This window comes from Scyliorhinus canicula, chromosome 24, assembly GCF_902713615.1.
Source record: "Scyliorhinus canicula chromosome 24, sScyCan1.1, whole genome shotgun sequence".
Lineage (NCBI taxonomy): Eukaryota > Metazoa > Chordata > Chondrichthyes > Carcharhiniformes > Scyliorhinidae > Scyliorhinus > Scyliorhinus canicula.
Window position 1 is genome coordinate 8,432,412 of NC_052169.1, and position 121,896 is coordinate 8,554,307.

Genomic DNA, 121,896 nt, shown 5'->3' on the forward strand with positions numbered 1-121,896 from the left:
TAGCACTGTGGCTTCACAGCACCAGGGTCCCAGGTTCGATTCCCGGCTTGGGTGACTGTCTGTGAGGTGTCTGCACGTTCTCCCCGTGTGTGCGTGGATTTCCTCCGGGTGCTCCGGTTTCCTCCTACAGTCCAAAGTTGTGCAGGCTAAGTGGATTGGCCATGCTAAATTGCCCTTAGTGTCCAAAAAGTTAAGATGGGGATAGGGCGGAGGCGTGGGCTTAAGTGGGATACGGAGGCCGATCATTTTTCGGAATGAGAGGAGGAGCTTCTTCACTCAAAGGGTTGTGAATGTTTGGAATTCTCCACCCTAGAGGATTGTGGATGCTCCATTATTGAATTTTTACGGCTGGGGTAGACAGATTGATGATTTATCTCTCAGGAAATTAAGTGGTATAGGGAGTGGGTGGGAAAATGGAACTGAACTTGAAATCTGCCATGATCGTAATGAATGGCGGAGCAGATTCGCCAGACCCTAACTCTACTCCTATTGTTTATGTTCTGATGAATTATTCTCTGGTGCGTAAATTGTAAAGCCAAAGTTTTGCAAACTGCAGCTAATTTGTGCCAAAACAATTATTGCATTTTATTCGCTGTGACTTTTTTGTTTTTTTTAGGTCACGGGAACTCTCAATCCTTCCTCCGCCTGGCTGTGAACGTTGCGAGAAGCAGTCCCCCTTTTTTTTTTTCTTTGCTCACATGATGCAACATTTTTCAGCCGTTTGCTTGATGTCTTCTAGAGTTGCCTGAGCCTTGTCCTTCAAGGTGTCGAGGTCAAGGTTCGGGATGCTGGTCAGCTGTCCCAACACAGAGTCCTTCTCCGCCTCCTCTTCGTTATCCTCCTCGATCATTTTGGCCAGCTCTTTGGGCAGCTCCACGTCGTTGCCAGCCAGTTGGATCTGGTTCTCGTCCAATTCGCTCTGGGAAGAAAGATTCATTGAAACGTTCACCACGCTTTGAAGTCTGACTCATTACAGTTCATTCTCTGACTGTCACATAAATTCGCGCTTCGACTTAATGACTTAACGCAACCAATTTCCTCTGTACAAACATACATGATTACATATGAACAGCTGTAAGGAGAGCAAGAAGCTAATTGCCTTGGTTATTAATAGGCCAAATAAGGCAACGTCTGCCTTGACAGGGATTGAATTCAGTAAATTACTATCCACATCAGTTCAACTTGACATTCAAGGTCAAATAACAAGGTTGAGATTGCTTCTGCTCCAGGTGCTGGACTACCTTTTAATTAGCTTCTCAATCGCGGGATCCTGCGCCCTCCCCCTTCACGATACATCAAACACACTCGCGGCAGTTCTCCCGCAAACTTAAACATTCAGCTCCTGAAAGATTTCTAATAGGAGAAGGTTCGTTCTCTCTTTCTCCATTTTACTGATCGGACGATGCTCATTCTTCATCCGAACTCTCAGCCCATTGTTCTCTCGAAGGAGTCGTCGGGGCGCACAGAACTGGAGGATGGCTGGAAAAAGACACCTTGTCGAAGTTTTTCGCCCTGCACTCATCAGCACAATCTCCACAATGCAAATGCCAGGGAAACGAGAACTTCGTACAGTAAGGTGGCTGATTGAAAAGCTTTGACAAAGCGTCTTTTTTCAGCGATTCTCAAGTTCTCGATAAGCCTTGCCTATTTTGGCCCGATACACGCTACCCCCCCCCCCCCCCCCCCCCCCCCCAACTGCATCTTTGCATCAGGGCAGCATGGTAGCATTGTGGGCAGCACAATTGCTTCACAGCTCCAGGGTCCCAGGTTCGATTCCCCGCTGGGTCACTGTCTGTGCGGAGTCTGCACGTCCTCCCCTTGTCTGCGTGGGTTTCCTCCGGGTGCTCCGGTTTCCTCCCACAGTCCAAAGATGTGCAGTTTAGGTGGATTGGCCATGATAAATTGCCCCTTACTGTCCAAAATTGTCCTGAGTGTTGGGTGGGGTTATGGGGATAGGGTGGAGGTGTTGACCTTGGTTAGGGTGCTCTTTCCAGGAGCCGGTGCAGACTCGAAGGGCCGAATGGCCTCCTTCTGCACTGTAAATTCTATGATAATCTATGAATTCAGGGGATGTGGCGAGGGGGGGGGTGCGGGGTTTCAGAGATGATCACAATTGGGTGGATGGTGATCTGGGGCAGATGAAGCTTGTGCATCCAAGGGGAGCATTTCTACGCCAGGAGGACATTTGTCTTTTCGCTCCTCTCCAAAGTAAAAATGCAGTCGTTCCGATTGGGGCACAGAGAGGATTGGGGAAATCTCTCTCTCCATCACCTGGCCGCCTCCAATCCATCAGGCTGGGGGTAGGGGTTCTGGATGGTAAAATTGAGGCGAATGTTCCAGCTGTGTCCCGGATGGATGAGTCCAGGATCCCGTGACCTTTCGTTTTAATTACATTGAAAAAGATTAATGATCTGAAGCAATGGACAGATGGCATTCTACGAGAGATAAAATCCCCAACCCCAGGTGAGCTTACAAAATATATGGTCAGTGGGGGAAGGTTTACAAGATGGCCGTCTAATTGTGGAGCTCAGACAGGGCCACAAACAGGGAGAGGCGAAGAGGATCTCAAGGAAGACAAGAAGCCAGTGACGCTGACATTCCATGAAAGATGTGCAGGGTAGACGGGGTTATGAGGTTAGGGTGGGAGTGGGCCTAGGTAGGGCGCTCTTTGGAGGGTCGGTGCAGACTCGATGGGCCAAATGGCCACCTCCTAAACGCAAGAATGCAATGTTATTTATTTTTAAATAACTTCAATCTAATTTAATTTAATAATCTTTATTGGCTTACATTGCAATGAAGTCACTGTGAAAAGTCCATTCCGGTGCCTGTTCGGGTACACTGAGGGAGAATTCAGAATGTCCAATTCACCTAACAGCACGTCTTTCGGGACTTGTGGGAGGAAACTGGAGCACCCGGAGGAAACCCACGCAGACACGGGGAGAACGTGCAGACTCCACACAGACAGTGACCCAAGACGGGAATCGAACCTGGGACCCTGGCGCTGTGAGGCCACAGTGCTAACCACTGTGCTACCATGCTACCGTGATTCTAATTAAGTCTATTAAAAATACTGACTAATTATAAATGAATAAACTCAACCTACGATTGCGAGATTCATGTGTCTCTTCCACAGAATCCCCACAGTGCAGGAGGCCGCCATTTAGCCCATCGAATCTGCACCTCCGAAAGAGCACCCTACCTAGGCCCACTCTCCCACCCTATCCCCATAATCCCACCTACCCTTGTCACGTGAGTGTCCCTTTAAGAAAGGTCTTGTCTTACCACATGGCTTCAGTGATGTTATCTGTGGGTGGAGCTGGGCTGTGGCTGTCAGGTGAGAGAGGGTTTAGTGTTTTGGTTTCATTTTCGGTTTGTTGGTTTGGACTGCAGGAAGTTTCCTTGTTTTCCCTGTTTTTATTTTAAAGCTGTTCCAATGAACTTGAAAGCACATTGGGTGCGGCACACTGCCTTGGTAACTTTAAAGATAGAGTTGCTTTCCGGAAGGAGTTTTGAATCTGCTGGTTGCAACTCGATCAGAATCTCCGGGAAAGGACCAGTCCCATTCAAGTGAGATTACAGTGTGCTGGGCCACGCCCTTGAAAGGGGTTTTATTGGATTTTGTATTGAATTGGAACAGTTACTAAGGGGGATTCATTAAGAGTTATATACATGGGTTACTGTAGTTGTTGTGTATTTTTCCATGTTTGTAATTGATAACAAATTCTTGATAAACATTTTATGTATGTTAACTACATTCTTATAATAAATTTTGTTTTGATAAAAGTGCCCAGGAAGTCTGATGAATCCACCTGAAGGGAAGGCTCTTGTGCTCATCCTAGCCTAATTCAACGTAAAGGTTATAGGTCAGCTTCATAATCCACTTTGGGGTGTCTGAGCCCTGGCCCATAACATCCTGCACATCTTTCATGGAATGTCAGTGTCGCTGGCATCGTCAACTTTCTTCTGATGACATATGTTTCATCAAATCACTGCAATTTGAGCTATGTCCTCCGAATTTGCTGCCTTCCATAGTTTCGGACGACCTGCAGACAATTTGGCCAATTTGAATTTTTAAATCAAAGTTTTGCATTGTTCCCCGCTTTCATAGGATGTGGGCTTCACTGACGAGACCAACGTTTATTGCGAACTCCTGATTGCCCTCAAAAAGGTGGTGGTGAGCCACCTTCTTGAACCACTGCAATCCATGTGGTGTAGGTACACCCACAGTGCTGTTAGGGAGGGAATTCCAGGATTTCGACCCAGTGACTGTGACGGAACGGTGATATAGTTACAAGTCAGGGTGGTGTGTGGCTTGGAGGGGAACGTGCAGTTGGTGGGGTTCCCATGTGACTGCCTGTCTGCTACTCTTGCCCTTCTGGGTGGTGGAGGCTGCAGGTTTGGGGGGTGCGTTGAAGGGGGCTTGGCGAGTTGCTGCAGTGCATCTTGTAGATGGCACACGGCTGCCACTGTGTGTCGGTGGAGGTGCTTTTGAATGTATAGTTTGGTGGGTGGGGTGCTGATCAGACAAGGGGTTTTGACGTGGAAGGTATTGAGCTTCTTCAGTGTTGCTGGAGCTGCACTCATCCTGGCAAGTGGGGAGTATTCCATCACACTCCTGACCTGTACCTTCTGGTTCCAATATCCTTCATGTCTCTACCCATTGCTCCATGCACTACCTTCTGCTTTTTTCATATGTTTGCATGTTTCATGCAAATGATTTGGCAACATGTTCTCATAGAACATAGAACAGTACAGCACAGAACAGGCCCTTCGGCCCTCAATGTTGTGCCGAGCCATGATCACCCTACTCAAACCCACGTATCCACCCTATACCCGTAACCCAACAACCCCCCCCCCCTTAACCTTACTTTTATTAGGACACTACGGGCAATTTAGCATGGCCAATCCACCTAACCCGCACATCTTTGGACTGTGGGAGGAAACCGGAGCACCCGGAGGAAACCCACGCACACAGGGGAGGACGTGCAGACTCCACACAGACAGTGACCCAGCCGGGAATCGAACCTGGGACCCTGGAGCTGTGAAGCATTTATGCTAACCACCATGCTACCCTGCTGCCCAAAGATAGCAGAGACAAGACTGTACAGATATTAATTTTCTATTGGTAACATCTATCTGTACAGATATTAATTTTCTATTCACTGCTAAAAGTAAATGTTTTGAAGTCTCATTTGAAGAGTTAATGCAATTACAAACATCCTAAGCTTGAAATGAGTGCCAGGCCAGATTAAAACTAGTCAGATGCTCTTTCCTAGGGTAGGAGAGTGGGGTACTAGGGGGACATAGGTTTAAAGTGCGTGGGGAAAAGTTTAGAACAGATGTGCGGGGCAAGTTTTTTTACACAGCGTATGGAACGTGTTGCCTGGGGAGGTGGTGGAAGCAGGTACGATATCAGCATTTAAGAGGAATCTGGACAAATATATGAATAGGGTGGGAATGGAAGGATAGGAAGTCTGTCAGTAAATACTATTTTAGTTTCTGTAGGTACCATGGTCGGCGCAGGCTTGGAGGGCCGAAGGGCCTGTTCCTGTGCTGTACAGGGGATAACCTTTCTTCACTCAATTTGAAAAGCCAATGGTCCCCTTATCATCACGTCCAACTCTTAAATTCCACCAGCGTTTCAATTGCACTCCTTACCCGAAGGCACTGTTGAAATGTTGACCACTCTGTGGGAAGAGAAATTGATCCGAAATTTGCTTCTCCCCAAGTGTGAATCTGTCTTCCTAGATCTACTCTCATGTTTACTTTGAAATAATCGTCTGGATGGACCTTTCGCATCCTATTTATAGTCTTACACCTTCCCCCCCCCTCCACCCCCAGTCCCCTCCATTAGGTTAATTCGAAACTTACACCAGGCATGGCCTGACAGGGTGAATTAAACCATTAAACCTCTGATCTTAACCTTTTAATTCAATTGATAGAATATCATTTTCTCCCCTTTCGCAGTGTTGACCAGCTACGACTTCATTGCACACGAGCTTTCACATCCTATCTTGCTGGATAGGAAGTCATTTTGTCCCTGATTATAACTAATAATAATTAGTATCTAATGTAGTTTGTGTATCTGCCGTGGTCATGGGGTCCTTCACCAACCTGTTAAAAACAGAGAAAGATGGAACTCTTTATAGGGCAGCATGGTAGCGTGGTGGTTAGCATAAATGCTTCACAGCTCCAGGGTCCCAGGTTCGATTCCCGGCTGGGTCACTGTCTGTGCGGAGTCTGCACGTCCTCGCCGTGTGTGCGTGGGTTTCCTCCGGGTGCTCCGGTTTCCTCCCACAGTCCAAAGATGTGCGGGTTAGGTGGATTGGCCATGCTAAATTGCCTGTAGTGTCCTAAAAAGTAAGGTTAAGGGGGGGGTTGTTGGGTTACGGGTATAGGGTGGATACGTGGGTTTGAGTAGGGTGATCATTGCTCGGCACAACATTGAGGGCCGAAGGGCCTGTTCTGTGCTGTACTGTTCTAAGTTCTAAATGATTAAACCACAATCTTAGGGCATTCCCAAGTACTTCTGAAGTGCTGGGGGAGCAGGGAGGTGAGTGGATGGTGAAGAACAAGGAGAAATTGGAAGGGGAGTTGGGCGGGGAGATCATTTGGAGAGTATGGAGTGAGGCACTGAATAGGGTAAACAGGACCTCCTCCTGTGCAAGGATGAGCCTGATGCAGTTTAAGGTGGTGCACAGGGTGCATATGACTCGGGCGAGAATGAGTGGGTTCTCTCAAGGGATAGCAGATGAGAGTGAGAGGTGTGGGCGGGGGGGGCCAGTGAAACATGCACACATGTTTTGGGGTTGCGAAAAATTGGGAAGATTCTGGGCGGGAGTGTTCGCGGTCTTAACCAGGGCAGTGGAGGAGGAGGTGGACCTGGACCCCTTGGTGGCGATATTTGGGGTTTCAGAGAAGCCAGAGCTCATGGAGAGGAGGATGGCCGATGTCATGGCCTTTGCCTCTCTGATTGCATGGTGGCAAATTCTATAGGAGCGGCGGTCGGCATCGCCACCGGGGGCAGCGGCTTGGTTGGGTGACCTATACCAAAGTGGATCGGGCAAAGATCAGATCAGCAGTGATATTATTGAATGGTTGAAATAGCTCGACTGAATGTATGGCCTACTCCACCTATTTCTTATATTTTTAGCTCAAATTTATTACTGAATTACTCATACGGGCAGCACGGTAGCACAGTGATTAGCACTGCTGCTTCACAGCGTCAGGGTCCCAGGTTTGATTCCCGGCGTGGGTCACTGTCTGTGTGGAGTCTGCATGTTCTCCCCGTGTCTGCGTGGGTTTCCTCCGGCTGCTCCGGTTTCTTCCCACGAGTCCCGAAAGACCTGCAGTTAGGTGAATTGGACATTCTGAATTCCCCCTCTGTGTACCCGAACAGGTGCCGGAATGTGGCGACTAGGGGCTTTTCATAGTAGCTTCATTGCAGCGTTAATGTAAGCCTACTTGTGACAATAAAGATTATTATTATATTTTATAAGCATATTTGATTCACAAACAAATTCTTCTTCTTACACCTGACATGGGCATAAAGAAACCAACATCATTGCCCAACTAATAATAATCATAATCATAAAATTGTCACAAGTAGGCTTCAATGAAGTTACTGTGAAAATCCCCTAGTCGCCACATTCCAGCGCCTGTTCGGGGAGACTGGAACGGGAATTGAACCCGCGCTGCTGGTCTTGTTCTACATTACAAGCCAGCTGTCTTAGCCCACAGTGCTAAACCAGCTCTCTCTGAGAGAAGAGATTCTTCACCTCAGTCCTGAATGGCTTATCCCTTATTCTCAGGCTGTGACCCCTAATTCTGGATGTCCCCAACATTAGGAACATTCTTCCTGCATCTCGCCTGTCCAGTTCCATCAGGATTTTATATGTGTCTATGAGATCCCCTCTCATTCTTCTAAACCCCAGTGAGTACAAGCCCAGTCGATCCAGTCTTTCTCCACGTGTCAGTCTGAAGAAAGGTTAGAGTAGCACAGGCATTGTGAGATGGAATAAAGATAGTTAAAGAGGAACCTTGTCCACCTGTGTGACGTGTTAAAACAATGCATGTACTTAATGTCCTCATTAAAACAATGAGTCCAGGTAAGACAGACCAGTAGGACAAGGGGACACATTATTGAATAGTTGAAAAACTTGCTGAAAATCGATTTGTTTTTAAAGTCCCCAACGTGTTCATAAACATTTAGAATGATCTACTAGGTGAGGAAATGGAATGAAAGGTGGGATTCGATATGCGGTTAAAAAGTGCAAAGAACAAAAAAAACAATACAGCACAGGAACAGGCCCTTCGGCCCTCCAAGCCTGCGCCAATCACGTGTCCTATCTAGATTAACCGCCTGTATCCTTCTATAACCCGTCTGTTCATGTACCTATCCAGATATGTCTTAAAGGTCGCTAACGTATCTGCGTCAACCACCTCACTTGGAGGCGCATTCCAGGCCACCACCACCCACTGTGTAAAAAAACTTCCCCGCACATCTCCACTGAACCTATACCCCTCAGCTTGAACTTGTGCCCCCTTTGTAATTGACATTTCCGACCTGGGGAAAAGCCTCCAACTGGTCACCCTATCTATACCCCTAATCATTTTATAAACCTCTTTCAGGTCGCCCCTCAGCCTCCGTCTCTCTAGGGAGAACAATCCCAGTTTATTGAATCGCTCCTTATAGCTAATACCCTCCATACCAGACAACATCCTGGTAAACCTTTTCTGTACTCTCTCTCCAAAGCCTCCACGTCCTTCTGGTAGTGCGGTGACCAGAATTGGACACAGTATTCCAAATGTGGCCTAACCAACATTTTATATAATTGTATCATACGTTTCGAGCTTTTATACTCGATGGCCCGTCCTATGAAGGCAAGCATGCCAGATGCTTTCTTTACCACTATTTCCACCTGTGCTGCCACTTTTAAGGACCTGTGGACCTGCACACCTAGATCTCTCTGTGTCTCTTTGTTCCTGATGGTTCTGCCATTTATTTTATAGCTCCCATCTGAATTGGATCTACCAAAATGCATCACCTTGCATTTGTCCGGGTTAAATTCCATCTACCATTTCTCTGCCCAATTTCGCAGCCTATCTATATCCTGTTGTATTCTCTGACAATCTTCATCACTATCCGCAACTCCTGCAATCTTAGTATCATCCGCAAACTTGCTAATCAGACTCGCTACGTTTTCTTCCAAGTTATTTATATATATTACAAAGAGCAGAGGTTCCAGAACTGAGCCCTGCGGAACATCGCTAGTTACAGACCTCCATTCGGAAAAACACCCTTCCATTGCTACCCTCTGTCTTCTATGATCAAGCCAGTCCTGGATCCATCCAGCTAGTTGAATAGCGAGTTGAGATACTGGAGGAATGAGTGATCTTGAATGTTCCTCACCTATTGTCTCATGTTCTCACGAGGGAGTGCATTGCTCAATAAAACCTAAAACAAGAATCATTAGGTCCACCAGGAATTCTAAATAAAAGATTTGTGGGGTTATTGTTTCCAACGATTACAATTAATAGTGACATTAAAAATGCGCATAGGGAAATGTAGTAGGAGGACATTAAGTACATGCATTGCAACAGTACAGGTCAGAACATATTACCTGTGCAGTTGAACAGTGACAACATTATCCTAATAAACTCCAGAAATATTGAACCAAATGATCCAATTGATATTATTAGCACTACGAAAATAAGTACCTTACCTTTGGGAGCCTGTACTTGTCCCTTAAATGTGTTCTCAATGTTGCTCGTTCTGCCTTTTTTTGAGCAAAATTGGCATCACGCTCCATCCTGTAATTAAATATATATATAGAGCCACTTGATATCTATAGTTAGCAGATCCAGCGTTTAAAGAAAGTATTAGGAGGTACTTGCGTGTTGCTCTGATTGTAGTAAGTCAGAATGTGCCCCAGGATAGAACCCAGAATTACATCTGTCCAGTCAGTTCCAGTCTAATGCAAGAGATGAACAGTCCAGGAACCATCCACTGTACCAATATATCCATTCCGGTCTTCAAGTTCCACATAACCCTCCCCACACCCTTCTCTATTGTGCCCCATCAACATATCCCTTTGGCCCGCATGTCTTTATCTAGCTTCCCCTTGAATTAGTTACCTCAACTTCTGTGTTTTAGAGTTCCACATTCTCACCCCTCTCTGGGTAAAGATGTTCCTCCTGAATTCCCTATTGGATTGATTAGTCTTAATTTTATGGGTTTGCCGACAATTCTGGCCTCTCGTTCGAGCGGATTCATCTCCTCTACATCTCTCAACCCTTAAAGACCTCGATGAGGGTGCCCCTCTGTCTTCCCTCATCCCGAAAAAAAAAATCCCTGCTTGCTCAATCTTTCCTGACAGATATAACCTCCCAGTTTTTGTACCATTCTAATAAATCTTTCCTGCGCCGTCTCCAGTGCCCCCATCTGAACCATACTAGGAGGAGAAATGGGGCTGGGTTCTACCATCACCAATCGGGCGGATCGGTGCCCCCCGCCCCCCCCGCACTCAGGTATAATGCAGCGGGGTGACATTGGGTTGGCAATCCTGCGTCCGCCTGTCAGTCTCCTAGAATAACGAAGATGTACCAGGTGTCGAACTCAGAAGCCCACCCGCTATTTTGAAAAAGAAAACATTTAATCAAGCTATGGAGCTTGCTAAAAACCCCACTGACCCCAATTTTTCATTGCCCACTCCATTTTTCACTGGGCACATGGGGGGGGGGGGGGGGGGGGGGGGGGGGGGGGGGCGGCGGGGGGGGAATGTTCGGGGTTACTTGTACCAGGCATGTGGAGTTGACGCAAGGGCGGATGTGAAAGGCTGAGAATAGGGCCATGGCTGCATGTAGCAGCCTACATGAAGGTGACAGCTATTGGATTTTTCTAGACTTTATTTCTTCACTGTGTCCAGGTTGACGTAACAAAGATGGAAAGAGGAAGGGGCTGGAGGGGGGAGGATTTTGGGGTGGCGGTGACTGACTTCCAGTTCACAGCCTAACCCCCACCTCCCTCACTCCAGACGCCTGATTGGGCGCGGTGCCCCCCCTTTTCCCAATGCTAATTGGCCATCTTTCCTGCCGGGCAGCTGCTAATTGGTCAGCCGACTCTTGATCCACTGTGGTCAGATGGAAGGGGAGGGAGGGACCGGACTTCCCATTTCTCATCCCACCTCCCTCACCCCACAGGAAGCTGTAAGATCCAGCCCAATGGTCTTTCACAGTCGGACAAGCACGAGGGAAAGTTGGGAATGGGATGTGAAACTGAAGAAAGGCAATTCCCGAACGTGCTATTCTTCATGTTCGGTGTGTAAAGTTCCTGTGGGCACTAGTTAAACTGAGATATTAATTCAGTTATGATAAATGTGCGAATGACTATCTGGTGCAGTGCTAATGTCCCTGGATTCGGAACCCAGGCTAATGCTCTGCAGTCACAGGCTCAAATCCCACTATGCTGGAATGTAAATTCAATTAATTGCTTTTTGGCCCTATGGCTAAGATCAGGGGTAGGAACAAGCGTGCGATCAGGTGGAATGCCTGTTCCTGTCAGCTTGGATCTCGCACGCCTCTCTTGTGGAGACCATGAATTGGATTCAGTTTGAATTCGATTGGTTTTTGGAGCAAGTTTGGAGATGGATTAAGAGTTTGCCCTGTCCACTCTACGCATTGGCTTTGTAAGTAGGAGAAAGGAATCTTTTTTTGGTAAATAACCATGTCACAGATGCAAAACAGTCCCACAAAATAAAGGCAGATATTTTACCTGAAATTTACCAGCAACTACAATTACCTGAGCTCCACCTTTTAGACCATTTTCCCATTAGATTTGCCAAAAGTCCCGGATTTTTCACGCATAGGATGGGTATGGAGGGATACGGCACAAGGAAGTGTTGAGGGTTTTGACCAAGGTTGGTATCATGACGGTACAGGCTTGGAGGGCCGAAGGGCCTGTTCCTGTGCTGTATTGTTATTTGTTCTTTGATTGGCCTGGAGTATTCAGGAATTGAAGATCAAATTTGGGACACTGCTGTGTGAAACCCTGTGTGCAATCATTGGTACATTCCAAAATAGATGTTTTGTCACTTTCTCTGAACACTTCTCTTTACCAGCTAAAAACTATTGACAATGGGGGAAAGAAAGAAGGTTAGGCTGAAAGTCAAGCATCATTCAATTGGGTAATGAGTCTTTTTTCTTTCCAATTGGCGTAGAAAGGCAGGCAGCACGTCACAAGGATGGATGTGTTGGTCGACTAATAACTGGAGCTTGGGGATAGTCATGTGTTGAAACCTCCAGGAATATTTAATCACAGTTGGCAACTCTATTCCCCAAGGGAAATATTTGAAGAGCATCTTAAAGAGTCAGGCCACGTTAGCTGCTAAACACTACAACCAACGGCCTCCTTCTCCGCTGTAGCGATTCTATGATTCATGGATTCTATGACCATGCTTCAGGCAGAATTGATACAGGAAATTTGCTAATATATCAAATAACATTGTAAAAGTCAATAAAAATGCAACTGATTAAGAAGGATTGGAAAGGGAAAAACCTTTAGCATTTCCAAAGCCATGCCAGTTCTCATGAGTAATACCAGAAACATTAAACTGCTTTTTTTCATCACTCTTGTGGATGCTGATCAAACTGCTGTTAACGTGTTATCTGAAGGTCAGGTTTACTGTATTATCCAGCTTTTTAACTCAATCAAGGTGGACTATTCTGGTCTTCATCAAGAGTCTAGAACAAACTAGTGTTTCCCGAGCTTACGTTCCAAGTCATTTTTGTTGAATCAATTAAGTTTAACCAGTGACTTAGAATGAATGAAAATGATTTCCTCTGTGACTCTGGTGACAGCATTGTGGTCTGGTTTCAATGACAATTTTCTTGGCACGATGAGATCACAATGATCTGAAAGACCAATGTGGAGGTACAATGAGATATAGTCCAACTGTACCTTGCCAAATATTGTTTTTTGTTAGGTGTTTTATTCCAAACACATATAGCAACATCAAAATACAAAATACACAGTCCATAAAATCACAATCCACAGTTTGTACAATTTTTACCCTTTTATCCCCTCCCACGATGGCAACTCCTCAAATAACGTCATGAACACCCACTGCACTGGGCAGCAGGGTGGCACAGTGGTCAGCACTACTGCCTCACGGCACCGAAGTCCCAGGTTCGATCCCGGCTCTAGGTCACTGTCCGTATGGAGTTTGCACATTCTCCCCGTGTCTGTGAGGGTTTCGCCCCCCACAACCCAAAGGTGTGCAGGGTAGGTGGATTGGCCACGCTAAATTGCCCCTTAATTGGAACGAAATTGATTGTGTACTCTAAATTTATTTTAAGATGAACACCCACTGCGGCTCAAATTCCTCCTCTGGCCTCCTCAACTCAAACTTAATCTTCTCCAACCGGAGAAAGTTGTACAAATCCACAGCCAAGCCGTCACCCCCGGTGGCATGTCTGACCTCCAATATATCAGGATCTTTCCCCGGGCAATTAGCAAGGCCCTTCCCCTCCGGCATTTCCAGGATACCACAAATCGTCACCCCATCGGGTCTGGCTTCACCTACACCCCCACTATCTTAGATAGCATCCCAAACACCGCCTTCCAATAGCTCTCCACCTTCTGGCCGCCCCAAACCATAGACGCATGATTCGCCGGCCCCTGCCCACACTTCTCACCCCCTTTGGCCACCCCCGGCAAGAACCCACTCATCCTCGCCCGAGTCACGTATACCCTGTGCACCACCTTGAACTAAATCAAGCTCATCCTCATGCAGGAGGAGGTTGTGTTAGCCTGCCGCATCTCTCACACCACAGCCCCCAACCTATTTGTGTTAGCCTGCCGCATCTCTCACACCACAGCCCCTAACCTAGTTCCCTCCCCAACGTCTCCTCCCATTTGCTCTTGGTCTTCACCACTTGATGCTAACATATTGTTTGATTTTGTTCACATCTGATTATGTTACAGGATCCAAGCTAGCTCTTAAAATGCATTCATACTTTTGAAGCATTGCTTCATTTCTTACCCATTGCTAAGTTCAATTTCAGACAATCGCTGAGATCCATTAGAAGCTATTTATGCACTTGTATTAAATAACCATTTTGAAGTATCCTTTCCTAAGTTTTCCTTCACGTCCCTGCTCTACGCCGCGCCTCAGCTGGGGTGTCAGTAGGGAAACCTACACTTGCTTAACCGGTTGCCTCCTATGGAACTCTGGAATAGGTTTCCTTGTCACATCAGTGCGACCCATTGGGGAGGGTGTGTGGATGGTTATCTAAATCGCTGGCTTTAAAAGCAGACCAAGGCAGGCCAGCAGCACGGTTCAATTCCCGGACCAGCCTCCCCGAACAGGCGCCGGAATGTGGCGACTAGGGGCTTTTCACAGTAACTTCTTTTGAAGCCTACTCGTGACAATAAGCGATTTCCATTCATTCATTAATGGAGGCATCAAGGGGGTCTTGCCCGCCAGCTGTAGGACGGGCACAGCTACACAAGCTGCTATGCACTCAGAGCGGCAGGCAGCCACCAGTGGGACCCTTCCCCGTATATATTTTTAAATCAACAAAGTCTTTTCAACTTTCTTTGTGCAGTGAGTATAATTAGGCAATTGTAAGGGCCATTCCTTGCCCCTATCGCAATTATTAATCTCAGCAGAGCCAAAGACAAAGTCCAATGCATCATATTGCTCTGTATAAATCAATACCTGAAACCCGATATTGTACCTATAGCTTTTTAATTAGATACATGATGTGGTGTATCATACTTCAAAACCCACACATGTCATTTGGTCAGTGGGGAAGTATTTTGTCTCCGCGTTGCTGAGATAAATGCTGGCATCTCTCCCAACCACCATATCCCCCATAGCACCCCTTACAGACTCCTTATGACTCTGTAAGAGTTTGGCAATTAAGGGCAGGAACATTAGTGCACAGCTGGAACATTAGTTGTCCAATATATGTCCAGACTTTCGAGATAGAATCTTTAATATAGCCTTTTATAATAACTCAGGTCAGCTTGCAGCTGTTCTGCTGGACAAAACATGTTGTATAAAATTGTGCCGACCTTCCGCATGACTTCATAATCAGTCACTATGATCTTACATATTATTTCCCAGTGTCAATGGATTCCAGGGGCTAAAATGGAAGTCTAACATTCATTTCAGGTTCCACAGCAGGTATACTGCGGCTCCTCGAAATCTGAAATAAAAGCAGGAAGTGTTGGAAATACTCAGCAGGTCTGGCAGCATCGGTGGGGGAGGGGGGGGGGGGGGAGAAACAGGGCAAACAAAATGTTAAATGCTGTTTCTGTCCCCATGGGTGCCTCCTCCAGGCCTGTTTTTACGTCAAGCACTATTTTTCAGGTGTAAGTACACACTTGATAGGAAGTGATGAGGCTCAGCCTTTTGTACAGACGATGCACAGGAGAGGACACGGGGAGATTTACCAGGATGTTACCAGGCTGGGAAATAGCAGCTCCGAGGAGGGATTGGATAGAATCATAGAATTTACAGTGCAGAAGGAGGCCATTTGGCCCATCGAGTCTGCACCAGCCCTTGGAAAGAGAAACCTACTTAAGCCCACGCCTCCACCCTATCCCCGTAACCCCACCTAATATTTTTGGACACGAAGGGCAATTTATCATGGCCAATCCACCGAACCCGCACATCTTTGGACTGTGGGAGGAAACTGGAGCACCCGGAGGAAACCCACGCACACATGGGGAGAACATGCAGACTCTGCAGAGACCCCAGCCAGGAATCGAACCTGGGACCCTGGAACTGTTAAGCAACATTGCTAACCACTGTGCTACTGTGCTGCCTAGGATTGTTCTCCTGGAGACAGCAGAGGCTGAGGGGAGATTTGATTCAGATGTAGAAAACTGTGAGGGGGCTGGGATAGAGTCGAAATGGGAAGGTCCTATTTACTTCAACCGAGAGGTCAGCAACTGGCGGCAAAGATGAGAGGGGTGATGAGTGAAATATGCCTCACCCAGAGGGTAGTAGGGGTCTGGAACTCACTGTCTGAAAGGGTAGGAAGGGAAGAAACACTCAACACGTTGGACAAATTTCTGGATAAGCCCCTCCAGTGCCATGAAGGCTGTGGACCGAACAATGGAAAGTGGGGTGTGGGGGCTGGGAGTGGGGCCTGTTTCTCGCCCCGCACAGACGCGATGGGACAAGTGGTCTCTGTCTGTGCCGTAAACGTTCTATGATTCCAGGCCTCCGCAGCTTTGTCGCTGTTGAGTTGCTCCAAACTCAAACTCTGAGGAAATCCATAATTAATGATTTAAACACTTGTCAAAATATGTTGATGTGGAAGACAGAGGTTTGGACTGGAACCGCATGATTAAAATATTGTTCCCGACTTCATGCTGATATTTGGGAGTAACCTTTTCTCTCTCGAACAGGCAATAATCTCATTGTGGTTTTGTTATTAAACATACTGTTTGTGGCAGCACTTGGGCCGGTCTGATCAATAGTGATCAAATCTATTGATTCAGTGCAGCTCGATGTTACTGCAGTCTGGCTATCGAATCATGACACAACCACGTTGTAAATAAACTGCACAATGACAGATGTTAATGTTCATTTCAGCAGAAGTGTTAATTGGGCGGCAGGGTAGCACAGTGGACTGTGGCTTCACAGCGCCAGGGTCCCGGGTTCGATTCCTGGCTTGGGTCACTGTCGATGCGAAGTCTGCCAGTGTCTGCGTGGGTTTCCTCCGGGTGCTCCGGTTTCTTCCCACAAGTCCCAAAAGACGTGCTTGTTAGGTGAATCGGACATTCTGAATTCTCCCTCAGTGTACCCCAACCGGCTCCGGAGTGTGGCGACTAGGGGCTTTTCCCAGTAACGTCATTGCAGTGTTTATGTAAGCCTAGAACATAGAACAGTACAGCACAGAACAGGCCCTTCGGCCCTCAATGTTGTGCCGAGCCATGATCACCCTACTCAAACCCACATATCCACCCTATACCCGTAACCCAACAACTCCCCCCCTTAACCTTACTATTAGGACACTACGGGCAATTTAGCATGGCCAATCCACCTAACCCGCACATCTTTGGACTGTGGGAGGAAACCGGAGCACCCGGAGGAAACTCACGCACACACAGGGAGGACGTGCAGACTCCGCACAGACAGTGACCCATCCGGGAATCGAACCTGGGACCCTGGAGCTGTGAAGCATTTATGCTAACCACAATGCTACCGTGCTGCCCTACTTGTGACAATAAAAGTTATTAAAATTTAAAAATATTCCCACATTCCAAGCCGAGGTTTTGACATTGGGAAGCCGGTATACAGCAAGTTTAAACAGGAGAGGGCGCAATTCTGTGAGCCTCGAATCAGTATTCTAACTAACTTGTTTTGTATAGTTGAGACATGACGGCAACAATCCGGAAATAGCCCCTGTTTCTTCGAAACGGCCTTTTCATAGATTGGAACGGCCAACTTTCAGTGAAGAACCAAAGGCAATTTTAATTTGCCTTCTGTGATCTCGCTCTAACAGGGGAATGCGAATCTTTCGTTCAGTCTAACCCTGCAAAAAACCCCGAAACTTGCCCTTGCGTTTGAGTTAGAGAACACGCCTCCCTCTGCTGGGCACTTGAAACTTCATGAAATCGATTGGAACGATCCTTCGACATGTAAATAATGATTTAAGGATGGGGATTGGAATTAAATTGTTGTCGGTTTTCAAGCAATAGGCGTATTGGAACTATTCCTGAAAGCCACATATCGCCCCCGAACTGCCCAGGTGCTGGACAGCTAGAATCGTAGGCGAAACTGGTTAATCCCATAAATTGTGTGGATCAAGCATCTATTTCATCGTTGATATCTTTGAACGTTGGATCCAGTAACTGGTGTTTGGACAGGAGAGGGGACTGGGGTTCCCCATTCACTAGCTAACCAGCTCACTCCAGTCACACTCTTCGACCATAGCCAAGGTAACACACACACAAACACATTTTACTATCTAACATACATTGTTTGGCCACTTCATAGACCAGGGGTGGGCAAACTACGGCCCGCGGGCCGCATGCGGCCCGCCAAAGGTATTTCTGCGGCCCACCAAGTCATTAAAAAAAAAAAAAAAATTTTTTTTTTAATTTTTTTTTTTTTTTTTTAATTTTTTTTTAAGGTTAATGGGGGGGGGGGGTGTTGGGTTACTTACTGGTATCGGGTGGATACGTTGACTTGAGTAGGGTGATCATTGCTCGGCACAACGTCGAGGGCCGAAGGGCCTGTTCTGTGCTGTAGTGTTCTATGTTCTATATGAGGCGCCCAGAATCATAACCGGGTGAAGTAATTATTTTACTTAATATACTATGCGGCCCTTTGTGAATTGTGAATTTCTGAATGTGGCCCTTGCACGGAAAAGTTTGCCCACCCCTGTCATAGACACTGCAATCTGGAGTTAATCTCCCACCCCCAGACCCTAAACCCATGGTAACCACTCAACATTGAGCCTAAAAAAAATGCGTTGCCAACATGTTTGAAGCCTCCCCGAAGGGGAAGGTGATTGGCCAGTGGTATTGCCACTGGATCTGGTAATCCAGAGATCCAAGGCGATGCTGTGGGCGATCGGAGTTCGAATCCCACCATGGCAGATGGTGAAATTTGAATTCAACAAAAACCTGGAATTAAAAATCTAATGATGAAACCATTGTCCCTCTCTGGAGTTCCCTTTAGAGAAGGAAATCTACCATCTGGCCTATATGTGACTCCAGATCCACTGCAATGCGGTTGACTCTTGATTTAAGTAAGTAAAATAAAGTTCTCCCAAGATGTCTGTCCTCCGGCAGGACTCTCTTTGAACACTAACAAGGCAAGGCCACCGTCAAGACAAGGTCATCATCAAGACAAGATCATCATCAAGTCAAGGTCACCATCAAGTCAAGGTCACCATCAAACAAGGTCATCATCAAGACAAGGTCACCATCAAGTCAAGGTCATCGTCAAGACAAGGTCATCATCAAACAAGGTCACCATCAAACAAGGTCATCATCAAGACAAGGTCACCATCAAGTCAAGGTCATCGTCAAGACAAGGTCATCATCAAGACAAGGTCACCATCAAACAAGGTCATCATCAAGACAAGGTCACCATCAAGTCAAGGTCACCATCAAACAAGATCACCATCAAACAAGGTCATCATCAAGACAAGGTCACCATCAAGTCAAGGTCATCGTCAAGACAAGGTCATCATCAAACAAGGTCACCATCAAGACAAGGTCACCATCAAGACAAGCTTACCATCAAGGCAAGGTCACCATCAAGACAAGGTGTGGTTCAATGATTTCATTGCCCACCCTCACATTTTAACACACTTCAACTGGTTTAATCCGCTGCTAAGAGCACGGGGAGAGGGGATTCTAATTGTTTTATACAAATCAGATTTGGCAAATGTTGCCATTGACCTAGAACAGATTGAGTAAGACATTTTTTAAATCTTTGCTCTTCTATTGGCAATTAATGCGGCACATATGTTTCCGTGTTATCACGCGAAAGCTACAGGGTTTTTTCCACAAATCCATCTGTGTATCAGATGGAATCAAAAAGGCCTGTGGTAACTCGGTTCCATGCATCATCAACCCCATAGCTTTAAAGGCGGACTGCTGGGAATGTATCAGATAAACCTCACTGGGCGGTTGGCACTCTTTGAGAATGTGGAATAATGTAATTAAAAATGCAATCGCTGACCCTCATACCAAAACCAAATTGTGTCACATCAGGAATCTATTTCGCACAGTGTAGCCCCGATGTGCGTTCCCTGTTTTCCTCCTGGAGATATCACATGAATTATTTGAATGAAACATGTGAAAGGAAACAGCTTTGTACAAATAAACTCAGCTAAGTGCAAACCACAGTATGGAATAGCACACTTCAATAGAAAGTTAATCTATGGGATATTTGCCATCAGCTATTACATGAACACTGAGAGACTGGGCGAAAAAAAGTAACTTTGAGTGTGATGGTCTGATTGATTGAGAGATGTATAAACCCTGAGAGGAGATTGGGTGAAATTCGTACACAATTTTCAATATTTTTTAAACAGATAAAACAGCACCGTAGTTGCATTATGGGGTATAAAGGAAAGGTGCAACATCCTCTGCATACTTCCGACTTCAGGGAGGAGGTTAAGACCTTGGAGGGGATACAGAAGAGATTTGATGGAATATTGCAGCTGCACGTTGATTCATAATGTCGTGGGGCTGTGACAGAGTGCATATTGACAAATTGTTTCTTCTGGAGAATGGGTCGCGGTCAAAAGTTTGAAAGAACCGGCGAAACAAAAAACAAGAGCGGAATTGAGACCCCCCTCCCCCCCTGCGCCTCCACCTCACACAGAGGTGGTGATCAGGAACTCAAAAAAAGCTCAAATTGGAGCGGAAGCAGATTCCGTGGGAACTTTCAAAAGTCAATTGGACCTGTCCTTGCAGATGACGTGAAGGGCTATTGGAGGCGGGGGTGGAATTGAGGCGTGGGGCCAGTTTGGATAGCTCTTGCACAGAGAACGAAGGGCCGAATGGCCAAACAGTAAGAGTCTATCATTCTGATAAAGGTTCTCCAACTTATAAAAAGTTGAGGCTGACGTCAAAAGCGAGACATTTGAAGCGTTGCAAAATATTTTAAGTATTTATTGATTAAGTATAACAAATGTCACCAACTCAACCATCCTGTACCTGTCGTTTCTATGGCTCAATTTCTCGAACGCCCGATTACATTAGCAAAACAGCTTTTCTAAGATCTTCAATTGTTTGTCTAGATAGGAAAACACAGGGACAGAGAACCCCAACTGTTTAATCCTTTTAAAAAACGGTAGTCGATTCTTACACTGACTATCAATAGAATCGTATGTGTTGCTTTTTTTTTTAGGACGATGTGTGACATTTTGGGGAAAGGGGCTCCTCGGTGTTTCCTGGAACCACCGGGACGGAGGTGAAGGGAAAGTGAATCGGGGAGAAAGTGTCTTTAAATGCCTACCACTGCACAATTTAATTCCTGTCTGAGCGTACCTGCGGGTTTGGGGGCAGGTTTTGACTGGGGAAGGTGGAGGGATTTCAGAGATTTAACAAATAAAAGGTACTTACTTTTCGTCCACCAGTTGCCGTTGATATTCCTCAAATTCCTCTCTGGTCATCCCTTGGGCGGCAGCTTCGGATTTTTCCCCTTCGCTCTTCTCCTCGCCTCCGAGACCCCCCGTCAGGTTCTTCAGTTGCCCCCCGACCATTGATTTGACCATGAAAGCCATGGTGGTGCTGTTTTTTTTGGGGGGGTGTGGGGGAGTTCGCCGTCTCTTTCCTGGGAGGGGGGTAAGGGAAGGAGGGTGGTGGTGGCGGGGCTGCGCTGTCGACCGTCCGGGAACAGCACCGTGTAGCTGGGAGGAAGTTTCAGCACCAGGATTGCGTGGACAGCGCCCGGCTGCATGGACCAGATTTAGAGATTGTGTGGACAGCGCACTGACTCTCCTCCTCCCTCCTCCCTCCCCCTCCCCAGCTCTGCCCTCTCCCCCGGCAGCCAGTCACTGCTCTCAGTCCCCCAGATAGCAACAAAAAACTGAATGGAGTTTGCCTCCTGGCGCTTTCAAATGACCTGCATTCCCAGGATTGATGATGAATTGCCTGAGATTCGCTGTTGGGGGCGGTGACTCCATGTGAACCCTCCGACGTTATCTACCCCCACATGCCCTGGGTAGGAGGTGGGGGCGGGGGGGGGGGGGTGATAGAGACGGAACAAGATTGTACACCCCCCCCCCCCCACACCCACATCACCACCCCACTCCAAGATCAGGAGCAGGAGGCTGAAGTTCAACGAACAAAGAAAGTCACACGTTTTTCAGGAACCTATTTTTTACATAGAATTTACAGTGCAGAAGGAGGCCATTCGGCCCATCGAGTCTGCACCGGCTCCTGGAAAGAGCACCCTACCCAAGGTTAACACCTCCACCCTATCCCCATAACCCAGTAACCCCACCCAACACTAAGGGCAATTTTGGACACTAAGGGCAATTTATCATGGCCAATCCACCTAACCTGCACATCTTTGGACTGTGGGAGGAAACTGGAGCACCCGGAGGAAACCCACGCACACACGGGGCGGATGTGCAGACTCCGCACAGACAGTGACCCAAGCCGGAATCGAACCTGGGACCCTGGAGCTGTTAAGCGATTGTGCTATCCACAATGCTACCGTGCATTGGGGGGGGGGGGGGGTGCAGTCCAGATGGGACACCTGTATGAACTCCCAAAGCTCACAATCTAGAATATTATTGAGATTAAAAAAGGCACTGAAAACAAAATTAAACCAATTCAGGAGGGGCTGGTTTAGCACACTGGGCTAAATTGCTGGCTTTTAAAGCAGACCAAGGCAGGCCAGCAGCGCGGGTTCGATTCCCGTACCAGCCTCCCCGAACAGGCGCCGGAATGTGGCGACTAGGGGCTTTTCACAGTAACTTCATTGAAGCCTACTCGTGACAATAAGCGATTTTCATTTCATTTCATTTCAAGTTACCAAATGAAACAAGACCGCCTAAGGTGCAGGGAGACGAGAGAAGGGAAGACCAAGGGTATGGAGTCACCTGATTAAAGAGCCAAGAAGGTTTATATTTAAATTCAAACCTTCTGGAAGCCACAGGAGATCACATGTCGCTCGACCGCCAAATTAAGTACTGTTCTTTGGGTACAGTCACATTTGTGCACAGGGGGCAGCACATTGGTGCAGTGGTTAGCACTGCTGCCTCATGCCACCGAGGTCCCAAGGCTCGATCCCGGCCCCGGGTCACTGTCCGTGTGGAGTTTGCACATTCTCCCCGAGTTTGCGTGGGTTCACCCCCACATCCCAAAGATGTGCAGGGTAGATGGATTGGCCACGTTAAATTGCCCCTTAATTGGAAAAAATGAATTGGGTACTCTATTTTTTTTTTAACTTTGTGCACGGCAAGGTCCCACCAACAGCAATAAGTGATTGGACTGTTTGCTTGAGGAATAATTATGAACCAGAAAAATTCACCTGCTCTTTTTGGGAATAAACTATGGGATCCTGACCTACACCTGAGAAAGCAGATGATGCCTCAGTTTGAGTGTTTCCCAGCAAAGGTGGAACTTTCAACAGGTCAGCACTCCCTCAGTGCAGACCCATTGTGGCCTAGATTAGGACTTTTAAAAATTCATTCAAGGGATGTGAACATTGCTGATTAGGCCAGCATTCATTGTCCATTCCAAATTGCCTTTGTGGTGCTGATGAGCTGCCTTCTTGGATCGCTGGTGTCCATGCAGTGTAGGTCCACCCACAGTGCTGTTAGGGAGGTAGTTCCAGCGACAGTGAAGGAACAGCGATATATTTCCAAGTCAGGATGGTGAGTGACTTGGAGGGAACTTCCAGGTGGTGGTGTTCCCATGTGCCTTTCTAAATGGTAGTTGTCGTGGGTTTGGAAGGTGCTGCCTAAGAAGCCTTGCTGAGTTCTTGCAGTGCATCTTGTAGATGGTATACACGGCTGCCACTGTTCGTCGGTGGCTGAAATTAATGTTGAATGTTTGTGGAAGAGTTACCAATCAAGCGGGCTGCTTTGTCCTGGATGGTGTCGAGCTTCTTGTATGTTGTCGGAGCTGCGCTCATCCAGGCAAGTGGAGAGTATTCCATCACACTTCTGACTTGTGCCATGTGCCTTGTAGATTGTGGACAGACTTTGGGGCGTCTCACCACAGGATGGCTAACCTCTGACCTACTCTTGTAGCAGCAGTATTTTTATGTCTAGCCTAGTTCAGGTTCTGGTCAATTGTAACCCCACAGAATGTTGATAGTATTGGGGGATGTTCTCAAGTCTCTGGGCATGGGACTTGAAATCATGACCTTCTCAATTAAGAACAGCACTATCATTCATTAATTAACTTCAGACATACACCTGAGCTGACCTGGGAGCATTTTGCAGAAATTGCAAGCATTTCAGAATTGACTTGCATTGTTAGCTTGGAATATCTGTTTCTTGTTACATTAATGCCCCTTTCTCAAGCAATAGACCACACAGCATTGAAGCAGTAATACCAAGATGACAACACAAACAAAACCAAAGTGAGGTTGCAGGCCACTTGTCCTCAATTACCAGAGCGTAAATATTCAAAGTTTGCATCTAAGCAATCCTTTTGAGTATATGAAATGGATAGGAACATTTAGCCCCACATGCCTGGTTAACCATTCAATAAGATCATAGCTGATCTACGACCTAACTGCATAAACCTCCCATTTCCCCATTCCCTTAATTTATTTGGATAACAAAAACCTATTAATCTCAGGTTAAAATGTACAATTGGTTTAGCATAAATTGCCGTTTGCATCAGAGTTTCAAACTTTTATCATCCTTTCCATGTAGAAGCTTCTCCTGCATTTCAAAAATTGAAACAATTTGACTGGTAAATTGCGTCTTTAAAACCGTTAACTCGGTTTCGGCAGTCCTTTTGAACAAATAATGAATTTTGCCTCAACCTCATTGTAATTTGATTGTCTGACACTTAAAAGGTAACTAAAACAGTAACCAGAAAATGTATCCAAATTTCTAATATGTGGATGTGTGATAATGTTAGTTTTAGGCAGGCAAGGAAACTATTATGTCCTGTGAACAATTAATGACTCTTACAACGCCAGGTTAAAGCTCAACAGGTTTGTTTGGATTCATTACCTTTCGGAGCTTACCTGGTGTTGTAAGACTTCTTACTGTGCCTACCCCAGACCAACGGTGGCATCTCCACATAACAATTAATCACTGATAGATTTGAAGCTATTTCTCTCAAATCATAGAATTTACAGTGCAGAAGAAGGCCATTCGGCCCATCGAGTCTGCACCAGCTCCTGGAAAGTGCACCCTACCCAAGGTTAACACCTCCACCCTATCCCCATAACCCAGTAAACCCACCCAACACTAAGGGCAATTTATCATGGCCAATCCACCTAACCTGCACATCTTTGGACTGTGGGAGGAAACTGGAGCACCCGGAGGAAACCCACGCACACACGGGGAGGATGTGCAGACTCCGCACAGACAGTGACCCAAGCCGGGAATCGAACCTTGGACCCTGGAGCTGTTAAGCGATTGTGCTATCCACAATGCTACCGCACTGCCCTCACCATACACCGTACACATATGCCTTCTAAAGATGCAGAACCACTTTCAATGTAGGCTGACATTCCACTGCAGCATCAGAGGTTTCATTCTGCAGATGAGGTGGATATTAAAAGTAGGATAATAAAGAGCACAGAATTCTCCCAGCACTTTGGACACCATTCCACCCCCTCAACTAGCACCAAAAGTAGATTAGCCTGACATGCGTCTCATTGTTACTTGCAGGGTACACCTGTCTGCTTATTGTCAAAATGCTGCCTGCACAAAATAATGCTTACTATGTGAAGTGCTTTTTGGGTGTGGCACACCTTACGAATAGATTGTACAACTCCTGCTTATCTTTGAGTTGGCAAAGCCTCAGAAATGCGTAATAAACTTCAGTTTTCAAAGGTAGCAAGGTGACGCAGTGGGTTAGCCCTGTTGCCTCACGGCGCCGAGGTCCCAGGTTCGATCCCGGCTCTGGGTCACTGTCCGTGTGGAGTTTGCACATTCTCCCCGTGTTTGCGTGGGTTTCGCCCCCACAACCCAAAGATGTGCAGGGTAGGTGGATTGGCCAGGCTAAATTGCCCCTTAATTGGAAAAAATGAATTGGGTACTCTAAATTTATTTGAGAAAAAAAAATGTCAGTTTTCACCTTTCATTAGAAACAATCACAAATATTGAATAGAAGTTCAAGATATAGCTCAAAGTATGCACTTTCAGACTGAAAGTACACTTTTAATAGGGCCTATAGGGCCTATAGTGACCATTCCCGGACGGAATGGACAGGGTTGTGTGGGGGTGGAGGTCAGCTTCGCCACCCTGTGTCTCGGCATGGCTGGAGCTCTTACATCTTGAGAAGGTGAAATTCAGGGAGGCAGGTGAGGGATTCCACAAGAGATGGGGTTTGTTTATATTGCAGGGCGGCACGGTGGCACAGTGATTAGCACTGCTGCCTCACAGCTCCAAGGTCCCCGGTTCAATTCCAGCCTGTGCGGAGTCTGTACTTTCTCCCCGTGTCTGCGTGAGCTTCCTCCGGGTGCTCTGGTTTCCTCCCACAGTCCAGAGATGTGCAGGTTGGGTGGATTGGCCATGCTAAATTGCCTCTTAGTGATCCCAAAGATTGGGTGGGTTACGGGGATAGGGTGGAGGCGTAGGCTTAAGCAAAGTGCTCTTTCCAAGGACTGGTGCTGTTCGCCTCACCAGTACATCAATTGCAAATCTGGACCAATGTGTATTGTGTAACGTTCCTCCACTCAATGCATTGTTCCAGGGAAATTATCAAGTTTCAGTATGTCACCTCCATTCGTTCAAAGTTTTCTATCAGAAAAAGTTGCTACTTCCTGTTACAATTCATCCAGACTCTTAAAATAAACTTAGTTTGTTTTGGTGTTTGCTGATTGAATGTTCAAATTCCTGTCAGAACTTCTGCCCGATCACTGGATCACGCTAACCATATGCAAACAGTGCCTACTGTGCGTGTGGAGTGAAACGCATTGACACCGTTTTTGAGGTGACGGAGAATCACGATTTGGGTTCGAATGGGCGCCTGCTGCGATTTTTGGGGAGCACGGTAGCATGGTGGTTAGCATCAATGCTTCACAGCTCCAGGGTCCCAGGTTCGATGCCCGGCTGGGTCACTGTCTGTGCGGAGTCTGCACGTCCTCCCCTTGTGTGCGTGGGTTTCCTCCGGGTGCTCCGGTTTCCTCCCACAGTCCAAAGATGTGCGGGTTAGGTGGATTGGCCAGGCTAAATTGCCCTTAGTGTCCTAAAAAAGATAATGTTAATGGGGGTTGTTGGGTTACTTGTATAGGGTGGATACGTGGGCTTGAGTAGGGTGATCATTGCTCGGCACAACATTGAGGGCCGAAGGGCCTGTTCTGTGCTGTACTGTTCTAATTTTGGGCGTCGGAAGCTGTTCTCTGCCAAATCGCATTTCCCGATTTTTCTGTCGGCTAATGAAGAATCCTGCCCATAATCTCTGTGGATTAAAGTGTTGAATGAAAGCCACAATATTTCAAGCAATGCAATGGAACATTTAACACAAAAGTGTGAAGCAGGAATGCAATATCGCATAGCCAGGATCATAGATACAGGACAATCATTCTACAATATGTAATGTGTCACGATTTAAGGCATGAATATGGAATACTTGAGAGGTTGCCAGCTTCCCCCCAATGTCTGCATGCAAGGGCAGTCATTGTCGGACTGCATTACACCAGGTTTAGAGTTAGCTTTCAACATTTGTTAGAGGGCAAACATAGTTTGGAAAACCGCCAAGGCAGTCCCAGTCATAATACAAATTCCCCATCTGGGCAGTGGGGTTTTAAGAGCGGACCAGGATTTAATATTCATATGGTAGGCTAGGATTACAAACCCGCGACATAAATTGTAGAAGGGGTAGCTATTTGTCAGTCTATAACTCTGTGCTTGAATTAAAACTATTTGGAGAAGGCAGAGATTTATTTAGGGTGCAACTTTTTAACCAGCCCACAGCACTTTTGTACAACTGTCCAGACACATTCATAACATTTCCAGTAGGTGTCACAAGTCATGAGTCACCTTTTGATTTTAATTGGAAGAACCTAATTAAATAAACTCATTTAGGCTGGGTGGATGCAGACAGTGAAAATGACGTTGCTGCCAAGGTTTTTGTATTTCAGAACCTCCCATTCTATGTTCCCACATCGTTTTTTAGGAAAGTCAATGGGGTGATCTCCGGGTTTGTGTGGGGGGGGGGGGGGGGGGGGGGACCCCGCGGGTGTGGGGCCCTATTTGGAGCCGCGGGGGGGGGGGGGGGGGGGGGGGGGGGGGGGGGGGGGGGGGGATGGTGATGCGGAACATGATTTGGGGCAGCAGGGTAGCATGGTGGTTAGCATAAATGCTTCACAGCTCCAGGGTCCCCGGTTCGATTCCCGGCTGGATCACTGTCTGTGTGGAGTCTGCACGTCCTCCCCCTGTGTGCGTGGGTTTCCTCCGGGTGCTCCGGTTTCCTCCCACAGTCCAAAGATGTGCGGGTTAGGTGGATTGGCCATGCTAAATTGCCCGTAGTGTCCTAATAAAAGTAAGGTTAAGGAGGGGGTTGTTGGGTTACGTGTATAGGGTGGATACGTGGGTTTGAGTAGGGTGATCATGGCTCGGCACAACATTGAGGGCCGAAGGGCCTGTTCTGTGCTGTACTGTTCTATCTATCTATCTATCTATCATGATGAATTATTACTGGGTGATGAACATTGCTATGGTAAGGAAATGGGCCGTGGGGGAGGGATTCGTGTGTGGGGCGGGTGGAGGTGGCATCGTGTAGGGGCATGTGTTTGAGGGCTTTGTTGCTGGCGCCTTTACTATTCTCACCGGCCAGGTACTCTGCAAGCCCGGTGTCGGCCCTGAGGGGATGGGGCAGTGGAGGCAACATTTTGGCCTGGAGGGTGCCTCGGTGTGGGCGCCAATCTGTGATAGACATAGGTTTGCGATGGCAGAGCTGGGCGCGAGGTTTAGGGGGTGGCGGCAGGCATGGATTGGGCGGTTCGGTGGAATGTTTATAGGGGGCAAATTCACGGGGCTGCAGGACCTGGAGGAAGTGTATGAGTTTTCCAGGGAGAATGGCTTAAGGTAGCTGTGGGTTGAGACTTTACAAGGAGGGAGGTGCCATCCTTTCCTGGGCTGCCGCCCCTGGGGGTGAAGGACAAGTTGCTGTCAGAGGGTGAAATAGGGGCGAAGAAGGTGCCCGATGTCTATACGAAATTGCTGGAGTGGGAGGGAGCCCTGGTGGAGGAGATTAAGCGTAAATGGGAGGAGGAGCTTGGAGGGGAGATGGGGACTGAGATGCGGGCGGAGGCTTTGCGGAGGGTGAATGTGTTCTTGCCATATGCGAGGTTAAACCTCATCCAGTTTAAAGTGGTGGGTAGAGCTCATATGACGGTGGCGACGATGAGTAGGTTCTTTGACGGGGTAGAGGATAGGAGTAGGTGGTGCGTGGGGGTGGAGGCCCCAGGAACCACGGCCACACGTTCTGGGAGTGTTCAAGATTGAGAGTGTTCTATCAGGGGTTCTCGGACGTGATGTCCAAGGTGCTGGGTGTGGTTCCAAATCCAGAGGTGGCGGAATTTGGGATGTCGGAAGACCCGGGAGTCCAGAGGGTGAGCGAGACCGATGTTTTGGCCTTTGCCTCCCTGGCAGCCCAGAGACGGATTTTGCTAGGGTGGCGGAACCCGGAGCTGCCGAAAGTGGGGGTGTGGGTGGGCGACCTGGCGGACTTCCTGAAGCTGGGGAAGGTCACGGGTCCGAGGGGGTCGGCACAGGGGTTCATCCGGAAGTGGAAGCCATTTAGCGATTTCTTTAAGGAGGATTGAGGGGGTCAGTGGGGGTTAAAATTGTGAAGGTGAGATGTAGTGGGGGGCTGGCATCGGGGAGGGGGTGGGGGGGGGGGGTCAGGGTTTGGTTGTTTATTGAGTTGTTCTGTTGTTCCTCTGATTTTCTGTGTGTAAATGTGAAAATGTCTTGAATAAAATATTTTCGAGAAACAAAACCCATTTTCATCTACCCTGCAAGGTCATGGCCACCCTGACCAGATCATTTCGCATGGCACGTCACAGAAATTCAAACAGGTCCAATGCCATCACCTTCGGCCCTGAAAAGTGCCGAGTCTACCTCAGATTACCCTGGAAGGGCAACAAAGCTCAAACAGCTGGGCAACAGGTGAGGCCAGCTGTTTCAGGCTGCTACTGTGCAGTAGCAACACACGTGTCCATTACCGGGATGCTGCCATCAAGCCTGAAAGACATTCTGCCTCTCATGCAAATAAGTCATGCGGTAAATGAACTTCAGTGCCAGTGTGATGTGAGGTATGTAGAACATGGGCTGGATTCTCCGCTGGCGGGATTCTCCGTTACGCCAGTGCCACACCCACACCCAGGGATTTCCCCAAGGGGAAAGACTTCGCCCAAATACCAACACTGCTGATGCCAGGCTCGCCTTCCCGTGAACAAAAACAATTGCATTCGGCTCCTGTTGAGAGCTTTGGCCAGATTCCCAGACTCAGGGGGCAACAGAAAACACACCAATGGTTGCAGTGAAACCCAAGGAAATTGGGAGGAACGGAGGACAAAGTGACATAGAATTCCAACATGAAAATAGGCAATCCAACTCACAATCCATGTTGGTGTTTATCCTCCACCCAGCAGTGGTTCTAATCCTAGTTATCCGCCCCATTCCTATGCCACTTTAGTCCCCTCTCCTTCAAATCCCCCTTAATTGCTTCACAATAGAGTGTAAAAAAAAGGTTTCTTGCTTATTGTTTACTATCTCTTACCTTTAAACATACATCTATATCCCCTCATTCTAACCCACTGGAAACAACTTTGCTGTCTATGCTCTCCCATCACTTCATTATTTCAAACATCTCTATCAAATCATCCAGTCTGTTCTAATGAAAACAACTCCAATTTTTCACGTTCTCCTTTCCCAATTACACCCTCACTTTAGTCTGCATCCTAGTCAAATGTGTTGCACTGACGTTATTCCCCCAGCAGAAATCCCCAAACCTGTCTAACTGCGTTGTCATCCAGGGTTTCGATGGATTAACCATTATGTTCCAGGGCCAATTTTAACTTCTGGTGAGCAATGGATAGTTGACAGACAGAGACTGCTCGCTCGGAGGTCCAAGCCATTTTGAAGCCATGGCCTTACTTGACTGCAGTTGGTGAGGCAGCATCAGAGGCTGATGGCCAAGCGTTAGCGTGGCATCCTTAGTAACACGTTGGTTTCCGTCCAAAGTTTGAATCCACGTAGAACTTGAGACACAAAACCTAGATTAATTTTTTCATGGGCAATAATAAGGAAGTGCTGCACTGTTGGATGACACTTGATTGATGTCAAGGTTGTCAAGACATGACATGATGAACAACAGCAGGTTTGTTTGAGAGTCTGACTCACTCAATCAATTACGAAAAACAGACTAACTGGACATTCGTCTTAATTCTCCAGGCATAACCGACGCTGGATTCACTCTGTCACGACGCACTGGGCTAGTTCACAGCTAATTCCAGCTTCACTTGACACAATGTGGTAACACAAGTGAAATTAAGGTTTTATTTAAAATACCCGGGTCTGTGGTTGAGCCCCAATAAACTAGTCACCAGATTTGTAACTTTAAAACATAAGTAACCTATTATTATACACAGCGTTATAATGTAACAGACAGAAAATGTAACCACTACCCCTTTCCCAAGCACCTCCCCTTTCTAACTCACCCCATTCACTGCGCACACACACACACATATACAGACTAACACACAGGGAAAAGGGTGGTGGAAAGAGAAAGAAAATATTTTTAACAATAAAAGGATAAGGATCTTTGTGATGACTTCCAGTCAATGTCTTTCTGGGGTTCAGGCTTTTGCTTTGGTACTTCTTCCTTCTACCCCTGACGGATGATTTTCTCTGGCAAGGTTGTCTACTTTCTGTACAGGCTCAGCATCATTTCAGTTTTACAGCAAAGCATGGGCCAGGCATGAGATAGAGAGGGAGAGAGTTAGAGGGAGAGAGAGATAGAGAGCGAGCGAGAGAGAGACAAAGTATTTCTTTCACTTCCAAGGTGGAAACAGTTCTGCCAAGTTCTCTCAGAAAGCATTACGCAGGAACAAATCACTGGTCATTGTCAGGCAGAACACTCTCCCTGGCTTCTCCTTTCCAAAAGACAAACCTGGGAACATACTGTCCTGGAAAGCAGGCTGGTTCACTTGGAATCTTCGGCTGAAAGGCACAACTCGATTATGGGCCCAGGGACAAAAACAATAAAAATAGAATAAAATAAATGGGAACAAAGGAAATAAACGGGAAGGACTCTTACAATTTGTATAACAGATACTACTTCAAATTAATACATTGCAATTCAATTGTTTTGAATCATTGCTTCTTTTTGGTAGGTGTGAGCATCTTGGGGACATGTCAATACTTCTTGTGACATTTAAGGTAGTTTTGTTCGATGCTTGCACCCTGTCACCTGCCTTCATTTGCACTTCAGTCCTTGGCTCGCAATAGGAGGTATTTACCCTCTACACTGATGAGTGATATAGCAACTGATTTCACAATGGCATTTCATGTGAGTGAGTAAGGCTCCGTGAAGCAATAGTGGGCAACGTGTGGCCCATCAGAGTTGTGAGTGCATCCAACAAGACATTTTGTTGACCGTTGTCCACGCACAGAATGCTTGCCTTCATTGGACGGGGCATCGAGTATAAAAACTGGCAAGTCATGTTACAGTTGTATAGAATGTTGGCACGGCCATGGTTGGAATATTGCGCACAATTCTGGCCGCCACGCCACCAGAAGGATGTGGAGGCTTTGGAGAGGGTGCAGAGGAGGTTTACTAGGATCTGGTCTGGAGGGTGTCCGCTATGTGGAGAGGCTGACTAGACTCGGACTGTTTCCATTAGAACAACAGAGGTTGAGGGTTGACCTGATAGAGGTCTACAAGATTATGAGGGGCATGGATAGAGTGGATGGGCAGGCACTCTTTCCCAGGGTGGAGGGGTCAGACATCAGGGGGGATAGGTTTAAGGTCCATGGGGCAATGTTTAGAGGAAATGTGCAAGGTAGGTTTTTTACACTGAGGGTGGTGAGTGCCTGGAACGCGCTGCCAGGGGAGGTTGTGGATACAGATACATTAACGGCTTTCAAAAGGCATCTTGACAAACACATGGATAGGATGGGTATAGGATGGGTATACTGTGGATACAAGGAAGTGCTGAGGGTTTTGGCAAAGGTTGGTATCATGACCGGTACAGGCTTGGAGGGCCGAAGGGCCTGTTCCTGTGCTGTATTGTTCTTTGTTCACAGGGTTTCCAGATTAGGTGTTCGCTCCCACTGATATTAATAAAGTGATACCTGTATGAAGCAAGGGACTGAGGTGAGGTGCATGCTGATTTCACACAATGACTATGAGAGCCGTGTGCTCCCTCTGCGCCCAATCAAAGTGCACCGAGCATGACGTAAATGTTTATTTTGTTTCAACCGCTTGAAGTTGTTGACATTTCTATTAATACATGATTGATTAAGCATTTTCCGTAACGTATGAAACATTTGGCGTGTATTTAATGTATTTAACATTGCTCACGGGGTCATAGCTGATTACAATCTTGTGGCCCACTGAGATAAAGGAGGGCCACTCATGCGGAACACTCATTAGCCCAGGTTGCCCATCTGTGCCTTGAGGTAGGAACAAGTGTAAATAAATCGGCTTTAGGATTAGAAAACCTTGATCTCACATTCTCCCCATGTCTGCATGGGTCTCACCCCCACAACCTAAAGATGTGCCGGGTAGGTGGATTGGCCGCGCTAAATTGCCCCTTAATTGGAAAAATTAAAAAAGAATACCTTGATCTTTCACAACTGGATATAAAGATAACTGCAGTAGGGAATGTTTACAAAATTATTTCATTGTGCAAGGTCTTACAATGAACTATTTGTAAGACCGATTGAAATAAATTAGGACATATGTTTAGATTATTTTTTTCAATTAATAAAAGAAAGGAAAAGTCCAACAAACATGGTTTTATTGTATAAACAGGGAGTATATTTCATATATAAATCCGAACCACTTTTACATGAGAATTATTAGAGACTGCAAAACTTCCTCCTGATTAACTTAGTAGAAATGTGAGCCTTTGAATTAATTGCATTACTTTTTTTATTAAATCTCCACTTTGAAAGGAAGCCACTTTACGCCATGATGGTAGTTAAGGTTTATTTGGTGTGCTAGACTTAGAGTGTCAGGTAAAGAAGGAGTATAAAGTCGTCTTGAGGCACACAATTACTTTGGAAACATGTTCGCAAATCTACCCAAAAATATATATATCCGCATTTTTCATGATTCTGCATGTTTTGTTGCCCTCAGAAGAATTTCTTGTAACTTGCTTCTCTTTTGCTCCTGTTGAAACATAAATATAGTGAACATTTTCAATACTGAAGTACAAAGTTTTGATGGTCGGAGCTTGAGAGTTCATTGTATAATAGTTGGCAAGACTTCCCCAGGAGCGACGCAAACCTGGAGTAGGAGGGGGCTATTCAGGCCCTCAAGTCTGTTTCCGTCATTCAATAACCCCCTGGACTATCTGTAAGCTGAAGCTTCAGTTATTCACCTAGGTTCCGTAACCCTTAAGGACAAAAACAGAAACCTCTCAATCCCGGCCAGTCTCTCAATGGCTCTTCAGGTCAATGCAAGCTCCTGAAAAATACCCTTGGAAAATTTTGCACGAGCGCCCAGTGAAACCTGCTACAGGAACTCAAACTGGCTTATCAGGCAGAGGAAATTGAGGCAAGCGCTTTAGGAATCTGCAGATTGCTGCTCGTCTTTTTCCAACACCCAACACAGTTCTAAAATATTTTTCTTCTTCATTCGCAGGATGTGGTCGTTGAATGCTATTGAGTGGATTTCTGAGCCGTTTCAGAGGGTGTCTTGGAGACACCCATGTTGCAACGTGTCTGAAATCACAAGAGCTGGAATTAATTCACCAAACCATTTACCTTCCCTGAGGAGCATCAGTTGGGTTTTTTTTGTGGAAATTGGAATTCCTGGATTTTTCCCGGAATTCCAGAGTCACGGATTTTGTCCCAGCGACAGCGAAGGAACGGCGATATATTTCCAAGTCAGGGTGGTGAGTGACTTGGAGGGGAACCTTCAGGTGGTGGGGTTCCCGGGTATCTGCTGCTTTTGTCCTTCTAGATGGTAGCAGTCGTGGGTTTGGAAGATGCTGTCGAAGGAACCTTGGTGAGTTACTGCGGTGCATCTTGTAGATGGTGTACACACAGCTGCCAGTGTTCATCGGTGGTGGAGTGTCTGAATGTTCGTGGAATTGGGGTGCCAATCAAGCGGGGCTGCTTTGTCCTGGATGGTGTTGAGCTTCTTGAGTGTTGTTGGAGCTGCACTCATCCAGGCAAGTGGAGAGTATTCCAACACACTCCTGACTTGTGCCTTGTAGATGGTGGACAGGCTTTGGGGGGGGGGGGGGGGGGGGGGGGGGTCAGGAGGTGAGTTACTCGTCGTACGATTCCTAGCCTTTGACCTGCCCTGGTATCCACAGTATTAATGTGGCTAGTCCAGTTCCGTTTCTGATCAATGGTAACGCCCAGGGAGTTGATTGTGGGGTGATTCAGCGATGGTAATGTCATTGAATGTCGTTCAAGCGGATTCGTTTTTTCTGTTTGAGCATTAATTACACTCAAGTTGGGAGCTGAGGGCACATCTTAGTCAGAAGAGTCATATCCTAAAACCATGTTTCCTTAACTGTCGAGCAGCCGGTCGACAAGCGAGGCGATTACCTCATTTCAGTCACCAGGGTTTGAACTCTTAACATTTCACAGAAGTGACACTTCAGCTTATTGTACCACCCAATCTCAGGCAAACAGGGAGCGCTCAATAATGCACAGGTTTTGAGGCAGTAATAACACGCCGAGACAACAAGGGTATATTATTATCAGGTGGATAATTAAAAAGAGAACAAATATACACGTTATCCTTTTTGTTTATGACGTGCTGATTGTGGAGACAATAACAGTGAAATCGGGTGAAATGCTTCCCTTGCCCAAAATGGCAGTTCAATAAATCACAAGATTGGATGAGTCACAGTTTCTTAGTCCTTGAAGGGCACGAGATAGCGGGCAGGAAGATCACACTGAAACCTGAGCATTGCTTCTGTATTGATGTCTTAAGAGCTAATTGGTAACAGCAGTGAGCAAATAACGCAGGGAAGCATCAGATTTAAGAATAAATTCTCCCCTTTACCTATTGTTCTGCAGGCAGCTAGTCAGACCCTGGTGCGGGTCGGCATTCGTCGAGGGAACCTGGATAAAGTTTGTGGGCAGGATTTTGGGATCCCGCATGCCCCATCACGTCGACAGTTTTCTGTTGAGGTCTTGAACGTTAACCTGGAAATTCGCACGCTCGCCCAGGTACAGCCGTGGAACCTTTTAATGCTCTCTGGCTGAAATCTGGGGCCCCACCTATCCAGAAACAGGCCCAATAAAGTTTGGGGCGGTACTCTGGCACAGTCGTTGGCACTGCTGCCTCACAGCGCCCGAGACCGGGGTTCGATTCCGACTGCTTCGGGTGACTGGGTGAAGTTTGCACCTTCTCCCCGTGTCTGTGTGGGTTTCCTCTGGGTGCTCCGGTTTAACCCACAGGCCAAAGATGTGCAAGTTAGTTGGATTGTCCACGCTAAGCTGCCCCGAGGAGGGGTTACGGGGATAGGGTGGGGGATTGGGCCTAAGTTAGGGTGCTCTTTCAGAGGATCAGTACAGACTCGATGGGCCGAATAGCCTCCTTCTGCACTGTAGGGATTCTGCCATTACATGTCTGTCATGTGAAAATCAAAATGAATGAACTGAAATGAAAAAATGAAATGAAATGAAATGAAAATCGTTTATTGTCACAAGTAGGCTTCAAATGAAGTTACTGTGAAACGCCCCTAGTTGCCACATTCCGGTGCCTGTTCAGGGAGGCTGGTACGGGAGAGTACTTTTAAGAAATGGATGTTTATAAATGGGTGTGCATATAAATATCTGTAGTGAGAGTACCTTTAAGAAATGTGTGTTTACTACTGCAGTGATGTCAGAGTGTGGGTGGAGCTGGGCTGTCTGTCAGCTTTTTACTTTCGTTTTAGGCTGTTTGCTGCAGGGTGTGTTTTAGTTTAGTTTTCCGTGTTGGAGCTGAAGCCAGACAGAGCAGGTGTACTGTTGATCTCTCTGCCATGAAAAGACTATCTCTTGATCATTTGGTGAATTCAGAATTATAAATGTTCGCAGTAGTGAATGTAAACCTAATGTGCTTCTGTTAAAAGCTGTTTCTTCTGTCCTCTGGATGTTGTTTGGGACGTTATTAAGGATTACTTAGTGTTGTATTCTTTGGGGGTTGTATTTGAATTGATGGTTGCTAAGACGTTCACTGTATGTTTCAAAAATGTTAACTTGTGTTCATAGAATAAACATTGTTTTGCTTTAAAACTTACTTTTCCATTTCTGCTGTACCACACCTGTAGAGTGAGCCGTGTGCTCCCCGTACCACAATCTATTAAAAGCTGTGGGTCAGGTGAACTCCATGATACACTTTGGGGTTCTCTAAACCCTGGCCCATAACATGTCCTACATGTGACATAAGCACGCCTGACGAATAGATGGCTATGTATTAGTGCTGAGGACAGCAGGAACATTTACACCAATACCTTCAAACATTACTAACAAACATGCCAGATACAGGCGCTGCATTGTTGGCTTTTGCAGTGTCACTAATCCTTTAACCTGCTCAACACCACTGTTAATAATGTATATTGTCGGTACATTGTCCCCTCATGCACACAAAAGGATTACCTGTGTATTAGGTAAGAGAGAAAGAATACAGACTGCAGGACAAGGAACGCCAAGAAGTGCCAAACTGAAGTACAGGATGGAATAGGCGGGATCTTTGGACAGGTGACCTGTTGAACCTGTAAAAAAACAAATGATTGACGCACTTTACTGTATGCAATCGGTAGACAGAGAAACAAAAGGAGGACGAGTTTCATAGATTTCATAGAATTTACAGTGCAGAAGGAAGCCATTCGGCCCATCGAGTCTGCACCGGCTCTTGGAAAGAGCACCCTATCCAAGCGCATACCTCCACCCTATCCCCATAACCCAGTAACCCCACCCAACACTAAGGGCAATTTGGACCCTAAGGGCAATTTAGCCTGGCCAATCCACCTAACCTGCACATCTTTGGACTGTGGGCGGAAACCGGAGCACCCGGAGGAAACCCACGGTGACACGGGGAGAACGGGCAGACTCCACACAGACAGTGACCCAAGCCGGGAATCGAACCTGGGACCCTGGAGCTGTGAAGCATTTGCGTGAACCACTGTGCTACCGTGCTGCCCCAGCTGGGTGCCAGCTGAGAAACATCAGCAGGTCAACAACTTAGACTCTACCATTTAAAAGTTTGTGAGTGGCAAGTCGCCTCGATACTTGATGTCAGAAGAGAGGAATGTAGCTGTGTACAAACAACATGTTCATGAGAGAAAGTGACGGAAATAAGCTTTGAACAAGAGCACTAATAACTTACTGAATATATCCAGCCTGTTTAAATGCCGCAACAAAGTTAATTTGGGCAGCATGGTAGCACAGTAGCTAGCACTGTGGCTTCACAGCACCAGGGTCCCAGGTTCGATTCCCCGCTGGGTCATAAGAACATAAGAACATAAGAACATAAGAACTAGGAGCAGGAGTAGGCCATCTGGCCCCTCGAGCCTGCTCCGCCATTCAATGAGATCATGGCTGATCTTTTGTGGACTCAGCTCCACTTTCCGGCCCGAACACCATAACCCTTAATCCCTTTATTCTTCAAAAAACTATCTATCTTTACCTTAAAAACATGTAATGAAGGAGCCTCAACTGCTTCACTGGGCAAGGAATTCCATAGATTCACAACCCTTTGGGTGAAGAAGTTCCTCCTAAACTCAGTTCTAAATCTACTTCCCCTTATTTTGAGGCTATGCCCCCTAGTTCTGCTGTCACCCGCCAGTGGAAACAACCTGCCCGCATCTATCCTATCTATTCCCTTCATAATTTTAAATGTTTCTATAAGATCCCCCTCACTATGCGGAGTCTGCACGTTCTCCCCGTGTCTGCATGGGTTTCCTCCGGGTGCTCCGGTTTCCTCCCGCAGTCCAAGACGTGCAGGTTAGGTGGATTGCCAGGATAAATTGCCCGTAGTGCCCAAAAAGGTTAGGAGGTGTTATTGGGTTATGGGGATAGGGTGGAAGTGAGGGCTTAAGGGGTCGGTGCAGACTCGATGGGCCAAATGGCCTCCTTCTGCACTGCATGTTTGTTCTTTATTTAAAAAATATTTTTTTATTCTTCTCTTTTTTCACATTTTCCCCCAAATTTACACCAAACAATAAACAATAATCAGTAACGACTGTAATGTCAATCCCCATATAAATAACAACGATCCCATCCTCCCACCAAACATTGGCCCGCATGTTAACATAAACAAATAACAAAAAGGAATCAGGAATCACCCATAGTCACCATTAACACATACAGTCCCCCTCCCCCCAACCCTCCCAGCCCCCAACCCCCCTAATGTTCGATGTGGTTCAATTCTCAAAAGTGCAAAATGAATAACGCCCATGAATGGTAGAACTCCTCTATCCTTCCACTCAGTTCAAATTTGACCTTTTCAACCGTCAAGAATACTGTATGTTTGTTCTGAATTGAATATTAAGGTACAACTCAGAAACATGGTAGCGTCAATCACCAACGGTTACTTTAATCACGTACTTACATAACCCAGAACTAAAATATGCCGAGAAGCATTCGGTAAGCACTCTATTTGACTTAAAAGCGGGTGAAACGCTGGGGGGGTCACAGCTTTAGAAGGAGGCGGCAAAACATCTATCCAATTTCCCTTTAATGGACATGTAATATTCTTCCCTCGGGCCTTTGGAGGTTCACTGCTGTGAAGACCCATGTCGAGGTAAAGTCTACATTTTCTTTTGTGCAATGTCCCCTTATGACCAGAATGTTGCTGGAGAATATTTTGAAAGTGGGTTGACCGGTTTCCTGATTATGACACCATTGCGCAAGAAATACTCAATTGACCTGGGGTTGCCGCGCTGGTGCACAGCTACGAAGCAAAGAGTAAATAGAAAGCTAATTGCCGTGGGGCTGGGCCCCAGTTTGGTTTTTTTCTGTTTGACAGAGGAGACTGAGAATTCAGGCAAAGAGAAAAATACGAGTCAGGGAGCCTCACGAAATGAACAGTTTTCCGTTTGACAGTTTTGAGCAGATCCTGGTGTATAAGCAGGGCTCTGAGAATGGAATACCGCATGTGTTATGCAGTCAAAAGGGACAGAACACAGAAGATGGGGAGAGTAAAGGACTGCGGACTGGACAATACCACCTCTGCTGTTGAGGCAATGTCAGAGCCCACCAGGTTGTTTAAAGGGATCAGAGTAGGGAGCCCCCGGGGATTCTGTGCCATAAGCGTCGTCATGATCTGTGTTGGTGGTAACCGTGTCCAATGAGAAAGCTGGTGAATGCGAATCAAAGGCTTAAATGATTGGATAGAAAGTGAGGGATAGTACAAAACCAAAGCCAAGCTGGAAAGCCCATGGTTCCACATTTGTGGGAAATAATGCCAGTGCTTGTAACTACGCAAATGTATCTTTGTTGTAATTAAAGTGAAATTTTAATTGAAATATCCTTTCACCTGTTAATTAATGTTTGAATCTAGGGCAGCACGGTGGCCTAGTGGTTAGCACAACCGCCTCACGGCGCTGAGGTCCCAGGTTCGATCCCGGCTCTGGGTCACTGTCCGTGTGGAGTTTGCACATTCTCCCCGTGTCTGCGTGGGTTTCGCCCCCACAACCTAAAGATGTGCAGGGTAGGTGGATTGGCCATGCTAAATTGCCCCTTAATTGGAAAAAATAATTGGGTACTCTAAATTAAAAAAAAAAAAAAATTAATGTTTGAATCTTGTGGATTTTAATTGGTTGCGTACAGCAGAAGTTTAAAAAACGAAATGTTGTCCATGGGTTTCCTTCAGCTTGGTGTTGCCATTCTCTACAGGGATCGTATCACTGCTTACTCACCAAAGCAAAACTCACGCATAATCGCAAAACAGCAAGGCAATATTTGCATCTTCCTTGCACTGTACTTCAGCCTTCCTAATGAGATCTTTAAAGCACGACAAATATCGGGGCTGGAGTCTCCGAGCCTCCGCGTCAAAATCGTGTTCGGTGCGGGGGGAGGAGAATGGGAGTCAACCTGGAAATTCGTCCCCGGAGAATCGCTCGAGAATCGCACGCGCGCGGACTACGTGGCGCGGATAGGGGGCCGTTGACAGTGCCCCCCCCCCCCCACGATTCTCCGTGCGCAACTGGCCGAGTTCCTAACGACGTGGTTCTAACCACCTATCGGCCGTCGGGAACGCCAGGTGGCGGGGGGGGGGGGTAAAGTCTAGTGGGGGGCGAGGGGATCGTTCACCGGAGGGGGCCTCATGGACAGACAGGCAAGCGATCGGGCGGCAGCAATCCGCGGGCGTGTACGATCTTGGAGGGACCTACTTCTTCAATCACGGTCTGCGGTGCGAGTCCGTCATGTCGCACAGGGCGGCCGACGTGCGCATGCGTGGACTCCCGACCGGAAGTCCGGGGGGGCCCCATATCCACAGGCAGAGCTGCGAGAACCAATCCGGGGCCCTGCCAGCCTCCTGCAGACGGGAGAATCACTCAGGACTTTCTTAAGGAAAGTCCAGAGTGAAACGTCAACGTTTTTCCACTGGCATGGGGACATAGCCCCATCATTGGAGAATCCAGCCCCTGATACATATGGGGGTAATTTTAAGTTTCCTTTGGGCGCAGTGGTTTGGAGTGGAAAGGGTCTCAACTACAATTCATTCTTTTTATTCCAGATCTCCAGGCCCACATAGGGACAAGTTACTAGGAGTTTTGTTTGGGAAGGAGAAATGCATCGTGCCGTATGTTTAAAATGTTGTCCGCTGTAAATGCCAGAATGTCTGAGTGAAGCTACTGATCAAAGGGCAATCTTTCAAACCCACTGACATAGAGAGGACATGGCTCTGGGGAAAGCTCTCCACATCCTAGGCGACCCTGTGGAATAGCTGACACTGTCGCCGATGACAACTGGGATGCCCGGCGGCAATACTGAAAAGCAGGGCAAGGTCGCACCTCCTCCTCTCAGGATAGGAAGGCTTCTAGCAGAAGCCCTTGGGCGATTGCCTGGCAAAGTGAATCTCTATCAAAAATTGGCCTGGGCTTTGCTCTCCCCGGGGGAAATGCCACGCGCTCTACTGGATGCAGGATGAATAATCTGGGCAACATCTGACAAATATTAATTCCGCCTTCAGAGCAGTTGTTTTTTGCTATGGACAAGGAGCACATGTTGGTGTGTGTGTGTGTGTGTGTGTGTGCGTGTGCGTGTGTGGGGGCGGGGAGATGGTTGGAGAACCATTACTGTACACCATGAAGTAAGATGTGTTAAAAAGGGAAACACCTTTAAAGCACATCCACTTTATTTGGAACAGCCAGTAAACTAGGTCCAATTTAAGAGCTCTAAGAAACCTCTCCGATATTCCTCCAGGTGTAACGATACGAAAACGACTCTTTGCAAACTCCACAATGCTTGGTACGGTGAGTTACCATGGCTATCTAGAACGAGGAACCGCTTATTCAGATAACGTGGGGCCTTGTACACTCTCAAATCGTAAGGCCAGTTTGAAGAGATGGGCTCGGCGATTTGCTTTAACCCGCTCCCAATTCATGGAAAACAGCAGGCAGTTGAATTCAATTCGCTTTTAAATCTCCAGACACTGGAAACAATAATCTCTTTCATTTCTCGCTGGCCGCTCCCCAATTCTGTTCCTGATCCTCACTTTCAAGAAGCACCAATATTCTGCAGCATCATCCTCATCGACTGCAGTCTCAGGCTGATCTCTTTCCCCTCCCAGGCCCCCAATGGTGCTTCAGACTAACAAGTGACATCGGCTCCCATTGATCTATTCTCTCCCCACCACCTTGAGTAAAATGCCACCATCAATGCACATCGAAGATTACCCTAGTTGGGTATTTTCTTGAGGAACCAAGCCATTCCAATAGTTTACAAATTCTGGAAACACAAGGGGTGGCCATGGAAATACTTACTAGGCACAAAACTGCGGCCTGCACTCTTCCAACACTTCACCAAAGGATTTATACGCCATTCAAAGCAATGCTGAACCTCCCCCTTTCACTGAAATAAACTATTTGGTTCAAACGTTTACCACTGTCTGCTAACAAAAAGGACTTGATTTTAACCCGATGTAATTGTCTTCTGGACGCTGGCTGTCCTTTTCCAAAGCCACTTGAAGAGGTGAATCGCAGCTCGCGTTTCAGGTCTAAACATTCTCCGCAGGGAAAAAAAATATCAAACGCCCAATGAAGCAGAACCCAGAAATGCTGAAGTTTTACCTTGATGTTGCTCAAGCTGTCGACTTCCTTTCTGACGGTGTGAACGTGCCCCGCGATCTCACTGATATGGCTTTTCTCCGCAGCGACAGTATTTAAGGAATGTTGACTTTGCTTCACCTTGGAGAGGATGTCTGCTATGCTTGTCCTGGAAAGCAAAACGCAAAAGGGTCAAAACAGAATTGTGACGACTGGAAGACTTTAGGAATATTCCATTCTAAGTATTAAGCAATTTAAGGGTTAAAAGCCTGGGGTTAGAGTGTGTTCGACTGCAGTGGTCATGTTTGTTTAATGATAATTTTGTTTTGCAGGGCCTGGGTACTTTTAGCAGCCAGAAGGTGAAATTGACAAAAGAATGTGTTTTTCAGTCTGGACTAATGGACTGGGGTTTGACTGGAAACCCCTCACTGCCCCATCCCCCTCCAAACAAATTTGACCTTCTCCAAATACAAAACCTCCATCAGATCCCAAGCCATACAGTGGCGCAGGATTGAGAAGCTGACCTCTACTCCAACAGGACCCGCCTGCGAGCGGTCAGCTGAGGGGAAGGCTAAAACATCTGCCCCTGCTCCCGGCCGCAACTCCAGCCAGTCCGACACCCCAAATATGGCCCCAAAGGGACTGGGTTCCAAATCCACATGCAAGGTCGCCCACACGGTGTGTGAAGAAGACCGTCAAAATTTCTCCAACTTCGGGCAGGACCAGATCACATGTACATGATTGGTCCCCTTAAACAATCGGCTCATCCTCGACTTCGTCAGGTGCCCTCTATGTACCACCTTTAGCTGTATTGTCCTCGCGCACGAGGTGGAGGCATTCACCCAAGCAGTACCTCACACCACAACACCCCCTCCAGCGCCACCCCCAACTCCTCCTCCCACTTGGCCTTAACCCACTCCAATGATGCCATATCCTCCTGTGGGCCACCGAGATGACCTCCATCCACGTCACAGACAGCACCCCCTCCAACAATAAGGTGGGCGATGCCACTGGAAAAGTTGGGGAAACCTTCTGTGAGAAATCCCACACCTGCATGTATCTGAACACCACCCCCCTCCTCCCCCACCACCCCCCGGAATCCCAAACCTCTCCCCCAACTCTTCCAAACTCTCGAACCGCCCTTCTGGAAACAAGTCCATCATTTTAATCAGTCCCCCTCTCCTCCCATCCCTGAAACCTAGCATCCAACCTCGCCGGCTCAAACCCGTGGTTCCCTCAGATTGGCATCGACACCGCTCATAACCTAAAATGCCGCCAAAAATGCCTCCATATCTTCTACATGGCCACCAGAACCAAATTCCACAAATATTTCCCGAAGGCGAACGGAGGCAGCGCCATTACCAGCGCCCACAAGCCCAACCCCTTAAAGGAGCATACCCCCATCTTCACCCACAAAGCCTCTGGCTCCCTACTTCAGCTCCGCACCTTCTCAGCTTTTGTCGCCCAATAATAATACAGGTTTGGCAGGGCCAGACCCCCTGACCACCGCCCTCTCTGAAGCACCATCTTCCGAATCCTTGCTACCTTACCTGCCCACACAGACGACAAATTCAACCGTTCCACTCCCATGAAAACGGTTTGGGCAAAAAGGACCGGTAGACACAGAAATAAAAACAAAAACCATGGCAAGATATTCATCTTAATCGCCTTCACCCAGCCTGCCAATGAGAGTGAAAGGCTGTCCCATCTTCGCAAATCCACCTTGACCCAACCCACCAGGTTTGTGAAATTCAACTTACGGAGCTGGGCGCAATCTCGAGCCACCTGTACTCCAAATATCTAAAGTGGGGAGTCGCCACTCAAAACAGCAAACCGCCCCCCAAACCAGCACCCGCCCCCGGAGTAGACACCAAAATCATTCACTCTTTTCCAGATTCAGCTTATAACCTGAAAAGGCCCGGCATCTCCTGAGCAGCCTCACCACAGAACCCGGGGTGGAGATGTACAACAACAAATCATCGGCACACAAAGGCACCCTATGCTCCACACCACCCCCTCACTAATCTCCTCCACTTATCTGAGCACCTCAGCACAATGGTCAAGGGCTTTATCACCAGCGTAAACGGGCGGGGGGGGACGGGGGGGGGGGGGGGGGACGGGGACATGGGACACCCCTGCCTCATTCCCGTATGTTACTGAAAGTACCCCGAATTCATGCGCACACTCGCCCTCGGTTCCCTATTTAACAATTTGACCCACGCCACAACTTGGGCCCAATCCCAAACCTCTCCAACACTGCAAACAAGTAACTCCACTCCAGACGATCAAACGTCTCCTCTGCGTCCACCTCCAACTCCCTCCCTTCTGCCGGAGAGAGCCATCACATTTAGCAGACGCCACACATTCAACGACAACTGCCTGTTCTTCGCGAACCCCGTCTGATTTCCCCTCCCCTTCCCAGGAGCCCCCCAGCTACTTCCTCTGGAAACCACTTCTCCCTGCATACACCCCCCCCCCCCCATTCACACCTCCAGACCCATCAAAACCTGTCCACACAGGTTCCAACAGCCGCAGCCCCTCCCCCCACCTCGCTCCCCTTCACTCGCCAACTTATGTTTGCCAGTGAGGTGGCCCTTGTCAGAGCCCACTGACTCCACATGTCCAATACCAAAAGGAAAGCCAGCGTAAAATGCCCCTCTCATCCAATCCTTCCAAATGCCCCAACACAATAGACCCCAAACAGAGAAGAGACAAACCCCAACATATTACCCCAAAGCCCCCCAAAACATCCCCTCCCGAACACAACCCGAGAAAGAGAAATAAGATCAAAGTCCAAACTCAATTCAGTCCCAGTCCTTCAGCCTACACCAATGCCTCGTCCATCTCCCCTCTGACCGCTCATTCCCAAGCACTCCGCTGACCCCAGCATCAACTCCAATCCCACTCAACTTGAGGTCTTGAGTGTCGGCAATCCTGTCTCGCAAACATGGGTGACCTTTGGTCCCATAATGGCAGCAGGTTCGCCATAGAGCATATCTTTGGGGATAGGACACGTGAGCCAGCTACTGGAGGTGCCGCTGACTCAAGTGGTGCTGGGGAACCCTGCCGGATGGTGTACATCCACAATTGGCCCTCTTGACTTGGCAGATGCCCAATATTCAAGGGAGGCAGTGGAGATGCTACTTCTGCACTAAGATGTAACATTATCCCTGACTCTAGCCCGTTAATGATCAGCGTCTACTAATCATAGAATCAAATACTAGAATCATTACAGTGCAGAAGGAGGCCATTCGGCCCATTGAGTCTGCACTGACCCTCCGAAAGAGCACTCTGCCACTCCCCCGCCCGATCCCTGCAACCCCACCCAACCTGCACATTCCTGGACACGGAGGGGCAGTTTAGCATGGCCAATCCACCTAACCTGCACATCTTTGGACTGTGGGGGGAAACAGGAGCACCCGGAGGAAACCCACGCAGACACGGGGAGAACGTGCAGACTCCGCACAGACAGTGACCCGAGGTTGGAATTGAACCCGGGGACCCTGGCGCCATGAGGCAGCAGTGCTAACCACCGCGCCACCCTCGTTTGTGTTTTGTAGAAAAGGACACAGAAAATAAAAAACACATACTTCAGCAGAGATTACACAAGGTTACGGCCTGCGATCGTCCCCTGCAAATTAAATGCCATGTACTGTGTGGTTTTATAGGGCACTCTCCTCAGATTATTCACTCCACTTGGCTTTGATCCCAAAGGCTGCCTCTGGTTAAGGGAAAATCACCAGATGGTGTTGTGATGCAGCTGGACGGACTGACTGACTGCACGTTGCAACAACAGTAATTGGAGTAATGTCCAGCGCTGTGTTCAAATACAGTTCATTTGGGGAGTGGGGAGATGTTGGGGAAAGATTAACATTTTGCAAAAAAAAAGTAACATTTCAATTTGACTCCAATTAGATTTAAAAATCTAATCACTGGTTGGGATAGTGCTGTTAAGCTCCCTGAAAGGGATTTGCGTCTTATTCTGCGATAGAAACAGCAAAACACTGGAAACCCTCAGTGGCTCAGGTAGTGTCAAAGGAATGCATAGCAAAAGTTAAACGTTTCGGGTCAATGCCCTTTCCAGGGTTCCAATGCTCGCCCAGCCGAGCGTCTGCGGCATTTTTAATTTGGGAATTTCCAGTAGCCGCAGTGTTCAGCGTTTGCGATTTATCCGCAAAGTGTTGAGTCGGGGAGGAGGTCTGTCAGAGCAGGTTGTGAGCGTTGTTTGGTTTTTAAAAGCAGACACGTTTGTTCTGCGCTCCTCCGAAAGCTGACACAGCCGATGGAGTCCGGGGAGAATCGGAGGACCCCAGGCAAGTGTTACAGGCAGGAAAAATTTCCACAAAGCAGACAACCTGATATGCCCCCTCGTCACAGAATCTCTATTCACCCCTCCACCAGTGCACACTGAGGTATTTAATGACACTTTTTACCCAGCCTGTGACAACTCAAGGCACTTTTGTCACGTGTTATGAAACGTTTAAGAACCATTTAAACTGGACTTTGAAAGGCAATAACAAGACTACAGGCCGGCTGGACAATGGGATTGAAATTGACAGGTGCTTGAAGGCTAGCACAGACATAATGGGCCGAAGGGCCTCTTCCTGTGCTATAACGCTCTATAACTCCATGAAACAAAAGTCCTTGATACAATCATCCACTTCTCTTTGTTAATAATATATTTTGATACAAACAGGTTTTTCTGGTCTAGCATATGCATTTGTTAATCATAGAATCACAGAACATACCGTGCAGAAGGAGGCCATTCGGCCCATCGAGTCTGCACCGAAGCTTACTTAAGCTGAGCCCAGGCTTTGACCCTATCCCATAGCCCCACCTTCCCTTTTGGACACTAAGAGGCAATTTAGCACGGCCAATCCACCTAACCTGCACATCTTTAGACTGTGGGAGTAAGCCGGAGCACCCGGAGGAAACCCACGCACACACGGGCAGAACCTGCAAACTCCGCACAGACAGTGACCCGAGGCCGGAATTGGACCCGGGTCGCTGGAGCTGTGAGGCAGCAGTGCTAACCAATGTGCCGCCGTGCCACCCGTATAACACACAATGGAGATGGAACGAGAACACTGTCCAATCACCAGGTTGCCTCGAAAGTGGCGCCCCACTTGCACTGGAAACTCACTTTCTGGATTTGAGGTTGTTAAAACCTCAAATCGCCTCACTGTGCAAATAGTCCAAAGACGTGCAGGTTAGGTGGATTGGCCATGATAAATTGCCCATAGTGTCCAAAATTGCCCTTAGTGTTGGGTGGGGTTACTGGGTTATGGGGATAGGGTGGAGGTGTTGACCTTGGGTAGGGTGCACTTTCCAAGAGCCGGTGCAGACTCGATGGGCCGAATTGCCCCCTTCTGCACTGTAAATTCTGCGATATTTCAGGATAGGAATCTTGTCCAGTGCTTGAACGCAATATATGTCCCTTTGATTAGGAGAGTCTTCAATAGTCTCCCACTCATATTCTAAAGACCCCTGACAGAAGTGCAGCTGCGTATAGACATCCGATGAGAGGCAGGACTCGGTTCCAACTGTCCGCAATCCAACAGCCTGCCGGTATCCGTAACCTCAATCTACATGCGGAAACGGCCCCTGGATCAAACACCAGGGAAAGCGCAGTGACGGCATTAGCGCCAACTCGTAAATAATCAATGGTTCAATGGGAGAGAACAGGGGCCGCGGAGAAACACAAGAGAAGAGCGGAGTGTAGCTCCGGGTCTGGTGGCTCACCACATCTCTTGCCATTCAGAAAGCTGCCTGAAGTATTTGGCAAGCTTGGCTATTAACGCAAGAGAAATGGATGAATGGAAAATAAGACTGGGAATGGAATTCTGAGAATAGTTTTCCCACAAGAGCAAATCCCCAATGATGGATATGTACAATACCTCAGAAATTATTTTTCCCACAGTAACAATAATGTCTCTCCTCTTCCCCCCCCCCCCCCCCCGCCCATTCTTCTGGGGAAAAAACACAGGGCAGCACAGTGGTTAGCACTGTTGCTTCCCAGCGCCAGGGTCCCAGGTTCGATTCCCGGCTTGGGTCACTGTCTGTGCGGTGTCTGCACGTTCTCCCCGTGTCTGCGTGGGTTTCCTCCGGGCGCTCCGGTTTCCTCCCACAGTCCAAAGATGTGCGGGTTAGGTGGAGTGGCCGCGCTAAATTGCCCTTAGTGTCGAAAAACGGATAAGGTGGGGTTACTGGGTTTGGGGGGATGGTGTGGAGGTGTGGGCTTGGGTAGAGTGCCCGCCCCAAGGGCCGGCGCAGACTTGATGGGCCGAATGGCCTCCTTCTGCACTGTAAATTCTATGATTCTAAGTGCTAAAGTATCCTTCCTATCAAAACATTTCCAAGCTCAGTCCATTTCGAAGGTATGTATTAGTTTTGCTGCCAGGAATTGGCATTAGCAATTAGTAATGTGTGAACATACGAAATAGGAAGAGGCCATTCGGCCCCTCACGCCTGTTCTGCAGTTCAATAAGATCATGGAGGAACTCTTTGTGTTTCAAATTCCACATTCCCACCTAGCCCCAATAACCTTTGATCCCCTTGTCTCAAAAGAATCTATCGGCCTCTGCCTTAAAAATATTCAATGGCCCCCCCACCTCTCTCGTCTTCTGACGGAGAGAGTTCCAAAATTGCACGACCCTCAGAGAAATGTTTTTCTTCACCTCTGTCCTAAAAGGGCGACCCCTAATTTTAGAACAGTGCCCCTTACGTCTGGACTCACCCACAAGAGGAAACACCCTTTCCAAGGCCGCCCTGTCTAGGCCATTCAGGGTCTTGGCAAGCCATGTTGGAGCTATACAGGACCTTAGTTCGGTCTCATTTGGAATGTTGTGTACAATTCTGGACGCCACACTACCAGAAGGGTGTGGGTGCTTTGGAGAGGGTACAGATGCGGTTTACTAGGATGTTGCCTGGAATGGAGGGCATGAGCTATGAGGAGAGGTTAGATAAACTCGGTCTGCTCTCACTGGAACCACGGAGGTTGAGAGGCGACCTACAAGATTATGAGTGGCATGGACAGAGTGGATAGTCAGATGCTCTTTCCTATTGTAGGAGAGTCAAGTACTAGGGGACACAGAGAGAGGTAAATAAATGGAAGGCGACGCCTGGGGAGGTGGTGGGAGCAGGTACAATAGCGGCATTTAAGGGGCATCTAGACAAATATATGAATAGGGTGGGAATGGAAGGATACGGACTCCGTAAGTGCAGTCGGTTTTAGTTTAGGCAGGTACCATGGTCGGCGCAGGCTCGGAGGGCCGAAGGGCCTGTTCCTGTGCTGTATTGTTCTTTGTTCTTATCGACTTCAATGAAGTCACCCCCCGCTCTTCTAAACTCCAGGAGAAACAAACGCAGTCTAACCTTTCCCCGTGAGACAATGCGCTCATTCCAGGTATTAGTCTAGAACATAGAACAGTACAGCACAGAACAGGCCCTTCGGCCCTCGAAGTTGTGCCGAGCATTGTCCGACACCAAGAGTAAACCTTCTCTGAAACGCGTCCAACGCATTTACATCCTTCCTTAAATCAGGAGGCCAAAGGTAAGGAGACTGCACAAGGTATTCGAGATGTGGTCTCAACAACCATTGCGTCCGGCCCTTCTCCCTCTGTATGTTGTTGATGCCCTGAGCAGAATCCTGAAGGTAGAGGCCAACAGCACAGGTGTGCAAACTGCACATCACTAATAATAATGGTGCTCTGCATGGAAAAGGAAGGCGTACGATTAAAATGGATGAAGACCTCAAAGGAAATAAGTTGGGTTCTCTCCTCAGTTGGCTTCCCCCGCTCCCGTGCATTGTGCATTCAAAAAGAACTACATTAGTGAAAGTTGGTGCCTTCTGAAACTTTGGATGGCGACGCATAGCGGGTCTGGTGACATCATCTTAGCTCAACCAACCCGATAGCCCCAGGAGGCCCCTCCCCCCCCCCAACTCAGCATCTGTCTTTTGAATTATTCCAAGGCTTTCGCCTCCGCGTAATGCTCACATGTGTCATAAGCAATCTCTCCGTCAGCTCAAACTTCGCCCCTTTAACCTTACAGCCGTGATTTGCGCTGAAATGGTGTTTGCTTTCGTTTCTCTCTCCCATATTCCGGAGCAACCCCTCTCAAAATTCTCCAGACGGCGGCCATATTTCCCCAATACTCCCCGACAAATTGATACCTTCGAGGTATCAATCTCATGGCCCTCTGTGCTGCCTCAAGTCCCCCTTGTGTCTGTCTCAATGATTGAAATGGCTCATTATTGCTCAAGCGATGGGTTTGATTCTGTCACAGCCTATCATTGGTTTTGGGGCTGGTTTAGCACACTGGGCTAAATCGCTGGCTTCTAAAGCAGACCAAGGCAGGCCAGCAGCACGGTTCAATTCCCATACCAGCCTCCCCAAGCAGGTGCCGAATGTGGCGACTAGGGGCTTTTCAGAGTAACTTAATTGAAGCCTACTTGTGACAATAAACAATTTTCACTTTCACTTTCATGAGAAAGTTGAAATGGCCCAACAAGAGGACCAGTACATCATATCTTCCATACATCTGTTCACCATCGTTAGAAAATGGAGTAATGGCAACAGGGCTGGTAAGCACGGCTGCCTCACAGCACCAGGAACCCGGGTTCAGTTCTAACCTTGGGTGGCTGTCTGTGTGGCGTTTGCACGTTCTCCCCGTGTCTGCGTGGGTTTCCTCCGGGTGCTCCGGTTTCCTCGCACACGTCCAAAGATGTGCGGGTTAGGTGGGGTTACCGGGAGAGGGCAGGAGAGTGGGCCTAGGTAGGGTGTTTTTTCAGAGGGTCAGTGCAGACTCGATGGGCCAAATGGCCTCCTTCTGCACTTCGGGATTCTACGGTAAAAACAAGTGGGCGAAGATATTGTGAAATCAGTGCAATGGTACCTACTCGCTTCTTTCTCGGCTCCTCCATCACCACGGAGAATTATTACCTGACACTAGTCCTGAAATGACTGTTTATAACTTTGAACCCTAGATCGACTTACATAGGAACCAATGCTTTAGCGAAGGTATGGAAAAATGTCAGAACACTAGTTTAAAAATTACGTTCCTTCAAAAATTAAATTCCGAGGCCCTTGTGATCGGAGTGGTAGGAGTGGGGGGGAGAGCGTCAGGGAAAAAGCGGAGATTAAAGTTACATCTGCCAGCTGGGATTTTGCGATGAGGGAAACTAGATTTATTTTCCCCCCAGAATCACCTTTACTGTGCTTCGCACAAAATGGCCGCTTCTTATGCCTGGAAAACATTGCTTACTTTGCTTTGAAAGGCAACTTTCAAATGCAAATAATTTGAAGCCCGTTAAGACTCTTGAGCAACGTAATAAGGTACAGAGGGAAGGTGGAGGGGGGTGGATAATCTTGAAACTAGAGATAAGCTATTCAGTTAAACACTCCTCGCACAAAGATGAGTGAAAATCTGGAAATCTATCCCTCCATCCAACGATCCCTCTGAGCTATGTGACCAGATGCAAATAGCCCCAGACCAGATACCAACAGTGGCTACGATACTGGAAATAAACCCCAATATTTTATTATAGTTTTGTAAGGGTGTGAGGAAAGGATACCTTGCTCCGGGAGTGATTTCACACAAATAGGGATATGGTACATTAAAATAAACTTTATTACTAACACAGTATTAAAATATCTTACATTTACCCCTTAAACAATGCTAATCATACGGTGACACAGTAACCCTCAATTGCTATCTTTATTCCCACTCAAACAACAAAACCACCTCAGCTCAATCCACTTTCAAATACAGTGAGCTCTCAGGAATATCTGCTGTCTGGATACTCTACTTTGAGAGACTGCTTGACTTCTGCTCACATCTCCATCTAAGACTCAACTAGACTGCCTTCCTGCAAAATATCTGGGATCTTAGGTCCTCCCATTATTTACATCGCCGTGCGGAGAGGCTGAATCGACTTGGACTGTTTTCATGGAACGACAGAGGTTGAGGGGTGACCTGATAGAGGTCTACGAGATTATGAGGGGCATAGATAGAGTGGATGGGCAGGCACTCTTTCCCAGGGTGGAGGGGGTCAGTCACCAGGGGGCATAGGTTTAAGGTTGGTGGGGCAATGTTTAGAGCAGATGTGTGAAGCAGGTTGTTTACACAGATTGGTGGTGAGTGCCTGGAACGCGATGCCAGGGGAGGTTGTGGAAGCAGATACATTAACGGCGCTCAAAAGGCATATCGACAAACAAATGGATAGGATGGGTACAGAGAGATACGGCACAAGGAAGTGCTGAGGGTTTGGCAAAGATTGGTATCATGACCGGTACAGGCTTGGCGGGCCGAAGGGCCTGTTCCTGTGCTGCATTGTTCTTTGTACATCATCTTACCAAGCTGAATCTCAATGAATCTACAAAACTCCATTACCCCAAGCTTTTACGATGCCTTAATTGCACCTCTGGATCTCAAAACCTTTCAAACCAGGACACTACTGCAGCAGTTGTACAGACACTAACCCCTGATTTTAACCCTTACCCCCCCACCGCCAAATACCTATCATACAATATATCTGAAATACCTACACTGAGCGCACAGAGAAACTGGGTGCATGCCTGTAAAAAAATAATTCCAACGGTATGCGCATGTAAATAAGCAACACCTAACAAAATCAAACTAGAGGGAACATGGCCCCCACCACTGCTGAACCAAATCGGTTTGAGACGGGGGGGGGGGGGGTCAATTGTAAATTTCAAAACGGAGATTGATAAGTTTTCCTTTGGTAAACGGATCAATGGGGCCCATGTGGGTCGACAGGGTTAAGAAGCAGGAAGTCCACAACTTCACCATGTTCGAGTTATGGGGCTGGATTCTCCCAGAATGGGACTATGCCCCCACATGGCGTAAAAACACTGGGGTTTTACCCTGGAGATTTCTGCAAATATGATCAGCTGATTCAATGCCCTGCAGGGGGCTAGCAGGGACCCGGAGTAATTCACGCACCTTTGGCTGTGGATACGGGCCCCCGCACGTCCGGTTTGGAGTCTGCGCATGTGCAGGGCGGCGGCCTCCAGCGGCCGTGCCGAGCTCCACGGCAGACTCGGACCGCGGAGGCACACAGAAAAATTAGACCCCCCCCCCCCCCCCCGGATGAGCGAAGATCTGACCGCGTGGATCTGTCCCCCCGGCCGCCTATAAGGCCCCCCCCCCCCACCCCCCCCCCCCACCCCCCCCGGTGTCCAATCCCGCCCCCCGCCTGGCACACGAACATTCTGACGGGCAATACCAGGCGAGTTCCACGCTGTCGGGATCATGGCCGGTTGGTAGCGGAGGATCGCTGGGTGGGCCTCTGACAACGGGCACCCAGCCGCGCGGCATACTCCGTGATCACGTCCATTCTCGGGTCCGGGCGAATCGCTGGCCTGGCACCGGGCCCGATGTCGCCGTGAAGTTGGCTTCTCCGCCCCCCCCGCACCAACTGCGATTTTTGGCGCGTGGCTGGGGAGAATCCAGCCCACGGTATTTATAAATCGACACCCTCTTTTGACTTTGCGATGACACACAAGTGACATTAATACGTGCACATTGACCCTCAGCTGCTGTTGCCATGCGTTTTACAGTACTTGCTGCCTTTGCTTTTCCTTTCTTAAAATATACAGTTTCTTTGTCGAGTATAAAGGCAGCAAAATGCAAATCTGGTGTAAGAGATGTTTCTTCTTCTGAGGTTGGGAGAAGGTGAGACGCACGCCTGCAATGGGCCGAGTTTTGGATATCGCCCGATCGACAATCCTGACCATCCTGAAAGACGAGTTAAGAATTCGGGAACGTGCTAGGGACTCGGCTCCTGTGCAATAAACAGTAAAAACTCAGCAGCTGGTTGGACTTATTGCTGAGGTGGAAAAACCGCTAATTGCTTGGCTGGAGGACGAAGATCAACACTAAGCTCCCGCGAGTTTATGTATCATTCAGGAAAAGGCTCGGTGTCTTTCTGGTGATCTAAAGAAGCAACAGGGAGAAGAGTTCAAATGCTGAGCCTTTTCATGCAAGTAGGGGGTGGTTTATGCATTTTAATGCCAGGACTAATTTGCATAACATCAAGGTCTCAGGTGATGAGGAAGCAGCATAATTTCCTGAGACATCAACTGATATCATTCCTATAATAGATGAGAGAATAGAGCCGCAGAAGGCGGCCATTTGGCCTATCGGGTCTGCACCGAACCTCTGAAAGAGCACCTTAACGCGGGGCCCATTTCCCCGCCCATCCCCGTAACCCCACCCAACCTTTATAGACTAAGGGGCAATTTAGCACGGCCGATCCACCTAACCTGCACATCCTTGGACTGTGGCAGGAAACCGGAGCACCCGGAGGAAACCCACGCAGACGCGTGGATAACGTGCAAACTCCACGCAGACAGTGACCCGGGGCCGGGATTGAACCCATGTCCCTGGCGCTGTGAGGCAGCAGTGCTAACCACTGTGCCACCATGTCGCCGAAATGACATTCGTGAGCTGCGTTCTGACGACAATTGGCGATAGCTTCGTGATCGTTACGGAGGCTGGTTTTCAATTCCAGATGGTACAAAATAAATTTAAATTCCGCAAGCTGCCCGTGGTGCGATTTGAACATCAGAACATTCCGGAACATCTGCCTGGGCCTTTGGATTACTAGTCCAGCGATGTTACCACTAAGCCATCGTCTCCCCATCAAAACCCCCACTGTGCTCGGCAAAGTTTAATGTTGACAAAACTGGATGCCCTTGAGAACCTACATTGCCAAGGCGGGGCTGGTGGGGGGGGGGGGGGGGGGGGGGGGGGGCATGTCAGGGCACCAAGACCACTTTTCTGCATGGCATCAATGCTATGGGTGACTATAATCTTAAACCTTTGCTCGTGATCCATTCGCAAATCTCCAGGCCCTTCTCCCAGTGATATGGAAGGCCAATCGTAGGCCGTGGGTCAATGGGAACACCTTTGAAGATCAGTTTAGCCATCATTTTGTGTCAAGTATCAGGATTTATCCCAGCTGGAACGAACTGGCATTTTAAGCATCGTTGACCCTCAATCTTCTGATGAGGAGAGGTTGAGTAGATTGGGTCTGTACCCATTGGAGCTTAGAAGAAAGCGAGGCGACCTGATTGAAACATAAAGGATTCTCAGGGGGTTTGACAGGGTCGATGCTGAGAGGTTGTTTCCACTTGTGGGAGAGTCTAGGACCAGAGGGCGTAATCTCAGAGTAAGAGGTGGCCCATTTAAGACGGAGATGGGGAGGAATTTCTTCTCCCAGAGGGTAGTGAATCTGTGGAATTCTTTACCGCAGAGAGCTGTAGAGGCCGGATCGTTAAGAACATTCAAGGCAACTTCCGTTGGCGGCTATGAAGGAGTAAGTCGCACATTTGGTGGCTCCCGCTCGGGTCGGACTTTTGGACCTTTTCCCCCGGTTTTCTACCGGACTTTAATTGAAAAACTGATGACAGAGGCAATTGTGTACTGAATTCCCACATCGGTGCATGGAGAGAAGGACTAGAAGTGTTGGTAAAGGCAGAAAGTGAAAGACAGAGAAGGCTTGGGCTGAAGCTGCAGTGGGAGACGGCAAGGCGGGGGACCGGACCTCTGGTTTGTCGACCCAGCGGTCAACGGAGCAGCTGATGCAAGTTATTAAGGAAGGCTTTGCTAAGCAGAAACGGGACTGCTTGGACCCGATAAAAGAGTCAAGTGAGCGGCTGGATCTTAGATTGGACGCCCAGGATTCGGGCGATCCAGAAGGTGGAGAAGGCGCTGGCTGAGCAGGAGGAACATCAAACTGCGGTGGAGTTGGAGGTAGGGATGCTGAGAGACCAGCAGAAAAGACACCTGTAGAAGGTGGAGGAGCTAGAGAATAGGTCTCGCCGGCAGAACTTGAGAATCGTTGGGCTCCCGGAGAGGTCCAAAGGAACAGACGCTGGGACATACATCGCGGGCATGTTTGATAACCTGCTGGGGGATGGGACATTCTCCCGACTTGGAAAAAGGGGGCGGGGGGGGAGGGGGGAACATCTGTCCAAAATTCCTTGTGCACTTTCTGTAAGAAAGCAGACAAGACTCTAATAATAATAATAATCTTCATTGTCACAAGCAGGTTTACATTAACACTGCAATGAAGTTACTGTGAAAAGCCCCTAGTCGCCACACTCCGGCGCCTGTTCGGGTACACAGAGGGAGAATTCAGAATGTCCAATTCATCTAACAAGCACGTCTTTCGGGACTTGTGAGAGGAAACCGGAGCACCCGGAGGAAACCCACGCAGACACGGGAAGAACGTGCAGACTCCGCACAGACAGTGACCCAAGCCGGAATCAAACCCAGGACCCTGGAACTAACCACTGTGCTGCCGTGCTGCCCAACTCGAGAAGAACATGCAGCCTCGAACGCCAAGACACCTCCAGCCAGAGGCCCTTCAAAAAGTCCCTCCAAATTACCTCAAAAAGCCCCTGAAATCCCCACCCAGTCAGACCCATCCATGAGCACAGGAAAGAAAAATGAAGGCTTTAAAATTTAGTTGACGCTTTTAAGATTAATTTTAGAAATGCAGAGTGGGGCGGCACGGTGACACAGTGGTTAGCATTGCTGCCTACGGCGCTGAGGACCCGGGTTCGATTCCCGGCCCTGGGTCACTGTCTGTGTGGAGTTTGCCCATTCTCCCTGTGTCTGCGTGGGTTTCACCCCCACAACCCAAAGATGTGCAGGTTAGGTGGATTGGCCACGTTAAATTGCCCTAAATTGGAAAAAATGAATTGGATATTCTAAATTTAAAATAAAAAGAAATGCAGAGTGGACAGTAGTAGACTATAGAGTACATGCATTTCTATGATTTATTTTGACACTATATTAATGTTGCTTTATTACTAGCCTATAATTGATTGAGTACAAAATTCCGAGATATTTTTGTGAAACTAGGGATTAGGCCTTGGATCAGGAACCAATCCCCGATTTACAACATTGTTCTTCGGCGAAAATTGTTTCCAAGTTATGACGTTTCGACTTAAGTGCCGTTTTTCAGTAACCGCTTGTGTCATAAGCCGCAGGCTGCCTGTACGAGTTGGCCATGTTAATTCAATGCTGCCACAGGCTCAAGGGGCTGAATGGCCTCTGCCTGTTCCTATGTCAATCTGGGTTGAATGATCCTCCTCTTCTATATCTACAACCATTTTGCTGCCTTGCGTCGCTCATGCGTTTCCACGTCAGTGGCCAAGTACCCTTTTTGGATTCCTTCGTATGACGACTATGGAATCAGGCAAAACAAACTCGTGGGTTCAAGTGCTTTCTGAGCAGATTAATCTGCTGGAAGGACATGCTTGTCGACAGCAGTAAGCTTTCCACCCCATCGATCACAGAGGGGCTGGAGGGCGAAGGAGCATCAATGACGGCATCATAGTACAGGATACCAGATAGACAGATCACGACCTCTGCTTTAGATTAATATTATCTCGGGCAATGTGCTGCCAAGGACTCAAGGCTGCAAGCTAACATTCAACTGAGCTCCACTCCACACTACAGACGTCAGATGAGAAAACACATCATCAGTGATCTCAGGATGTGCATTCAATCGGAAACAACCTTCTGACCCGGGGAATCACAGTGAAACAATCAACGAGAAACGCAAATGGAAACGCCATCAACCAGCGGACGAGGAATGGGAAAGTTAGCCATCAGTCCTGGTCAGTATCCTGGGACCCTTATTCCAAAGAACGTTTATAGGGAAACTGCTTGAGGGGCGGAATGGGTTTGGTTTTGATGGTTCCCATGGTGGAGTAGTTCAGGCGGCTGCAGAATAGCAGTGACGTTACTGGACTAGTCACCCACAGGCCCGGACTAATGGTCCAGAGACACGTGTTCAAATTCCATACGGGTGCCGGGAGAATTTAAATTCAAGTAATTAATAAGCCTAGTTAATAAGGATCATGGAATCATAGCATCCCTACAGTGCAGAAGGAGGCCATTTGGCCCATCTAGTCTGCACTGACCCGTGGAAAGAGCAACCTATCAAGGTCTAATTCCCTACCCTATCCCCATAACCCAGTAAACTCCACCGAACCATTGGACACTAAGGGCAATTTGGCATGGCCAATCCACCTAACCTGCACATCTTTGGACTGTGGTGCAAAACCGGAGCACCCGGAGGAAACCCACATAGACACGGGGAGAACGTGCAGACTCCGCACAGACAGTGACCCAAGCCGGGAATCGAACCTGGGACCGTGGAGCTGTGAAGCAACTGCTCTAACCACTGTGCTACCGTGCTGTGCACGTGAACCGTCTCTGGACCATTTACAAGGTCAGCACATCCTTCCTTTGATACGGGGCCCAAAACTGCTCACAATACTCCAAATGGAGTTAACTTCTGCAAGGTTTTTGTTAAAATTGCAAATGAAAGTCTTTAAATTAATCTCACGGCTACGGCGTTTCAGGGTAAGCTGAGAATGGATCGGAAAGGAGAATGAAGGGTAGGGAATGAGTGCTCAATCGGTAAGTTAAGTTGCAGTGTGCGAGGGAAGTACCATGTGGGGTATCTTGGGGCTCAGTGCTGTGATCACTATTTCTAACGTACATAAACGCGATAGCAAACAAGGAGGAGAGAGTGAAATTGAAGGAGACAGCTAAGAGGCTACAGAAAATGTTTTACACAATATGCAGATAAACAGGTGAATGACAAGTGAAACTGACTGCAGTAGAGACGTAGAGAGAACGAATAGATAACACTCACGCTCTATTTATAGTACTGAAATTGCTAAGGGGGAAGGCAAGAGTCTTAATAAACTTGCGTATCCAGCAAAGATACAGCAGCAATTAACTGCATGACCAAAATAGCCAAAAGGGGATCGAATTATCAAACACAATCGTGTGCTGAGTACTGCATCCAGGTCTGGTTGCTAAGAAACAAGAGAGGCATTCAACTACGGGAGGCAGCACAGAGGAGCCACGAAGCTGACCCTCACCGTCAGGGGCCTGAGCTTGTGGAAAGGGAATGGGGAGACGGGCCCTTCAGGTGCAAACGCATGGAGGGATAGAAAGATGGAACCAATTTGCATTGATATGGTGCCTTTCACAACTTCAGGGTGTCACAAACTGCTCTACGGCCAATGAGAGGGTGAAAGAGGCGAGTTGCCTCACATCCTTTGCAAAGTACCTGGATGAGTACTTCGCACGTCAAAACATTCAAGGCTATGGGCCAAGTGCTGGCAAATGGGATTAAGTAGACAGGTCAGGTGTTTTTCACGCGTCGGTGCAGACTCGATGGGCCGAAGGGCCTCTTCTACGCTGTGTTATTCTGTGAAGTATTTCTTTTGAAGATTTTAGTCACCGTTATGGTGGAGGGAGGCTTTGAGGACACTTGAAAAATCACTCCGAATGAAACAACTCAAGTAGAACGGGTTCAAATTAGTATTAGGACTAAACTCAGAAAGTAATTCTTCACTCCAGGGTGATCAATGTCTGCAGTAAATTTCCAGACACAGGCAAAAAAACCCTAGAAGCATTTAAGGAACAATTGGACACTAGGGAGACGTTACTCTGGATGTATGAAGTAAGATAGGCCAAGATGCCTGTCTCATCTGGAATTATCGTTTGATCCAAATTCAAAAGGTACATTATAAACTCTCTAACTAACTCACTCAAACTCATGTCAACAACAAAGCACCAAACTATTTGTATAGCGAGAATACATCGCTTTTGATTAATTCTCTGGATTACCTTGAGTGTTGACAATAGGTGATTTAATTGACGTTTAGTTGTCAGGATTAGACTTGTAAGTATTTAAACCACTCGGCTGAGTCATAGCCTAATTTTAGCAAACTTAGCCGATATTTGTAACCGCACCTGAGTGTGCCTGAGAAGCAAACACCACAAGTTCCCACTTGCTGAGATCTTCAGAAAACATTGCACTAGCTTTCTTTCGAAGAGCTGCACTTCACGGTCTTTAGGGGAAATAATCGGAAAGTCAATTAACAGTAACTACAAGCGGATTGTATTGTTGCAAAACTTGCCTCAACAGAGGACGTCCATCAGGCTAGAAAAAACATGCGTTTTCTTTCTTTGTCAAACAGGTTTTTGCACAGTGATTGGAAATAATGTGACCTGATAAATGCATAACCGGTCTTCACCGTGAGATTGGGAATTTGGGGAAATTTGCTAGATTTTTAACAATGTACCCATCGCTTTTCGCTGACTACAAGGTCTGACTGTGCGAATGCTCGGCTGGTTTCCATGCTCCCCATCACCTTCAGGTTACAAAACCATCCTGCCCCCAGCTACACTCCTCTCCCAATTCCAGTGGTCTCCACGCCCCTGTGAATCAATATCAAGATCGTGGGCCTTGTTTTTAAACTCCCTCTCACTCCATTTCACATTATTTCTACCAGCCAAATATCTGTGCACACTTGATGGCCCGTTCTCCGATCTCTTCAATCCACACTTTGTAAGAGTCCTTCCTGTTGTTTCCTTTGTTCCCATTTTGTCAATGTTATTATTTTTGGCCCGTGGACCCATAATCAGGATGTGCCTTTGAGCAGAAGACCGTTGAAATAACCTGCTTGCCAGCACACTGTGTTCCCAGGTTTTGTATTTTGGAAAGGAGAAACCAAAATCTTCGGTGCTGACTGGATCACAGGAACCAGCTTTGGAGGGACTCAGATCGACTGGTTCACTGGCAGCTGGTGGGCTGGACAGGGGCAGTGTTCTGCCTGAATACAGTCAGTGATTGGTTCCTGTGTGAAGGCTTTCTGAGAGAACTTAGTAGAAGATTTTAGACCTTGGAAATGAAAGGAACTCTCTCTCTCTCTCTTTTTCCCACTCACTCTCTCTTCTGCTTGCTAAAGTGAAAGAACTGCTCTATTGTTCGGAAAGCAGTGAGTGCCTGGCACATCCTTCGCTGTGAACCTGAAATGATGCTGAGTCTGCAGAGAAAGTAGACAGCCTTGGCAGAGAAAAGGGGCTGGTTTAGCACAGGGCTAAATCGCTGGCTTTGAAAGCAGACCAAGGCAGGCCAGCAGCACGGTTCAATTCCCGTACCAGCCTCCCCGAACAGGCGCCGGAATGTGGCGACTAGGGGCTTTTCACAGTAACTTCATTGAAGCCTACTCGTGACAATAGGCGATTTTCATTTCATTTCATTTCAAAACCACCACAAGCCTAGGAGGAAGAAGTACCAAAGCAAAAGCCTGAAGTTCAGAAAGACATTGACTGGAAGTCATCCCAGTGCATCAATGATCCTTATAATTTTATTTTTATTAATATTTTGTTTCCCCTTCCACCACCTTTTCTCCTGTGTGTGTGTGTGCGCATGTGTATAAATATATATATATTATAGAGAGAGAGAGAGAGAGAGAGTGGGACAAGTTAGAAAGGAGTTGGTTGGGAAAAGAGTATTTGATAGTTACATTTTCTGTCCGTTTAATTATAATACTGTACATAATAAAAGGTTACTTGTGTTTTAAATTTACAAATCTTTTTTTTTAAATTTTTTTTTTATAAATTTAGATTACCCAATTATTTTTTCCAATTAAGGGGCAATTTAGCGTGGCCAATCCACCTACTCTGCACATTTTTGGGTTGTGGGGGCGAAACCCATGCAGACACGGGGAGAATGTGCAAACTCCACACGGACAGTGACCCAGAGCCGGGATCGAACCTGGGACCTCAGTGCCGTGAGGCGGTTGTGCTAACCACTAGGCCACCGTGCTGCCCTAAATTTACAAATCTGGTGACCGTTGTTTGTTGGGCTCAACAAGGACCTTGGGTATTTGAAAATAAAATATAATTTCACCTGTGTTGAGACTCCGGGTCAAGTGGGGCTGGGGTTGACCACACACTAGCCCAGGATGTCGTGGCATTTTTGTAACTTGCCTTTCTGCCATCTGACCTGCCCACCTCATGCCCTACTTTCAAAGGCCGCCTCAAGACTTTTTTTCGGTCTCTGCAGTCCCCCAAGAATTTACCAGCCTCATTTCCTCTTCCCAGAGTATCCATCTCCGCTCTTTCAGAATGCTGCCTTTTTACAAATAAGCGTCACAGGGTACAGAATGCTTCCCCCGTCCGAAAGCAAACTGCATCAAGTTTTAGTTCTGCTCCGAGGGAAGCAGAAATTATTTGCCAGTGCTTGTCAAAACCAGAAGCCACACGGTTAAACAATGTCGCGAATCCCAAATGAGAGTAAAATCTGTCATCCTTCCAAAATCAGCTTTCTGTTGTGTTTAATTTTTGAACTGGGACTCAGCCTGTGGGTGGATTAGGAATGGATTTGTTTTTGAACATGGGCAGAAACAATTATTCTGTAACAGGGGACAATGCAGCTCATCTCCGAGCGTGTAACACCCCTAAATCTGCCGCAGCTTAGTCTGGAGCGCCGCACAGTAATAATAGGCTGCTACTTGGTAGACTGTGGTAGCAACAGCAGAAGGGGTAGTGGTATTATCCTCGCCACTTAAACCGCCCACGCTGATATTTGGCAAGTCGGGCCAACCAGCCTCCCTCAGAATTACTGTTACCAACTCGCCGCATACCCCTGGACGAAACATGCAGGCTATTTGGGACAGGATTAGATCCACATTTTTAATTACAAAAATAAATCGCACGCCCATAACCCAAGCAAGCAACTCAGGTACAGCGAATCCAACAAACCATTTTGCAACAGATAATTTTGGTTCGGGGAAATCTTCCAGAGTGGCATTAAATGCTGACCATGCCAAGGACTCTAGCTTCCCATGAAGGAATTGAAAACAAAATCTTTGATCTGTAGAGTTATGGAAAGCCAACAGCACATAGTGTACATGGATTTTAGTAAGGCATTTGATAAGGTTCCCCATGGTAGGCTTATGCAGAAAGTAAGGAGGCATGGGATAGTGGGAAATTTGGCCAGTTGGATAACAAACTGGCTAACCGATAGAAGACAGAGAGTGGTGGTGGATGGCAAATATTCAGCCTGGAGCCCAGTTATCAGTGGCGTACCGCAGGGATCAGTTCTGGGTCCTCTGCTGTTTGTGATTTTCATTAACGACTTGGATGAGAGAGTTGAAGGGTGGGTCCGTAAATTTGCAGATGTTACGAAGATTGGTGGAGTTGTGGATAGTGAGCAGGGCTGTTGTCGGCTTCAAAGAGACATAGATAGAATGCAGAGCTGGGCTGAGAAGTGGCAGATGGAGTTTAACCCTGACAAGTGTGAGGTTGTCCATTTTGGAAGGACAAATCTGAATGCGGAATACAGGGTTAATGGTAGGGTTCTTGGCAATATGGAGGAGCAGAGAGATCTTGGGGTCTATGTTCATAGATCTTTGAAAGTTGCAACTCAAGTGGATAGAGCTGTGAAGAAGGCATATGATGTGTTAGCGTTCATTAGCAGAGGGATTGAATTTAAGAGGCGTGAGGTGATGATGCAGCTGTACAAAACCTTGGTCAGGCCACATTTGGAGTACTGAGTGCAGTTCCGGTCACCTCATTTTAGGAAGGATGTGGAAGCTTTGGAAAAGGTGCAAAGGAGATTTACCAGGATGTTGCCTGGAATGGAGAGTAGGTCATATGAGGAAAGGTTGAGGGTGCTAGGCCTTTTCTCATTAGAACGGAGAAGGATGAGGGGCGACTTGATAGAGGTTTATAAGATCATTAGGGGAATAGATAGAGTAGACAGTCAGAGACTTTTTCCCCGGGTGGAACACACCATTACAAGGGGACATAAATTTAAGATAAATGGTGGAAGATATAGAGGGGATGTCAGAGGTAGGTTCTTTACCCAGAGAGTAGTGGGGGCATGGAATGCACTGCCTGTGGAAGTAGTTGAGTCAGAAAAGTTAGGGACCTTCAATCGGTTATTGGATAGGTATATGGATTAGGGTAGAATAATGGAGTGTAGGTTAACTTCTTAAGGGCAGCACGGTAGCATTGTGGATAGCACAATTGCTTCACAGCTCCAGGGTCCCAAGTTCGATTTCGACTTGGGTCGCTGTCTGTGTGGAGTCTGCACATCCTCCCCGTGACTGCGTGGGTTTCCTCCGGGTACTCCGGTTTCCTCCCACAGTCCAAAGATGTGCAGGTTGGGTGGATTGGCCATGAAAAATTGTCCAAAATTCTATGATTAACCGAGGACAAAAGTTCGGCGCAACATCGTGGGCCGAAGGGCCTGTTCTGTGCTGTATTTCTCTATTTCTATTTCACAGGAAGAGCCTATCAAATCTTTTCTCTTTGCTGCAATTTTCCAACATTCATGTGAATCTCCTCTGCACCCGCTCTAATACGACTACGTCCTTTCATCATTTGCCTCCTCTGCTGAGCTTCAGTGAAGTTGCAGATTCCTCCGCTGTCCCCATTGCCGGCTGTAACTGAAGACGAGCAAAGGAGCTCTCCTCGAACGGCCTGGCCAACATTCATCCCGCAATCAAATTCACCAACACAGGAGTATCTGGCCATTTGCACATTGCTATCTGCAGGACCTTGCTTTGCACACACGGGTTGCTTTGTTTCCTCAGCCACACTTCAAAAGTGTTTCACACGCTTGAAATTTCTTGACTTGGTGAAAAGATGCTACAGAAATATACGACTGCCTTTATCATTAGTAATGCAACTTTTTGATGATGTATCCATCCAATGTGTGCACCAGTCAACTTGCATTGGCCTCAACCTGCCCGCCATTTGCCAACGTGTTTCTGAAATAAAAAAGTTAAAAGACCAAAAAACCAAAGATATCGGCAGCATAGGGCGGCACAGTGGTTAGCACTGTTGCTTCACAGTGCCAGGGTCCTGGGTTCGATTCCCGCTTGGGTCTGTGCGGAGTCTGCACGCGCTCCCCGTGCAATGCAATTGCACGCTTACATTAACACTGCAATGAAGTTACTGTGAAAAGCCCCTAGTCACCACACTCCAGTGTCTGTTCGGGTACACTGAGGGAGAATTCAGAATGTCCAATTCACCTAACAAGCACGTCTTTCGGGACTTGTGTGAAGAAACCGGAGCACCCGGAGGAAACCCACGCAGACACGGGGAGAACGTGCAGACTCCCCACAGACAGTGACCCAAGCCGGGAATCAAATCGGGTCCCTGGCGCTGTGGAGCAACAGTCCCAACCACTGTGCTAACGTGCCACCCAATCGGAATCAAGGGGGAAACTCTCCGCTGGTTGGAGTCATACTTGGCACGAAGAAGATGGTTGCGGTAGTTGGAGGTTAATCATCTCGGCTCAAGACCACTGGGATTCTGAGGTATTAACAAGAGAAGGCTGATGGAAACTGAGGAAACTCGTCTTTCCAAAGCTATTTCAGTCAGGATGATTTCCATCACTCCATGTTGAAAGGGGGGGGGGGGGGTTCAGCGATGATACCCCGTAAAACTGAATAATTAGCATGCCACTAGAGTCGTTTTACATAAGTTAGTTTATTAAGGATTGAGATGAATTATAGGACTGAGTAATCATTATTAACCATTAAATATGTATTTTTAGGACGTACCAGTAATAAGTAATCAAATGGAATTTAAGATAGCTATCTTGATCAAAGTACATTACTTCTGACATCATCTGGGGTGGGATTCTCCGACCCCCCCCCCCCCCCCACCCCCGCCAGGCCGGACAATCGCCGGAGGGTGGGGGAAGTGGCGTGAATCCCGCCCCGCCGCCGGTCGGGCGTCATTTGCAGTGCCCCCCCCCCCCCCCCCCCCGGCGATCCTCCGCTCCGCGATGGGCCAAGTGGCCACCCGTTTTCGGCCAGTCCAGCCGGTGTAAATCAAACAAGGTCCTTACTGCGAGGCGGGCGGCCTGCGGAGTCCGCGAGGCGGGAAGGGGGGGGAGGGGGGGGAGTGTGGGAGGATCTGGTCCCGGGGTAGGCCACCACGGTGGTCTGGCCAACGATCGGGGCCCACCAATCTGCAGACAGGCCTGTGCCGTGGGGGCACTCTTTCCCACTGCAACGGCTGCTGTAACGGTCCGCCATTGCCGGCGCGGAGAAGAACCCTCTGCGAATTCGCTGGTATCACGGCAGAACACGCTGGCGCTCCCGCCCATGCGGCAACTCGCGCCGGCCGGCGGAGGCCCTTCGGCGCCGGTTGGCACCGCGCCAACCCCGCCGCCGCCGGCTTAGCCCCTGAAGGTGCGGAGTGGTTCACGCCACTCTTTGGCGCCGGTACGGCCTGCCTGCCAGATTCCGGAGAATCCCGCCCCCTGTCTTTGTGAAACAATCCAGGGTGCTGGTTCTGTTGTTCTGTTTCTCACAAACAGTCAGCACAGGCTGCTGGGATTGTACACAGCTGTCAGGGTGAGGATTAATAATGCGCTGCTTGCGATTCTATTGGATAAGTTTAAAAGTAGCAGCTTCAGGGATTGGATCGCATCCAACTGGGGTGGGCTATTGATATTTGAACGTTGTATAAGGACTGTGTTTTTTTTTAGAATTAGAACAGTACAGCACAGAACAGGCCCTTCGGCCCTCGATGTTGTGCCGAGCAACGATCACCCCACTCAAACTCACGTATCCACCCTATACCCGTAACCCAACAACTCCCCCTTAACCTTACTTTTTTTTTTTAGGACACTACGGGCAATTTAGCATGGCCAATCTACCTAACCCGCACATCTTTGGACTGTGGGAGGAAACCGGAGCACCCGGAGGAAACCCACGCACACACGGGGAGGACGTGCAGACTCCACACAGACAGTGACCCAGCCGGGAACCGAACCTGGGACCCTGGAGCTGTGAAGCATTGATGCTAACCACTATGCTACCGTGCTGCCCCCTATTCTGGTCATTGTTTGGCAGAACAGGTCTTGGCAGATATCCAGTCTGTTCTCCGTGGACACATAACAAGCTTGATTAAATAAGCCATCTTGTCCAGGTTGTCGTGTTTGTTCCTCTCTATACTGAGTTGAGCCACAGGGAATAACCCCACGTGGAAGCTGACTCAATACACAGGAATTAAAACCGCTCCTACATCGCATGTATATCTGGACCTTACACAAGCATTGTGGCTCGACACACTCCACGCTCAGACCACTGAAATCTCAGATCAAGAATCCATTTGACCAAGTTTTTAAATCGTCGCTGTCCCTCATCCTCCTCCGGCACCTCAAGCACGTTTTTAATCCAAGTTCACCTGTTTGTGTATCTCATCACCTGATATCGTCTGTTGTCATATCGGCAGTTACAACACGAGGGAAAGCAATGCTGGAATGATACGGTACAGACATTCGGTCCAACATAGCTCTTTTGAAAGATCTATCCAGCTCGTGGGGGCCCACCCCGGGGCCAGATCCCCCCGCACCCCCCCCCCCTACCCCCCGAGGACTCCACAGGACGCCCGCAGAGCCAGGTCCCACCGGTAAGGACCTTGTTTGATTTACGCCAGCGGGACTGGCCGGATTGAGGTTCATAAGGAGGAGGTGTTAGCAATTCTGGAAAGTGTGAAAATAGATAAGTCCCCTGGGCCGGATGGGATTTATCCTAGGATTCTCGGGGAAGCAAGGGAGGAGATTGCAGAGCCTTTGGCTTTGACCTTTATGTCATCATTGTCTGCAGGAATAGTGCCAGAAGACTGGAGGATAGCAAATGTTGTCCCCTTGTTCAAGAAGGGGACTAGAGACAACCATGGTAACTATAGACCAGCGAGCCTTACTACTGTTCTGGGCAAAGCCTTGGAAAACATTATAAGAGATAGGATTTATAATCATCTAGAAAGGAATAATTTGATTAGGGATAGTCAACACGGTTTTGTGAAGGGTAGGTCGTGCCTCACAAACCTTGAGTTTTTTGAGAAGGTGACCAAACAGGTGGACGAGGGTAAAGCAGTTGATGTGGTGTATATGGATTTCAGTAAAGCGTTTGATAAGGTTCCCCACAGTAGGCTATTGCAGAAAATACTGAGGCATGGGATTGAGGGTGATTTAGCGGTTTGGATCAGAAATTGGCTCGCTGTAAGAAGACAGAGGGTGGGGGTTGATGGGAAATGTTCAGCCTGGAGTTCAGTTACTAGTGGTGTACCACAAGGATCTGTTTTGGGGCCATTGCTGTTTGTTATTTTTATAAATGACCTTGAGGAGGGCGTAGAAGGATGGGTGAGTAAATTTGCGGATGTCACTAAAGTCGGTGGAGTTGTGGACAGTGCGGAAGAATGTTGCAGGTTACAGAGGGACATAGATAAGCTGCAGAGCTGGGCTGAAAGGTGGCAAATGGAGTTTGGCAAATGTGAGGTGATTCATTTTGGAAGGAGTAACAGGAATACAGAGTACTGGGCTAATGGTAAGATTCTTGGTAGTGTGGATGAGCAGAGAGATCTCGGTGTCCATGTACATAGATCCCTGAAAGTTGCCACCTAGGTTGAGAGGGTTGTTAAGAAGGCGTACAGTGTGTTAGCTTTTATTGGTAGAGGAATTGAGTTTCGGAGCCATGAGGTCATGTTGCAGCTGCACAAAACTCTGGTGAGGCTGCATTTGGAGTATTGCGTGCAGTTCTGGTCGCCGCATTATAGGAAGGACGTGGAAGCATTGGAAAGGGTGCAGAGGAGATTTTTCAGGATGTTGCCTGGTATGGAGGGAAGATCTTATGAGGAAAGGCTGAGGGACTTGAGGCTGTTTTCATTAGAGAGAAGAAGGTTAAGAGGTGACTTAATTAAGGCATACAAGATGATCAGAGGATTAGATCGGGTGGACAGTGAGAGCCTTTTCCGTCGGTTGGTGATGGCTAGCACGAGGGGACATAGCTTTAAATTGAGGGGAGATAGATATAGGACAGATGTCAGAGGTAGGTTCTTTACTCAAAGAGTAGTGAGGGCGTGGAATGCCCTGCCTGCAACAGTAGTGGACTCGCCAACATTAAGGACATTCAAATGGTCATTGGATAAACATATGGATGATAATGGAATAGTGTAGATGGGCTTTAGAGTGGTTTCACAGGTCGGCGCAACATCGAGGGCCAAAGGGCCTGTACTGCGCTGGAATGTTCTATTGTCTATAACTTGTGCCACTCCTCTGCTCTTGCCCACCCCAAATCTGCTTCTATCGTCTTGTTGCTGGTTCTTTAGCCTTGAATCTGAAGAGTTGCTGACCCTTCTGCCAGTAAACAGAGTTTCTCCGTGGTAATCCTCTCGCAACCCGTCAGGTCTGGGTGCGAACCAATAGCGAACTGCAAAGGTTAGAAATAGGAAGGCAGAAAACGCACAGCAGGTCAGGTGACCTCTGTGAAGGGGAAGGTCAGGTTGTGACATTTCTGCTGCACACCCGGGTTTGGAGGAGAAGCAAAAAAGGGGCAGAATTCTCCCATTTTGCGACCGAGTGGCGGGGGCAAGAACTTGGGAGTCTTTCCCGCTGCCGATGACAGTGGGAATACGCCACACCTTCGGGCCCCACACTAATTAATTGTGCAAACTTGCTGTTTTGCGCCATGTTCAGTGACGGGGCAGCCCTGGGTGGCGCAGACCATCGCCATGTGCACCCACCATATTGGAAGGGCGCCCAACATCAGTGACATACTATTGACTATGCAGCAAGACCTGCAATATCCAGGCTTGGGCTGACAAGTGGCAAGTTACATTCGTGCCACACAAGTGCCAGTCAATGATCATCTCCTTCAAGAGAGGATTTAACCATCGTCCCCTGACATTCAATGGCTCTACCATCGCTGAAACCCCCACAAGCAGCATCCTGGGGGTTACCATTGATCAGAAACTGAACTGGACTAGCAACATTAATACTGTGGCTACCAGGGCAGGTCGAAGGCTAGGAATCCCACGAGTAACTCACCTCCTGACCCACCAAATCTACCATCTACAAGTCACAAGTCAGAAGTGTAATGGAATATTCTCCACTTGCCTGGATCAGTACAGCTCCAACAACACACCATCCAGGACAAAGCAGCGTCTTGATTGCTCCCATTTCCACAAACATTCAAACCCTCCACCACCAACAAACAGTGGCAGCCGTGTGTACCATCTACAAAATGCACTGCAGGAACTGACCAAGGTTCCTTCGGCAGCACCTTCCAAACCCACAGCCACTACCATATAGAAGGACAAGAGCAGCAGATACCTGAGAACCCTACCACCTGTAGGTTCCCCCCCAAGTCATTCACTATCCTGACTTGGAAATATATCGGCTGTTCCTTCACTGTCGCCGGGTGAAAATCCTGGAACTGCCTCCCTAACAGCGCCGTGGGTGACCCTACACCTCAGGGACTGCAGCGGTTCAAGAAGACAACTCACCACCACCTTCTGAAGGGCAACTAGGGATGGGCAATAAATGCTGGCCTAACCAGTGACGCCCACATCCCGTAAATTAATTTTTGTTTAATTGAATGGAGTTGCGTGGAAAGTTACACTTTTCTACTTTATAAAGAGCAACAATGAATCAAAGAGGACACAAGTTAAATGCATGACAAATACTGTGGATTTAGTGAATGATAAGTAACACATTAGCTTAGACAATAATTTGCATGCAGAAAATTACAGCTCACAGAAATTAAGCCCGTACTTGATTTACCAGCAAGACATTTCCGAAATTACAAGGCGCGCACGATCAAGCGACATTGCCAAAGTAAATCTTCGGCGTCATCACAGGGAAGGAAGTTAGAGTGGATTCTTCAATGGAGGGCTTTCTGGAGTTGTTACATAAGGGGACATATTTTAACAAAAATTATACAGAACACCGCAGCCTCTGTGCCAAACTCCCCAGGGGACATGAAAATGTTCATTCCCCGACAAAACACTGGTGTTAAACACAAACTGCCGTCTGGGAGCAGGTGAGAAAGCATCGAGGTTACTTTTTAACAACAGAAAGTCACCCATTTTTTAAAAAACCATACAGTAAGCCCGCTCTATTGTAGCTTTAATGAAGGAGGCTGGGAGGTTGCAACATGATCCCGTTCCCATGCAAGTGCTGGCAAAGTGATCAACATGGAAGTGCTTACAGTTCCAGAGAAGTGGCAGCAATGACTAACACCAGCGTCGCAGCTACGCCAGAGGAGGCACTTAAAATCTGGGCAACGTCAGGTTTCACAATAATTGCAGGTTCCTCAATTGATAAAGACAGCGTGAAACTGAGCCATCAGGCGCCACGCCCAATCTCAAGTGTACAAAGGGATTGCTGATCTGAAGACAGTAGGGATGCTGCATTCGGCCCCGATACTCGCGGGCCACAGAGCGGAAAACAAGACAACTGCTATTGCAAAGCCAAACATGGGCATTATAACACACTGGACTGCCACTTCCCCCAGCCGGCACTCAATGTGCTTGGGGAGACGGCGGTGTGACGGTAATGTCACTGGACGAGCAATCAGGAGGTCCAGGCGGATGCTCGGCGGGTAAGGGTTTAAATCTCACCCCAGGAACTAGCGGCATTTAAGTTAAATTGATCGAAATCTGGAATATAAACGTAGGCTCAGTGATGGTGATCACAAAACTATTAACCGTCATCAAAACCCATCTAAGGGCAGCACGGCGGCGCAGTGGGCTAGCCCTGCTGCCTCACAGCGCCGAGGTCCCAGGTTCGATCCCGGCTCTGGGTCACTGTCCGTGTGGAGTTTGCACATTCTACCCGTGTTTGTGTGGGTTTCGCCCCCACAACACAAAGATGTGCAGGGTAGGTGGATTGGCCAGGCTAAATTGCCCCTAAATTGGAAAAAATGAATTGGGTGCACTTAATTTATAAAAAAAAAAAATTTTTTTTAATAAAAACCAACCTGGTTCACTAATGTCCGGTCTAGCCTAAATGCGACTCCAGACCACCACCCCCCCGCCATGCGATTGGCTCTGAAATGCCCCTCTAAAATGGGTTAGCCAAGCCACTCCGTTCAAGGGGCAATCGGGAATGAGCAACAAACGCTGACCTCGCCAGCGACACTCTCGTCCCGTGAACGAATAAGGAGAAAAAAAGCCAAAGGACACCCAAAGAATTGGTGAAAGTAAGGACTTGCATTTATGTAGTGCCCTAATGGCCGCAGGGCATTCCGAAGCCAATAAAGGGCAGCCGACGTTGTGCAGGAAATATGGCCGCCAATTTGAACACACCAAGCTCCAACAAACAGGAAGGAGAGAAATGATCAGATAATGAGCTGAATCCTCACGCTGGTGGAGAAGATGTCCATCTGCACAAAAATACCGGCAATGGCCAAAACCCAGCCTCCACCATTTTTGCCGGGGTGGTGGTTCTAAATAGTACGTTGATGGTTCATGGAGGTCGACCAGCAGTTTTCTCCCCTTGCGTGACTTTGCTGAGGTAGATGTGCGAAACTCGAACTGTGCAGACTAGACCCGAGGAGCAGATCTGAACTTTGTGGATTTATTTGGATTGGCAGGGTATCCTTTTTTTGGAGAGTTGAAGTACCCCTTTGGATATGGTCCCAGGACACCTTTTGGAGAGGCTAGGTGCCCTTTGGCATTGTTAAAATTAGACATGAATGTGCGTAAGAAGTGTATAAACTCATTGCAATTGACAAATCAGTCAAAGAGCTATCGAAACCCAATGGAAGTGTCAAAATCCATCAGGGTTGTCAAGACAGTCAAGGAACTTGGAATAGAATCACTACAGTGCAGGAGCCCATTCGGCCCATCGAGTCTGCACTGACCCTCTCAAAGAACACCCTACTTAGGCCCACAACCCACCCTATTGCTGTAACCCAATAACCCCACCTAACCTTTTGAACACTAAGGGGCAATTTATCATGGTTTATCCACCTAATCTGCACATCTTTGGAGCAGACTCGGGGAGAAAGTTCAAACTCCACACAGACAGTCACCCAAGGCGGGAATTGAACCTGGGTCCCTGGCACTGTGAGGCAGCAATGCTAACCGTTGTGCCACCCACAGCTTAACTCTGCTGGGCTTAATTTTTTTTAAATAAAAAAAGTCAGTGTTTGATATTTCACTGTCTGTTGGCATAAGGCTTTGGGCTATTGCATGACTAATTATACAACCTAACATTATCACAGTGGGGTGGCTGTTAAGTAAGCTGTTTGATTGATGGCTCGGAGTGGTTATAGAAAAGAAAATGCTTTTTTTCATAAGAGGAAGGAATTTCAGTGCATTGAATGATCTATTGTCAATGAGTATTTTGTTTAAATTGTGACATCAATCATAGACACAACAATGTCAGTGTATCTCCTAAGGTTTGTCTATGGTGGATACTAGATGAATAGGCATGGCAGGGTACGGGCAAATGGTGGCGGTTAGAGGCATGGATTGGCACTAATTTCACATGGTAGGGCTATAATGAGATGTGGCCTGCACGGTAGCATTGTGGATAGCACAATTGCTTCACAGCTCCAGGGTCCCAGGTTCGATTCCGGCTTGGGTCAATGTCTGTGTGGAGTCTGCACATCCTTCCCGTGTGTGCGTGGGTTTCCTCCGGGTGCTCCGGTTTCCTCCCACAGTCCAAAGATGTGCAGGTTAGGTGGATTGGCCATGATAAATTGCCCTTAGTGTCCAAAATTGCCCTTAGTGTTGGGTGGGGTTACTGGGTTATGGGGGATAGGGTGGAGGTGTTGACCTTGGGTAGGGTGCTCTTTCCAAGAGCCGGTGCAGACTCGATGGGCTGAATGGTCTCCTTCTGCACTGTAAATTCTATGATATGATGACTTGGTAGAGGGGCTGGTTAGAGGGGTAAAGGGGTACAAGGAACCATGTGGACTGGGTGGATAGCTTGAGATGGCACGGGTTGGTAAGGAGGGTGCATGGGGAGTGTGTGGGCGGGTGAGGTGGGATGAGGGGTGACGGCTGGAGGGATGCTTCTTGTTTTGATAATGTTGGAACAAAAATAAATCCAACAAAGTGACAGTGCACAGGAGGCAGACCTTCACCCAGCCTGCCTCTGCATTTTGCCACCTCTGCACTCGCTCCAGGATGAAAATGCCATCCTCCCGGTCTCTCTCCCCTCGGTTATATTGCCGGAAAGTTGGCCAATGTGTTTGTGAGCTGTTGGCTGAGGGGATATCTACCCTCAAAATACAGGCTTCTGAACCACAGGGGAAACTAAGATTCAAGGTTTTCAGGTGCAAGCCAGGGAATACAAATATTTGCATATTTTAATTAGAGCAATTTACGTTCCTACATTTACAACCCAGTATCAATCCATTACCTTTAAGCTTCTACTTGATATTAATGCACATTTTCCAACATACTATACACAGCAGAATCTCTGTTATAAAAGCTCTTTACTTCAATGAGTAACACTGAAAAGTGCTCTTACCGCATACAAGGTTACCATATTTATGACCTATGAGTACGCTCTTATCCAGTGGGCTGGGTGTTCTCCTGGTTTATAGTCACATCACGTCTCCCTCATCCTGATGGCCACCTTTGTGTGCAGCTGCATCAAGCTGTGCGTGGACCCCCGGTATGCAAACACCAAGTGTCACTACATACTGAGGTTCTACCTGTCCCCGGTGTTATGAAGGATGGGCCTGGCCTCATTGCCGCGGAACGCTCCAAGTAGTTGGGCCGTGCCGTACCACCTGTCCCTCGTGGAAAAAGTTTTGAAGAAAAACACCTTTGACCACAAGGCAATGAAGCAGTGGTCAGCATGTAATGTCCTCGAGGCCCTCAGGGAAAAGGAGACTGTGGAGGACGTTGAATGGTTCCCTGAGCCGACTGTCAGAGTCATCTGGCAGAACGCCTCATCACCAGAACTTACAAACAAGCACCAAGACCTAGCTTGGCTGGTGGTGAGGAGGGCCCTCCCCGTCAGATCCTTCATGTACACCCGAAGGCTCAGCACCGTCGCGCGCTGCCCTCGGAGTGACTGCGGGGGAAATGAAACGGTCACCCACCTCCTTGTGGAATGAGCCTTTGCAAAGAAGGTCTGGAGAGAGATGCAGTGGGATCTGTCCAGGTTCATCCCGAGCCGCTCTGTAACACAGGACTCTGTGCTCTACGGACTGTTTCCAGGGACACACACCGAGACAAACATTAACTGCTGCTAGAAGGTCATCAACTCGGTGAAAGTCGCTCTTTGGTCTGCCCGAAACTTGCTGATCTTCCAGTGCAAAGAATTGTCCTCGACCGAGTGTTGCAGACTGGCACATTCCAAGGTCCAGGACTACGTGCTGAGGGACGCACTCAGGCTTGGGGCAGCTGCCGCCAAAACGCAATGGGGAGAGACCACTGTGTAAGGTCTGACCAGCAAATGTACACCGAGGGGTGGGTAACAGTGTAAAACCCCTCGGTCCGGGTCTTCAATACTCCAATGTATAAAAGAAACATGACAATGTAAATATCTAAGAAAGAATTGAAACGTAAAGAGGGATATGTTTGTAATGTCATCCCAATTGAATGGAAGAAAGTCAAGGGAATGTGTAACTCTGATGGAAATGTACAGTCAAGACAATTCGAAATGTTCTGTAATGTTGATTATAGATTTTATGAATAAAGTATATTTTTTGAAGAAAAAAAAAATAGTCGCATCATTATCTCCTGCTTTGAAAATGGAATTAACCATGTACAGATTCACTGTGGAGCCATCCAGTTGTTTCTTTTCAAGACTGCAGATCCCTCACCGTGTACAAGAGGGAAAGACACTGACAGATCGGATTGTTAGACCAAGTGTGCGACACGGAAAGAGGCCATTTGGCCCGGCCTATCTCTCGAGGCGCTTTGCTCTAATAAGAGTCCCCCCCTCCCGTCTTTCTTCCTCCAGCCCCTTCAAAGAAGTGCCGAATTTCTAATTGTGGTGACTGTAACTCCGTAATTCACACTGTATTGTATATACATGAGACCATGCATTTGTAAGCGCAGTTGCGTTGCCCGACCACTAGGGGGAGTAGCGCTGGGAATGCTTAGGAGTTTGTACAGGGCTCCACCCTTGGCTCCGCCCACGACTCCCCCCCCCCCCCCCCCCCCCCGGACTGCTGTATAAAAACCAATGCTCAGAGCCAGTCGTTCAGTTCATCGAGAGTTCAACGTGGAACAGGCTGGCTCTGTTGTAAGTAGATTAAAACCACTGTTCATATCTTAAAGCACGTGTCCAGTGAATTGATGGTTCCATCACTAATTTCAGAAACTTTGATTTTTGGGCATCAATTAAACTGCCACCTTGCGCTCAAATCTCACCGTGCCAATGGGTAACATTAGGTCCAGTCAATATAATGCCCATCCAGCAGTGCGCGTTGGGGTGCTTGGTGTAAACCTCCGTCATGAGGGCAAAGGAGTCCAGGTTGCCACAAGTAACAAATTTATAGGGTTGTTATGCTTTGGGACTCTCTCTTCAGTTGAAGATAAATGGAGGAATGAAGGGGGTCATTGGAAAATCCTGCCCGGCAAAAAAGCTGGAAGGCTTGGTTGCTCCAGGGTCAATAAGGGCTCAAGTCAAGAAAATTGCTGAGAACATACAAGGTATTCACACCTGTGAACAATGGCAAGAGCATCTGTGCTGACTGTGGGTAGCTTATAGTCTCCATGTTGCTCAGTGAGGTATTTGGAATGTCAGGTTCTGGACACGGTTATACTTCAAACTGTCTATTTAATCCCAAACTGGAATGGGGTCTAGAGGATAGCTAATTGACATTTCTACCTGGGATACAAGGTCCATCTGATTAATATTCTCCCCGTGTGTGCGTGGGTTCCCTCCGGGTGCTCCGGTTTCCTCCCACAGTCCAAAGATGCGCAGGTTAGGAGGATTGGCCACACTAAATTACCCCTTAGTGCCCAACAGTTAGGTGGGGTTACAGGGATAGGAGATGCACTGGTTACCTTCCAGCTTGGAGTGAAAGATGAACGAGTGGTGACGTGATTGTGACCCAGAACTCAGACAGGCTAGCGACCTGCTCCTGGAGAAAAAAAAACTAGCAGACGCGAGTCTGCCTTGTGCGCCACGAAACGCGGGAAGCGAAACAACAATAAAGTGAAGGCAAGCTGGAGTTGACGGCGGCGTGGAGATAGGAACGCTGGCAGAAGCTAGTTGAAAGAGACAAGTCTGAAAGGTTAACTCTGCATTAGTGTGAATATGCTACCTGTAGTCTATGATATTAGCATTCTCTTTCAACAGCTCCTTCAATGAAGGTCAAGGCAAAGCATTAGGGGAGCCCTTGGTCTTCTGACACAGCGTGTAAAATTGTAAGCGTTTTATCTTCCATGACATGCTCTTTATAGATTCCTCTTCAGATCTGAAAGGATTATTAGTAGTTTCGGGTGCCACTGATTATTCTAGACTGCAATCCTGTGTGTCGGAGCAGAGAGTGGGTGTGCTGTAACTCCACTCTGTAAAATACACAGCAACTTTGGTATCATATTCAGTGGAGGAAGGTCAGTGGTAGCACGCGTTAGCAAAGGATGGTACCTTTTCCCATCACGAGCCTTGCTGCACCAAATTGGGCATCTAGGCAGGAAGCTAGTGGTACTCAAAAGAGGCAGAAGAGAGCATATGAAACATTCCGTTCTGCTCATTTCCCTCCCAACATCTGTGGCACGGTGGTTAGCACCGCAGCCCCGGGGACCCGGGTTCAATTCCGGCCTCGGGTGACCGGCTGCGAGGAGTTTGCACCTTCTCCCCCGTGTCCGCGTGGGTTTCCTCCGGGTGCTCCGGTTTCCTCCCAAAGTCCAAAGATGTGCAGGTTAGCTGGATTGGCCACGGTAAAATTGGCCCTTAGTGTCCAAAGATGTGCAGGTTAGGTGGGGTTACAGGGAGAAGGGGGGGGGGGCCTAGGTAGGGTCAGAGGGTCTGTGCAGACTCGATGAGCTGAAATGCCTCCTTCAGCACTGCGGTGATTCTATGACTAGATGGATCTGCTGATCGGGCTGAACAATGTGCATCATAAATACCAGCATCAGCCATTTCGCTCAAGTGGTCTGTCTGTGCTGTAAATACTCAGTATCCCGAGGAATCAGTTTCTCTTGAATTGGGGAATCGAAGATCTCAATACCTCGCCCCCCCCCCCCCCCCACTGCATCCTGCAGTCACAGGAGCCGTAACACCTAACCACCCCTTTTCCCACGGTGCAAGGCCCCATATACTCCATCCCAGGTGTAGCAGCGATTTACCTGTACTTCGTTTGATTTAGTACGCTAGTTTTGCTACTCACAAGGCGATCCCCTCTACAGTGGGGAGGCCACATGCAGGTTGGGTGGCCACTTTGCAAAATACCTCGGGTCAATCCACCAGCGTGACCCTGAGCTTCCGGTTGCTTGTCATTTTAATTGACTACCTCGCTTTCATGCTTATAGCTCTGTCCTTGGCCTACTGCAGTGTTCCAGAGAAATTTAAGGCAAGCTCGAGGAACAGCACCTCATCTTTTGATTGGCCACTTTACAGCCTCTGGACTCAGCACTGAGTTCAACAATTTTGTCATCCGTTTTGATTCCGTTTACTTTTTGCCCATGCGCATTTTGAATCTTGATTTTCCATGTTTTTGTTTTTGAAAAGAGCTGCTCATTTCTCTGGCACTCACACTCACTCCAGGCAAACGTTTTGTTTCTTTACTACAACCATTAGTTACCACAGTGGTGTTGCGGTAATGTCATTGGACTAGAAATGCAGATCCCTGGCTATGGCTCTGTGGACGCGACAGCTGGGGGGGGGGGTCTGAATTCTAGTCGGAAAATCTGAAAGCTGGTCTCAGTGACGGTGACCATGAAACTATCTTCGATTGTCGTAAAAGCCCCTACGGTCAGGGCGACGCGGCGGCGCAGTGGTTAGCACTGCTGTCTCATGGCACCGAGGATCCGGGTTCGAATCCCGGCCCCGGGTCATTGTCCGTGCGGAGTTTGCACATTCTCCTCCTGTCTGCGTGGGTCTCACCCCCACAACCCTAAAGATGGTGGATTGGCCAGGCTAAAAATGCCCCTTAATTGGAAAATAATTGGATACTCTAAATTTATTTTAAATGAAAAATCTTTTTCACTAATGTCCCTTTAGGGAAGGAAATCTGCCGTCCTTACCCGGTCTGGCCTACATGTGACTCCAGACCCCACAGCAATGTGGTTGACTCTGAACTGCTCTCTGCGTGGAGAGAGAGAGAGTGTGAGGGAGTGAGTGGAGAGACAGAGAGAGAGAGAGAGTGAGGGAGTGAGTGGAGAGAGAGAGAGACAGAGACAGAGAGAGAGAGTGAGTGGAGAGAGTGAGTGAGTGGAGAGAGAGTGGAGAGAGAGAGAGTGAGGGAGTGAGTGGAGAGAGAGAGACAGCGAGACAGAGAGAGAGAGAGAGTGAGGGAGTGAGTGGAGAGAGAGAGAGTGAGGGAGTGAGTGGAGAGAGAGAGACAGAGAGAGAGAGAGTGTGTGTGAGTGCAGAGAGTGAGTGGAGGGAGAGAGACAGAGACAGAGAGAGTGAGGGAGAGAGAGTGAGAGACAGCGAGACAGAGAGAGAGAGAGAGAGAGTGAGGGAGTGAGTGGAGAGAGAGAGACAGAGACAGAGAGAGTGAGGGAGTGAGTGGAGAGAGAGACAGCGAGACAGAGAGAGAGAGTGAGAGAGTGAGTGGAGAGAGAGAGAGACAGCGAGACAGAGAGAGAGAGTGAGGGAGTGAGTGGAGAGAGAGAGAGAGACAGCGAGACAGAGAGAGAGAGAGAGTGAGAGAGTGAGGGAGTGAGTGGAGAGAGAGACAGCGAGACAGAGAGAGAGAGTGAGAGAGTGAGGGAGTGAGTGGAGAGAGAGAGAGAGAGAGACAGCGAGACAGAGAGAGAGAGTGAGGGAGTGAGTGGAGAGAGAGAGTGACAGAGAGAGAGAGAGAGAGGGAGTGAGTGGAGAGAGAGAGAGTGAATGGAGAGACAGAGAGAGAGACAGAGTGAGTGGAGAGAGAGACAGAGAGAGAAAGCAAGCGAGAGAGAGAGAGAGAGACAGAGAGTTAGTGGAGAGAGAGTGAGTGGAGGGAGAGACAGAGAGAGAGAGAGAAAGACAGAGAGAGAGAGACAGAGTGAGAGTGACAGAGAGAGTGAGTGGAGAGAGAGAGAGACAGAGAGAGAGAGAGAGCGACAGTGAGTGGAGAGAGAGAGAGACAGAGAGAGAAAGCAAGCGAGAGAGAGAGAGAGAGAGAATGGAGAGACAGAGAGAGAGAGACAGAGATAGAGAGCGACAGAGTGAGTGGAGAGAGAGAGAGACAGAGAGAGAGAGAGCGACAGTGAGTGGAGAGAGAGAGAGACAGAGAGAGAAAGCAAGCGAGAGAGAGAGAGAGAGAGAGAATGGAGAGACAGAGAGAGAGAGAGACAGAGATAGAGAGCGACAGAGTGAGTGGAGAGAGAGAGAGACAGAGAGAGAGAGAGAGAGAGAGACAGAGAGAGAAAGCGAGCGAGAGAGAGAGAGAGAGAGAGAGAGATGCCCATACCCCTCTTTCTTCTTATGGCTAATAACAGATAGACCCATTTCATTATCTCAACATTCTCAAGATATTGCCGAACAATCAGACAGCAGTGACTCTGATGCGAGTTTCTGGGCTGGGGAATGAAAGGTTAAGGGGGGGGGGGGGACGGCTGCTGAACAGTTGAAAGAAGAAAAATACTTTTGGCAGCGAATCTTCAGTTTTCTGGCGGAGACACACGTCTGCACACGGTTCCAATCAGCAAGCAGGAGCAGTACTGAAAATCTATCCCAGTCCGCTGTCACCAACACCGCCTGGCGTCCGCAGATTTGAATACAAGTTGTCACTTGTCATGTCCTCTTCAAGATGTTCGAACGAGGCTACTTGCTCGGGGTCCTCATGGTCCAAATGGCACTTAACGCCAGTGCTGCCCAGGCTAAACACAAGGGGTTCTTTTAAAAGATTTCAACTCGCTCGCAACAGTGACCAGAGGCTCATGCATGGCAATGGAAAGTAAAATGCTACAGGATGTGAGAAATCTGAAACGACAGGGGTACGGGGAAAAGGCTGGGGAATGGCACTGAGCTCGTTTAGGAGACATTATGGGCCAAATGGCGTCCTTCTGCGCTGTGACATTCTGTGAACAAAAAAGGTGGGCAGAGATACGTGAGCAGCTCAATGCAAGGGAAATTATCAGGTGCAAATCTTTCTTTTGAACCAGAAGATACAGAGGTTTAATATACAGCTTTCCATAACATTAGGCCAACCCAGTGCACTTTACGGCCAAGAACATACTTGTAAAGTGTGAACACTATTACAACGTAGGAAAGCAGCAGCTAATTTGCGCATCGCAGTCCTCCATGAACAGAGATGTGTGGAGGCTCGGATATCTATTTTGTGATGTTGATTAAGAGATTAATATTGGCTCAGACAGCAGAGAGAACTCTCCTCCTCTTCGAAGAACAAAAAGGTGCGACAAGTGAGAGGTTTTACAAGATGGTGTTTTAAGTTCTTTTAATTCCAGGTAAAAGAGGGCATGTGACCTCCTGCTACTTCTGCCCAGTAATTCGCTGATGTGACCAGGTTGCCATGGGACTGGGGCCCAGGTCAAGTCCTATTGAAAAGATAGTGCCAGATTCAACACAAATGAACACAGAGGCAGAGCAGCTGGGCAGAACGGCCACAGCGACGGGGTCAGTACCGACTGCGATGGGCAGAATGCGAGAGGGACAACCAAGAGAGCCAATCGGACAACGTGCCGTGGGGAGAAACCAACAATTCATAGACATTGAATTTACAGTGCAGAAGGAGGCCATTCGGCCCATCGAGTTTGCACCGGCTCTTGGAAAGAGCACCCTACCCAAGGTTAACACCTCCACCCTATCCCCATAACCCAGTAACCCCACCCAACACTAAGGGAATTTGGGACACAATGCTACCATGCCGCCCCCTAACTGATGCGGTCAGGAGGTGTGAAGGCTGTTCTCTGTTAGTGACCAGGCACAATGCTCGTGAGAGGTTTTCCTCTGGTCGCGGAGACGGCACCTCCAGAGATTTAAGGAAACTGAAAGATTCACCCTGGGGTGGCTGGAATATAGAATCACCAGGCGCCGGAATGTGGCGACTAGGGGCTTTTCACAGTAACTTCATTTGAAGCCTACTCGTGACAATAAGCGATTTTCATTTCATTTCATTTACTGTTGGGTATCAGTTCTGGATTCTTTGAAGACCGAGAGAAAATAACCTTTGACAGATATTGGATGTTATGACTCAATGAAACGGTCCTGTCGGAAGCTGAGAGTTTGATTGGGTCCTGCAAAGATTACAACTGCTGCAGAGTAGAATTGTGGAGTGCTAATTTAAGCGATGCTCGGAAATTAAGGGCAGATATTTTCCTGCAGTTTAGTGCACAAGTGGCCGACTACACAATCAACGTAACCACAATCAACTCCTGGGGGTTACTATTAAGCACAAACTCAACTGGACGAGCCATATAAATACTGTGGCTACAAGAGTAGATCAGAGGCTGGGAATCCTGCGGCGAGTAATTCACCTCCTTACCCCCCCCCCCCCCTCCCAAATCCTGTCCACCATCTACAAGGCACAAATCAGGAGTGTAATGGAATACTCTCCACTTGCCTGGATGAGTGCAGCTCCAACAACACTCAAGAAGTTTGACATAACCAGACAAAGCCCCGCTTGATTGGCACCCCATTCTCAAACATTCACTCCCTCCACCACCGACGCACAGTGGCAGCCGTGTGCACCAGCCACAAGATGCACTGTAGTAATTCGCCAAGGCTCCTTAGGCAGCACCTTCTAAATCCCACGACCACTACCATCTAGAAATACCAGGGCAGCAGATCCATGGGAACACTACCACCTGCAGGCTCCCGTCCAAGACACTCACCATCCTGATTTGGAAATATATCGGCCGTTCCTTCACCGTCAACTGGGTCAGAACCCTGGAGCTCCCTCCCTAACAGCACTGTCGGTGTACCTGCACCTCAGCAACTGCAGCGGTTCAAGAAGACGGCTCACCACCACCTGCTCAAGGGCAATTAGGAATGGGCAATAAATGCTGGCCTAGCCAGAGATGCCGGCCAGCCCGTGAACGATTGAGGAAAGTAAAGTTTAGTCGTGTTGCATGCGTTGTATTGAGTGCAAGTTTGAAAACTTGAAACCTTGTTGTGGGTAACCCTTGGGAGTCAGTCGCTGGTCATTCAAATTTCTTTCTTCAGAAACTTATCAGTCTCTGTGGGAATTGTAAGAACGGCTGAACCCAGAAGTACGGACTACACTGTACCCTGCTTTTGCTGTTCCCCGGAATTCCAAAAGTGCCGTGATTCAAGTTCCAACTCGTTTCCCGTTCAACCTCACCACGGCAGAGATGCATTCCATCACAGGAAGATGATAGGTACCTTATCTCTTGCACTTGTTGAATCATCTCCTTCTGACCGTTGAGCACCAGCATCAGACTCCGGGAACCATCGGCATTCTATCAAAACAAAAGACACATTTAAGCCCATGGTTTGTGAAGAGAGGCTATCTCAGTGCCAGTTTCCTGCAAGCAATAGGATTCATCTGAATTATTTAAATCTTCAACGATAACCTGCAGCAGCAACTTGATCACGTGGAGTGCAGATGCTCAAGGTGGGTCAGCATCGCCACCTTCTCGAGGCCAACCAGAGACAGTAAATAAATGTTGGCCTCGATAGCGCCACCCAAAGGAATAATAACAGTGCGCAGACATCCGTACGTCTGGGGCAGGATTCTCTCAGTCCGGGGCCGGGCCGGAGAATCCGCGCGACCAGCTGCTGATTCCGGCGCGAACTGGCGCCGCAGCGCGGTAGCATTGTGGATAGTACAATCGCTTCACAGCTCCAGGGTCCCAGGTTCGATTCCGGCTTGGGTCACTGCCTGTGCGGAGTCTGCACATCCTCCCCGTGTCTGCGTGGGTTTCCTCTGGGTGCTCCGGTTTCCTCCCACAGTCCAAAGATGTACAGGTTGGGTGGATTGGCCATGATAAATTGCCCTTAGTGTTGGGTGGGGTTACTGGGTTATGGGGATAGGGTTGAGGTGTTGACCTTGGGTAGGGTGCTCTTTCCAGGAGCCGGTGCAGACTCGATGGGCCGAATGGCCTCCTTCTGCACTGTAAATTCTATGTAAAAAATAGGTTCCTGAAAAACGTGTGACTTTCTTTGTTCGTTGAACTTCAGCCTCCTGCTCCTGATCTTGGAGTGGGGTGGTGATGTGGGTGGGGGGGGGGGGGGGGGGGGGGGGGGGGGGGGGGGGGGGGGGGGGGGGGGGGGGGGGTTGTACAATCTTGTTCCGTCTCTAACGCCCCGATGGGCCGAATGGCCTCCTTCTGCACTGTAAATTCTATGACTCTATGAATCGCACCATGTCGCCGCAGAGCGGACTATTGCGCCATTGGCGCCGGCGTGGTTGGTGCGGCACCGGTCGTGGGACTCTCTATGGGGCCGGCCCGCCGATTCCCGGCCTGGGATGGGATGAGCGGCCGTCGTGAAAACCGAGTCCCGCCGACGCCGTCCACACCTGCTCTAAGCCGGCGTGACCTCGGCGTGAAAGGGTCGGGGAGCGGCCTGTGGAGGGGTGGGGGGGGGGGGGGTGGCCTCCGATGTGGCCTGGCCCGCGATCGGGACCCACCGATCGGTGGGCCGGCCTCTCTGGCTGGGGGGGCCTCCTTTCCTGCGCGCCGGCCCCTGGAGTCCTGCGCCATGTCGCGTCGGGGCCGGCGCGTTGAAGGAAGCGACTGCGCATGCACGCGTTGGCGCCGGCGCCGCTGGGCACGTGCAGATCCCGTGGCGCCCAGTTCGCACCGGGATCAGCATCTGGAGCGCCGTCAACCTCTCCAGTGACGTGCTGGCTCCCTGTAGGGGCCAGAATTAGTCATGGGGTCGGGCCGTCACGCTGTCGTAAAACGCGACGCCGTTTACGATGACGGGGACACTCTGCCGCGGATTAGAGAATCCCGTCCACGATGTCACCCCCGCAACAGTTTGAAAACACCCATTAGAAACAGCCGAGAGGAAATTGCGGAGGCTCCAGTAATATCTGCGGCATCAGCAAGTCAGACCAAAGACGTGCTGTTAGGTGAATTGGACATTCTGAATTCTCCCTCTGTGTACCCGAACAGGCGCCGGAATGTGGCGACTAGGGGCTTTTCACAGTTACTTCGTTGCAGTGTTAATGTAAGCCTACTTGTGACACTAATTAAGATTATTATTATTAGCAGCCATGCAGAGGTGTCCTTATTGTAAGTGTGTGTGTGTGTGTGTGTTCTGCTCACCACAGTTACCCAGCTACAGCACTCGTGTGTGCATGTATAGGAGGGGGTGGGGCAGGGGGGTGGGGCAGAGTTGAGTTCTAACAGTTTTAAAATAACTGACGAATCCGCCCAGTCCTTGGCGAGGTAACGCACTTTCCTTTGGGTCGGAATTGTGTGTGTGGTGTGTGTGGTGAGTGTGTGGTGTGTGTGGTGTGCGTGTGGTGTGTATCTATGTGTGTGTGGGTGTGTGGTGTGTGTGTGTGTTTGGTGTGTGTGTTGTGTATGGTGCGTGTGTGTTTGTGGTGCGTATTTGTGTGTGTGGTGCGTGTGTGTGTGTGGTGTGTGTGTGTGTGGTGTGTGTGTGTGGTGTGTATGCGTGTGGTGTTTGTGTGGTGTGCGGGTGTGTGTGTGGTGTGTGTGTGGTGTGTGTGGTGTGTGTGTGTGTGTGTGGTGTGCGTGTGGTGTGTATGTGTGGTGTGTGGTGTGCGCATGTGTGGTGTGTGTGGGTGGTGTGTTTGTGTGGGATGTGTGTGTGTTTGTGGTGTGTTGTGTGTGTGTGTGTGTGTGTGTGGTGTGGTGTGTGTGTGTGTGTGTGGTGTGCGTGTGTGTGGTGTGTAATCGTGGTGTGTGTGTGTGGTGTGTGTGTGTGGTGTGCGTGTGGTCTGCGTGTGGTGAGTGTGTGGTGTGCGTGTGGTGCGTGTATGTGGTGTGCGTGTGTATGGTGTGCGTGTGTGTGTGTGGTGTGTGTGGGTGGTGTGTTTGTGTGGGGTGTGTGTGTGTGTGGTGTGTGGTGTGTGTGTGGTGTGTATGCGTGTGGTGTGTATGCGTGTGGTGTGTGTGGTGTGTATGCGTGTAGTGCGTGTGTAGTGTGTGTGTGGTGTGTGTGTGGTATGCGTGTGGTGTGCGTGTGTGTGTGTGGTGTGGTGTGTGTGGTGTGTGGTGTGCGTGTGTGTGTGTGTGGTGTGCGTGGTGTGTAATCGTGGTGTGTGTGTGTATGGTGTGTGTGTGGTGTGTGTGTGGTGTGTGTGTGTGTGTGTGAGTGTGAGTGGTGTGTGGTGTGTGTGGTGTATGTGTAGTGTGTGTGGTGTGTGGTGTGCGTGTGTGTGGTGTGTAATCATGGTGTGTGTGTGTGGTGTGTGTGTGGTGTGTGTGTGTGTGGTGTGTGTGTGGTGTGTGTGTGAGTGTGTGTGAGAGATGTGTGTGTGGGGGGCATGTCCTTGTGTGCGTGTGCTGTGTGTGTGTGCGTGTGTGGTGCCTGTGTGTGTGGTGTGTGTGTGGTGTGTGTGGTGCATGTCTGTGTGTGCGTGTGCTGTGTGTGTGTGCGTGTGGGTGCCTGTGTGTGGTCTGTGTGTGTGGTGCCTGTGTGTGTGGGTGTGTGTGTGTGTGTGTGGTGTGCGTGTGCTGTGTGTGTGGTGTGTGTGTGTGTGGTGCCTGTGTGTGTGTGTGTGGTGCCTGTGTGTGTGTGTGTGTGTGGTGCCTGTGTGTGTGTGTGTGGATGTGGTGCCTGTGTGTGTGTGTGGTGCCTGTGTGTGTGTGTGGTGTGCGTGTGCTGTGTGTGTGGTGTGTGTGGTGCCTGTGTGTGTGTGGTGCCTGTGTGTGTGTGTGTGTGTGTGTGTGTGTGCGTGGTGCCTGTGTGTGTGTGTGCGTGGTGCCTGTGTGTGTGGTGCCTGTGTGTGTGTGTGTGTGGTGCCTGTGTGTGTGTGTGTGGTGCCTGTGTGTGTGTGTGTGTGTGTGTGTGGTGCCTGTGTGTGTGTGTGTGTGTGTGGTGTGTGTGTGTGTGTGTGTGGTGTGTGTGTGTGTGTGTGGTGTGTGTGGTGCCTGTGTGTGTGTGTGTGGTGCCTGTGTGTGTGGTGCCTGTGTGTGTGTGTGTGTATGTGTGTGTGTGTGAGGTACCTGTGTGTGTGTATTGGGTCAGATAATGCTTATTCACTCTAATCGTAAATTATAATCCCTGTAATCCCCGTGACAAAGCCTCTTAGAGTGGGGCTGCCGAGATATACAAACAAGCTCGAATATTCAGGATTATCCCCTGCAGAAGCAGCATTGGATTGCCATCACCGCTGTACAGTCCTAAATAACTACACGGGTCAAAGAAAGCGCGCCACATAGCGCAACTGCGGAAGATTTAAGATTATTTAATACATAAGAGATTTATCAGCGAGTTGTTCACTCAATAACTTGTAATTAAATTTTTCTTTGTTTTATTTTGCGACGTTTAATTAACACGATTGCCTCAAATGTAACCCAGAGGAGGAAAAGGTGCTCGAAGCTCCCGCTGTGTTTCAAGACGAGGAAAAATTCAACTGTTTGTTCTTCCTAGGTTTCTAATCGCCTTCCGCACCGTTTACAAAAGGGCAGAGACAGATTTAAGGTGGTCTGAGTGGAATACTCACTGGCGCGCTTCCGAGTGGGTACACTCGTCTCAAGTGTCAAGGCACAGCTCCACAAACAGACAGCGTCTCTACCTGAATAAGATGCAACGCACTGGGCCGGGATTCGCCCCTAACCGGCACCTTTAGGGGCCAAGCCTTCACATTGAGGGGCTAGGCCCGCGCTGGGCCCCACTCCGCAGGTTGGCGTGAACGGCCTGTGGCGCCATGCCAACCGGGGCCGAAAGGACTTCGCCGGCCGGCGTAAGTCCACACAGGCGCCGGAGCGCCAGCGGCTGCTGACGTCACCCCGCGCATACGCAGGGGAGGGGGTCTCTTCCGCCTCCGCCATGGTGAAGGCCAGGGTGGAGGCAGAAGAAAAAGAGTGCCCCCACGGGCACAGGCCCGCCCGCCGATCGGTGGGCCCCGATCGCGGGCCAGGTCACCGTGGGGCCACCCCCCGGGGTCAGATCGCCCCATGCCCCCCCCCCCCCAGGACCCGGAGCCCGCCCACGCCGCCAATCCCGCCGGTCAGGTAGGTGTTTTGATTCCCGCCAGTGGAACCTCGGGGGGCGGAGAATTCAGGACACGGCGGGGGCGGGATTGAGGCCGGCCCCGGGCGATTCTGGGTAAAGGCTGTGACAACACCATCAATCCGCGTAAACCACAGCAACGAAGTTTCCCTTTCGAATCGGCGAGGTTTCAAAAGATGACCTAAATCACGGAGCCTCTTGCACTTGACGACCCCAGGTTAGAATGCGGGGAGAACGAGGGAAGCAGATTGACGCAGAACATTCAACGTGAATGGGCAGGGCAGCAGGGTTCAGAAAGAAACTATAACAGAACTTCCCTCGCCAAAGTTTGTGTTCTACAGTAAAGAAGGCAGACCATCAGCAGGGCCAACACAATGAAGCAAAACAATGCAGTAAAATGTTGATGCACGGATGGTTGTCTACTTCAGGGCAGCAATCTGTTTAACAGCCGATTGGCTCGGCCCAGATTAAACACCAGTGCGATTCCCACATGATCCTAGCAGGCATTTATCGACACACAAGGTGTACGTCTATTAAATTGATGTAAAATATGACCTCATATTCCACAGATTTGAACTAACTGATCTTCCTCCCATGGCCATCTGGTGGGTCGCTCTGTATCCACTCTCTCATTCAATGTATTATTAATTACACTGTTGAACTTTAATGCTGATTAAATTGTTAGAAAGGTGATGGGTATTTGTCCAGCTATAAATGGGGATAGCTGGGACACTGGTGGGTTTGACGAGCGTTGACCGCACCCCAGCTAAGAAAGCAGCTGTGTCTTAGTTCTAACTTCACCAACCCATGTGGATCTGAATATAATCTCAATTAAAGTCAGGTTGGCTCGCTTCTGTAACCTCTTCCAAGTCAGAAATACATTCAAGCCTCACATCAGGATTTCAGAACATCGGCCCATCTGGAACTGAATTGACAGGCCGGGATTCTCCGACCCTGCGCCGGGTCAGAGAATCTCCCGGGGGGGGGGGGGGGGGGGGGGGGGGGGGGGTGAATCCTGCCCCTATTTTCCTGCGCCATTTTTCGGGGGCCGGCGGGATTCCCAAAACGGCCCTCCTGCCAATTCTCCGGGCCCCGATGGGCCGAGTGGCCGACAAGTTTTGCCCAGTCCGGCCGGCGTGAATTACTCACCTCACACGCAGCGGTACCTGGCAGGTAAGTGTGGCAGGGGGCGGTCCTGCGGGTGGGGTGGGGTGGAATCCGACCGCGGCTGGCCTGGCCCGCGATCGGGACCTACCGATCCTGCGGGCGGGCTGCTTCCGTGGGGGCCTTCTTTCCTCCGTGCCGCGCCCCTGTAGGGCACCGCCATATTGCCCGGGGGGGGCCGGCGCAGAGAAGGGAACCCCAGCGCATGCACGCAAATACGGCGGCCGTTCTGCACATGCGCAGAAATACGCCAGCCGGTCCGCGCATGCGCGAGATCACGCCGGCTGTTCCGTACATGTGCGAACTCGCGCCACCCCATCGGCGGCAGCTGGAGCTGGGGGAACGACTCCGGCCTCGACCTCGCCCCCGGGAAAGGTGAGAATTCCTCACTTTCGGGGGCTGTTGACGCCGGAGTGGTTGGCGCCAGTTTTCCCGCTGGCGTGGGGACATTGCCCCATTATTGCAGAATCTCCCGTCCATGGTGTAGAAGTGAAAACAGTGTATCCCGGCCAACATTCCTCCCTTGAATATTAAAAGAAGATTCATTGGAGACTCATCTTGTTAAAAGAGGCACATTTTAAGCAGAGTCTTAGAGAAGGAGAGAAAAGTCGAGAGCAGGTGAGATTAAGGGTTGATGGCTCAGCCGCCAATGTTGGAGTCAATGAAACAATAGACGCGGAAGAGGCCATAATTGGAGGAGTGCAAAGATCTTGGCAGGTTGCAGGGTTGGAGGAGACGACAGTGATAGAAGAATCCTGGCCATGAGAGATATTAAAACAAGGATGAGGTGATTAAAATTGAGACCTTACTGGACAGGGAGCTGACAGAGGCCAATGGGCACAGGGAAAATGAGCGAACATAACGTGGTGAGAGTTTGGATGTGGGTAACATAGTTTTGAATGCGAGTGAGATTATAGGGGTGGGGGGCTGGAAATTGCTGGACCAGCCAGAACAGCATAGAACATAGAACAGTACAGCACAGAACAGGCCCTTCGGCCCTCGATGTTGTGCTAAGCAATGATCACCCTACTTAAACCCACGTAACCCGTATACCCGTAACCCAACAATCCCCCCATTAACCTTACACTACGGGCAATTTATCATGGCCAATCCACCTAACCCGCACATCTTTGGACTGTGGGAGGAAACCGGAGCACCCGGAGGAAACCCACGCACACACGGGGAGGATGTGCAGACTCCACACAGACAGTGACCCAAGCCGGAATCGAACCTGGGACCCTGGAGCTGTGAAGCATTGATGCTAACCACCATGCTACCGTGAGGCCCCAAATCAAGCACTGGAATCATTAAGCCCAGTGCACACAAAAGAAAGAACGAGCTCAAAGTTATGGATTAATAAGGCTCAAGAGTTAAGAATTTGAGTGAATTTTTGTTAATTTGCGATATGAATTAATTTGTCGCTAAATGTAACAATGCCAGTAACTTAGTCACAGATTTAATTTAATAGTGTCTATATCTCAGTGCTAAAAACTAACTTTGTCACAGACATAATTCAGTCATGTCTGTATCTGCCGAATCTGCTCCGTGCCACGGGTGAACAGGAGGGCCTTCTTTTTTATTTTGAAAAGCCCCACCCCTACACTTGCCTGCTCCAAGGCATCTCTCGCTGTGGTCGTTCGCAGGTCCTTGCCCATCGTGCTCAAGCGCTCCGAGTACTGCTTCTGCTCTTCGAATGCCTCGTCCAACCTCTCCCGAAGAACCTTCAGCGCCTGGTGAATCATCGACTGTCCCCCAACGACCATCTGTAACTCCCGCTGATCCTCCGTCTCGAAAACGTCCTCTACAAGGGTTTAGATTATTCCGAAAAATTAAATAAAATGCATGGTGAATTGTCACCCCTCTCAGTGGGGGTGAACGTTTTAGTAGAGTCTAAAACAGGTGCGGAATAAAGGTCCTTTTATACACCTCCAAACGTCTAGATTATCTGATTGGCACAATCGTAAGAAAAATGGGTTCTATGGAAAAAACACCAATCAGAAAATCTAGAAGTAGAATGAAGAACCTCAGGAAGATGTTCTATTTCGCCCAGACTTTCTTGGCAATGGCGGGACTGAGACAGCTACTAATGAATCCAATCCGACACTCAGGGGAGGATTCATTAACCAGACAGGGTGCGTAGATCAATTGGGTTTCGAATTCTCGCTAATGTTCCCAGTAATGTTGGGCGGGATTCTCCATCCCATCACACCCGTTTTTCGGGATACCGGGCCCCCACCGGCAGCAGGATCCTCCGTCCCGGCAGCCGGCCAATGGAGTTTCCGGTTGTGGGGGCAACCCCACGCCTTCGGGAGATCTGCGGGCGTGAGTGCGCTGCCGGTGAAGCGGAGGATTCCGCCGATGGAGAATCCAGCCCTTTGTATTCTGATTAATATTGTGCCGCTGAGGGGCAGCACGGCGGCGCAGTGGTTAGCATTGCTGCCTCACGGCGCTGAGGTCCCGGGTTCGAATCCCGGCCCTGGGTCACTGCCCGTGTGGAGTTTGCACATTCTCCCCGTGTCTGCGTGGGTTTCACCCCCACAACCCAAAGATGTGCAGGGTAGGTGGATTGGCCAGGCTAAACTGCCCCTTAATTGGAAAAAATAATTGGGTACTCTCAATTTTAAAAAAATATATTGTGCCACTGATACCAAGAACCGGATAACTCGTCATCTCCCCACCCTGCCCCCACCCACCAACTCCTTCCAACGAAGATGGAGAGACAATCTCTGAATTGTCTTGGCTGAATTTGAGAACGGCGAAAGGAAGATTGCTGTTCAAACCCAATTTCAGCCATTGCAATGCCAATGGTTTTAGCTGCTTTCTGATTAATGATGACAGAATGATTGGCACCCAGGGCAATATATATATATATATATATACGTTCGTATATACACACTCATTACTGATATATGGACGTTTCAGGTAATCGGAGGCCAGGAAAAGTAAACTGTCTTCCAACTTAAAATTCCATTCTCCCACAAATGACAGAGCCTGGTTTAGGGAAACAATTCCGAACATCACTGATCGACTTTGGGAAAGAAGCTCCTTCATCAGGTGAGTGAAGAGGTGGGTTCCACAACCACAGCATATATAGACAAAGTCAATGATGAAAGATGTTTCTTTGAATGCGTGTCTTTGCAGTTAATTAAGTCTTTACAGGTCCAGACGGTGCGACTGGAGAGAGGGATAATCACAGGGTTAAAGGGGTGTGAATTGTCTCAAGCCAGGACAGTTGGTAGGATTTTGCAAGCCCAGACCAGATGGTGGGGGGTGGGGCGGGGGGGGGGGGGGGGGGGGGGTTAATCTACCTCTTCACTCACCTGCTTCTGATTCCAAATAAACCTTTTGGACTTTAACCTGGTGTTGTAAGGTTTCTTACTGTGATCACCCCAGTCCAACGCCGGCATCTCCACATCTTCAGAAAGAAGGGATCTGATGGGTCTCCAGGCATCTCTGGGGGCTGCGTTGGACTTTGGGTCATAGTATAAGAGGGGTCAACACCTTTACTGCGGTTCCCTTTTCATTGAACCCTCGTAACGGGCAGTCAATCCAATAATGCCCATTTCTAGATGACCAAAATGTAAAATTGTTCCAAATGGAGGTCAATGCATGACCCAACAATGGACAGCTTACCAAGCTGTGGCCTCGAAGGGAAGAGTAGATTGGACTTACTTACGGTACACTGGGTAAATCGGAGTTACATTCCTCAGAGGTGAGAAGGTGGTTTGATTGGAATGTTTGAAGTAACCAGTGAGAATTCTTTTAAAAAAATAATTTATGGGATGCGAGGATCACTGGATAGGTCAGCATTTATTGCCCACCCCTAATGCCCTTGAGGGGGCAGTTAAGAATCAACCACTGTTTAGCACAGGGGTAAAGCGCTGGCTTTGAAAGCAGACCCATGCAGGCCAGCAGCACGGTTCAATTCCCGTACCAGCCTCCCCGAACAGGCGCCGGAATGTGGCGACTAGGGGCTTTTCACAGTAACTTCATTTGAAGGCGACTTGTGACAATAAGCGATTTTCATTTCATTTCACATTACCGCGGGTCATATGTAGGCCAGACCGGGTAAGGACGGCAGATTTCCTTCCCTAGAGGACATTAGTGAACCAGATGGGTTTTTATAACAATCAACAGTGGTTTCATGGTCATCATTAGACCTTTTTAACTTTAGGCTTTCTTTCGGTGGAATGCGTGCCCAGGTCCACAGTGAATTACCCTGGGTCTCTGGAATACTGTACAGTGACAATACCACTACGCCATCACCTCCCCACAACTGACCAAGTGGATAAATAATGACTCTGTACTCTGGAAGATAATCAAGAACAAAGCTATAGAGATTCAAACGTTAAACAAAGGCAGTGGAAAAATGGCCAACAGTACCTGGCGTCTGCAACTCTGGGTGTTCTTTCAGAAATTCATCTTTCCGTTTCTCCAAATCTTTCTCAAAGCGCTCGTACTCTTTCTGATACTCCTCGTGTTCTTTATTTAACATCTGGTTTGAAGCATCCTATGTGTCACAGACAAAGGGTGAACCAGAGTCAGGTAATGAACACAAGTCTGGCATTTTGCACACAGGGAACGGTAGACTGGTGGTTGTGTTACTAGACTAAGGAAACAGAGACGCAAGTTCAAATCCCAATGCTACAACCAGGGGATTTGTACTGCGTGAAATATATTGTGAATAAAAAGCGAGCAGACGAAAATTGGATAGGCGTCCTTGCAAAGTAAACCTGGGGGTAAGAGCTGATGGCACTGTCCTACAGGAGGGCTGGCACAGTTTTGATGGGCTGAATGGCCTTGATCTGAGAGTTATGACTCCATAACTTTCTTAAAACCCACCAATTCAACTGTGCCGGCGATGAGCTCTCCTGAATTGCCACTTACGCTTCCTTTCCTCCTGTTAGGAATTTTTTTTCTGGATTAGAAGAAGCCACTATCAAATGCAAATCATCGTACAAATTCTAAATTGAAAACCACTATTACATTGCTGCAGTGACTACTGCTTTGCAATTTTCGTAACATAACATTCAATAGAATTCATAAGTCAGCTGTAATGACTAGTCACTGGGGCATGAACGACACGGGGAAAGTGCTCTGCACAAAACTCCCTTAAGATTATCTGCCATCTGTGCAAGTACGCACAAAGCGTTGCTTGCCATGTCATCTCCGAAGGGCTGAGGTAGGTTGGCTAATTTGCTAAACAGCACAGATTGTCGGGGTGGCCGTTTTCGACCCAACAAAGGCTGCGCGCCCCACGATACTCACCATCGCCCCAGGCTGAGTCAAGCTGAATGCAAGAAAGGACAGGACATCGTGGTCATCTGCAAGAGGAGACACACAAAAATTACACAGTGTTGCCGTGGTTGGCCTCAACCCGTCTTACGTTCAATTTTCAGTTCTTGCCGAAACCAGAATGGAAAGACACATTCAGCGTCTGCCTTTCCCGATAGTTAGCGGTGACATCCAGAGAAACGTCCCTAAAATAATCGGACTTTAACCAGGTGTCAACAGCTGAATGAAACCTATAAGAACAGGGGTAGGCCATTCAGCCCCTCGAGCTTGTCCTGCCGCCATTCTATGAGAACATGGCTAATCAATGACCCAACTCCATGTATCTGCCCTTGGCCCATATTCCTTCGTACCTTTGCTTAACAAAAAAATATCTACCTCAGATTTTAAATTAACTACTGCTGTTTCTGGGAGAGAGTTCCAAATCGCTACCACCCTTTGAGTGAAGAAGTGCTTCCTAACGTCTCTCCTGAACGGTCTGGCCCTAATTTGGAGACTGTGCTTCCGAGGTTTAGAATCTCCAACCGGTGGAGTCTTTTCCTGTTAATATCTGGAAGACTTTGATCAAGTCACCCCTTAACCCTCTAAATTCCCGAGAAAACAAGGCCTAATTTTTGTAATCTCTCCTCGTGACTTGCGTTTCTGGAACCCGGTGACGATGAACTTCTTCATTTTTTTTCCATCAGTAGTCGGCAGTGGCAATTCTGTGGGGTCCGGCGTCGCCTGTTCTGTATCGCCACGCGGACGTCCCTGCTCCGAGCCTGAGGTTTCCCTCTCCTCGCTTTTGTGGCTGGATTGCTGGTTCCGCCGCATTGTGGCTGGTACTGTAGTTGATGGGGGGGGGGGGGGGGGGGGATTGGAGGATTTTTTTGCCCGTTTGATGGTGTTAACAGGCCTAAGCCAGAGTCCCTCGACCTTTTCTGCCACTGCACATCTCATAGCCACTATGGGAAGTCCCCCTGTCCTCGAAACTTGGTCCCTGTAGTCCAGGTATCATTTATGTAAACCTACGTTATAGAACATAGAACACACAGTGCAGGAGGAGGCCATTCGGCCCATCGAGTCTGCACCGGCCCACTTAGGCCCTCACTTCCACCCTATCCCCATAACCCAATAACCCCTCCTAACCTTTTTGGTCACTAAGGGGCAATTTATCACGGCCAATCCACCTAACCCTGCACATCTTTGGACTGTGGGAGGAAACCGGAGCACCCGGAGGAAACCCACGCACACACGGGGAGGATGTGCAGACTCCGCACAGACAGTGACCCAGCGGGGAATCGAACCTGGGACCCTGGCGCTGTGAAGCCACAGTGCTAACCACTCCAAGGCCAAAATATCCTTCTTAAGGTGAGGTCCCCAGAACTGCACACAGTGACTCCAACTGAGGTCCAATCAGGGTTTTGCAAAGCTGCAGCATAGCTTTATTGCAGCGTTCATGTAAGCCTACTTGTGACAATAAAGATTATTATTAAAGAGTTAACATTGCCTAAAATCAGCAGAGCCTTCTAAATGGTTACCAAAACCAGCATGAACTGATGTAGTATCTTTAACAGGGTTAAACGACACAAGGGACATAGATAAGCTGCAGAGCTGGGCTGAGAGGTGGCAGATGGAGTTTAATGCGGAAAAGTGTGAGGTGGTTCACTTTGCAAGGAGTAACAGGAATGCAGAGTACTGGGCTAATGGCAAGATTCTTGGTAGTGTAGATGAACAGAGAGGTCTCGGCATGCAGGTACATAAATCCCTGAAAGTTGCCACCCAGGTTAATAGGGCTGTTAAGAAGGCATATGGTGTGCTAGCCTTTATCAGTAGGGGGATTGAGTTTCGGAGCCACGAGGTCATGCTGCAGCTGTACAAAACTCTGGTGCGGCCGCTCCTGGAGTACTGCGTGCAGTTCTGGTCACCACATTATAGGAAGGATGTGGAAGCTTTGGAAAGGGTTCAGAGGAGATTTACTAGGATGTTGCCTGGTATGGAGGGAAGGTCTTACGAGGAAAGGCTCAGGGACTTGAGGTTGTTTTCGTTAGAGAGGAGAAGGCTGAGAGGTGACTTAATAGAGACATATAAGATAGTCAGAGGGTTAGATAGGGTGGACAGTGAGAGTCTTTTTCCTCGGATGGTGATGACCAACACAAGGGGACATAGCTTTAAATTGAGGGGTGGTAGATATAGGACAGATGTCAGAGGCAGTTTCTTTACTCAGAGTGTAGTAGGGGTGTGGAACGCCCTGCCTGCAACAGTAGTAGACTCGCCAAATTTAAGGGCATTTAAGTAGTCACTGGATAGACATATGGATGAAAATGGAATAGTGTAGGTCAGATAGGCTTCAGATGGTTTCACGGGTTGGCGCAACATCGAGGGCCGAAGGGCCCGTACTGCGCTGTAATGTTCTATGTTCTATGTAGTTCATTGAAGTGGAAACAGGCAAAATTTGACACAGCATCACACAGAGATATTAGGATAGGTGATCATAAAACCTGTTCAAAGAGGGAGGTTTTAAGGAAAAACGTGGATGAGGGTAAATGTAGAGACATGGAGAAGTTGAGGCAGGGCAGGGAATTCCTGATCTTGGGACTGGGGCAGCTGACGGGTAGAGCTGCTAATGGTGGAGCAAAGGGGCTTTGGGGTTTACAAAGGGCCAGGGTTGGAGGAGTGCAGCCTATTCTTGAGCTGGGGGAGCTCACATAGGTACAGGGAAGGACAAGACCATGGAGGGATCTGAACAAAAGCGAGAGAATTTTAAATCACAGTACTGCCAATCCTTGCATCCTCTGTAAGCCTGAGCTCGAGCAAAACTCTGCTGCCCAAATCCTTGACCCGAGTCCCTATCACCAATGTTGCAGGGCCTGGGACAGTGGAGGTCAGCGAACACGGGGGGGTGGGGGTGTCATGCTGATGAATTGAGTCTTCGACAAAGGACGGCCATATTTTCAAACTGCTATTTGATCAATTTTAGATTCAGTCAGAAAACAGCGACTCTGATTTTTTTTTCACCAAGTCAGATCTCTGCCCAACGCAGTCTAGCTTCAATTGCACCACTAGATGGAGCTAAAGCTACACTATCTTATGTTAACCGTACACTGTGGCGATTTCATTACATGTTTGAGATAAATACAGAGAGGGAAATGCCATTTGGCTCACCCATCAAGAATAATACACTTCTACCCGGCATCCACCTATCCCAGATGAGGGTTGTCCCAAATCTCCCTCACTTGGTGAGGTTCCTCCAGTTGCCGATCCTAAATTTTTCCCTTTACCCTCCCCATCCTTCAGAAGGCACCTTGTCTCCGCCTCCACTGCCATCAGCCCATACAGTCTGCCAGGTTCATTGGCACACATTCCTCCTGGGAACACATTCTGGCCGTTATCACCTTCTCGATTTAAAAGTTCGACTAAGTATGTACAAACGTCCGAGCAGCAACTCATTTCTCAGAACGAGATAAGGGGCAACACAATGGTTAGCACAGCTGCCTCACAGCGCCAGGGCCCCGGGTTCAATTCTGGCCTCAGGTGACTGTCTGTGCGGAGTTTGCAAGTTCTCCACGTGCCTGCATGGGTTTCCTCCGGGTGCTCCGGTTTTCTCCCACAGACCAAAGATGTGCAGGCTAGGGCAGCACGGTGGCCTAGTGGTTAGCACAACCGCCTCATGGCGCTGAGGTCACAGGTTCAATCCCGGCTCTGGGTCACTGTCCGTGTGGAGTTTGCACATTCTCCCCGTGTCTGCGTGGGTTTCGCCCCCACAACCCAAAAATGTGCAGAGTAGGTGGATTGGCCACGCTAAATTGCCCCTTAATTGGAAAAAATAATTGGGTAATCTAAATTAAAAAAAAAAAAATTTTAGAGAAAGATGTGCAGGCTCGGTGGATTGGCTGTGATCCATACGCGCGGGATTACGGTGAGTAGCTGGGGGTAGAGTGCGCTGTCGGAGGGTCGGTGCAGATTCGATGGGCTGAATGGCCTCCTTCTGCACGGTGAGGATTCCATGTTCTGTGCTTGCAACCAGGCGGTCCTGAGATCTCACCGTGGGACACTGTGTCAAATTCTGTTGGACAATGCTCCTGATGTTTCACCCCAGAAAAAGCACAATATAAATGCAAGTTAATGTTGCATTTTGATCAAAAATGTTCTTTTATTTTAAAAAAAAGAACCGTAGGCCAGTAAATATTAAATAAAATTCTGCACATTGTTTCCCCAAATTAATTAAGAGTGCAAGAAAATCTATACAAGTGCCAATCGTATAAATATATAGTCTACGGTATAGATTAGCGCCAGAGAGTCACTTAGCTCATTGAGTCCATAACTGTTCTCCGCAAACCAGTCCAATTACATTCCCCACTCTCCATTCCTCAGCCCGGCAAGTGTTTTTCCCCCAAGAACCCATCCAATTTCCTTCCTTGTGTTATGGGCCAGGGTTTAGAGAACCCCAAAGTGTATCATGGAGTTCACCTGACCCACGACTTTTAATAGATTGTGGTATGGGGAGCACATGGCCCACTCTACAGGTGTGGTACAGCAGAAATCGAAAATATTTTTTAAAGCAAAACAATGTTTATTCTATGAACTCAAGTTAACCTTTTTAAAACATACCGTGAACATCTTAGTGACCATCAATTCAAATACACCCCCCAAAGAATACAACACTAAGTAATTCTTAATAACTTCCCAAACAACATCCAGAGACAAAGGAAACACCTTTTAACAGAAGCACATTAGGTTTACATTCACTGCGGAGAACATTTATAATTCTGAATTCACCAAATGCTCAAGAGATAGTCTTTTGATGGCAGAGAGATCAACAGTATATCTGCTCTGTCTGGCTTCAGCTCCAACACTGAAAATGAAATTAAATCACACCCTAAATTAAAAAAACAGCCTTAAACGAAAATAAAAAGCTGACAGACAGCCCAGTTCCACCCACTCTCTGACATCACTGATAAACACCCATTTCTTAAAGGTACATTTCTTAAATGCCCATTTCTTAAACATGACACTTGTTCACCTGCAACTCCTCCAGTAGCTGCGGAGACTCCAAAGTATCCGCTTGAAGGAAGGTTCATGTCTCTGACCTCAGCACAAAACTCATAGTTCTCATCAAAATCGGTCACCCCCAGGTTTAGGTACAGCTGCAAGGGTTGGAGAGAAAAGCAGCATCAGTACAACACTGCAACAAAACTATTTATTCCTGCAAGCAAAGCAGAATCCTCATCATGCACAAAAGTCAGACACTGCGTAAAATTGGCCAGAGCAAGTGAGATCTCCTGGATTTGTTTCCGTTGGCTAGGGAGAGTCCAGGAAATAATTTGGCAGGTTTTCCATCCCCATCCACCACAGAACGGTCCAGCATTTTAACAATCTAGTGTTTCCATCTCTCCTAGGAGATCACAATTTCATACTGTGCACAGAAAGGGGAGGGGGGCTGAAAGGTGCGCGCGTGTGTTGTGGGGAACCAGGGCTCGATGGAAAGTCTTTTCCTATCCGTCAATAATTGCTTTTGGGCAGCACGGTAGCATAGTGGTTAGCACAAATGCATCACAGCTCCAGGGTCCCAGGTTCGAATCCCGGCTTGGGTCACTGTCTGTGCGGAGACTGCACGTTCTCCCCGTGTCTGCGTGGGTTTCCTCAGGCTGCTCCGGTTTCCTCTCACAGTCCAAAGATGTGCAGGTTAGGTCGATTGGCCATGCTAAATTGCCCTGAGGGTCCAAATTGCCCTTAGTGTTAGGTGGGGTTACTGGGTTATGGGGATAGGGTGGAGGTATGGGCTTGGGTAGGGTACTCTTTCCAAGAGCAGGTGCAGGCTCAATGGGCCGAATGGCCTCCGTCTGCACTGTAAATTCTGTGAAAAAAAGTGTAAGTGTTTTAAGGAGAGGCTCCAGCCAGCTGCAGCCCAGGGCTCATCATCTCCCTGACTACGTCCACCAATATTTGCTGCTCAACTAAGGCTGGGGCATTGGATAAAGGTCATCCTGGGTGGATTCGATTTGCTGCTGTGCTAACGACCTTCCACAAAAATTCAGTGAAAGGAAAAAAAAAGATGGCTTGATGGCCAAGATACTCGATACCAATTTCCCTGATGCATCAGTGATTTCAATTTGCTTCTAAAGTCATCGCCAATGGATCACATCAACTTAGCTATGCACAGGAAACATTCCAAGAATCCCCTATTCCCAAAATTGGAAAATTGTCAACAGATAAGAAATGAGAATCTACAACATGAATTTTTTTAAGTGTATTCTTTCACAGGGTGTGGTGTCACTTTCGAGAACAGTATTTGCCATCCATCCCGAATTGCCCTTGAACTGTGTGGTTTGCTGGGCCGTTTAGGAGGGCAGTTAACAGTTAACCACATTGCTTTTTTTTTGCTTTTTTTGGGATAAATTTAGAGTATCCAATTTTTTTCTCCAATTAAGTGGCAATTTAGCATGGCCAATCCACCTACCCTACACATCTTTTGAGGTTGTGGGGGTGGGACCCACGCAGAGACGGGCAGGATGCGCAAACTCCACACGGACAATGATCCAGGGCCGGGAATGAACCTGGGACCTCGGTGCCGTGAGGCAGCAGTGCTAACCACTGCACCACTGTGCTGCCCACATGAACCACATTGGATTGGATTTGTTTATTGTCACGTGTACCGAGGTACAGTGAAAAGTATTTTTCTGCGAGCAGCTCAACAGATCATTAAGTACATGGAAAGAAAAGGGAATAAAAGAAAATACATAATAGGGCAACACGGAAATTAATGAAATGAAATGAAAAATGAAAATCGCTCATTGTCACGAGTAGGCTTCAATGAAGTTGCTGTGAAAAGCCCCTAGTCGCCACATTCCGGCGCCTGTTCGGGGAGGCTGGTACGGGAATTGAACCGTGCTGCTGGCCTGCCTTGGTCTGCTTTAAAAGCCAGCAATTTAGCCCAGTGTGCTAAACCAGCCCCTAAACCAACTCGAGGTACACAATGTAACTACATGAGCACCGGCATCGGCTGAAGCATACAGGGTGCAGTGTTAATGAGGTCAGTCCATAAGAAGGTCATCTGGAGTCACATGTAGGCCAGACCAGGTAAGGACGGCAGATTTCCTTCCCTAAAGGGCATTAATGAACAAAATTTCTTTTTTTAAATGACAATCAATAATAGTTTTGAGGAACACCATCACTGGACATCAAAATTGGACAATCAGTCATCGACTGTTCTCCCTCCCTCCCTCTCCGATGGCTAAATATAGATTCAAAGTCTTTCATGAAAAAACATGCAGCCTGGGCGCTGCACCTCAACACAGGCGAACACTGAAAGAGTGTCCAGGAAAAAGGCAAAGGGCACTCGAGACAATGGCCAAATGTGACGGCAATAAATCTGTGATGTTAACACACACATTCACACCTTTAATAAAGTCAGTATTCAAATTACTGAACTGCTCACCTGCAATGTTTTCTGGTAATACCTCACCCTGACTCCGACAGGGCGATAGCTATTGCGGTAATCTCTGAAACAGGAGCCCAAAGCCTGGGTTCGGCCATCGCTGAAATTTGGATTAAAAGATAAATGAACCCAAACATAATTTTAATAAACGTATCTGAAGTAGACAAGTTATGACATAAAAGAGATTTTTTTCCTTCAAAGTTATTTTATCAACATGAAATAGAGTTACTTGGGGTGGTACAGTCGTTCGAGCCATAGAATCCCTAAAGTGGAGCAGGAGGCCATTCGGCCCATCAAGTCTTCACCGGCCCTCTGACAGCGCAACTTACCTGGGCCCCCATCCTATCCCCGTAAACCGGCTTAACTTACATATCCCTGGACTCTATGGGACAATTTGAGCACAGCCAATCTATCTAACTTGCATATCTTTGGACTGTGGGGGGCCTCACGGTAGCATGGTGGTTAGCATCAATGCTTCACAGCTCCAGGGTCCCAGGTTCGATTCCCGGCTTGAGTCACTGTCTGTGTGGAGTCTGCACGTCCTCCCCGTGTGTGCGTGGGTTTCCTCCGGGTGCTCCGGTTTCCTCCCACAGTCCAAAGATGTGCGGGTTAGGTGGATTGGCCATGATAAATTGCCCGTAGTGTAAGGTTAATGGGATTGTTGGGTTACGGGTATACGGGTTACGTGGGTTTAAGTAGGGTGATCATTGCTCGGCACAACATCGAGGGCCGAAGGGCCTGTTCTGTGCTGTACTGTTCTATTCTATTCTAAACCGGAGCACCCGGAGGAAACCCGCGCACACACGGGGGAAATGGGCAAACTCCACACAGAGAGTCACCCAAGGCAGGAATTGAACCTAGGCCCCTTGGCACTGTTAGGCAGCAGTGCTGACCACTGTACCACCGTGCCAGCACTGTTGCCTCACAGCGCTAGGAACCTGGGTTCGATTCCGACCTCAGTTTACTGTCTGTGTGTAGTTTTCACATTCTTCCCGTGTCTGCATGGGTCTCCTCCGGGTGCTCTGGTTTCCTCTGAGGATAGGATGGGGGATTCGACCTAGATTGGGAGCTATTTCGGAGGATTCGTAGAATCATAGAATTTACAGTGCTGAATTAGGCCATTCAGCCCAATGAGTGGTAAAGCGGAAAGTGCAGAGGATACTGGAATTCTGCAGAGGGATTTGGATAGGTTAAGTGAATGGGCTAGGGTCTGGCAGATGGAATACAATGTTGACAAATGTAAGGTTATCCATTTTGGTAGGAATAACAGCAAACGGGATTATTATTTAAACGATAAAATATTAAAGCATGCCGCTGTGCAGAGAGACTTGGGTGTGCTAGTGCATGAGTCACAGAAGGTTGGTTTACAGGTGCAACAGGTGATTAAGAAGGCAAATGGAATTTTGTCCTTCATTGCTAGAGGGATGGAGTTTAAGACTAGGGAGGTTATGTTGCAATTGTATAAGGTGTTAGTGAGGCCACACCTGGAGTATTGTGTTCAGTTTTGGCCTCCTTACTTGAGAAAGGACGTACTGGCACTGGAGGGTGTGCAGAGGAGATTCACTAGGTTAATCCCAGAGCTGAAGGGGTTGGATTACGAGGAGAGGTTGAGTAGACTGGGACTGTACTCGTTGGAATTTAGAAGGATGAAGGGGGATCTTATAGAAACATATACAATTATGAAGGGAATAGATAGGAAAGATGTGGGCAGGTTGTTTCCACTGGCGGGTGAAAGCAGAACTAGGGGGCATAGCCTCAAAATAAGGGGAAGTAGATTTAGGACTGAGTTTAGGAGGAACTTCTTCACCCAAAGGGTTGTGAATCTATGGAATTCTTTGCCCAGTGAAGCATTTGAGGCTCCTTCATTAAATGTTTTTAAGGTAAAGATAGATAGTTTTTTGAAGAATAAAGGGATTAAGGGTTATGGTGTTCGGGCCGGAAAGTGGAGCTGAGCCCACAAAAGATCAGCCATGATCTCATTGAATGGTGGAGCAGGCTCGAGGGGCCAGATGGCCTACTCCTGCTCCTAGTTCTTATGTTCTTATGAGTCCGCACCGGCCCTTGGAAAGAGCACCCTACTTAATCCTACACCTCCACCCTATCCCCGAAGCCCAGTAATCCTGTCTAACATTTTGGACACTAAGGGGAAATTCATCACGGCCAATACATCTAACCTGCACATCTTGGACTATGGGAGGAAACCGGAGCATCCAGAGGAAACCCACGCTGACACGGGGAGAAAATGCAATCTTCACACAGTTGGTGCAGACTTGATGGGCTGAATGGCCTCCTTCTGCACTATAGGGATTCTATGATTCGATACTGTATCACTTTGGACTGGTACAAAAGTATCAAACATATTTGTAGAGAGAAAGAGCAAGGGGGCCATGTTGAACTTGTAGAAGACACAGTGAGAATCTTCTGTTAAGAAGATAGACTGGAGGAGTTGAGACTGCGGTTTTTGAAGAGCACGCCGAGAGGAGGTATGATAGAAGAATTCAAAACCCCAGAGAGCCATGGAAGAATCAATAGGGGGAGGTGGGGAAGAGCGAACAGATTGAAAGTGACTGGCAGAAGAAGCAAAAGTGGCACGAGAGTTTTTTCACACAGCGAGTGGTTGGGGTTTGGAATGCACTGCCTGACAGTGTGGTGGAGGCAGGTTCATTGAGAGCGAATTCACAAAGAAGCAACGTGCAGGGTTAGGGGGAGAAGGCAGGAGAAATGGTGCAGGCACGATGGGCCGAATGGCTGTGGAAATATAAGAATTAGATTGCTACATAACCACCTGGAGGCTAATTGGTCAAAAACTCCCGATGGCGAGATGTGAAGTGAAAACATTGGTGGTTGCAGGCTGGGGCCAGAAACGTGACCACAAGAGGTACAGGGTTGCAAAACCTGTTCACTTGGGTCCTGAAGCAAAGGGAAAAGGTGACGTCTTACCAAGTTTGGCCTGCAAGGGGGCGGCATGTGGCGCAGTGGTTAGCACTGGGACTGCAGCGCTGAGGATCTGGCATGGAATCCCGGCTCTGGGTCACTGTCCGTGTGGAGTTTGCACATTCTCCCCATGTCTGCGTGGGTTTCACCCCCACAGCCCAAAGTTGTGCAGGTTAGGTGGATTGGCCACGCTAAATTGCCCCTTCATTTGGAAAAAAAATTGATTGGGTACTCTAAAATTATTTTTCCAAAAGTCTGGCCTGCAAGTGGCTCCAGCCTCACACACTCTCTCAATGTCTCACAGAAGCAACCGGGTATGTCTTCAACAGCAAAACCAAATCATTCAGGAAGCTGCCCACCAGTGGGCAGCACGGTAGCACAGTGGTTAGCATTGTTGCCTCACAGCTCAAGGGACACCGACTTCCACCCGGTGTCTGTGTGAGTTTCCTCCGGGTGCTCCGGTTTCCTCCCACAGTCCAAAGATGTGCAGGTTAGGTGGATTGACCATGATCAATTGCCCCTTATTGTCTAAAGGTGGGGTGGGGTTACTGGGTTACGGGGATAGGGTGGAGGCGTGGGTTTAAGAAGGGTGCTCTTTCGAAGGTCTGGTGCAGACTTGATGGGCTGAATGGCCTCCTTTTGCACTGCAGGGATTCCATGATCGTCTTTTTGAGGCAACCAAAATAATAAATAATTCTGTTTATCTCGTGCCTTTAATAGCAGCTGAATGTCCCAAGGTGCTACATAATAAAACTTCATAACAGGATGGACAAAAATATCAGGGGCCTCACGGTAGCATGGTGGTTAGCATCAATGCTTCACAGCTCCAGGGTCCCAGGTTCGATTCCCGGCTGGGTCATTGTCTGTGTGGAGTCTGCACGTCCTCCCCGTGTGTGCGTGGGTTTCCTCCGGGTGCTCCGGTTTCCTCCCACAGTCCAAAGATGTGTGGGTTAGGTGGATTGGCCATGCTAAATTGCCCGTAGTGTAAGGTTAATGGGGGGATTGTTGGGTTACGGTTATACGGGTTACGTGGGTTTAAGTAGGGTGATCATTGCTCGGCACAACATCGAGGGCCGAAGGGCCTGTTCTGTGCTGTACTGTTCTATGTTCTATGTTCTATATAGCCTCTTGCTCTGATTCCAAGACCAGAGAAAAACCTTTAAATATTAAGATTTGACATCAAGCTGTCACTTCAGTTCCCTGAACCCTCATAGCGGCATGGTAGCGCAATGGTTAGCACTGCTGCCTCTTGGTGCCGAAGTCCTAGGTTCGATCCCGACCCTGGGTCACTGTCTGTGTGGAGTTTGCACATTCTCCTCGTGTTTACGTGGGTTTCTCCCCCACAACCCAAAGATGTGGAAGGGTAGGTGGATTGACCACGCTAAATTGCCCCTTAATTGGAAAAAATTATAATTGGGTACTCTAAATTTATAAAAAAAGAGAAAAAAAAATTCCCCTAACCCTTCAAACAAATCTCCACTTTATCTAACTGGAGAGAAATTTCCAAAAAGAGATGTTGCAAATTTCTGACTTTTTGCGGCCACAAAAGTCAAGGTTCAACCTTTTGCGCAAAACAAGAATGTTCTTTATTTTAAATAAATTTAGAGTACCCAATTCATTTTTTCCAATTAAGGGGCAATTTAGCGTGGCCAATCCACCTAACCTGCACATCTTTGAGTTGTGGGGGCGAAATCCACGCAAACACGGGGAGAATGTGCAAACTCCACACGGACAGTGACCCAGAGCCGGGATCGAACCTGGGACTTCGGTGCTGTGAGGCAGCAGGGCTAACCCACTGCGCCACCGTGCTGCCGAATGTTCCTTTTTTTAAATGTTAAAAGAACCCTAAATTCATCCCCCACATAAAACGAAAACTCACTTTGGGTGATCGTACGCGAGCTGCCCGTCATTTCCCACCACAAGGATGGCTGGATTGTTCACCTAGGAGACAGGGTAAAAGGCTGGTTAGGGTGAGCAAACCTTCATTTATGGGTGCAACGGGGTTCAGAGCGGAGCTTGTAGACAAATAAATGCTGGGTGCTAAGGCATGTGGATCCACCACACTTCACCACATCAGTGAGCAGATCAGTGGGTTCCCCCTGCACTCCCTTCCGCTCCCCCCCCCCCCCTCCCTCCCTCCCCACCCCGGGCCGTAATTGCTTGCCTGTGAACCATAACCCTGCAGACAAGGCTAGCCTGGCGTCAGCCACCTTCAGGAGCAGAGGGGGTGATTAAATCTTACAATCACATGAGCAGAAGGACAAACACTCTTGTCGCGATAGCATTTCAACATCCTTCATCACTGAAATCACAAAGTGATTTTGATCATATCTCTGAGCGACATTGCCTCATTGTCCAAGCTGATAAGTTCTCGTGCGGTTGGACTCAAATTAAGAAGCGCGATTGGGTTTTGTGAGCCTTTGGTCAGAAGGCTGCAGCTATTCTACATTCTTCACATCAGTCCCGTGTTTCGATTTTGCCTGCATCTGCCCATCTATCTATGAATCCGCACTCCTTCATCTGCTGCTTCGTCTCCTTTACTGAAATCACCTCCGGTTGTATTTGCCAATTTTCCATTTTTCCTCTCTTTCCCACCTACCACATTCCTTTTCCTTGACTTTTCATTTTCCTTTTTTACACTGAATGCACCGTTCTTCCTCCCCCTTTCCCCCCAGCGTGCATACCCCCCCACTATTCATCCCCCTCCCCACTCTTCTTCCCCCTCCCCCACTCTTCTTCCCCCTCCCCCACTCTTCTTTCCCCTCCCCACTCTTCTTCCCCCCTCCCCCACTCTTCTTCCCCCCTCCCCACCCTTCTTCCTCCCTCCCCCACTCTTCTTCCCCCCTCCCCCACTGTTCATCCCCCTCCCCCACCGTGCTTCCCCCCTCCCCCACTGTTCTTCCCCCCTCCCCCACTCTTCTTCCCCCTCCCCCACTCTTCTTCCCCCTCCCCCACTCTTCTTCCCCCTCCACCACTCTTCTTCCCCCCTCCCCCACTCTTCTTCCCCCTCCCCCACTCTTCTACCCCCCTCCCCCACTCTTCTCCCCCTCCCCCACTCTTCTCCCCCTCCCCCACTCTTCTCCCCCTCTCCCACTTTTCTGCCCCTCCCCCATTCTTCTTCCCCCTCCCCCACTCTTCTTCCCCCTCCCCCACTCTTCTACCCCCCTCCCCCACTCTTCTTCCCCCCTCCCCCACTCTTCTTCCCCCTCCCCCACTCTTCTACCCCCCTCCCCCACTCTCTTCCCCCCTCCCCCACTCTTCTCCCCCCTCCCCCACTTTTCACCCCCTCCCCCATTCTTCTTCCCCCTCCCCCACTCTTCTTCCCCCTCCCCCATTGATCTTCCTCCCCCTCCCCTCCCTGTTCTTCCCCCCCCCCCTCCGTTCTTCCTCCCCTCCACCATGCTTCCTCTACCCCCCCCCCCCCCCCCCCCCCCCCCGCTCCACCCCTCCACCATCATTCTTCCCCCACATCCCCCCAGTCTTCATTGCTCGATCAGGACACTGAATTTTACAGCACAGAAGTTGGGCATATTTGGCCCATTCTGGCCGTGCCAGCTCTTTTCTCGATAGCCCTCCAAACGAGCCCTCTTTAGCCGATTACCCCTGCTTAAAGGAGGAGGCTGCAGAGATAGTGGATGCATGGTTTGTAATCTTCCACATTTCCCTAGATCCCGGAAAGGGCCCAACAGATTAGAAAACTGCAAATGTGACGACAAGGAGACGGAAGGCAAGAAACTATAGGCCTGACATCTGCCCTTGGGAAAATGCTGGAGGTTGTAGCAAATCACGTAGAAATTCACAATACAACAGAATTGTGAAAGGGAAATGTTTGTTTGATACTATTTGTTAGAATTCTTTGAGGATGTAACAGGCAGGGTGGGTGAAGGGGAACCAGTAGATGTTTCCAAAAGGCATTCGATAAGGTGCCACATGAAAGTTACTGCACAAGTTAAGAACTCTTGGCTTTGGGGATGACATATTAATATGCATACCAGACTGGCTAACTAGCAGGAAACAAAGCATCCAGATAAATGGGTCATTTTCGGAGATTGGCAAACTGCAACTAGTGGAGTGCGGCAGAGATCAGTGCTGGGGCCTCAACTATTCACGATCCATATCAACAAGTTGGATGAAGGGACGGACATTATTGTAGCAGGAATTGCTGATGAAAGAAAGATAGGTAGGAAAGCAAGTTGTGATTAAGATGCAAAGAGCCTGTAAAGGGACCTAGATAGGTTAAGTGAGTGGGCAAAGAATTGGCAGATGTAGGACAACGTGAGCTTGTCCACTCTGGTCGGAGGAATAGAAAAGCAGATTTGGAGAAAGATTGCAGAATACAGAGGCACATCACTGAGTGTCCTTAAGACAGAGATAGATAGGGGATCAGGAGGTATGGGGATGAGAAAAATACCAGCCATGATTGAATGGCGGAGCAGGCTCGATGGGCCAAGTGGCCTAATTCTGCTCCTATGTCTTATGGCTTATGGTCTTATAGGGCGGCACGGTCGCGCAGTGGTTAGCACTGCTGTCTCACGGCGCCAAGGACCCAGGTTCGATCCCGGCTCTGGGTCACTGTCTGTGTGGAGTTTGCACATTCTCCCCGTGTCTGCGTGGGTCTCAACCCCACAACCCAAAGATGTGTGGGAGGTGGAATGGCCATGCTAAATTGCCCCTTAATTGGAAAAAATAAATTGGGTACTCTAAAATTTAAAACAAAAATCTTGCTCCAGCTTTACACGGCAATGGTGGGATCGCACCTGGAGTACAGTGCACAGCTTTGGTCACCACAAGGGCGGATGGACTTGCATTGGAAGCAATTCAGCCAAGGTTCACTGACTGAATCCCGGGATGAAGGGGTTGTCCTCTGAGGAATGATTGAGCAGGCTGGACCCGTACTCTTTGGAGTTTTAGAAGAGTGAGAGGTGAACAGCAAAACCAACCGTCGAGAGAATTTATGCAAACCTGACATGCCGCAATCTCGCACTTTGTTTCCCACTGCAAGGCCATGCGAATTTCTGGAAGGCGTTCAATTACTCCAAAAGGTACACAATGCTCAAACAATCCACTTCTGTTTCCCGCTGCAAGCCTCCATTCAAAATCAGGATTAGGCACTAATTGCCACCATTGCCAATAATGCGCCAAAATATTGAACAGGTCCACGCACCCTTGAAGGGAGTTCCCAATTTTAAACATGAGAGAAATTGCACAGCTGCCAAGGATGATGCAGGTTGAGCACCCATAATGGAACACAAATAGACAATAGTGGTTATTCGGTTATCTCATCAATGGGGAACTCCAGCTTTGGCAGGATAACCAAATACATATTGGGTGTAGACGTGAGAATAAGCAGGACTGCAAACATGTGGAGTTCCTCTATCCAAAACGACCCAGAGCCCGATATAAGTCATTCAGTTAAAGCAAAGCAGTAGAACAATTCTTTCAAAACTCATGCACGTACTTAACAGAAACTAGCCCAATAGGGGCCATAGAACATAGAACAGTACAGCACAGAACAGGCCCTTCGGCCCTCAATGTTGTGCCGAGCCATGATCACCCTACTCAAACCCACGTATCCACCCTATACCCGTAACCCAACAACCCCCCCCCTTAACCTTACTTTTATTAGGACACTACGGGCAATTTAGCATGGCCAATCCACCTAACCCGCACATCTTTGGACTGTGGGAGGAAACCGGAGCACCCGGAGGAAACCCACGCACACAGGGGGAGGACGTGCAGACTCCACACAGACAGTGACCCAGCCGGGAATCGAACCTGGGACCCTGGAGCTGTGAAGCATTTATACTAACCACCATGCTACCCTGCGGCCATGTGAACATATGAATTAGGAGCAGGAGTAGGCCACTCGGCCCCTCGAGCCTACTCAGCCATTCAAGAAGATCATTGGCTGATCTGATTGTAACCTCAACTTCACATTCCTGCCCACCCCCATAACCTTTCACTCTCTTGTTAATCAAGAATCTATCCAGCTCTGCCTTAAAAATATTCAAAGTCTGCATCCATGGCCTTTTGAGGAAGTGCGTTCCAGAGGCACATGACCCTCAGAGAAAATAATTCTCATCTCTGTCTGAAATGGTCGATCCCTTATTTTTAAACAGTGGCCGCTATTCTAGAATCCCCCAGGAGAGGAAACATTCTCTCCACAACCATCCTGTCAATACACTTTTGATCAAGCCTCTTCCACTTCTAAACGCCAATGGATACAAAGCTAATCTCTCCAACCTTCCCTCGTAAGCCAACCCGCCCATTCCTGGTATTAATCTAGTAGTAATCGTTCTCTGAACTGCTTCTAACACATTTACATCCTTCCTTAGATAAGGAGACCATTACTGTTCACAATACTTCAGATGTGGTCTCACCAATGCCCTGTACAACTGAAGCATAATCTCCTTACTTTGGTGCTGAATTCCCTTCATAATAAACAACTATTAGCTTTCCCGATTACTGCACCCGTATAGTAGCCTTTTGTGATTCATGCACTAAGACTCCCAGATCCCTCTGCACCTCAGAGAGCTCACCATTTAGAGCAATAAATTTCCTTTCGATCCTTCCTGTCAAAATGGACAATTTCGCATTTTCTTTGCTTTTGCTACTTACCCGGCCATCATTGTCGTACGAGTCAAAGAAGATGCCAACACCATCCCAGTGATCAGCGGCTCCATAAACTGGTCCCATTGGCCCCCTCTCTCTGGTGTACCATATGGCCTGTCATGACAGGAAGAATTATGAGGAAATGCCTTTACACATGAGCCCAGCCCTTGCTGAGGTAACCCAGTCAACCGGCAGTTCACACACTGGACCCTGTAGCGTTTAGAGATCCGGATGCCTCACGCAAGCAATGTGGACGAGTGGAGCAACACCACTAAATGGAAAGGAGGAACATCTTCTTCTGGCCCCTGGGCCACGGAGGGGTAGAGACAGAAGTGTCGGACTGGGTGGCTCTCTTGGCTACCGATGATTCACGTAGTTGGCAGGAACAAAGACAACAGCTGCCATTCACCCCAGGATATAGTATATACTCCATATGCAAGTTGTATTCAAATTCACAAAGTTTTCAAAAGGCACTTAAGATTGAATTCTACTATATAAAGGTGGCAACTTAATCTTTATTATTGTCACAAACAGGCTTACATGAAAAAAAAATGAGAAAAAAATAAATGAAAATCGCTTATTGGCACGAGTGGGCTTCAATGAAGTTACTGTGAAAAGCCCCTAGTCGCCACATTCTGGCGCCTGTCCGGGGAGGCTGGTACGGGAATCGAACCGTGCTGCTGGCCTGCTTGGTCTGCTTTAAAAGCCAGCGATTTAGCCCACTGAGCTAAACCAGCCCCTGCTGCAATGAAGTTACTGTGAAAATCCCCTAGTCGCCAAATTCCAATGCCTGTTCAGGTACACTGAGGGAGAATTCAGAACACGTCTTTCGGGACTTGAGGGAGGAAACCGGAGCACCCGGAGGAAACCCACGCAGACACGGGGAGAACGTGCAGACTCCGCACAGGTGGTGACCCAAGCCGGGAATTGAACCCAGGTCCCTGGCGCCGTGAAGCAACTGTGCGAACCACTGTAGTACCGTAACTTAGATATTTGCTGATATTTAGACAACTATGTTCCTATGTTCACCTTGTCTCCCCTGCGATTGAAGTATATTTACCGACATAACTGTGTTTTTGTTATTTATGTCGGACAGTCCAAAATGTAACCAGACACCAGATACATTCAGTGGTAGGGCAGCACGGTGGCGCAGTGGCTAGCACTACTGAGGACCCAGGTTCGATCCCAGCCCGGGGTTACTGTGGAGTTTGCACATTCTCCCCGTGTCTGCGTGGGTCTCACCCCCACAACCCAAAGATGTGCAGGGTTGGATGATTGGCCGTGCTAAATTGCCCCTTAATTGGAAGAAAATATAATTTTTTAAATAAATAAATGTAATGGTTGCAGACAGGAATTATGACAACTTAAATAGTTGACCTAAAATTTGAAGCAATGGGCCAAAGAGCTGACACACTGAGAACCAGATTAAACGTAAACCGTGGATAAATCGTGTGTATAAAGATGACACGACATGTCACAGAAATGACAGATTCTCCACAAGTTCTTCGCTAATAGTTCCCCGCCACCTAGGAGTTCCCCGGACTTCAAGATTCAATTACAAACTTTTTTTTTTTGAAAATTTAGAGCATCCAATTAATTTTTTTCTCCAATTAAGGGGCAACTTAGCGTGGGCAATCCACCTAGCCTGCACATCTTTTGGGTTGTGGGGGCGAAACCCACGCAAACACGGGGAGAATGTGCAAACTCCACACGGACAGTGACCCAGAGCCGGGATCGAACCTGGGACCTCGGCGCCGTGAGGCAGCAGTGCTAACCCACTGCACTGCCTGTTCAATTACGATCTCGAATCCTTTTCAGCTGCAGTAATCAAGTTTCTCCCTTAGATCCATATGCACCATTTGATCGAATGGCAGACATGTTGAATGTTCTCTCGTTTGAAGATTCGTTTGTGGGAGGAGGATCAGGTTCCCTGACTTTTGCCCACTGGTTCGTATAACGTTGGCAAAGAACGTGAAGTAAATGACACATTTTTCCTTTGGTATAATATGGTCAAATCCTTTGCTCATTTTCTAACGTGTGCTCCATAAAACAGTGTCGATACCTTGGGGTAGATACCTCGTAATAGTAATTACTCATGTCCCTAAAAGAGAAGTAGAATACATCACTCTGAAACACTCTGAGCAAATTTCTAAGTACAGCCCATTCCACTGGCTGACAAGTTGTAGGTTTCTAGTGGATTCCTGGGTACCAGGAAAGCTCTTGCACAAAACTGCTGACAAGAGGGGGAGAACGCACCAGTCCATCTGCGCCAACCCGGTTTCTGCCATTGATCCGAAACGAAACTTCCACCTCCCAGCTTTCAAAGGCAAAGTTATTCTTGGTCCAAACAGATCCACTCTGACTTCGCAATGAAGGAACAACTCGGATTCGTTCAGCGCTGGGAAGAGCACCTGATTAAAAAGGAAAGAACTGTCAGGATTACCTCATTTAAAACAAATTCTTATGCAAAGAGGTTGACTGTGAGAATTTGTCTATAAAATATATATGTTTGACTAGGGTTAGTCAAAGCCTCTTTTTTTGATGCAACTAAAATGGCAGCGCAGTGGAAATGTCACAGGGTTAGCAATCAAGAGGCATAAAAACATAGAACATAGAACAGTACAGCACAGTACAAGCCCTTCAGCCCACAATGTTGTGTTGACCATTTATCCTAATCTAAGATTAACCTAACCTACACCCCTTCAATTTGCTGCTGTCCATGTGCTTGCTAATAGTCGCTTAAATGTCCCGAATGACTCTGACTCCACCACCTCTGCTGACTGTGCATTCCACACTCTCTGCATAAAGAACCTGCCTCTGCCATCTCCCCTATATCTTCCACCAATCGCCTTAAAATGATGTCCCCTCGTGACAGCCATTTCCACCCTGGGGAAAAGTCTCTGGCTATCCTCTCTATCCATGCCTCTCATCACCTTGTACACCTCTATCAAGTCACCTCTCTGCCTTCTTCGCTCCAGTGAGAAAAGCCCTAGCTCCCTCAACCTTTCTTCATAAGACATGCCCTCCAGTCCAGGCAGCATCCTGGTAAATCTCCTCTGTACCCTCTCCAAAGCATCCACATCCTTCCTATAACGAGGCGACACAGGTTCAAAACCCACCATGAATGTTAGTGGAATTTAAATTCAATTAATTGAAAACTAAAATTAAAAGCCTGTCTCTGTGACGGTGACCATAATAAAAACCCATCCGGCCCCCTTCAAGGGAGGAAATCTGCCGTCCTTTCATGACTCCAGACCCACAGAAATGTGTTTGTCTCTCAAATGCCCTCTGAAATGTCCCAGCATGCCATTGTACTAGACTGATGCAGGAACATCGCATTATAGCATCACCTTCTGAAGGGAAATTAGGGATGGGCATTAAATAATGACATTGTCTGAGACACCTACAGCCCAAGGAAGGTTTTGTTTTTAAAATGTTTGCTATTTTAATCCCAAATAATGCTCTTTATAGTGCATTGGCATCCTGAACTAAGATTGAATTTAAATGCCCCCATGGCAACATGCTGGATCACACAGACCTGTCTCCTTTTTATTGACTTGAGGGCTTTGCGCCTGTGATAAACCTATCACAGGCCAAAGATTTAGGCCTGTAACCAGGCTAAATTGACAGGGTACAAGGTTGCCTTGCAACACAGAAAGGTTTTGTACAATGAAAACCGTCCATTTTGTTTTGCCCTCCTGTGAAACCATTGTTAAACAGAAATACCGCCATCTCTTTCAATAATCACGTAGACGCAGGGATGATGCGTTCACTGCTGGGCGAGACCCACAGTCAATATAAAAGTTAGACACTGATAAATCCAATAAGGAACTCAGGAAAAGCATCTTCACCTGGAAGAGGAGTGGTTAGAATGTGGAACTCAGGGCAGCACAATGGCGCAGTGGTTAGCATTGCTGCCTCACGGCGCTGAGGACCCGGGTTCGAATCCCGGCCCTGGGTCACCGTCCATGTGGAGTTTGCACATTCTCCCCGTGTCTGTGTGGGTTTCGCCCCCACAACCCAAAGATGTGCAGGATAGGTGGATTGGCCACGCTAAATTGCCCCTTAATTGGAAAAGATAATTGGGTACTCTAAATTTAAAAAAAAAAGAATGTTGAACTCAATGCTTATGGGGATAGAGGGCATAAAAGGCATCAAAGTGTCCAATCAGCCATGATCATATTAAATGGGGGAGCAGACTTGATGGGCTGAATGGCCTCCTCCTGTTCCTATATACATGAGAGGAAGTGAGATAAGAGCTGGAGACACAAAGCGTTGGATTGGATTTGATTTATTATCATGTGTACCGAGGTACAGTGAAAAGTATTGTTCTGCGTCCCGTCCAGACAGATTGTTCCATACATGAAAAAACATAGGACAATACGATAGATACACAATGTAAATACATTAACATAGGCAGTGGGTGAAGTATACATAGAACATAGAACAGTACAGCACAGAACAGGCCCTTCGGCCCTCGATGTTGTGCCGAGCAATGATCACCCTACTCAAACTGACGTATCCACCCTATACCCGCAACCCAACAACTCCCCCTTAACCTTCATTTTAGGACACTACGGGCAATTTAGCATGGCCAATCCACCTAACCCGCACATCTTTGGACTGTGGGAGGAAACCGGAGCACCCGGAGGAAACCCACGCACACACGGGGAGGACGTGCAGACTCCGCACAGACAGTGACCCAGCCGGGAACTGAACCTGGGACCCTGGAGCTGTGAAGCATTTATGCTAACCACTATGCTACCGTGCTGCCCGTACGGAGTGTGGTACTACTCAGTAGAGAAATCAGGAGATCAGTCCATAAGAGGGTCATTCAGGAGTCTGGTAACAGCTGGAAATTAGCTGTTTATGAATCTGTTAGTGCGTGTTCTCAGACTTTTGTATCTCCTGTCCGATGGAAGAGGTTGGAAGAGAGAATAACCCAGGTGGTAGGGGTCTTGGATTATGCTGCCCGCTTTCCCAAGGCAGCGACAGGTGTAGACAAAGTCAATGGATGGGAGGCAGGTTTCGCTTGATGAAGTGAGGTGGGAGGATGTTCAGGTGTGGATCATAAACATTGGCGTAGACCACTGGTATGGGACAGCTAGTTTCTGCAGTGTACATTCTATGTAACGTACATCACTGTTGTGATATTTTAGGCATGGCATTGATGTGTGTTCGCAGCAAAAGAATTATTTACACAGAGCAATTTAATCACTTTGTCAGCTCGAGGTACTATTCTCCACGTTTGCTGATACACTTAGACAACGAAACTCCAATTTAACATCTCCAGTTAGACCAAAGCTCTATACACATCGTCAGCTTCAGTGGCAGCGGACGGACTGGAAACTTAAACTGTTGCAACTGAACAAATTAAGGTAAATTTCACGAGGTGACTTGGGAGTTAAAATGATACCGTTTCAAGTAGCTCTTTCTGAAGCGCAACTCAAGAATTCCAGATATGGAATCTATAACTTGTCCACCATCGAGCGTCAGGCACATCGAAGGATGCAAACGACAAATTTAATTTGGCTCTGGGGGTTTTGTTGAGCTATGGACTGTAGGTTGTGACCCGAGTAGTCTCGCACACCATGCAAACGGTTGGGAATAAGACAGATGCCAGAGAAATATAACCAGAGCTCACACCCACCAAGTGGCCTTGTTCCACTGCACAAGAAAAATGCAAGCAATAATGCCAGGAAGTTCAATCGCTTATTTTCCTGAGATAACATCAGCACTCTTGTGTGATTGACATAATGCATTGAAAGATTACTTCCCATTAATTTTGATATATTGTTTTTAAAAATTATCTTGCCAGTACAGCACAATGATGGCACAAGTAACTGCTTTTAGAAAAGAGTATTTAACTTCGAAAGCAGTGCGTACAACAGTGAATAGAAAGGACTTGCATTCACACAACATCTTTCATGATGTCTCGAAGCAATTTACAGGCAATAAGGTAGTTTTGAATCACAGTCACTCTGGTGATTAAGGAAACCCAACAGTCAATTTTCACACAGCAAAATCTCACCCCAGCACTCTGATAATAAAAGCAAACTACGCCATATGCTACAAATCTGAAATTATCAAAGAAAATGCTGAAAGAAACCTCAGCATGTCTGGCAGCATCTGTGGGAGGCAGTTTCGCAGTGGTAATATCACTGGACCAGTAATCCAGAGACCCAGGATAATGCTCTGGGGTCATGGGTTTGAATCCCACCACGCCAGATGGTGGAATTTGAATTCAATGAAAAACATCTGAAATGACAAGTCTAATGATGACCATGAAACTATTGTCGATTGTTGTAAAAACCCATCTGGTTCACTTCGTGTCCATTGGGGAAGGAAATCTATCTGTCCTTACCTGGTCTGGCCTACACGTGACTCCAGATCCACAGCAATGTGGTTGACTCTTAAATGCCCCTCAGGGATCGGCCCAGCCAGCGTTGCCCACTTCCCAAGAACAAATAAAGAAAAAAAGAAACATTTGGAGTTTGTGTGTCATGATTCTTCTTCAGAGCTGGAGACCTAGAAATGTGATGATTTTTATGCTGTCGAAAAGCTGGGGAAGAGGGGGCGGGAAATAGAAAGTCAGCGATAGGTTGGAGTCAGGAGGCAAATGACAAAAGACAAAGGGAATAGTAATGATAGTAAAGACTAAAGCAGGTGTCAATAGCTGCACAAAGGTCAACCCTGCCTCAAAGCAAGCTAGCAAAATGTCTACTTCATCTATTTTTAGGTGCTGGTTGAATATTGGTCAGCGCACTAGGGAGAACTCACACCCGCCCGTCCATCCCAAGCTCTTCCTCAAAATGGCACCAGAGTATCTTTCGCAGCCACGAAGATAGCTGACCGGATTTAGTATCTCATCCAAAAAAAAAGGCACCGGCTTTTCTGAAAAGAAGTTAAAATGCTGATACCTCCATACTTCTGATGGGAAATTGTACAATGTGTAAGGTGCTTTCTTAAAAAAGTAGTTCACGACTCATGACAGACAGATTGTCCTTGGAACTTCCACAACGGGAGTCAATGATTTTTTAAGTTAATTACCAATAAAACTACATCTTAAGGTTCAGAATGTAGATTCCCAAACTCCACCAGATTTGTGTAACCACATTTAATGGCTCACCAGCATGTTAATGCACATTCTCATCTTTTTTGTAAAATTTAGTGTACCCAATTAATTTTCCCCAATTAAGGGGCAATTTAGCATGGCCAATCCACCTACCCTGCACATCTTTGGGTTGTGGGGGTGAGACCCACGCAGACACGGGGAGAATGTGCAAACACCACACAGACAGTGACCCAGAACCGGGATCGAACCTGGGACCCCGGCGCCATGGGACTGCAGTGCTAACCACTGCGCCACCGTGCTGCCCCATTCTCATCTTTTTAAAAGAACATGGGCAGCACGGTGGCGAGCACTGTTGCCTCACAGCGCCAGGGACCCGGGTTCAATTCCAGCCTTGGGTGACTGTCTGTGTGGAGTCTCCCCGTGCCTGCCTGGGTTTCCTCCGGGTGCTTCGGTTTCCTCCCACAGTCCAAAGATGTGCAGGTTTGGTAGGTTGGCCATGCTAAATTGCCCCTTAGATTCCAAGGATGTGCAGGTTCGGTTATGGGGATAGAGACGGAGCGCAGACACGGGGAGAATGTGCAAACTCCACACGGACAGTGACCCAGAGCCGGGATCAAACCTGGGACCTCAGCACCGTGGGGCAGCAATGCTAACCCCTGTGCCACCATGCTGCCCACCATATGAAGTTTAAGTGAAAACAATGGCACAGAGGCAGCACGAAGCACAATGGTTAGCAATGTTGCTTAACAGCTCCAGGGTCCCAGGTTTGATTCCCGGTCACTGTCTGTGCGGAGTCTGCACGTTCCTCCCGTGTCTGCATGGGTTTCCTCCGGGCGCTCCGGTTTCCTCCCACAAGTCCCGAAAGACGTGCTGTTAGGTGAATTGGATATTCTTAAATCTCACGTCGTGTACCCGAACAGGTGCTGGAGTGTGGCGACTAGGGGATTTTCACAGTAACTTGACTGCAGTGTTAATATAAGCCTACTTGTGACAATAAAGATTATTATAAATTATTATAGAAGTAAGGTTCAGCATGGGTCGGATAGATTGCAGTGTGGGTGACAGAGAGGGGGAGAGAGAGCATGCTTTAGACACTAGCTAAAGTTGAGAAGAGGACGATACCTATTTAAGGACTAGTAGTTTCACAACACGTGTCACTGCCGGTAATCAAACCCTGCTAATAATCGAGGCATTTGATAAATTTCAACCCAACCTTGGTTTTGGCTCTTTTCCACGGTGTTTAAACAGATAAGGCTACTTAAACACAAAACATTAGGTGGCGCAGTGGGTTAGCACTGCTGCCTCACGGCGCCGAGGACCCGGGATCGATCCCGGCTCCGGGTCACTGTCTGTGTGGAGTTTGCACATTCTCCCCGTGTCTGCGTGGGTCTTACCCCACAACCCAAAGATGTTAAAGGCTAGGTGGATTGGCCACGCTAATTTGCCCCTGAATTGAAAAAATGAATTGGGCGCTCTAAATTTATATTTAAAAAAAACCCCAGAAAACATTGCACATAGCAAATGGACAGGGCTGTAACCAGCTTTGTAGCTGAAGTTTAATTAACTATTTGCTGCAAAAAAATCAATTGAGAATGAGGTGGGGGGGGGGGGGGGGGGGGGGGGGGGGAGTAAGTGCCATTGATTCCCCCCCCCCCCCCCCAAGGAGAAAATAAAGTTTTTTTAAAAACAGAAAACTTACTGCCGTGGTGTGTCCAGAAGGGGACGGTGCCATCCTGAAGCACCAGGTGCGGTCCTTTGAAGCTGTACTTGTACTCGAACCTGCGGTGAGGTCGCTGGCCGCGGACCGGAGCGGAGAGTAGGCACAGCAGGGAGAGCAGCGAACGCACGCAGCACCCAGCCATCGCTCCCCCTACACTGAGCCCCGCAGCGCCGGGGATCCCGCACAGTAAGCCACCAGGCAGCAAGCCATTGGTTGCTGCTGTCGCCTGGGTCAAGAGGCAAGAGCTACCTACCAGTTGGTTCATTAGACAGGGTCTGTGTGTCAACATAAGCTGCTGTGTGCCTCCCAACACTGGGAACACTCCTATTATTCTATAGAAGGTTTAAACAGAAGAACAAATTCTGAAAACACTATTGTGTGCCTATTATATATATGTTTTGTATATACATATATATATAAAATAGGTACAGCTACCTATTATATATATATATAAAATAGGTACAGTTACCTATTATATATATATAAAATAGGTACAGTGACACAGTGGTTACTAATAGCTCACTGGGCTAAATCGCTGGCTTTTAAAGCAGACCAAGGCAGGCCAGAAGCACGGTTCAATTCCTGTACCAGCCTCCCCGAACAGGCGCCAGAATGTGGCGACTAGGGACTTTTCACAGTAACTTCATTCAAGCGATTTTCATTCATTCATCTTTATTAGTGTTACAAGTAGGCTTACATTAACACTGCAATGAAGTTACTGTTATTGTGTTCCAG

General features: G+C 48.2%; 2 protein-coding genes across 2 annotated transcripts; both read right to left on the reverse strand.

Annotated features, from left to right (window-relative positions):
* Positions 1-557: 557 nt before the first annotated feature.
* cplx3a (complexin 3a) lies at positions 558-21,519 on the reverse strand. Its single transcript, XM_038784274.1, has 3 exons — positions 21,107-21,519; positions 9,726-9,813; positions 558-919 (listed from the first exon to the last, which is right to left on the reverse strand). Exons 1-3 carry the CDS (start codon positions 21,265-21,267, stop codon positions 695-697), a joined length of 474 nt encoding a protein of 157 aa, XP_038640202.1. The 5' UTR covers positions 21,268-21,519; the 3' UTR covers positions 558-694.
* A 12,123-nt stretch (positions 21,520-33,642) lies between these two features.
* On the reverse strand, positions 33,643-121,378 carry LOC119956820 (protein ERGIC-53-like). Its single transcript, XM_038784273.1, has 13 exons — positions 121,141-121,378; positions 114,623-114,777; positions 112,373-112,480; positions 107,634-107,695; positions 102,821-102,920; positions 100,406-100,529; positions 95,380-95,435; positions 94,495-94,621; positions 91,719-91,912; positions 84,175-84,251; positions 43,107-43,251; positions 37,468-37,583; positions 33,643-34,033 (listed from the first exon to the last, which is right to left on the reverse strand). Exons 1-13 carry the CDS (start codon positions 121,301-121,303, stop codon positions 33,997-33,999), a joined length of 1,464 nt encoding a protein of 487 aa, XP_038640201.1. The 5' UTR covers positions 121,304-121,378; the 3' UTR covers positions 33,643-33,996.
* Positions 121,379-121,896: the final 518 nt, after the last annotated feature.

What these genes read in the sequence shown, in the direction of transcription:
- cplx3a (XM_038784274.1), bottom strand. Translation starts at nt 21,267, where the DNA reads ATGGCTTTCATGGTCAAATCAATGGTCGGGGGGCAACTGAAGAACCTG. An exon ending in CGGCAACTGGTGGACGAAAA is followed by an intron (nt 9,814 to 21,106) that starts GTAAGTACCTTT and finishes ATTTAATTACAG; the next exon opens with GATGGAGCGTGATGCCAATT. An exon ending in ACAAGTACAGGCTCCCAAAG is followed by an intron (nt 920 to 9,725) that starts GTAAGGTACTTA and finishes CTTTCTTCCCAG; the next exon opens with AGCGAATTGGACGAGAACCA.
- LOC119956820 (XM_038784273.1), bottom strand. Translation starts at nt 121,303, where the DNA reads ATGGCTGGGTGCTGCGTGCGTTCGCTGCTCTCCCTGCTGTGCCTACTC. An exon ending in CTCGCGTACGATCACCCAAA is followed by an intron (nt 102,921 to 107,633) that starts GTGAGTTTTCGT and finishes TCCAAATTTCAG; the next exon opens with CGATGGCCGAACCCAGGCTT. An exon ending in CGAGAGATGCCTTGGAGCAG is followed by an intron (nt 84,252 to 91,718) that starts GCAAGTGTAGGG and finishes TTGTTTTGATAG; the next exon opens with AATGCCGATGGTTCCCGGAG.